The sequence below is a fragment of the Cetorhinus maximus genome, unplaced genomic scaffold (genome assembly GCF_964194155.1).
Source record: "Cetorhinus maximus unplaced genomic scaffold, sCetMax3.hap1.1 HAP1_SCAFFOLD_858, whole genome shotgun sequence".
In the NCBI taxonomy this organism is placed as follows: Eukaryota; Metazoa; Chordata; class Chondrichthyes; order Lamniformes; family Cetorhinidae; genus Cetorhinus; species Cetorhinus maximus.
This window is the reverse complement of record NW_027596800.1, coordinates 4,840-149,018: the sequence shown is the minus strand read 5'-3', so window position 1 is coordinate 149,018 and position 144,179 is coordinate 4,840. Positions and strand designations below refer to the sequence as shown.

Below are 144,179 nucleotides of genomic sequence, written 5' to 3'. Positions count from 1 at the left end.
AGATGGGGCTCAGTGGGAGCGTTAGAGGGATAGAGGGATGAGGTTCAATGGGAGAATTAGGGGACTAGAGGGATTAGGTTCGATGGGAGAGTTGGGGACTAGAGGCATGAGGTTCCGTGAGAGAGTTAGGAGACTAGAGGGATGAGGTTCAATGAGAGAGTTAGGGGACTAGAGGGATGAGGTTCAGTGGGAGAGTTAGGGGACTATAGAGATGTGGTTGAATCGGAGAGTTAGAGGGCTAGAGGGATGTGGTTCTATGGGAGAGCTAGGAGACTAGAGGGATGTGGTTCTATGGGAGAGCTAGGAGACTAGAGGGATGAGGTTCAATGGAAGAGTTAGGGGACTAGATAGATGGGGCTCAGTGGGTGAGTTAGGGGACTAGAGGGATGAGGTTCAATGGGAGAATTAGGGGACTAGAGGGATGAGGTTAAGTGGGAGAGTTAGGGGACTAGAAGGATGAGGTTCAATGGGAGAGATAGGGGACCAGAGGGATGGGGTTCAATGGGAGAGTTAGGGGACTAGAGCGATGAGGTTCGATGGGAGAGTTAGGGGGCTAGAGGGATGAGGTTCGATGGGAGAGTTAGGGGACTAGAGGGATGAGGTTCGATGGGAGAGTTAGGGGTCTAGAGGGATGAGGTTCAATGGGAGAATTAGGGGACTAGAGGGATGAGGTTCTATGGGAGAGTTAGGGGACTAGAGCGATGTGGTTCAATGGGTGAGTAAGGAGAATAGAGGGATGGTGCTCAGTGGGAGAGTTAGAGGGCTAGAGGGATGAGCTTCAATGGGAGAATTAGGGGTCTAGAGGGATGGGGCTAAGTGGGAGAGTTAGGGGACTAGAGGGATGAGGCTCAATGGGAGAGTTAGGGGACTAGAGGGATGAGGTTCAGTAGGAGAGTTAGGGGACTAGAAGGATGAGGTTCAATGGGAGAGTTAGGAGACTAGAGGGATGGGGCTCCATAGGAGAGTTAGAGGGCTAGAGGGATGAGGTTCAATGGGAGAATTAGGGGACTAGAGGGATGGGGCTCAGTGGGAGAGTTAGAGGGCTAGAGGGATGAGGATCAATGGGAGAGTCAGGGGACTAGAGGGATGAGGCTCAGTGGGAGAGTTAGGGGACTAGAGGGATGAGGTTCAGTGGGAGAGTTAGGGGGCTAGAGGGATGGGGTTCAATGAGAGAGTTAGGGGGCTAGAGGGATGAGGTTCAATGAGAGAGTTAGGGGACTAGAGGGATGAGGTACAATGGGAGAATTAGGGGACTAGAGGGATGGGGCTCAATGGGAGAGTTAGGGGGCTGGAGGGATGAGGTTCAATGGGAGAGATAGGGGATTAGAGGGATGAGGTTCGATGGGAGAGTTAGGGGGCTAGGGAGATGAGGTTCAAATGGAGAGTTAGGTAACAAGAGGGATGGGGCTCACTGGGAGAGTTAGGGGGCTAGAGGGATGAGGTTCAATGGAAGATAAAGGGGACTACAGGGATGAGGTTCAATAAGAGAGTTGGGGACTAGAGAGATGAGGTTCAATGGGAGAGTTAGGGCACAAGAGGGATGAGGTTCAATGAGAGAGTTAGGGGGCTAGAGGGATGGGGTTCAATGAGAGAGTTGGGGACTAGAGAGATGAGGTTCGATGGGAGAGTTAGGAGACTAGAGGGATGAGGTTCGATGGGAGAGTTAGGGGACTAGGGAGATGAGGTTCAATGGGAGAGTTAGGGGACTAGAGGGATGGGGCTCAGTGGGAGAGTTAGGGGACTAGAGGGATGAGGTTCGATGGGAGAGTTAGGGGGCTAGGGAGATGAGGTTCAAATGGAGAGTTAGGTAACAAGAGGGATGCGGCTCAGTGGGAGAGTTAGGGGGCTAGAGGGATGAGGTTCAATGGAAGAGTTAGGGGACTGGATAGATGGGGCTCAGTGGGTGAGTTAGGGGACTAGAGGGATGAGGTTCAATGGAAGAATTAGGGGACTAGAGGGATGAGGTTAAGTGGGAGAGTTAGGGGACTAGAAGGATGAGGCTCAATGGGCGAGATAGGGGACCAGAGGGATGGGGTTTAATGGGAGAGTTAGGGGACTAGAGCGATGAGGTTCGATGGGAAAGTTAGGGGGCTAGAGGGATGAGGTTCGATGGGAGAGTTAGGGGACTAGAGGGATGAGGTTCGATGGGAGAGTTAGGGGTCTAGAGGGATGAGGTTCAATGGGAGAATTAGGGGACAAGAGGAATGAGGTTCAGTGCGAGAGTTAGGGGACTAGAGGGATGAGGTTCGATGGGAGAGTTAGGGGACTAGAGGGATGACGTTCGACAGGAGAGTTAGGGGACTAGAGGGATGAGGTTCGATAGGACAGTTAGGGGGCTAAAGAGATGAGGTTCAATGGGAGAGTTAGGTGATTAGAGGGATGACGTTCAACATGAGACTTAGGGGACTAGAGGGATGAGGTTCAATGGGAGAGATAGGGGACCAGAGGGATGGGGTTCAATGGGAGAGTTAGGGGACTAGAGCGATGAGGTTCGATGGGAGAGTTAGGGGGCTAGAGGGATGAGGTTCGATGGGAGAGTTAGGGGACTAGAGGGATGAGGTTCGATGGGAGAGTTAGGGGTCTAGAGGGATGAGGTTCAATGGGAGAATTAGGGGACTAGAGGGATGAGGTTCTATGGGAGAGTTAGGGGACTAGAGCGATGTGGTTCAATGGGTGAGTAAGGAGAATAGAGGGATGGTGCTCAGTGGGAGAGTTAGAGGGCTAGAGGGATGAGCTTCAATGGGAGAATTAGGGGTCTAGAGGGATGGGGCTAAGTGGGAGAGTTAGGGGACTAGAGGGATGAGGCTCAATGGGAGAGTTAGGGGACTAGAGGGATGAGGTTCAGTAGGAGAGTTAGGGGACTAGAAGGATGAGGTTCAATGGGAGAGTTAGGAGACTAGAGGGATGGGGCTCAGTAGGAGAGTTAGAGGGCTAGAGGGATGAGGTTCAATGGGAGAATTAGGGGACTAGAGGGATGGGGCTCAGTGGGAGAGTTAGAGGGCTAGAGGGATGAGGATCAATGAGAGAGTCAGGGGACTAGAGGGATGAGGCTCAGTGGGAGAGTTAGGGGACTAGAGGGATGAGGTTCAGTGGGAGAGTTAGGGGGCTAGAGGGATGGGGTTCAATGAGAGAGTTAGGGGGCTAGAGGGATGAGGTTCAATGAGAGAGTTAGGGGACTAGAGGGATGAGGTACAATGGGAGAATTAGGGGACTAGAGGGATGGGGCTCAATGGGAGAGTTAGGGGGCTGGAGGGATGAGGTTCAATGGGAGAGATAGGGGATTAGAGGGATGAGGTTCGATGGGAGAGTTAGGGGGCTAGGGAGATGAGGTTCAAATGGAGAGTTAGGTAACAAGAGGGATGGGGCACAGTGGGAGAGTTAGGGGGCTAGAGGGATGAGGTTCAATGGAAGAGTTAGGGGACTACAGGGATGAGGTTCAATAAGAGAGTTGGGGACTAGAGAGATGAGGTTCAATGGGAGAGTTAGGGCACAAGAGGGATGAGGTTCAATGAGAGAGTTAGGGGGCTAGAGGGATGGGGTTCAATGAGAGAGTTGGGGACTAGAGAGATGAGGTTCGATGGGAGAGTTAGGAGACTAGAGGGATGAGGTTCGATGGGAGAATTAGGGGACTAGGGAGATGAGGTTCAATGGGAGAGTTAGGGGACTAGAGGGATGGGGCACAGTGGGAGAGTTAGGGGACTAGAGGGATGAGGTTCGATGGGAGAGTTAGGGGGCTAGGGAGATGAGGTTCAAATGGAGAGTTAGGTAACAAGAGGGATGCGGCTCAGTGGGAGAGTTAGGGGGCTAGAGGGATGAGGTTCAATGGAAGAGTTAGGGGACTGGATAGATGGGGCTCAGTGGGTGAGCTAGGGGACTAGAGGGATGAGGTTCAATGGAAGAATTAGGGGACTAGAGGGATGAGGTTAAGTGGGAGAGTTAGGGGACTAGAAGGATGAGGCTCAATGGGCGAGATAGGGGACCAGAGGGATGGGGTTTAATGGGAGAGTTAGGGACCTAGAGCGATGAGGTTCGATGGGAAAGTTAGGGGGCTAGAGGGATGAGGTTCGATGGGAGAGTTAGGGGACTAGAGGGATGAGGTTCGATGGGAGAGTTAGGGGTCTAGAGGGATGAGGTTCAATGGGAGAATTAGGGGACAAGAGGGATGAGGTTCAGTGCGAGAGTTAGGGGACTAGAGGGATGAGGTTCGATGGGAGAGTTAGGGGACTAGAGGGATGACGTTCGACAGGAGAGTTAGGGGACTAGAGGGATGAGGTTCGATAGGACAGTTAGGGGGCTAGAGAGATGAGGTTCAATGGGAGAGTTAGGTGATTAGAGGGATGACGTTCAACATGAGACTTAGGGGATTAGAGGGATGAGGTTCAATGGGAGAGTTAGGGGTCTAGAGGGATGAGGTTCAATGGGAGAGTTAGGGGTCTAGAGGGATGAGGTTCAATGGGAGAGTTAGGAGACTAGAGGGATGGGGCTCAGTGGGAGAGTTAGGGGAATAGAGAGATGGGGCTCAGTGGGAGCGTTAGAGGGCTAGAGGGATGAGGTTCAATGGGAGAATTAGGGGACTAGAGGGATTAGGTTCGATGGGAAAGTTGGGGACTAGAGGCATGAGGTTCAGTGAGAGAGTTAGGAGACTAGAGGGATGAGGTTCAATGAGAGAGTTAGGGGACTAGAGGGATGAGGTTCAGTGGGAGAGTTAGGGGACTATAGAGATGTGGTTCAATCGGAGAGTTAGAGGGCTAGAGGGATGTGGTTCTATGGGAGAGCTAGGAGACTAGAGGGATGTGGTTCTATGGGAGAGCTAGAAGACTAGAGGGATGAGGTTCAATGGGACAGTTAAGAGACTAGAGGGATGTGGTTCTATGGGAGAGTTAGGGGGCTAGAGAGATGAGGTTCGATGGGAGAGTTAGGGGGCTAGAGGGATGAGGTTCAATGGGAGAGTTAGAGGACTAGAGGGATGAGGTTCGATGAGAGAGTTTGGGGTCTAGAGGGATGAGGTTCGATGGGAGAGTTAGGGGACTAGAGGGATGAGGTTCAGTGGGAGAGTTAGGAGATTAGAGGGATGAGGTTCAATGGGAGAGTTAGGGGACTAGAGGGATGAGGTTCAATGGGAGTGATAGGGGACTAGAGGGATGAGGCTCAATGGGAGAGTTAGGGGATTAGAGGGATGAGGTTCAATGGGAGAGTTAGGGGGCTAGAGGGATGAGGTTCAATGGGAGAGTTAGGAGACTAGAGGGATGAGGTTCAATGGGAGAGTTAGGGGGCTACAGGGATGAAGTTCAATGAGAGAGTTAGGAGACTAGAGGGATGAGGATCAATGGGAGAGTCAGGGGACTAGAGGGATGAGGCTCAGTGGGAGAGTTAGGGGACTAGAGGGATGAGGTTCAGTGGGAGAGTTAGGGGGCTAGAGGGATGGGGTTCAATGAGAGAGTTAGGGGGCTAGAGGGATGAGGTTCAATGAGAGAGTTAGGGGACTAGAGGGATGAGGTACAATGGGAGAATTAGGGGACTAGAGGGATGGGGCTCAATGGGAGAGTTAGGGGGCTGGAGGGATGAGGTTCAATGGGAGAGATAGGGGATTAGAGGGATGAGGTTCGATGGGAGAGTTAGGGGGCTAGGGAGATGAGGTTCAAATGGAGAGTTAGGTAACAAGAGGGATGGGGCTCAGTGGGAGAGTTAGGGGGCTAGAGGGATGAGGTTCAATGGAAGAGTTAGGGGACTACAGGGATGAGGTTCAATAAGAGAGTTGGGGACTAGAGAGATGAGGTTCAATGGGAGAGTTAGGGCACAAGAGGGATGAGGTTCAATGAGAGAGTTAGGGGGCTAGAGGGATGGGGTTCAATGAGAGAGTTGGGGACTAGAGAGATGAGGTTCGATGGGAGAGTTAGGAGACTAGAGGGATGAGGTTCGATGGGAGAGTTAGGGGACTAGGGAGATGAGGTTCAATGGGAGAGTTAGGGGACTAGAGGGATGGGGCTCAGTGGGAGAGTTAGGGGACTAGAGGGATGAGGTTCGATGGGAGAGTTAGGGGGCTAGGGAGATGAGGTTCAAATGGAGAGTTAGGTAACAAGAGGGATGCGGCTCAGTGGGAGAGTTAGGGGGCTAGAGGGATGAGGTTCAATGGAAGAGTTAGGGGACTGGATAGATGGGGCTCAGTGGGTGAGTTAGGGGACTAGAGGGATGAGGTTCAATGGAAGAATTAGGGGACTAGAGGGATGAGGTTAAGTGGGAGAGTTAGGGGACTAGAAGGATGAGGCTCAATGGGCGAATTAGGGGACCAGAGGGAAGGGGTTTAATGGGAGAGTTAGGGGACTAGAGCGATGAGGTTCGATGGGAAAGTTAGGGGGCTAGAGGGATGAGGTTCGATGGGAGAGTTAGGGGACTAGAGGGATGAGGTTCGATGGGAGAGTTAGGGGACAAGAGGGATGAGGTTCAGTGCGAGAGTTAGGGGACTAGAGGGATGAGGTTCGATGGGAGAGTTAGGGGACTAGAGGGATGACGTTCGACAGGAGAGTTAGGGGACTAGAGGGATGAGGTTCGATAGGACAGTTAGGGGGCTAGAGAGATGAGGTTCAATGGGAGAGTTAGGTGATTAGAGGGATGACGTTCAACATGAGACTTAGGGGACTAGAGGGATGAGGTTCAATGGGAGAGTTAGGGGTCTAGAGGGATGAGGTTCAATGGGAGAGTTAGGGGTCTAGAGGGATGAGGTTCAATGGGAGAGTTAGGAGACTAGAGGGATGGGGCTCAGTGGGAGAGTTAGGGGAATAGAGAGATGGGGCTCAGTGGGAGCGTTAGAGGGCTAGAGGGATGAGGTTCAATGGGAGAATTAGGGGACTAGAGGGATTAGGTTCGATGGGAAAGTAGGGGACTAGAGGCATGAGGTTCAGTGAGAGAGTTAGGAGACTAGAGGGATGAGGTTCAATGAGAGAGTTAGGGGACTAGAGGGATGAGGTTCAGTGGGAGAGTTAGGGGACTATAGAGATGTGGTTCAATCGGAGAGTTAGAGGGCTAGAGGGATGTGGTTCTATGGGAGAGCTAGGAGACTAGAGGGATGTGGTTCTATGGGAGAGCTAGGAGACTAGAGGGATGAGGTTCAATGGGACAGTTAAGAGACTAGAGGGATGTGGTTCTATGGGAGAGTTAGGGGGCTAGAGAGATGAGGTTCGATGGGAGAGTTAGGGGGCTAGAGGGATGAGGTTCAATGGGAGAGTTAGAGGACTAGAGGGATGAGGTTCGATGAGAGAGTTTGGGGTCTAGAGGGATGAGGTTCGATGGGAGAGTTAGGGGACTAGAGGGATGAGGTTCAGTGGGAGAGTTAGGAGATTAGAGGGATGAGGTTCAATGGGAGAGTTAGGGGCTAGAGGGATGAGGTTCAATGGGAGTGATAGGGGACTAGAGGGATGAGGCTCAATGGGAGAGTTAGGGGATTAGAGGGATGAGATTCAATGGGAGAGTTAGGGGGCTAGAGGGATGAGGTTCAATGGGAGAGTTAGGAGACTAGAGGGATGAGGTTCAATGGGAGAGTTAGGGGGCTACAGGGATGAAGTTCAATGAGAGAGTTAGGGGGCTAGAGGGATGGGGTTCAATGAGAGAGTTGGGGACTAGAGAGATGAGGTTCGATGGGAGAGTTACGGGACTAGAGGGATGAGGTTCGATAGGAGAGTTAGGGGACTAGAGAGATGAGGTTCAATGGGAGAGTTAGGGGACTAGAGGGATGGGGCTCAGTGGGAGAGTTAGGGGGCTAGAGGGATGAGGTTCAATGGGAGAGTTAGAGGACTAGAGGGATGAGGTTCGATGAGAGTGTAAGGAGTCTAGAGGGATGAGGTTCGGTGGGAGAGTTATGGGACTAGAGGGATGAGGTTCAGTGGGAGAGTTAGGAGATTAGAGGGATGAGGTTCCATGGGAGAGTTAGGGGGCTAGAGGGATGAGGTTTGATGGGAGTGGTTAGGGGACTAGAGAGATGAGGCTCAATGGGAGAGTTAGGGGATAAGAGGGATGAGGTTCAATGGGAGTGTTAGGGGTCAAGAAGGATGAGGTTCAATGGGAGAGTTAGGAGACTAGAGGGATGACGTTCAATGAGAGAGTTACGGGGCTAGAGGGATGAGGTTCGATGGGAGAGTTAGGGGACTAGAGGGATGAGGTTCAATGGGAGAGTTAGGGGTCTAGAGGGATGAGGTTCAATGGGAGAGTTAGGGGTCTAGAGGGATGAGGTTCAATGGGAGAGTTAGGGGTCTAGAGGGATGAGGTTCAATGGGAGAGTTAGGAGAGTAGAGGGATGAGGTTCAATGAGAGAGTTACGGGGCTAGAGGGATGAGGTTCGATGGGAGAGTTAGGAGGCTAGAGGGAAATGGTTCAATGGGAGAGTTAGGAGGCTTGATGGATGAGGTTCAATGGGAGAGTTAGGGGGCTAGAGGGATGAAGTTCAATGAGAGAGTTAGGGGTCTAGAGGGATGAGGTTCAATGGGAGAGTTAGCGGGCTGGAGGGATGAGGTTCAATGGGTGAGTTAGGGGTCTAAAGGGATGAGGTTCAATGGGAGAGTTAGGGGATTAGAGGGATGAGGTTCCATGGGAGAGTTAGGGGACTAGAGAGATGGGGTTCAGTGGGCGAGTTAGGGGGCTAGAGGGATGGGGCTCAAAAGGAGAGTTAGGGGGCTAGACGGATGAGGATCAGTGGGAGAGTTAGGGGACTAGAGACATGGGGTTCAGTGGGCGAGTTAGGGGGCTAGAGGGATGGGGCTCAATGGGAGAGTCAGGGGACTAGAGGGATGGGGTTCAGTGGGAGAGTCAGGGGACTAGAGGGATGGGGTTCAGTGGGAGAGTTAGGGGGCTAGTGGGATGGGGCTCAGTGGGAGAGTTAGGGGATTAGAGGGATGAGGTTCAATGGGAGAGTTAGGGGATTAGAGGGATGAGGTTCAATGGGAGAGTTAGGGGATTAGAGGGATGAGGTTCAATGGGAGAGTTAGCGGGCTGGAGGGATGAGGTTCAATGGGTGAGTTAGGGGGCTAGAGGGATGAGGTTCGATGGGAGAGTTAGGGGACTAGAGGGATGAGGTTCAGTGGGAGAGTTAGGAGATTAAAGGGATGAGATTCCATGGGAGAGTTAGGGGGCTAGAGGGATGAGGTTTGATGGGAGTGGTTAGGGGACTAGAGGGATGAGGCTGAATGGGAGAGTTAGGAGATTAGAGGGATGAGTTTCAATGGGAGAGTTAGGGATCTAGAGGGATGAGGTTCAATGGGAGAGTTAGGAGACTAGAGGGATGACGTTCAATGAGAGAGTTACGGGGCTAGAGGGATGAGGTTCGATGGGAGAGTTAGGGGAGTAGAGGGATGAGGTTCAATGGGAGAGTTAGGGGTCTAGAGGGATGAGGTTCAATGGGAGAGTTAGGGGTCTAGAGGGATGAGGTTCAATGAGAGAGTTAGGAGAATAGAGGGATGAGGTTCAGTGGGAGAGTTAGGGGACTATAGAGATGTGGTTGAATCGGAGAGTTAGAGGGCTAGAGGGATGTGGTTCTATGGGAGAGCTAGGAGACTAGAGGGATGTGGTTCTATGGGAGAGCTAGGAGACTAGAGGGATGAGGTTCAATGGAAGAGTTAGGGGACTAGATAGATGGGGCTCAGTGGGTGAGTTAGGGGACTAGAGGGATGAGGTTCAGTGGGAGAGTTAGGGGGCTAGAGGGATGGGGTTCAATGAGAGAGTTAGGGGGCTAGAGGGATGAGGTTCAATGAGAGAGTTAGGGGACTAGAGGGATGAGGTACAATGGGAGAATTAGGGGACTAGAGGGATGGGGCTCAATGGGAGAGTAAGGGGGCTGGAGGGATGAGGTTCAATGGGAGAGATAGGGGATTAGAGGGATAAGGTTCGATGGGAGAGTTAGGGGGCTAGGGAGATGAGGTTCAAATGGAGAGTTAGGTAACAAGAGGGATGGGGCTCAGTGGGAGAGTTAGGGGGCTAGAGGGATGAGGATCAATGGAAGATAAAGGGGACTACAGGGATGAGGTTCAATAAGAGAGTTGGGGACTAGAGAGATGAGGTTCAATGGGAGAGTTAGGGCACAAGAGGGATGAGGTTCAATGAGAGAGTTAGGGGGCTAGAGGGATGGGGTTCAATGAGAGAGTTGGGGACTAGAGAGATGAGGTTCGATGGGAGAGTTAGGAGACTAGAGGGATGAGGTTCGATGGGAGAGTTAGGGGACTAGGGAGATGAGGTTCAATGGGAGAGTTAGGGGACTAGAGGGATGGGGCTCAGTGGGAGAGTTAGGGGACTAGAGGGATGAGGTTCGATGGGAGAGTTAGGGGGCTAGGGAGATGAGGTTCAAATGGAGAGTTAGGTAACAAGAGGGATGCGGCTCAGTGGGAGAGTTAGGGGGCTAGAGGGATGAGGTTCAATGGAAGAGTTAGGGGACTAGATAGATGGGGCTCAGTGGGTGAGTTAGGGGACTAGAGGGATGAGGTTCAATGGAAGAATTAGATGACTAGAGGGATGAGGTTAAGTGGGAGAGTTAGGGGACTAGAAGGATGAGGCTCAATGGGCGAGATAGGGGACCAGAGGAATGGGGTTCAATGGGAGAGTTAGGGGACTAGAGCGATGAGGTTCGATGGGAAAGTTAGGGGGCTAGAGGGATGAGGTTCGATGGGAGAGTTAGGGGACTAGAGGGATGAGGTTCGATGGGAGAGTTAGGAGATTAGAGGGATGAGGTTCCATGGGAGATTTAGGGGGCTAGAGGGATGAGGTTTGATGGGAGTGGTTAGGGGACTAGAGAGATGAGGCTCAATGGGAGAGTTAGGGGATAAGAGGGATGAGGTTCAATGGGAGTGTTAGGGGTCAAGAAGGATGAGGTTCAATGGGAGAGTTAGGAGACTAGAGGGATGACGTTCAATGAGAGAGTTACGGGGCTAGAGGGATGAGGTTCGATGGGAGAGTTAGGGGACTAGAGGGATGAGGTTCAATGGGAGAGTTAGGGGTCTAGAGGGATGAGGTTCAATGGGAGAGTTAGGGGTCTAGAGGGATGAGGTTCAATGGGAGAGTTAGGGGTCTAGAGGGATGAGGTTCAATGGGAGAGTTAGGAGAGTAGAGGGATGAGGTTCAATGAGAGAGTTACGGGGCTAGAGGGATGAGGTTCGATGGGAGAGTTAGGAGGCTAGAGGGAAATGGTTCAATGGGAGAGTTAGGAGGCTTGATGGATGAGGTTCAATGGGAGAGTTAGGGGGCTAGAGGGATGAAGTTCAATGAGAGAGTTAGGGGTCTAGAGGGATGAGGTTCAATGGGAGAGTTAGCGGGCTGGAGGGATGAGGTTCAATGGGTGAGTTAGGGGTCTAAAGGGATGAGGTTCAATGGGAGAGTTAGGGGATTAGAGGGATGAGGTTCCATGGGAGAGTTAGGGGACTAGAGAGATGGGGTTCAGTGGGCGAGTTAGGGGGCTAGAGGGATGGGGCTCAAAAGGAGAGTTAGGGGGCTAGACGGATGAGGATCAGTGGGAGAGTTAGGGGACTAGAGACATGGGGTTCAGTGGGCGAGTTAGGGGGCTAGAGGGATGGGGCTCAATGGGAGAGTCAGGGGACTAGAGGGATGGGGTTCAGTGGGAGAGTCAGGGGACTAGAGGGATGGGGTTCAGTGGGAGAGTTAGGGGGCTAGTGGGATGGGGCTCAGTGGGAGAGTTAGGGGATTAGAGGGATGAGGTTCAATGGGAGAGTTAGGGGATTAGAGGGATGAGGTTCAATGGGAGAGTTAGGGGATTAGAGGGATGAGGTTCAATGGGAGAGTTAGCGGGCTGGAGGGATGAGGTTCAATGGGTGAGTTAGGGGGCTAGAGGGATGAGGTTCGATGGGAGAGTTAGGGGACTAGAGGGATGAGGTTCAGTGGGAGAGTTAGGAGATTAAAGGGATGAGATTCCATGGGAGAGTTAGGGGGCTAGAGGGATGAGGTTTGATGGGAGTGGTTAGGGGACTAGAGGGATGAGGCTGAATGGGAGAGTTAGGAGATTAGAGGGATGAGTTTCAATGGGAGAGTTAGGGATCTAGAGGGATGAGGTTCAATGGGAGAGTTAGGAGACTAGAGGGATGACGTTCAATGAGAGAGTTACGGGGCTAGAGGGATGAGGTTCGATGGGAGAGTTAGGGGAGTAGAGGGATGAGGTTCAATGGGAGAGTTAGGGGTCTAGAGGGATGAGGTTCAATGGGAGAGTTAGGGGTCTAGAGGGATGAGGTTCAATGAGAGAGTTAGGAGAATAGAGGGATGAGGTTCAGTGGGAGAGTTAGGGGACTATAGAGATGTGGTTGAATCGGAGAGTTAGAGGGCTAGAGGGATGTGGTTCTATGGGAGAGCTAGGAGACTAGAGGGATGTGGTTCTATGGGAGAGCTAGGAGACTAGAGGGATGAGGTTCAATGGAAGAGTTAGGGGACTAGATAGATGGGGCTCAGTGGGTGAGTTAGGGGACTAGAGGGATGAGGTTCAGTGGGAGAGTTAGGGGGCTAGAGGGATGGGGTTCAATGAGAGAGTTAGGGGGCTAGAGGGATGAGGTTCAATGAGAGAGTTAGGGGACTAGAGGGATGAGGTACAATGGGAGAATTAGGGGACTAGAGGGATGGGGCTCAATGGGAGAGTAAGGGGGCTGGAGGGATGAGGTTCAATGGGAGAGATAGGGGATTAGAGGGATAAGGTTCGATGGGAGAGTTAGGGGGCTAGGGAGATGAGGTTCAAATGGAGAGTTAGGTAACAAGAGGGATGGGGCTCAGTGGGAGAGTTAGGGGGCTAGAGGGATGAGGATCAATGGAAGATAAAGGGGACTACAGGGATGAGGTTCAATAAGAGAGTTGGGGACTAGAGAGATGAGGTTCAATGGGAGAGTTAGGGCACAAGAGGGATGAGGTTCAATGAGAGAGTTAGGGGGCTAGAGGGATGGGGTTCAATGAGAGAGTTGGGGACTAGAGAGATGAGGTTCGATGGGAGAGTTAGGAGACTAGAGGGATGAGGTTCGATGGGAGAGTTAGGGGACTAGGGAGATGAGGTTCAATGGGAGAGTTAGGGGACTAGAGGGATGGGGCTCAGTGGGAGAGTTAGGGGACTAGAGGGATGAGGTTCGATGGGAGAGTTAGGGGGCTAGGGAGATGAGGTTCAAATGGAGAGTTAGGTAACAAGAGGGATGCGGCTCAGTGGGAGAGTTAGGGGGCTAGAGGGATGAGGTTCAATGGAAGAGTTAGGGGACTAGATAGATGGGGCTCAGTGGGTGAGTTAGGGGACTAGAGGGATGAGGTTCAATGGAAGAATTAGATGACTAGAGGGATGAGGTTAAGTGGGAGAGTTAGGGGACTAGAAGGATGAGGCTCAATGGGCGAGATAGGGGACCAGAGGAATGGGGTTCAATGGGAGAGTTAGGGGACTAGAGCGATGAGGTTCGATGGGAAAGTTAGGGGGCTAGAGGGATGAGGTTCGATGGGAGAGTTAGGGGACTAGAGGGATGAGGTTCGATGGGAGAGTTAGGGGTCTAGAGGGATGAGGTTCAATGGGAGAATTAGGGGACAAGAGGGATGAGGTTCAGTGCGAGAGTTAGGGGACTAGAGGGATGAGGTTCGATGGGAGAGTTAGGGGACTAGAGGGATGACGTTCGACAGGAGAGTTAGGGGACTAGAGGGATGAGGTTCGATAGGACAGTTAGGGGGCTAGAGAGATGAGGTTCAATGGGAGAGTTAGGTGATTAGAGGGATGACGTTCAACAGGAGACTTAGGGGACTAGAGGGATGAGGTTCAATGGGAGAGTTAGGGGGCTAGAGGGATGAAGTTCAATGAGCGAGTTAGGGGTCTAGAGGGATGAGGTTCAACGGGAGAGTTAGGGGGCTAGACGGATGAGGTTCAGTGGGGGAGTTAGAGGACTAGAGAAATGGGGTTCAGTGGGCGAGTTAGGGGGCTAGAGGGATGGGGCTCAATGGGAGAGTCAGGGGATTAGAGGGATGGGGTTCAGTGGGAGAGTCAGGGGACTAGAAGGATGGGGTTCAGTGGGAGAGTTAGGGGGCTAGTGGGATGGGGCTCAGTGGGAGAGTTAGGGGATTAGAGGGATGAGGTTCAATGGGAGAGTTAGGGGATTAGAGGGATGAGGTTCAATGGGAGAGTTAGGGGTTTAGAGGGATGAGGTTCAATGGGAGAGTTAGCGGGCTGGAGGGATGAGGTTCAATGGGTGAGTTAGGGGTCTAAAGGGATGAGGTTCAATGGGAGAGTTAGGGGATTAGAGGGATGAGGTTCAATGGGAGAGGTAGGAGACTAGAGGGATGAGGTTCAATGAGAGAGTTAGGGGATTAGAGGGATGAGGTTCAATGGGAGAGTTAGGGGATTAGAGGGATAAGGTTCGATGGGAGAGTTAGAGGACTAGAGGGATGAGGTTCGATGAGAGAGTTAGGGGGCTAGAGGGATGAGGTTCGATGGGAGAGTTAGGGGACTAGAGGGATGAGGTTCAGTGGGAGAGTTAGGAGATTAGAGGGATGAGGTTCCATGGGAGAGTTAGGGGGCTAGAGAGATGAGGTTTGATGGGAGTGGTTAGGGGACTGGAGGGATGAGGCTCAATGGGAGAGTTAGGAGATTAGAGGGATGAGGTTCAATGGGAGAGTTAGGGGTCTAGAGGGATGAGGTTCAATGGGAGAGTTAGCGGGCTGGAGGGATGAGGTTCAATGGGTGAGTTAGGGGTCTAAAGGGATGAGGTTCAATGGGAGAGTTAGGGGATTAGAGGGATGAGGTTCAGTGGGAGAGTTAGGGGACTAGAGAGAAGAGGTTCGATGAGAGAGTTAGGGCACTAGAGGGATGGTGCTCAGTGGGAGAGTTAGAGGGCTAGAGGGATGAGCTTCAATGGGAGAATTAGGGGTCTAGAGGGATGGGGCTAAGTGGGAGAGTTAGGGGACTAGAGGGATGAGGCTCAATGGGAGAGTTAGGGGACTAGAGGGATGAGGTTCAGTAGGAGAGTTAGGGGACTAGAAGGATGAGGTTCAATGGGAGAGTTAGGAGACTAGAGGGATGGGGCTCAGTAGGAGAGTTAGAGGGCTAGAGGGATGAGGTTCAATGGGAGAATTAGGGGACTAGAGGGATGGGGCTCAATGGGAGAGTTAGGGGATTAGAGGAATGAGGTTCAGTGGGAGAGTTAGAGGATTAGAGAGATGGGGTTCAATGGGAGAGTTAGGGGACAAGAGGGATTAGGTTCAATGGGTGATTAGGGGATTAGAGGGATGAGGTTCCATGGGAGAGTTAGGGGGCTGGAGGGATGAGGTTCAATGGGAGAGATAGGGGATTAGAGGGATGAGGTTCGATGGAAGAGTTAGGGGACTAGAGAGATGAGGTTCAGTGGGAGAGTAAGGGGACTAAAGGGATGAGGTTCAATAAGAGAGTTGGGGACAAGAGAGATGAGGTTCAATGGGAGAGTTAGGGCACAAGAGGGATGAGGTTCAATGAGAGAGTTAGGGGGCTAGAGGGATGGGGTTCAATGAGAGAGTTGGGGACTAGAGAGATGAGGTTCGATGGGAGTGTTAGGAGACTAGAGGGATGAGGTTCGATGGGAGAGTTAGGGAACTAGGGAGATGAGGTTCAATGGGAGAGTTAGGGGACTAGAGGGATGGGGCTCAGTGGGAGAGTTAGGGGACTAGAGGGATGAGGTTCGATGGGAGAGTTAGGGGGCTAGGGAGATGAGGTTCAAATGGAGAGTTAGGTAACAAGAGGGATGGGGCTCAGTGGGAGAGTTAGGGGGCTAGAGGGATGAGGTTCAATGGAAGAGTTAGGGGACTAGATAGATGGGGCTCAGTGGGTGAGTTAGGGGACTAGAGGGATGAGGTTCAATGGGAGAATTAGGGGACTAGAGGGATGAGGTTAAGTGGGAGAGTTAGGGGACAAGAAGGATGAGGCTCAATGGGAGAGATAGGGGACCAGAGGGATGGGGTTCAATGGGAGAGTTAGGGGACTAGAGCGATGAGGTTCGATGGGAGAGTTAGGGGGCTAGAGGCATGAGGTTCGATGGGAGAGTTAGGGGACTAGAGGGATGAGGTTCGATGGGAGAGTTAGGGGTCTAGAGGGATGAGGTTCAATGGGAGAATTAGGGGACAAGAGGGATGAGGTTCAGTGCGAGAGTTAGGGGACTAGAGGGATGAGGTTCGATGGGAGAGTTAGGGGACTAGAGGGATGACGTTCGACAGGAGAGTTAGGGGACTAGAGGGATGAGGTTCGATAGGACAGTTAGGGGACTAGAGAGATGAGGTTCAATGGGAGAGTTAGGTGATTAGAGGGATGACGTTCAACAGGAGACTTAGGGGACTAGAGGGATGAGGTTCAATGGGAGAGTTAGGGGTCTAGAGGGATGAGGTTCAATGGGAGAGTTAGGGGGCTAGAGGGATGAGGTTCAATGGGAGAGTTAGGAGACTAGAGGGATGGGGCTCAGTGGGAGAGTTAGGGGAATAGAGAGATGGGGCTCAGTGGGAGCGTTAGAGGGCTAGAGGGATGAGGTTCAATGGAAGAATTAGGGGACTAGAGGGATTAGGTTCGATGGGAGAGTTGGGGACTAGAGGCATGAGGTTCAGTGAGAGAGTTAGGAGACTAGAGGGATGAGGTTCAATGAGAGAGTTAGGGGACTAGAGGGATGAGGTTCAGTGGGAGAGTTAGGGGACTATAGAGATGTGGTTCAATCGGAGAGTTAGAGGGCAAGAGGGATGTGGTTCTATGGGAGAGCTAGGAGACTAGAGGGATGTGGTTCTATGGGACAGCTAGGAGACTAGAGGGATGAGGTTCAATGGGACAGTTAAGAGACTAGAGGGATGTGGTTCTATGGGAGAGTTAGGGGGCTAGAGGGATGAGGTTCGATGGGAGAGTTAGGGGGCTAGAGGGATGAGGTTCAATGGGAGAGTTAGAGGACTAGAGGGATGAGGTTCGATGAGAGAGTTTGGGGTCTAGAGGGATGAGGTTCGATGGGAGAGTTAGGGGACTAGAGGGATGAGGTTCAGTGGGAGAGTTAGGAGATTAGAGGGATGAGGTTCAATGGGAGAGTTAGGGGGCTAGAGGGATGAGGTTCAATGGGAGTGATAGGGGACTAGAGGGATGAGGCTCAATGGGAGAGTTAGGGATTAGAGGGATGAGGTTCAATGGGAGAGTTAGGGGGCTAGAGGGATGAGGTTCAATGGGAGAGTTAGGAGACTAGAGGGATGAGGTTCAATGGGAGAGTTAGGGGGCTACAGGGATGAAGTTCAATGAGAGAGTTAGGGGTCTAGAGGGATGAGGTTCAACGGGAGAGTTAGGGGGCTAGACGGATGAGGTACAGTGGGAGAGTTAGGGGGCTAGTAGGATGGGGCTCAGTGGGAGAGGTAGGGGATTTGAGGGATGAGGTTCAATGGGAGAGTTAGGGGATTAGAGGGATGAGGTTCAATGGGAGAGTTAGGGGATTAGAGGGATGAGGTTCAGTTGGAGAGTTAGGGGACTAGAGAGAAGAGGTTCGATGAGAGAGTTAGGGCACTAGAGGGATGAGGTTCAATGAGAGAGTTAGGGGGCTAGAGGGATGGGGTTCAATGAGAGAGTTGGGGACTAGAGAGATGAGGTTCGATGGGAGAGTTACGGGACTAGAGGGATGAGGTTCGATAGGAGAGTTAGGGGACTAGAGAGATGAGGTTCAATGGGAGAGTTAGGGGACTAGAGGGATGGGGCTCAGTGGGAGAGTTAGAGGGCTAGAGGGATGAGGTTCAATGGGAGAGTTAGAGGACTAGAGGGATGAGGTTCGATGAGAGTGTAAGGAGTCTAAAGGGATGAGGTTCGATGGGAGAGTTAGGGGACTAGAGGGATGAGGTTCAGTGGGAGAGTTAGGAGATTAGAGGGATGAGGTTCCATGGGAGATTTAGGGGGCTAGAGGGATGAGGTTTGATGGGAGTGGTTAGGGGACTAGAGAGATGAGGCTCAATGGGAGAGTTAGGAGATAAGAGGGATGAGGTTCAATGGGAGAGTTAGGGGTCTAGAGGGATGAGGTTCAATGGGAGAGTTAGGAGACTAGAGGGATGACGTTCAATGAGAGAGTTACGGGGCTAGAGGGATGAGGTTCGATGGGAGAGTTAGGGGACTAGAGGGATGAGGTTCAATGGGAGAGTTAGGGGTCTAGAGGGATGAGGTTCAATGGGAGAGTTAGGGGTCTAGAGGGATGAGGTTCAATGGAAGAGTTAGGGGACTAGATAGATGGGGCTCAGTGGGTGAGTTAGGGGACTAGAGGGATGAGGTTCAATGGGAGAATTAGGGGACTAGAGGGATGAGGTTAAGTGGGAGAGTTAGGGGACAAGAAGGATGAGGCTCAATGGGAGAGATAGGGGACCAGAGGGATGGGGTTCAATGGGAGAGTTAGGGGACTAGAGCGATGAGGTTCGATGGGAGAGTTAGGGGGCTAGAGGCATGAGGTTCGATGGGAGAGTTAGGGGACTAGAGGGATGAGGTTCGATGGGAGAGTTAGGGGTCTAGAGGGATGAGGTTCAATGGGAGAATTAGGGGACAAGAGGGATGAGGTTCAGTGCGAGAGTTAGGGGACTAGAGGGATGAGGTTCGATGGGAGAGTTAGGGGACTAGAGGGATGACGTTCGACAGGAGAGTTAGGGGACTAGAGGGATGAGGTTCGATAGGACAGTTAGGGGACTAGAGAGATGAGGTTCAATGGGAGAGTTAGGTGATTAGAGGGATGACGTTCAACAGGAGACTTAGGGGACTAGAGGGATGAGGTTCAATGGGAGAGTTAGGGGTCTAGAGGGATGAGGTTCAATGGGAGAGTTAGGGGTCTAGAGGGATGAGGTTCAATGGGAGAGTTAGGAGACTAGAGGGATGGGGCTCAGTGGGAGAGTTAGGGGAATAGAGAGATGGGGCTCAGTGGGAGCGTTAGAGGGCTAGAGGGATGAGGTTCAATGGGAGAATTAGGGGACTAGAGGGATTAGGTTCGATGGGAGAGTTGGGGACTAGAGGCATGAGGTTCAGTGAGAGAGTTAGGAGACTAGAGGGATGAGGTTCAATGAGAGAGTTAGGGGACTAGAGGGATGAGGTTCAGTGGGAGAGTTAGGGGACTATAGAGATGTGGTTCAATCGGAGAGTTAGAGGGCAAGAGGGATGTGGTTCTATGGGAGAGCTAGGAGACTAGAGGGATGTGGTTCTATGGGACAGCTAGGAGACTAGAGGGATGAGGTTCAATGGACACTTAAGAGACTAGAGGGATGTGGTTCTATGGGAGAGTTAGGGGGCTAGAGGGATGAGGTTCGATGGGAGAGTTAGGGGGCTAGAGGGATGAGGTTCAATGGGAGAGTTAGAGGACTAGAGGGATGAGGTTCGATGAGAGAGTTTGGGGTCTAGAGGGATGAGGTTCGATGGGAGAGTTAGGGGACTAGAGGGATGAGGTTCAGTGGGAGAGTTAGGAGATTAGAGGGATGAGGTTCAATGGGAGAGTTAGGGGGCTAGAGGGATGAGGTTCAATGGGAGTGATAGGGGACTAGAGGGATGAGGCTCAATGGGAGAGTTAGGGATTAGAGGGATGAGGTTCAATGGGAGAGTTAGGGGGCTAGAGGGATGAGGTTCAATGGGAGAGTTAGGAGACTAGAGGGATGAGGTTCAATGGGAGAGTTAGGGGGCTACAGGGATGAAGTTCAATGAGAGAGTTAGGGGTCTAGAGGGATGAGGTTCAACGGGAGAGTTAGGGGGCTAGACGGATGAGGTTCAGTGGGAGAGTTAGGGGGCTAGTGGGATGGGGCTCAGTGGGAGAGGTAGGGGATTTGAGGGATGAGGTTCAATGGGAGAGTTAGGGGATTAGAGGGATGAGGTTCAATGGGAGAGTTAGGGGATTAGAGGGATGAGGTTCAGTTGGAGAGTTAGGGGACTAGAGAGAAGAGGTTCGATGAGAGAGTTAGGGCACTAGAGGGATGAGGTTCAATGAGAGAGTTAGGGGGCTAGAGGGATGGGGTTCAATGAGAGAGTTGGGGACTAGAGAGATGAGGTTCGATGGGAGAGTTACGGGACTAGAGGGATGAGGTTCGATAGGAGAGTTAGGGGACTAGAGAGATGAGGTTCAATGGGAGAGTTAGGGGACTAGAGGGATGGGGCTCAGTGGGAGAGTTAGAGGGCTTGAGGGATGAGGTTCAATGGGAGAGTTAGAGGACTAGAGGGATGAGGTTCGATGAGAGTGTAAGGAGTCTAAAGGGATGAGGTTCGATGGGAGAGTTAGGGGACTAGAGGGATGAGGTTCAGTGGGAGAGTTAGGAGATTAGAGGGATGAGGTTCCATGGGAGAGTTAGGGGGCTAGAGGGATGAGGTTAGATGGGAGTGGTTAGGGGACTAGAGGGATTACGTTCAATGAGAGAGTTACGGGGCTAGAGGGATGAGGTTCGATGGGAGAGTTAGGGGACTAGAGGGATGAGGTTCGATGGGAGAGTTAGGGGTCTAGAGGGATGAGGTTCAATGGGAGAGTTAGGGGTCTAGAGGGATGAGGTTCAATGGGAGAGTTAGGGGTCAAGAGGGATGAGGTTCAATGGGAGAGTTAGGGGTCTAGAGGGATGAGGTTCAATGGGAGAGTTGGGAGACTAGAGGGATGAGGTTCAATGAGAGAGTTACGGGGCTAGAGGGATGAGGTTCGATGGGAGAGTTAGGGGGCTAGAGGGATGTGGTTCAATGGGAGAGTTAGGAGGCTTGATGGATGAGGTTCAATGGGAGAGTTAGGGGGCTAGAGGGATGAAGTTCAAAAAGAGAGTTAGGGGTCTAGTGGGATGAGGTTCAATGGGAGAGTTAGCGGGCTGGAGGGATGAGGTTCAATGGGTGAGTTAGGGGTCTAAAGGGATGAGGTTCAATGGGAGAGTTAGGGGATTAGAGGGATGAGGTTCGATAGGAGAGTTAGGGGACTAGAGAGATGAGGTTCAATGGGAGAGTTAGGGGATTAGAGGGATAAGGTTCGATGGGAGAGTTAGAGAACTAGAGGGATGAGGTTCGATGAGAGAGTTAGGGGGCTAGAGGTTGAGGTTCGATGGGAGAGTTAGGGGACTAGAGGGATGAGGTTCAGTGGGAGAGTTAGGAGATTAAAGGTATGAGGTTCCATGGGAGAGTTAGGGGGCTAGAGGGATGAGGTTTGATGGGAGTGGTTAGGGGACTAGAGGGATGAGGCTGAATGGGAGAGTTAGGAGATTAGAGGGATGAGTTTCAATGGGAGAGTTAGGGATCTAGAGGGATGAGATTCAATGGGAGAGTTAGGAGACTAGAGGGATGACATTCAATGAGAGAGTTACGGGGCTAGAGGGATGAGGTTCGATGGGAGAGTTAGAGGAGTAGAGGGATGAGGTTCAATGGGAGAGTTAGGGGTCTAGAGGGATGAGGTGCAATGGGAGTGTTAGGGGTCTAGAGGGATGAGGTTCAATGGGAGAGTTAGGAGACTAGAGGGATGAGGTTCAGTGGGAGAGTTAGGAGATTAGAGGGATGAGGTTCAATGGGAGAGTTAGGGGGCTAGAGGGATGAGGTTCAATGGGAGGGATAGGGGACAAGAGGGATGAGGCTCAATGGGAGAGTTAAGAGACTAGAGGGATGTGGTTCTACGGGAGAGTTAGGGGACTAGAGGGATGAGGTTCAATGGGAGAGTTAGGAGACTAGAGGGATGTGGGTCTATGGGAGAGTTAGGGGACTAGAGAGATGTGGTTCAATGGGTGAGTTAGAAGAATAGAGGGATGGTGCTCAGTGGGAGAGTTAGAGGGCTAGAGGGATGAGGTTCAATGGGAGAATTAGGGGTCTAGAGGGATGGGGCTCAGTGGGAGAGTTAGGGGACTAGAGGGATGAGGCTCAATGGGAGAGTTAGGGGACTGGAGGGATGAGGTTCAGTAGGAGACTTAGGGGACGAGAGAGATGGGGTTCAGTGGGCGAGTTAGGGGGCTAGAGGGATGGGGCTCAATAGGAGAGTCAGGGGACTAGAGAGATGGGGTTCAGTGGGAGAGTCAGGGGACTAGAAGGATGGGGTTCAGTGGGAGAGTTAGGGAGCTAGTGGGATGGGGCTCAGTGGGAAAGTTAGGGGATTAGAGGGATGAGGTTCAATGGGAGAGTTAGGGGATTAGAGGGATGAGGTTCAATGGGAGAGTTAGGGGATTAGAGGGATGAGGTTCAATGGGAGAGTTAGCGGGCTGGAGGGATGAGGTTCAATGGGTGAGTTAGGGGTCTAAAGGGATGAGGTTCAATGGGAGAGTTAGGGGATTAGAGGGATGAGGTTCAATGGGAGAGTTAGGAGACTAGAGGGATGAGGTTCAATGAGAGAGTTAGGGGATTAGAGGGATGAGGTTCAATGGGAGAGTTAGGGGATTAGAGGGATAAGGTTCGATGGGAGAGTTAGATGACTAGAGGGATGAGGTTCGATGAGAGAGTTAGGGGGCTAGAGGAATGAGGTTCGATGGGAGAGTTAGGGGACTAGAGGGATGAGGTTCAGTGGGAGAGTTAGGAGATTAGAGGGATGAGGTTCCATGGGAGAGTTAGGGGGCTAGAGAGATGAGGTTTGATGGGAGTGGTTAGGGGACTGGAGTGATGAGGCTCAATGGGAGAGTTAGGGGATTAGAGGGATGAGGTTCAATGGGAGAGTTAGGGGTCTAGAGGGATGAGGTTCAATGGGAGAGTTAGCGGGCTGGAGGGATGAGGTTCAATGGGTGAGTTAGGGGTCTAAAGGGATGAGGTTCAATGGGAGAGTTAGGGGATTAGAGGGATGAGGTTCAGTGGGAGAGTTAGGGAACTAGAGAGAAGAGGTTCGATGAGAGAGTTAGGGCACTAGAGGGATGAGGTTCAATGAGAGAGTTAGGGGGCTAGAGGGATGGGGTTCAATGAGAGAGTTGGGGACTAGAGAGATGAGGTTCGATGGGAAAGTTAGGGGACTAGAGGGATAAGGTTCGATAGGAGAGTTAGGGGACTAGAGAGATGAGGTTCAATGGGAGAGTTAGGGGACTAGAGGGATGGGGCTCAGTGGGAGAGTTAGGGAACTAGAGGGATGAGGTTCAATGGGAGAGTTAGAGGACTAGAGGGATGAGGTTCGATGAGAGTGTAAGGAGTCTAGAGGGATGAGGTTCGATGGGAGAGTTAGTGGACTAGAGGGATGAGGTTCAGTGGGAGAGTTAGGAGACTAGAGGGATGGGGTTCAATGGGAGAGTAAGGGGGCTAGAGGGATGAGGTTCAATGAGAGAGTTAGGGGTCTAGAGGGATGAGGTTCAATGGGAGAGTTAGGGGATTAGAGGGATGAGGTTCAATTGGAGAGTTAGGAGACTAGAGGGATGAGGTTCAATGAGAGAGTTAGGGGATTAGAGGGATGAGGTTCAATGGGAGAGTTAGGGGATTAGAGGGATAAGGTTCGATGGGAGAGTTAGAGGACTAGAGGGATGAGGTTCGATGAGAGAGTTAGGGGGCTAGAGGGATGAGGTTCGATGGGAGAGTTAGGGGGCTAGAGAGATGAGGTTTGATGGGAGTGGTTAGGGGACTGGAGGGATGAGGCTCAATGGGAGAGTTAGGGGATTAGAGGGATGAGGTTCAATGGGAGAGTTACGGGGCTAGAGGGATGAGGTTCAATGGGAGAGTTAGGGGACAAGAGGGATGAGGTTCAATGGGAGAGTTAGGGGTCTAGAGGGATGAGGTTCAATGGGAGAGTTAGGAGACTAGAGGGATGGGGCTCAGTGGGAGAGTTAGGGGATTAGAGAGATGGGGCTCAGTGGGAGAGTTAGAGGGCTAGAGGGATGAGGTTCAATGGGAGAATTAGGGGACTTGAGGGATTAGGTTCGATGGGAGTGTTGGGGACTAGAGGCATGAGGTTCAGTGAGAGAGTTAGGAGACTAGAGGGATGAGGTTCAATGAGAGAGTTAGGGGACTAGAGGGATGAGGTTCAGTGGGAGAGTTAGGGGACTATAGAGATGAGGTTCAATCGGAGAGTTAGAGGGCTAGAGGGATGTGGTTCTATGGGTGAGCTAGGAGACTAGAGGGATGTGGTTCTATGGGACAGCTAGGAGACTAGAGAGATGAGGTTCAATGGGAGAGTTAAGAGACTAGAGGGATGTGGTTCTACGGGAGAGTTAGGGTACTAGAGGGATGAGGTTCAATGGGAGAGTTAGGAGACTAGAGGGATGTGGTTCTATGGGAGAGTTAGGGGACTAGAGAGGTGTGGTTCAATGGGTGAGTTAGAAGAATAGAGGGATGGTGCTCAGTGGGAGAGTCAGAGGGCTAGAGGGATGAGGTTCAATGGGAGAATTAGGGGTCTAGAGGGATGGGGCTAAGTGGGAGAGTTAGGGGACTAGAGGGATGAGGCTCAATGGGAGAGTTAGGGGACTGGAGGGATGAGGTTCAGTGGGAGAGTTAGGGGGCTAGAGAGATGGGGTTCAGTGGGCGAGTTAGGGGGCTAGAGGGATGGGGCTCAATGGGAGAGTCAGGGGACTAGAGGGATGGGGTTCAGTGGGAGAGTCAGGGGACTAGAAGGATGGGGTTCAGTGGGAGAGTTAGGGGGCTAGAGGGATGGGGCTCAATGGGAGAGTTAGGGGTTTAGAGGGATGAGGTTCAATGGGAGAGTTAGGGGATTAGAGGGATGAGGTTCAATGGGAGAGTTAGGGGATTAGAGGGATGAGGTTCAATGGGAGAGTTAGCGGGCTGGAGGGATGAGGTTCAATGGGTGAGATAGGGGTCTAAAGGGATGAGGTTCAATGGGAGAGTTAGGGGATTAGAGGGATGAGGTTCAATGGGAGAGTTAGGAGACTAGAGGGATGAGGTTCAATGAGAGAGTTAGGGGATTAGAGGGATGAGGTTCAATGGGAGAGTTAGGGGATTAGAGGGATAAGGTTCGATGGGAGAGTTAGAGGACTAGAGGGATGAGGTTCGATGAGAGATTTAGGGGAATAGAGGGATGAGGTTCGATGGGAGAGTTAGGGGACTAGAGGGATGAGGTTCAGTGGGAGAGTTAGGAGATTAGAGGGATGAGGTTCCATGGGAGAGTAAGGGGGCTAGAGAGATGAGGTTTGATGGGAGTGGTTAGGGGACTGGAGGGAGGAGGCTCAATGGGAGAGTTAGGGGATTAGAGGGATGAGGTTCAATGGGAGAGTTAGGCGTCTAGAGGGATGAGGTTCAATGGGAGAGTTAGCGGGCTGGAGGGATGAGGTTCAATGGGTGAGTTAGGGGTCTAAAGGGATGAGGATCAATGGGAGAGTTAGGGGATTAGAGGGATGAGGTTCAGTGGGAGAGTTAGGGGACTAGAGAGAAGAGGTTCGATGAGAGAGTTAGGGCACTAGAGGGATGAGGTTCAATGAGAGAGTTAGGGGGCTAGAGGGATGGGGTTCAATGAGAGAGTTGGGGACTAGAGAGATGAGGTTCGATGGGAAAGTTAGGGGACTAGAGGGATAAGGTTCGATAGGAGAGTTAGGGGACTAGAGAGATGAGGTTCAATGGGTGAGTTAGGGGACTAGAGGGATGGGGCTCAGTGGGAGAGTTAGGGGGCTAGAGGGATGAGGTTCAATGGGAGAGTTAGAGGACTAGAGGGATGAGGTTCGATGAGAGTGTAAGGAGTCTAGAGGGATGAGGTTCGATGGGAGTGTTAGTGGACTAGAGGGATGAGGTTCAGTGTGGAGAGTTAGGAGACTAGAGGGATGGGGTTCAATGGGAGAGTAAGGGGGCTAGAGGGATGAGGTTCAATGAGAGAGTTAGGGGTCTAGAGGGATGAGGTTCAATGGGAGAGTTAGGGGATTAGAGGGATGAGGTTCAATGGGAGAGTTAGGAAACTAGAGGGATGAGGTTCAATGAGAGAGTTAGGGGATTAGAGGGATGAGGTTCAATGGGAGAGTTAGGGGATTAGAGGGATAAGGTTCGATGGGAGAGTTAGAGGACTAGAGGGATGAGGTTCGATGAGAGAGTTAGGGGGCTAGAGGGATGAGGTTTGATGGGAGTGGTTAGGGGACTGGAGGGATGAGGCTCAATGGGAGAGTTAGGGGATTAGAGGGATGAGGTTCAATGGGAGAGTTACGGGGCTAGAGGGATGAGGTTCGATGGGAGAGTTAGGGGACAAGAGGGATGAGGTTCAATGGGAGAGTTAGGGGTCTAGAGGGATGAGGTTCAATGGGAGAGTTAGGAGACTAGAGGGATGGGGCTCAGTGGGAGAGTTAGAGGGCTAGAGGGATGAGGTTCAATGGGAGAATTAGGGGACTAGAGGGATTAGGTTCGATGGGAGTGTTGGGGACTAGAGGCATGAGGATCAGTGAGAGAGTTAGGAGACTAGAGGGATGAGGTTCAATGAGAGAGTTAGGGGACTAGAGGGATGAGGTTCAGTGGGAGAGTTAGGGGACTATAGAGATGAGGTTCAATCGGAGAGTTAGAGGGCTAGAGGGATGTGGTTCTATGGGTGAGCTAGGAGACTAGAGGGATGTGGTTCTATGGGAGAGCTCGGAGACTAGAGAGATGAGGTTCAATGGGAGAGTTAAGAGACTAGAGGGATGTGGTTCTACGGGAGAGTTAGGGGACTAGAGGGATGAGGTTCAATGGGAGAGTTAGGAGACTAGAGGGATGTGGTTCTATGGGAGAGTTAGGGGACTAGAGAGATGTCGTTCAATGGGTGAGTTAGAAGAATAGAGGGATGGTGCTCAGTGGGAGAGTTAGAGGGCTAGAGGGATGAGGTTCAATGGGAGAATTAGGGGTCTAGAGGGATGGGGCTAAGTGGGAGAGTTAGGGGACTAGAGGGATGAGGCTCAATGGGAGAGGTAGGGGACTGGAGGGATGAGGTTCAGTGGGAGAGTTAGGGGACTAGAAGGATGAGGTTCAATGGGAGAGTTAGGAGACTAGAGGGATGGGGCTCAGTAGGAGACTTAGAGGGCTAGAGGGATGAGGTTCAATGGGAGAATTAGGGGACCAGAGGAATGGGGCTCAGTGGGAGAGTTAGAGGGCTAGAGGGATGAGGTTCAATGGGAGAGTCAGGGGACTAGAGGGATGAGGCTCAGTGGGAGAGTTAGGGGACTAGAGGGATGAGGTTCACTGGGAGAGTTAGGGGGCTAGAGGGATGGGGTTCAATGAGAGAGTTAGGGGGCTAGAGGGATGAGGTTCAATGAGAGAGTTAGGGGACTAGAGGGATGAGGTTCAATGGGAGAATTAGGGGACTAGAGGCATGGGGCTCAATGGGAGAGTTAGGCGATTAGAGGAATGAGGTTCAGTGGGAGAGTTAGGGGATTAGAGGGATAAGGTTCGATGGGAGAGTTAGAGAACTAGAGGGATGAGGTTCGATGAGAGAGTTAGGGGGCTAGAAGGATGAGGTTCGATGGGAGAGTTAGGGGACTAGAGGGATGAGGATCAGTGGGAGAGTTAGGGGACTAGAGGGATGAGGATCAGTGGGAGAGTTAGGAGACTAGAGGGATGAGGTTCCATGGGAGAGTTAGGGGGCTAGAGGGATGAGGTTTGATGGGAGTGGTTAGGGGACTAGAGGGATGAGGCTCAATGGGAGAGTTAGGAGATTAGAGGGATGAGGTTCAATGTGAGAGTTAGGGGTCTAGAGGGATGAGGTTCAATGGGAGAGTTAGAGGACTAGAGGGATGAGGTTCGATGAGAGTGTAAGGAGTCTAGAGGGATGAGGTTCGATGGGAGAGTTAGGGGGCTAGTGGGATAGGGCTCAGTGGGAGAGTTAGGGGATTAGAGGGATGAGGTTCAGTGGGAGAGTTAGGGGATTAGAGGGATGAGGTTCAATGGGAGAGTTAGGGGTCTAAAGGGATGAGTTTCAATGGTAGAGTTAGGGGATTAGAGGGATGAGGTTCAGTGGGAGAGTTAGGGGACTAGAGAGAAGAGGTTCGATGAGAGAGTTAGGGAACTAGAGGGACGAGGTTCAATGAGAGAGTTAGGGGGTTGGAGGGATGGCGTTCAATGAGAGAGTTGGGGACTAGAGAGATGAGGTTCAATGGGAGAGTTAGGGGACTAGAGAGATGAGGTTCAATGGGAGAGTTACGGGACTAGAGGGATAGAGCTCAGTGGGAGAGTTAGGGGGCTAAAGGGATGAGGTTCAATGGGAGAGTTACAGGACTAGAGGGATGAGGTTCGATGAGAGTGTAAGGAGTCTAGAGGGATGAGGTTCGATGGGAGAGTTAGTGGACTATAGGGATGAGGTTCAGTGGGAGAGTTAGGAGACAAGAGGGATGGGGTTCAATGGGACAGTAAGGGGGCTAGAGGGATGAGGTTCAATGAGAGAGTTAGGGGTCTAGAGGGATGAGGTTCAATGGGAGAGTTAGGAGAGTAGAGGGATGAGGTTCAATGAGAAAGTTAGGTGATTAGAGGGATGAGGTTCAATGGGAGAGTTAGGGGATTAGAGGGATGAGGTTCAATGGGAGAGTTAGGGGATTAGAGGGATAAGGTTCGATGGGAGAGTTAGAGGACTAGAGGGATGAGGTTCGATGAGAGAGTTAGGGGGCTAGAGGGATGAGGTTCGATGGGAGAGTTAGGGGACTAGAGGGATGAGGTTCAGTGGGACAGTTAGGAGATTAGAGGGATGAGGTTCCATGGGAGAGTTAGGGGGCTAGAGGGATGAGGTTTGATGGGAGTGGTTAGGGGACTAGAGGGATGAGGCTCAATGGGAGAGTTAGGGGATTAGAGGGATGAGGTTCAATGGGAGAGTTAGGGGTCTAGAGGGATGAGGTTCAATGGGTGAGTTAGGAGACTAGAGGGATGACGTTCAATGAGAGAGTTACGGGGCTAGAGGGATGAGGTTCGATGGGAGAGTTAGGGGACTAGAGGGATGAGGTTCAATGGGAGAGTTAGGGGTCTAGAGGGATGAGGTTCAATGGGAGAGTTAGGGGTCTAGAGGGATGAGGTTCAATGAGAGAGTTGGGGACTAGAGAGATGAGGTTCGATGGGAGAGTTAGGGGACTAGAGGGATGAGGTTCGATAGGAGAGTCAGGGGACTAGAGAGATGAGGTTCAATGGGAGAGTTAGGGGACTAGAGGGATGGGGCTCAGTGGGAGAGTTAGGGGGCTAGAGGGATGAGGTTCAATGGGAGAGTTAGAGGACTAGAGGGATGAGGTTCGATGAGAGTGTAAGGAGTCTAGAGGGATGAGGTTCGATGGGAGAGTTAGTGGACTAGAGGGATGAGGTTCAGTGGGAGAGTTAGGAGACTAGAGGGATGGGGTACAATGGGAGAGTAAGGGGGCTAGAGGGATGAGGTTCAATGAGAGAGTTAGGGGTCTAGAGGGATGAGGTTCAATGGGAGAGTTAGGGGATTAGAGGGATGAGGTTCAATGGGAGAGTTAGGAGACTAGAGGGATGAGGTTCAATGAGAGAGTTAGGGGATTAGAGGGATGAGGTTCAATGGGAGAGTTAGGGGATTAGAGGGATAAGGTTCGATGGGAGAGTGAGAGGACTAGAGGGATGAGGTTCGATGAGAGAGTTAGGGGGCTAGAGGGATGAGGTTCGATGGGAGAGTTAGGGGACTAGAGGGATGAGGTTCAGTGGGAGAGTTAGGAGATTAGAGGGATGAGGTTCCATGGGAGAGTTCGGGGGCTAGAGGGATGAGGTTTGATGGGAGTGGTTACGGGACTAGAGGGATGAGGCTCAATTGGAGAGTTAGGGGATTAGAGGGATGAGGTTCAATGGGTGAGTTAGGGGTCTAGAGGGATGAGGTTCAATGGGAGAGTTAGGAGACTAGAGGGATGGGGCTCAGTGGGAGAGTTAGGGGACTAGAGAGATGGGGCTCAGTGGGAGAGTTAGGGGACTAGAGGGATGAGGTTCGATGGGATAGTTAGGGGATTAGGGAGATGAGGTTCAATGGGAGAGTTAGGGGACAAGAGGGATGGGGCTCAGTGGGAGAGTTAGGGGGCTAGTGGGATGGGGCTCAGTGGGAGAGTTAGGGGATTAGAGGGATGAGGTTCAATGGGTGAGTTAGGGGTCTAAAGGGATGAGGTTCAATGGGAGAGTTAGGGGACTAGAGAGAAGAGGTTCGATGAGAGAGTTAGGGCACTAGAGGGATGAGGTTCAATGAGAGAGTTAGGGGGCTAGAGGGATGGGGTTCAATGAGAGAGTTGGGGACTAGAGAGATGAGGTTCGATGGGAGAGTTACGGGACTAGAGGGATGAGGTTCGATAGGAGAGTTAGGGGACTAGAGAGATGAGGTTCAATGGGTGAGTTAGGGGACTAGAGGGATGGGGCTCAGTGGGAGAGTTAGGGGGCTAGAGGGATGAGGTTCAATGGGAGAGTTAGAGGACTAGAGGGATGAGGTTCGATGAGAGTGTAAGGAGTCTAGAGGGATGAGGTTCGATGGGAGAGTTAGTGGACTAGAGTGATGAGGTTCAGTGGGAGAGTTAGGAGACTAGAGGGATGGGGTTCAATGGGAGAGTTAGGGGGCTAGACGGATGAGGTTCAGTGGGAAAGTTAGGGGACTGGAGAGATGGGGTTCAGTGGGCGAGTTAGGGGGCTAGAGGGATGAGGTTCAATGAGAGAGTTAGGGGTCTAGAGGGATGAGGTTCAATGGGAGAGTTAGGGGATTAGAGGGATGAGGTTCAATGGGAGAGTTAGGAGACTAGAGGGATGAGGTTCAATGAGAGAGTTAGGGGATTAGAGGGATGAGGTTCAATGGGAGAGTTAGGGGATTAGAGGGATAAGGTTCGATGGGAGAGTTAGAGGACTAGAGGGATGAGGTTCGATGAGAGAGTTAGGGGGCTAGAGGGAGGAGGTTCGATGGGAGAGTTAGGGGACTAGAGGGATGAGGTTCACTGGGAGAGTTAGGAGATTAGAGGAATGAGGTTCCATGGGAGAGTTAGGGGGCTAGAGGGATGAGGTTTGATGGGAGTGGTTAGGGGACTAGAGGGATGAGGCTCAATGGGAGAGTTAGGGGATTAGAGGGATGAGGTTCAATGGGAGAGTTAGGGGTCTAGAGGGATGAGGTTCAATGGGAGAGTTAGGAGACTAGAGGGATGAGGTTCAATGAGAGAGTTACGGGGCTAGAGGGATGAGGTTCGATGGGAGAGTTAGGGGGCTAGAGGGATGAGGTTCAATGGGAGAGTTAGGGGGCTAGAGGGATGAGGTTCAATGGGAGAGTTAGGGGGCTAGAGGGATGAGGTTCAATAAGTTAGGGGACTAGAGGGATGAGGTTCAACGGGAGAGTTAGGGGGCTAGACGGATGAGGTTCAGTGGGAAAGTTAGGGGACTGGTGAGATGGGGTTCATTGGGCGAGTTAGGGGGCTAGAGGGATGAGGTTCAAGGAGAGAGTTAGGGGTCTAGAGGGATGAGGTTCAATGGGAGAGTTAGGGGATTAGAGGGATGGGGTTCAGTGGGAGAGTTAGGGGGCTAGAGGGATGGGGCTCAATGGGAGAGTCAGGGGATTAGAGGGATGGGGTTCAGTGGGAGAGTTAGCGGGCTAGAGGGATGGGGCTCAATGGGAGAGTTAGGGGACTAGAGGGATGGGGTTCAGTTGGAGAGTTAGGGGATTAGAGGGATGAGGGTCAATGGGAGAGTTAGGGGATTAGAGGGATAAGGTTCGATGGGAGAGCTAGGGGAGTAGAGGGATGAGGTTCAATGAGGGAGTTAGGGGGCTAGAGGGATGGGGTTCAATGGGAGAGTTAGGGGGCTAGAGGGATGAGGTTCACAGGGAGAGTTAGGGGGCTAGAGGGATGGGGTTCAATGGGAGAGTTAGGGGACTAGAGGGATGAGGATCAATGGGAGAGTTAGGGGATTAGAGTGATGAGGATCAATGGGAGAGTTAGGGGGCTGGAGGGATGAGGTTCAATGGGAGAGTTAGGGACTAGAGGGATGGGGCTCAGTGGGAGAGCTAGGGGACTAGAGGGATGGGGTTCTGTGGGAGAGTTAGGGACTAGAGGAATGGGGCTCAGTGTGAGAGTTAGGGGGCTAGAGGGATGGGGTTCAATGGGAGAGTTAGGGGATTAGAGGGATGAGGTTCAATGGGAGAGTTAGGGGGCTGGAGGGATGAGGTTCAATGGGAGAGTTAGGGGTCTAGAGGGATGAGGTTCAATGGGAGAGTTAGGGGATTAGAGGGATGAGGTTCAGTGGGAGAGTTAGGGGACTAGAGAGATGAGGTTCGATGGGAGAGTTAGGGCACTAGAGGGATGAGGTTCAATGAGAGAGTTAGGGGGCTAGAGGGATGGGGTTGAATGAGAGAGTTGGGGACTAGAGAGATGAGGTTCGATGGGAGAGTTAGGGGACTAGAAGGATGAGGTTCGATGTAAGAGTTAGGGGACTAGAGAGATGAGGTTCAATGGGAGAGTCAGGGGATTAGAGGGATGGGGTTCAGTGGGAGAGTTAGCGGGCTAGAGGGATGGGGCTCAATGGGAGAGTTAGGGGACTAGAGGGATGGGGTTCAGTTGGAGAGTTAGGGGATTAGAGGGATGAGGGTCAATGGGAGAGTTAGGGGATTAGAGGGATAAGGTTCGATGGGAGAGCTAGGGGAGTAGAGGGATGAGGTTCAATGAGGGAGTTAGGGGGCTAGAGGGATGGGGTTCAATGGGAGAGTTAGGGGGCTAGAGGGATGAGGTTCACAGGGAGAGTTAGGGGGCTAGAGGGATGGGGTTCAATGGGAGAGTTAGGGGACTAGAGGGATGAGGATCAATGGGAGAGTTAGGGGATTAGAGTGATGAGGATCAATGGGAGAGTTAGGGGGCTGGAGGGATGAGGTTCAATGGGAGAGTTAGGGACTAGAGGGATGGGGCTCAGTGGGAGAGCTAGGGGACTAGAGGGATGGGGTTCTGTGGGAGAGTTAGGGACTAGAGGAATGGGGCTCAGTGTGAGAGTTAGGGGGCTAGAGGGATGGGGTTCAATGGGAGAGTTAGGGGATTAGAGGGATGAGGTTCAATGGGAGAGTTAGGGGGCTGGAGGGATGAGGTTCAATGGGAGAGTTAGGGGTCTAGAGGGATGAGGTTCAATGGGAGAGTTAGGGGATTAGAGGGATGAGGTTCAGTGGGAGAGTTAGGGGACTAGAGAGATGAGGTTCGATGGGAGAGTTAGGGCACTAGAGGGATGAGGTTCAATGAGAGAGTTAGGGGGCTAGAGGGATGGGGTTCAATGAGAGAGTTGGGGACTAGAGAGATGAGGTTCGATGGGAGAGTTAGGGGACTAGAAGGATGAGGTTCGATGTAAGAGTTAGGGGACTAGAGAGATGAGGTTCAATGGGAGAGTTAGGGGACTAGAGGGATGGGGCTCAGTGGGAGAGTTAGGGGGCTAGAGGGATGACGTTCAATGGGAGTGTTAGAGGACTAGAGGGATGAGGTTCGATGAGAGTGTAAGGAGTCTAGAGGGATGAGGTTCGATGGGAGAGTTAGTGGACTAGAGGGATGGGGCTCAGTGGGAGAGTAAGGGGACTAGTGGGATTGGCTCAATGGGAGAGTTAGGGGACTAGAGGGATGGGGCTCAATGGGAGAGTTCGGGGACTAGAGAGATGGGGCTCAGTGGGAGAGTTAGGGGACTAGAGGGATGAGGTTCGATGGGATAGTTAGGGGATTAGGGAGATGAGGTTCAATGGGAGAGTTAGGGGACAAGAGGGATGGGGCTCAGTGGGAGAGTTAGGGGGCTAGTGGGATGGGGCTCAGTGGGAGAGTTAGGGGATTAGAGGGATGAGGTTCAATGGGTGAGTTAGGGGTCTAAAGGGATGAGGTTCAATGGGAGAGTTAGGGGACTAGAGAGAAGAGGTTCGATGAGAGAGTTAGGGCACTAGAGGGATGAGGTTCAATGAGAGAGTTAGGGGGCTAGAGGGATGGGGTTCAATGAGAGAGTTGGGGACTAGAGAGATGAGGTTCGATGGGAGAGTTAGGGGGCTAGAGGGATGAGGTTCGATAGGAGAGTTAGGGGACTAGAGAGATGAGGTTCAATGGGTGAGTTAGGGGACTAGAGGGATGGGGCTCAGTGGGAGAGTTAGGGGGCTAGAGGGATGAGGTTCAATGGGAGAGTTAGAGGACTAGAGGGATGAGGTTCGATGAGAGTGTAAGGAGTCTAGAGGGATGAGGTTCGATGGGAGAGTTAGTGGACTAGAGTGATGAGGTTCAGTGGGAGAGTTAGGAGACTAGAGGGATGGGGTTCAATGGGAGAGTTAGGGGGCTAGACGGATGAGGTTCAGTGGGAAAGTTAGGGGACTGGAGAGATGGGGTTCAGTGGGCGAGTTAGGGGGCTAGAGGGATGAGGTTCAATGAGAGAGTTAGGGGTCTAGAGGGATGAGGTTCAATGGGAGAGTTAGGGGATTAGAGGGATGAGGTTCAATGGGAGAGTTAGGAGACTAGAGGGATGAGGTTCAATGAGAGAGTTAGGGGATTAGAGGGATGAGGTTCAATGGGAGAGTTAGGGGATTAGAGGGATAAGGTTCGATGGGAGAGTTAGAGGACTAGAGGGATGAGGTTCGATGAGAGAGTTAGGGGGCTAGAGGGAGGAGGTTCGATGGTAGAGTTAGGGGACTAGAGGGATGAGGTTCACTGGGAGAGTTAGGAGATTAGAGGGATGAGGTTCCATGGGAGAGTTAGGGGGCTAGAGGGATGAGGTTTGATGGGAGTGGTTAGGGGACTAGAGGGATGAGGCTCAATGGGAGAGTTAGGGGATTAGAGGGATGAGGTTCAATGGGAGAGTTAGGGGTCTAGAGGGATGAGGTTCAATGGGAGAGTTAGGAGACTAGAGGGATGAGGTTCAATGAGAGAGTTACGGGGCTAGAGGGATGAGGTTCGATGGGAGAGTTAGGGGGCTAGAGGGATGAGGTTCAATGGGAGAGTTAGGGGGCTAGAGGGATGAGGTTCAATGGGAGAGTTAGGGGGCTAGAGGGATGAGGTTCAATAAGTTAGGGGACTAGAGGGATGAGGTTCAACGGGAGAGTTAGGGGGCTAGACGGATGAGGTTCAGTGGGAAAGTTAGGGGACTGGTGAGATGGGGTTCATTGGGCGAGTTAGGGGGCTAGAGGGATGAGGTTCAAGGAGAGAGTTAGGGGTCTAGAGGGATGAGGTTCAATGGGAGAGTTAGGGGATTAGAGGGATGGGGTTCAGTGGGAGAGTTAGGGGGCTAGAGGGATGGGGCTCAATGGGAGAGTCAGGGGATTAGAGGGATGGGGTTCAGTGGGAGAGTTAGCGGGCTAGAGGGATGGGGCTCAATGGGAGAGTTAGGGGACTAGAGGGATGGGGTTCAGTTGGAGAGTTAGGGGATTAGAGGGATGAGGGTCAATGGGAGAGTTAGGGGATTAGAGGGATAAGGTTCGATGGGAGAGCTAGGGGAGTAGAGGGATGAGGTTCAATGAGGGAGTTAGGGGGCTAGAGGGATGGGGTTCAATGGGAGAGTTAGGGGGCTAGAGGGATGAGGTTCACAGGGAGAGTTAGGGGGCTAGAGGGATGGGGTTCAATGGGAGAGTTAGGGGACTAGAGGGATGAGGATCAATGGGAGAGTTAGGGGATTAGAGTGATGAGGATCAATGGGAGAGTTAGGGGGCTGGAGGGATGAGGTTCAATGGGAGAGTTAGGGACTAGAGGGATGGGGCTCAGTGGGAGAGCTAGGGGACTAGAGGGATGGGGTTCTGTGGGAGAGTTAGGGACTAGAGGAATGGGGCTCAGTGTGAGAGTTAGGGGGCTAGAGGGATGGGGTTCAATGGGAGAGTTAGGGGATTAGAGGGATGAGGTTCAATGGGAGAGTTAGGGGGCTGGAGGGATGAGGTTCAATGGGAGAGTTAGGGGTCTAGAGGGATGAGGTTCAATGGGAGAGTTAGGGGATTAGAGGGATGAGGTTCAGTGGGAGAGTTAGGGGACTAGAGAGATGAGGTTCGATGGGAGAGTTAGGGCACTAGAGGGATGAGGTTCAATGAGAGAGTTAGGGGGCTAGAGGGATGGGGTTCAATGAGAGAGTTGGGGACTAGAGAGATGAGGTTCGATGTAAGAGTTAGGGGACTAGAGAGATGAGGTTCAATGGGAGAGTTAGGGGACTAGAGGGATGGGGCTCAGTGGGAGAGTTAGGGGGCTAGAGGGATGACGTTCAATGGGAGTGTTAGAGGACTAGAGGGATGAGGTTCGATGAGAGTGTAAGGAGTCTAGAGGGATGAGGTTCGATGGGAGAGTTAGTGGACTAGAGGGATGGGGCTCAGTGGGAGAGTTAGGGGACTAGTGGGATTGGCTCAATGGGAGAGTTAGGGGACTAGAGGGATGGGGCTCAATGGGAGAGTTCGGGGACTAGAGAGATGGGGCTCAGTGGGAGAGTTAGTGGACTAGAGGGATGAGGCTCAATGGGAGAGTTAGGGGACTAGAGGGATGGGGCTCAGTGGGAGAGTTAGGCACTAGAGAGATGGGGCTCAGTGGGAGAGTTAGGGGACTAGAGGGATTGGCTCAATGGGAGAGTTAGGGGACTAGAGGGATGGGGCTCAGTGAGAGAGTTCGGGGACTAGAGGGATGGGGCTCAGTGGGAGAGTTAGGGGACTAGAGGGATGAGGCTCAGTGGGAGAGTTCGAGGACTAGAGGGATGAGGTTCAATGAGAGAGTTAGGGGACTAGAGGGATGGGGCTCAGTGGTAGAGTTAGGGGACTAGAGAGATGGGGCTCAATGCGAGAGTTAGGGGACTAGAGGGATGGGGCTCAGTGGGAGAGTTAGGGGACTAGAGGGATGGGGCTCAGTGGGAGAGTTAGGGGACTAGAGAGATGGGGCTCAGTGGGAGAGTTAGGGGACTAGAGGGATGAGGCTCAATGGGAGAGTTAGGGGACTAGAGGGATGGGGCTCAGTGGGAGAGTTAGGGGACTAGAGAGATGGGGCTCAGTGGGAGAGTTAGGGGACTAGAGGGATTGGCTCAATGGGAGTGTTAGGGGACTAGAGGGATGGGGCTCAGTGGGAGAGTTCGGGGACTAGAGGGATGGGGCTCAGTGGGAGAGTTAGGGGACTAGAGGGATGAGGCTCAGTGGGAGAGTTCGGGGACTAGAGGGATGGGGCTCAGTGGGAGAGTTCGGGGACTAGAGGGATGAGGCTCAGTGGGAGAGTTAGGGGACTAGAGGGATGGGACTCAGTGGGAGAGTTCGGGGACTAGAGGGATGGGGCTCAGTGGGAGAGTTCGGGGACTAGAGGGATGGGGCTCAGTGGGAGAGTTCGGGGACTAGAGGGATGAGGCTCAGTGGGAGAGTTCGGGGACTAGAGGGATGGGGCTCAGTGGGAGAGTTTGGGGATTAGAGGGATGAGGCTCAGTGGGAGAGTTAGGGGACTAGAGGGATGGGACTCAGTGGGAGAGTTCGGGGAATAGAGGGATGGGGCTCAGTGGGAGAGTTCGGGGACTAGAGGGATGGGGCTCAGTGCGAGAGTTCGGGGACTAGAGGGATGGGGCTCAGTGGGAGAGTTAGGGGACTAGAGGGATTGGACTCAATGAGAGAGTTAGGGGACTAGAGGGATGGGGCTCAGTGGGAGAGTTAGGGAACTAGAGGGATGAGGCTCAGTGGGAGAGTTCGGGGACTAGAGGGATGGGGCTCAGTGGGTGAGTTAGGGGACTAGAGGGATGGGGCTCAGTGGGAGAGTTCGGGGACTAGAGGGATGGGGCTCAGTGGGAGAGTTAGGGGACTAGAGGGATGGGGCTCAGTGGGAGAGTTAGGGGACTAGAGGGATGGGACTCAATGAGAGAGTTAGGGGGCTCGGGAATTGATTTTAACGTGGGCACAGCTTGAGGAATTGGCAGACCGACTCTCATGGGCTGTGCCCCCGTCTGCCCTGATTTTTCTTTGGCATGTAATGTAATGGTTACTCCAGGTTGAGAGGTTTGGCTGCAAAGAGTGCCGGATTAAAGTTGCCAATTGTCTGCTGCACTGTAACTTGAATCTCCTCTTACTCACAGGCAGCCCTCATGGTACAGACAACACGGAAGGAGGTCAGTATCATTGCTTAATGAAACTGTTCATATCACACCTGGGACTGTTGTGGCCATGCAATAAACCCATTGCCCATCTTTTATCAACATGCTTGTAATGTCAGTATGAGACCAGTTATAACTCCCACAAGGAGTGGGGGAAGAGAATTCTCTTCTACACATTTTGTTGCATTTGATTGCCACAGCACAGTACAGCCTGTGTGATCTAATAGCTTCACATCGATCGCCCCAAACCAATACATTCCTTCATTAAAGAGAAAATGAGGCAGGGAACTACAGTGCCATCTAGATCTCCTGTATACTGACATTCCCTGTTATTAACTAGCAATTGTCAGGCAGCATAAACCATCCATCCCCTCTCACTCAGACTCTAACAGAGTAAAAACAATGGCCCTGGGGATCAATAGACCAACAATTACATGGATTAAATCATTTGCTTACTCTGCAACGGGAATACAGGCAATAAAATAGAGATAATACCTTCGAAAGAAGACCATAACACATCCAGTCATAATCCTGAGTGAAAAGGTCCTTGTTGGAGTGATGGAAATAGGGGGAGAATGTCAACACTGCATTATACAACTAAATATCTAAACTAAGCACATGTCTAATGATTGATAAATTCTCCTGAATTCAACCCAGAGAAAATGAAATAAAAACAGAAAATGCTGGAAAAACTCAGCCGCTTTGGCAGTATCTGTGCAGGGAGAAACAGAATTAATGTTTCGAATCTGTATGACTTCTTCAGAGCTAGAGAGGTAGAAATGAGATGGATTTTATGCTGTTGAAAAGGTGGCACAAAATAGAAGGTTAACAATAAGTTGGAGATCAGGAGAGATTCAATGATTAAATGACAAAGATGCCATTGACCCAAGACAAAGGGAGAGGTAACGATAGTATTAAAGACTAAAGCAGGTGTTAATAGCAGCATAAAGGTCTGCCCTGTGTGAAAGCAAGATAGCAGATTGTGTTAGTAGCAGAACAAGGGTCAGTGCTTTCAGGAATCCAAACATGAAAACAAGATACAGGCTGGCACTTCAGGGTGGCCAGGGCAGAGGGTGGGGGGGTGGAGAGGGAGGGGTTAGAAAAAAAAATGAAGGACAGAGTTCATGGTCTGAAGTTGTTGAAGTCAATGTTAAGTCCAGAAGGCTGTGAAGTGCCTAATCGGAAGATGAGGTGCTGTTCCTCCAGTTTTGCATTGGGCTTCAATGGAACATTGTAACAGGCCAAGGACAGAAATGTGAGCATGAGAGAGCAAGATGGTGAATTGAAATGGTAAACGACAAGAAGGTCAATGTCATGCCTGGGGACTGAGTGAAGGTGTTCCGCAAAGCAGTCATCCAATTTACAATTAGTATTCCCAACGTAGAGACCACCACATTGTGAGCAGTGAATGCAGTAGACTAAATTGAAAGAAGTGAAAGTGAATGACTCAGTTAGATTGCACACAGAATTTTAGAAATAATAATTCAGGAAAAAATTAACAGTCACTTAGAAAAATGTGAATTACTTAAGGAAAGCCAGCATAGATTTGTTAACAGCAAATCATGCTTAACTAACTTGCTTGAGATTTTTGATGAGGTAACAGAGAGGATTGATGAGGGTAATGCTTTTGATGTGGTGTACATGGACTTACAAAAGGTATTTGATAAAGTGCCACATAACAGTCTTGTCATCAAGGTCAGAGTCCATGGAATAAAAGGGACAGTTGCAATGTGGATATAAAATTGGCTAAGTGACAGGAAGCAGAGTAGTGGTGAACAGTTGCTTTTAGATTGGAGGAAGGTTTATAGTGAGTTCCCCAAGCTTTTCCTGACCTAGACTTGGGTGTAGAGGGCACAATTTTAGAATTTGCGGATGACACAAAACTTGGAAGCATTGTGAACTGTAAGGAGGATAGTATTAAACTTCAAAAGAAAACAGACAAGCTGGTGAAATGGGCAGTCAAGTGGCAGATAAAATTTAATGCGGAGAAATGTGAAGTGATTTCGGTAGGAAGAACGCAGAGAGACAAGGTAAAATAGAGGGTAGAATTGTAAAGGAGCGCAGGAGCAGAGGGACTGGTTATATATGGGCACAAATTATTGGACAAGTTGAGAGAGTAGTACAGGATTCTGGTACAAAACCCTGAGCAGAAAAGTAATGACATTATGGTGAACCTTTACAAAACACTGGTTTGGCTTCAGCTGGAGTACTGTGTCCATTTCTGGGCACCACACTTTTAAGAAGGACGTGAAGGCATTAGACAGAGTGCAGAAAAGGTTTGTGAGAATGGATCTGCATCTGAAGTGCTGTAACCTACAAGGCTACAGACCAGGTGCTGGAAAGTGGGATTAAAATGAGCAGCTAGTTTCTTTTCCATCTTTTTCTGGCTGGCACAGACACAATGGGGTGAATGGCCTCTTTCTGCACCCTAACTTTTCTATGGTTCTATGGATGATAGACTTGAGTTAGGATTCTAGATTGGTTAATTGGTGTAGTTCTCAGAGAAGGTTGCAAGGAGATTTGATAGTAGTGTTCAAAATCATAAGAGATCTGACAGAGTAGATAGGGAGCAACTGTTCCCATTGATGGAAGGCTTGAGAATCAGAGGGCACTGATTTAAGGTAAAGGTGGTATGAGAACAAACATTTTCATGCAGCAAGTGGTTAGGATCTGGAATGCGCTGCCTGAGAGTCTGGTGGAGGAAGATTCAATTGCGGCAATCTAAAGAGAATTGAATGATAAGTGATAAAATTAAATGATAAAATTTGCAGGGCTATGGGAAAAGGTAATGGACTGACACTAGGTGAATTGCTCTTGCAGGGAGCTGGCACAGAAACAATGGGCTGAATGGCCTCTTTCTGTGCTGTAAGCATTCTCTGATTCTAGTGTACAGGGCTGCTGTTTATACCCATTGGAATTTTACCATTTAAATTTCTTTTGATTACTTTTTAACTTTAAAAATACATTGCTTCACAATGATAGAGCATAAAAATTTCTATTTAATCAACTGCTGATGCATTGAGTGGGAAACCCACATTTAGAATATGGAGTCTAGTTTTAATTTCAGCAGCCAATCTAACAATGCTGCTCCTGATGCTGGAACAGCCATTGATAATCATTAGACTGTCCAAACAAGGTATTGATCTTAAAATAGCACTCATAGATTGAAGCAGTGATCGCTGTACAGCAGGAATCTATTTCCACACAAACAAGGTTAACAGAGATAACCCACCAGTCTGGCAGCCACTAGTCTCTTACGCAACCACAAGATCATCAGATCAGAAGAATCAGGAGCAGGAGTGGGCTATTCCACCCCCTGAGCCTGCCCCATCATTCAATAAGATCATAGTTGATCTAATCATGGCCTTAACTCCACTTTCCAGTCTTTACCCTAGAACCCTCGACTCCCTTCTCAATCAAATATCTGTCTAACTCAGTCTTGAATATATTCAATGACCTTAAAACTCTGAGGAAGAGAATTCCAAAGATTAACCTCCCTCTGAGAGAAGAAATTCCTCATCTCCGTCTTCAGTGGGCGACTCCTTTTTAAACAGTGCCCCCAGTTCTAGATTGCCCACAAGGAGAAACACCTGTCACCATCCACCCTGTCAAGCCCCCTTAGGATCTTAGATAAAAGCAAAAAACTGCGGATGCTGGAAATCCAAAACAAAAATAAAAATACCTGGAAAAACTCAGCAGGTCTGGCAACATCTGCAGAGAGGAACACAGTTAACGTTTCGAGTCCGTATGACTCTTCAGCAGAACTAAGTAAAAATAGAAGAGAGGTGAAATATAAGCTGGTAAAAGTGGGGTAGGACAGGTAGAGCTGGATAGAGGGCCAGTGATAGGTGGAGATTGCCAAAAGGTGTCACAGACAAAAGGACAAAGAGATGTTGAAGGTGGTGATATTATCGAAGGAATGTGCTAATTAAGGGTAGAAAGCAGGACGAGCAAGGTACAGATAGCCCTAGTGGGGGTGGGGTGGGGGGAAGGGATCGAAATAGGCTAAAAAGTAGAGATAAAACAATGAATGGAAATACATTTAAAAATAATGGAAATAGGTGGGAAAAGAAAAATCTATATAAATTATTGGGGAAAAAAGGGGGGGATCGGAAAGGGGGTGGGGATGGAGGAGAGAGTTCATGATCTAAAATTGTTGAACTCAATATTCAGTCCGGAAGGCAGTAAAGTGCCTAGTCGGAAGATGAGGTGCTGTTCCTCCAGTTTGCGTTGAGCTTCACTGGAACAATGCAGCAGGCCAAGGACGGACTTGTGGGCATGAGAGCAGGGTGGAGTGTTGAAATGGCAAGCGACAGGGAGGTCTGGGTCATGCTTGCGGACAGACCGAAGGTGTTCTGCAAAGCGGTCACCCAGTCTGCATTTGGTCTCTCCAATGTAGAGGAAACCGCATTGGGAGTAACGAATGCAGTAGATTAAATTGAGGGAAGTGCAAGTGAAATGCTGCTTCACTTGAAAGGATTGTTTGGGCCCTTGGCCGGTGAGGAGGGGGGAAGTGAAGGGGCAGGTGTTACACCTTCTGCGGTTGCATGGGAAGGTGCCGTGAGAGGGGGTTGAGGTGTAGGGAGTGATGGAGGAGTGGACCAGGGTGTACCGGAGGGAATGATCCCTGCGGAATGCCGCCGGGGGGGGGGTGAAGGGAAGATGAAGAAAATCCCCTCAGGATCTTCTTTCTTTCAAGAAGATCACCTCCCTCACATTCTTCTAAACTCCGATGGGGTTCGGCCCAAGCTAGAAGCAGAGAATCATGGGATGGTTACAGCAAAGGGGAAGGCCATTCAGCCCGTTGGGTCTGTGCTGGCTCGCTGGCGGAACAATTCGCCGAGTGCCAGTCCCCTGCCTTCTGCCCATATCCCTGAACATTCTTCCTTTCCACATAATGGTCCAATCCCCTCCTGAACGCCTCGGTTGACCTTGTCCCAACCACACTCTCAGACAGTGCATTCCAGATCCTAACCACTCCATTGACCCTGTCTCCATCACACTCTCAGACAGTGCATTCCAGATCCTAACCACTCGATTGACCCTGTCTCCACCACACTCTCAGACAGTGTATTCCAGATCCTAACCACTCGATTAACCCTGTCTCCACCACACTCTCAGACAGTGCATTCCAGACCCTAACCACTCGATTGACCGTCTCCACCACACTCTCAGACAGTGCACTGCAGATCCTAACCACTCGATTGACCCTGTCTCCACCACACTCTCAGACAGTGCATTCCAGATCCTAACCACTCGATTGACCCTGTCTCCCCCACACTCTCAGGGAGTGCATTCCAGATCCTAACCACTCGATTGACCCTGTCTCCCCCACACTCTCAGGGAGTGCATTCCAGATCCTAACCACTCGATTGACCCTGTCTCCACCACACTCTCAGGGAGTATAATCCAGATCCTATCCACAGAATTTTAACGGCACAGAAGGTGGCCATTCAGCTCATCGTGTCTGCACCAGCTCTCCAAATGAGCATTATGACCTAGTGCCATTGCCCTACCTTTTCCCTGTACCCCTGCACATTGTTTCTATTCAAGTAATCATTTAATGCCCACTTGAATGCCTCGATTGAACCTGCCTCCACCACACTTCCAGTCAGTGCATTCCAGACCCGAGCCACTCACTGTGTGAAAAAGTTTTTTCATACGTCACATTTGCTTCTTTTGCAAATCACTTTAAATCTGTGCCCTCTCGTTCTTGATCCTTTTACAAATGGGAACAGCTTCTCCCTATCTACTCTGTCCAGCCCCCTCATGACTTTGAACAACTCTATCAAACCTCCTCTTAGCCACCTTCTCTCCAATGAGAACAGTCCCAACCTCTCCAATCTATCCTCATAGCTGAAGTTTCTCATCCCTGGAACCATTCTTGTAAACCTCTTCTGCACTCTCTCCAATGTGTTCACATCCTTCCTATAATGTGGCACCCAGAACTGTACACAATACTCCAACTGAGGTCTAATGAGTGCCTTATATAAATTCAGCATAAGCTCCATGCTCTTGTACTCTGTGCCCCTATTAATAAAGCCCAGGAGGGGTCTATCTGCTCCTGCATCCCCTTTAAAATTTCAGCCCTTATTTTATATTGTCTCTCCATGTTCTTCCTACCAGAATGCATCACCTCACACTTCTCTGCAACGACCTTCATCTGCCACCTATCTCCCCACTCCATCAACTTGTCTATGTCCTCTTGAAGTTCTTCACTCTCCTCCTCGCAGTTTACAACACTCCCATCATCATTCGTATCACCTGCAAACTTTGAAATTGTCCCCTACACACCAAGATCTAGATCATTAATATATATGAGGAAAAGCAAGGGTCTCAATACCAACCCCTGTGGAACTCCACTACAAACCTCCCTCCAGCCTGAAAAATATCCATTGACCATTACTCTCTGCTTCCTATTTTTCAACCAATTTTGAATCCACGTTGCTAATGTCCCTTTTATTCCATGAGGAAAAACTTTTCTCACAAGTCTGTTGTGTGGCACTGTATCAAATGCCTTTTGAAAGTCCATGTACACCACAGCAACAGCATTACCCTCATCGACCTTTTCTGTTACCTCTTCAAAAAACTCCAGAAAGTTAGTTAAACACAATTTCCCCTTTAGAAATCCATGCTGGCTCTTCCTTATCAACCCATATTTTTCCATGTGACGACTAATTCTATCCCGAATAATTGTTTCTAGAATCTTGCCCACCACTGAAGTTAAACTGACTGGTCTGTAATTGCTGGGCTTATCCTTACAACCTTTTTTGAACAAGGGCTTAATGTTTGCAATTCTCCAGTCCTCTGGCACCACCCCTGAGTCTAAGGAAGACTGAAAGATTATGGCCAGTGCCCCAGCAATTTCTACTCTCACTTCCTTCCATGTCCCTGGATGCACCTCATCAGGTCCCGGTGCCTTGTCAACTTTAGGTACTGACAGTCTATTCAATACTTCCTCCTTAACAATTTTGAACCCTTCTAGTGACAGAGTTTCCTCGTCTGTCGCCATGGCCTGAGTAGCATTTACCTCTTTGATAAAGACGAATGAAAAGTATTCATTTAATACCTCAGCCATGGCTCCTTCGTCCATGTGTAAATTCCCTTTTAGGTCCCTAATTGGCCCTACTCCTCCTTTTACTATTTATATGTCTACAGAAGAATTTGGGATTCCCCTTTATGTTGGCTGCCAGTCTTTTCTCATAATCCCTCATTGCTTCTCTAAAATGCTTTTTCACCTTCCCTCTGAACCTTCTATATTCCTCTTGGTTCTCAATTGTGTTTTCTACCTGACACCTGTCATAGGTGCACTTTTTCTTCTTAATTTTAATTTCAATCTCCTTTTTCATCCAGGGAGCTCTGGATTTGTTTGCCCTACCTTTCCCTCTCGATGGGATATACCTTGACTGTGCCCGAACCAATTATTTTTTTGAAGGTAGCCCATTGTTCAGCTACAGTTTTTCCTGCCAATCTTTCATTCCAGTCTATCCGGCCCAGCTCCATTCTTGCCCCATTGAAGTCGGCTCTTGTCCAGTTAATTATTTTTACTCCGGATTGCCTATCATCCTTTTCTATCATCATCCTAAAACGTACAATACAATGATCACTGTCTCCTAAACGTTCCCCACTGACACTTAATGAATTTGGCCCACCTCATTTCCAAGAGCCAGGTCTAACAGTGCATCTTTTCTTGTTGGATTGGACACATACTGCTCTAGAAAATCCTCCTGAACACAATCTAGGGACTTATGCCCCTCTTCGCCCTTCACACCACCACTGTCCCAGTCTACATTCGGGTAATTAAAGTCACCCATTATAACTACTCAAAAATGTTTAGTCTGGGAAGAGTGTCCTGCAGTCAGAATCACAGTCTACACTGGAGTGCTGCTTTGGGAGTTCAGTGAGGAGGAAACGAGGTGATCCTTTGTGAATATGGTCGGGTAAGTATTTAATACTTCTATCGTTTATAGTTTTTAAGATCTTATTTTGTGGTTCATCGTTTGTAAGGGCTATATTCTGTAACAACGAGGAGCAGGGAAGAAGGGCCCTAGAGTAATTGATATTATTTGATATTAAGTGTCTTGCAAAAGGTTTAATTTAGTTTAGAGGGGTAATTCATGGCAGTAGAGCTCAAAGCCGTGGTGTGCTCCTCCTGCTCCATGTGGGAATCTGGGAACATTTCCAGTGCCCGGGGCCAGCATGTGAGAGGCAAGTGTCTCCAGCTGCAGCTCCTGGAAGCCCGGGTTTCGGGGCTGGAGCAGCGGCTGGGGACACTGTGGAGCATCCGCAAGGCAGAGGGTATCGTGGATAGCACATATAGAGAGGTGGTCACACCGCAGGCTAAGAGTCCACAGGCAGGAAGGGAATGGGTGACCATCAGGCAGAACAAGAGGACTAGGCAGACAGTGCAGGAATCTCCTGTGGCTATTGCCCTGCAAAACAGATATATCTCTTTGGATACTGTTGAAGGGAATGGCCTCTCAAGGGAAAGCAGCAACAGCCAAATTCGTTGCACCGCGGTTGGTTCTGCTGCACAGGGGAGGAGTAAAAAGTGTGGGAATGCAATAGTTATAGGGGATTCAATTGGGAGGGGAATAGATAGGCGTAAACGAGACTCCAGGATGATATGTTGCCTCCCTGATGCTAGGGTCAAGGATGTCTCAGAGCAGCTACAGGACATTCTGAAGGGGGAGGGTGAACAGCCAGTGGTCGTGGTCCACATTGGTACAAACGACATAGGTAAAAAAAGGGATGAGGTCTGAAAAGCTGAATATAGGGAATTAGGAAGTAAGTTGAAAAGTAGGACCTCAAAGGTAGTGATCTCAGGATTACTACCAGTGCCACATGCTAGTCAGAGTAGAAATAGTAGGATATATCAGATGAATACGTGGCTGAAGAGATGGTGTGAGGGGGAGGGTTTCAGATTCCTGGGACATTGGGACTGGTTCTGGGGGAAGTGGGACCAGTACAAACTGGACGGGTTACATCTGGGCAGGACTGGGACTGATGTCCTAGGGGGAATATTTGCTAGAGTGATTGGGGAGGGTTTAAACTAAAATGGCAGGGGGATGGGAACCTGTGCAAAGAGTCAGAGGAGGGGGAATCAAGGACAAGAACAAAAGACAGAAAGAGGAATAAGAAAAGTGATTGTCAGAGAAATCAAGGGCAAGAATCAAACAGGGCCTCAGTGAAAAATAGCAGGAATGGGACAAGTAATGTTAAAGAGACAAGCCTTAAGGCTTTGTGCCTTAACGCGAGGAGCATTCGCAATAAAGTGGATGAATTAACAGCGCAAATAGATGTAAACAAGTATAATATAGTCGGGATTACGGAGACATGGCTGCAGGGTGACCAGGGATGGGAACTGAACATCCAGGGGTATTCAGTATTTACGGAGGACAGACAAAAAGGAAAAAGCGATGGAGTTGCATTGCTGGTTAAAGGGGAAATTGATGCAATAATGAAGAAAGACATTAGCTCCAACTATGTAGAATCTGTATGGGAAGAGCTGAGAACCATTAAGGGGCAAAAAACGTTAGCAGGGGTTGTATATAGACCCCCAAACTGTAGTGGTGATGTTGGGAATGGCATTAAAAAGGAAATTTGGTGATGTTGGGAATGGCATTAAAAAGGAAATTAGAGATGCATGCAATAAAGGAACATCTGTAATTATGGGTGACTTTAATCTCCATATAGATTTGGCAAATCAAATTAGTAACAATACCGTAGAGGAGGAATTCCTAGAGTGTATACGGGATGGTTTTCTGGACCAATACGTTGAGGAACCAACTAGAGAACAGGCCATCCAAGACTAGGTATTGTGTAATGAGAAAGGAATAATCGGCAATCTACTTGTGCGAGGCCCCTTGGGGATGAGCGAGCATATGATAGAATTCCTCATCAAGATGGAGAGTGACGGAGTTGATACTGAGGCTAGGGTCCTGAATCTAAATAAAGGAAACTACGATGGTATGAGGCGCGAGTTGGCTATGATGGATTGGGAAACGTTACTTAAAAGGTTGACGGTGGATAGGCAATGACAAACATTCAAAGAGCAAATGGGTGAACTGCAACGATTGTTTATTCCTGTCTGGCACAAAAGTAAAACAGGAAGCGGGGTGGGGGATGCAGAGATGCTTCAGTGTGATTTGGACAAGCTGAGTGAGTGGGCAAATGCACGTCAGATGCAGTATAATCTGGACAACTGTGAGGTTATCCACTTTGGTAGCAAAAACAGGAAGGCAGATTATTATCTGAATGGCTATAAATTGAGAGATGGGAATGTGCAACGAGACCTGGGTGTCCTTGTACACCAGTTGCTGAAGTTAAGCATGCAGGTGCAGCAGGCGGTAAAGAAGGCAAATGGTATGTTGGCCTTCAGAGCCAGAGGATTCGAGTACAGGAGCAGGAAAGTCTTGCTGCAATTGTACCAGGCTTTGGTGAGACCACACCTGGAATATTGTGGTCGCCTTATCTGAGGAAGGATGTACTTGCTATAGAGGGAGTGCAGCAAAAGTTTACCAGACTGATTCCTGGGATGGCGGGACTGACTATGAGGAGAGAGGTTAGGATTATATTCGCTGGAGTTAAGAAGAATGAGGGGGGATCTCATAGAACCCTATAAAATTCTAACAGGACTAGACAGGGTAGATGCAGGAAGGATGTTCCCGATAGTGGGGGAGTCTAGAACAAGGGGTCACAGTCTGAGAATATGGGGTAGACCACTTAGAACTGAGATGAGGAGAAATTTCTTCACCTAGAGAGTGGTGAGCCTGTGGAATTCACTAGCAAAGAAAGCAGTTGAGGCCAGAATATTGTAAATTTTCAAGAAGAAGTAAGATATAATTCATGGGGTGAAATGAATCAAAGGATATGGGGAGAAAGCGGGAGCAGGCTATTGAGTTGGATGATCAGCCATGATCATGATGAATTGCAGAACAGGCTCGAAGGGCCGAATGATCTACTCTTGCTCTTGTTTTGTAAGTTTCGATGAATGGGAATCTGTGTGACGTTGTGTAGAGGGGGAATGGGAATCTGACAGTGACATTGTGTAGAGGGGGAATGGGAATCTGACAGTGACATTGTGTAGATGGGCAATGGGAATCTGTGTGACATTGTGTAGATGGGCAATGGGAATCTGTGTGACATTGTGTAGAGGGGGAATGGGAATCTGTGTGACATTGTGTAGAGGGGGAATGGGAATCTGTGTGACATTGTGTAGAGGGGGAATGGGAATCTGTGTGACATTGTGTAGAGGGGGAATGGGAATCTGTGTGACATTGTGTAGAGGGGGAATGGGAATCTGTGTGACATTGTGTAGAGGGGGAATGGGAATCTGTGTGACATTGTGTAGATGGGCAATGGGAATCTGTGTGACATTGTGTAGAGGGGGAATGGGAATCTGTGTGACATTGTGTAGAGGGGGAATGGGAATCTGTGTGACATTGTGTAGAGGAGGAATGGGAATCTGTGTGACATTGTGTAGAGGAGGAATGGGAATCTGTGTGACATTGTGTAGAGGGGGAATGGGAATCTGTGTGACATTGTGTAGAGGAGGAATGGGAATCTGTGTGACATTGTGTAGAGGGGGAATGGGAATCTGTGTGACATTGTGTAGAGGGGGAATGGGAATCTGTGTGACATTGTGTAGAGGGGGAATGGGAATCTGTGTGACATTGTGTAGAGGGGGAATGGGAATCTGTGTGACATTGTGTAGAGGAGGAATGGGAATCTGTGTGACATTGTGTAGAGGGGGAATGGAAATCTGAAATGCGGTAGGGCAACCAAAAATGTCTGCTGGCATATTACTCCACCAAGATGTCAGTGTTTGGCGTTGGCCTGCTTCGATGATTGGCAGCACTCGACTGTGCTGCATGGGTGTAAGGGCGCGTGAGTCTGTGGTAATGAAATGACTGGCCATCTTTCATACCAGGCACAGTCTGGTAGAAGTGTTAAACACAGGCAGACTGCGCTCAGTTTGAGATAGCCACAGAGCTGCTTTGAAGGCAGTTTTGATTCGCTAAGACAGATCTGTACAGATAATATGACATGTCAGAACTAACCTTGCAGATGGGAGATGCTCAGCACTGTGAAATTCTGGTTAAGGATGAAGAGCGATAAGGGGTTCATGATTCAGTCTTAGAAGGAGAGGTGTTTGTTTGTTATTTGTCGATGGGTCCAGATGAAATATTAACTGAATACCTAAGACCAGGTGGGTAGTAGTGAGGAGGAGTGGAGACGTAGTTAAACAAGATGCTTTAGGTGGGGCATATCCAGCTCTGGTGGCCGAGCTAATTGCACTCACGGAAGCATTAAAGTACTGTAGTAGTAAGAGGACAAATATTTCTAGGGAACGTCGGTATGCCTTCGGGATACTACAGGACTACGTGGCTGCATCAGCAAGAAGAGGGTATATAACATCCCAAGGGGGCCACATTAGTCATGGGGGGATAGCCCGATCACTGGTACAAGCAGCCAAGATCCCAGATGAGGTAGTGGTTGTAAAGGTCCATGTAGAAAGAGACGACCCTATCCAGACAGGTAACCAATGGGCAGGTACGGCCGGATAAAACGCTGCTGAAAATTTGACTCCAACTTTGGCACCAAAGGCTGTCAGTGTCATCAGTCAGAGGAGCAGTATGAATGGGAAAGGAAAGGCTTGTAAGGGAGGAGATGGCACCTGCAAAAGGAGGGTTGAGTAGTAGCCCCGCAGTGTATCAGGCAGACCCTGTTAGGAATATCCCATGGAGTAGACCAACAAGGAAGGAAGGTCAGCTTGCAACTTATGGAGCAGCGTTGGTGGTGGTCGGGCCTCGGCTAAATACTGTTAGAAATGTCTAAGCTGCAGCAAGCATTACACAGGGAAAGCTATCAGAGTTAAAATGGCTGACCAGCCCGACTAAAGGGCCCTGGGAGAAGCTGCAAATCGACTTTACCTACCCAATAGTAGGGAAAAAGGTACTGTTTAGTGATCATAGACCACTTTGCATGATGGGTAGAGGTGTTCCCAACTTGGGACTGCTCAGCTCTGACAATAGCTGAAATGCTGACGGAAGAGATAATTCCAAGATGGGGAATACCTCTCCAAATAGACTCAGACCAGGGAACTCATTTCACAGGAAGAGTAATGGAGAAAGTGTGTCAGCTGTTAGGAATAAAACAAAGATTTCATATCCCATGCATAGCCAAAGCTCAGGCATGGGAAGGCAGATGAATTGGACTCTAAAAAATGCCATTGCACAGGACACAGAACAAACAGGGTGGGGGTGGTGGATGTAATCCCAATAATATTAACGCAGCTGTGAGAAATCCTGAACCAGACTCACTCCATTTGAATTAATGACTGGCAGGGTATGCGTCTCCTGTAGGGAGCTGCAGCAGGTAGTGAAGATGTGGGACCATTGAGAGAGAGAGAGAGAATTAGGAGCTATGTGGTAGCGCTGTGTGAACAGTTAAAGGAACTAAGGGCCGAGGTGAGAGAGCAACAGGAGATAGTGGATCAGGAACGAAACCGAGTGAGTCAGGAGTCACAGGAGTTACTGAAAGTAGGTTGGCAGGGAGAGGGAGGTGGAAGCACTGGTCACAGGTGAAGCCCTGTCTCTCAGTCTGTTTCTGCCAGCAGGAGAGCAACCAGCCACTCACTTGGTTGTTTTGTTTCAGGCGAATCCCTAGAGCAATGGCGATCTGGAGGGCAGCGGCAGCAATAATCATCCTCTCAACAATAACAGCACCGTGGGCAGTGTCCACGTTAACATCAATAAAGACTTTTGTCTGCATCCAGGACCCAGGACAGTATGTACAATTACCAAAAGGAGGGACTGGGGAATGGATAACGAAACCAAACATGTGGATCTCAGACAAAGTTTCTCATGATAGCCATTCAACCATCCGATCGGAAAAGAGTGATGAGAGTGAATTGATGCCATTAACTATGCCCCGATCTGGTATTATGTTCCACTTGCCTAACCCCGGCTGTGACTTGCTGGGTTGTGCATTGCCCAGAGCAACATCAGCCCAGTAGGATGGTGTTGGCTCCAGGACAATTGTTACCCTTGTTGTGAGCCAGGCTCATTTACTATTCCTCTGGATCGGACTAACATATCCCACGCCAACGATATAGCTGGCAATGTGGACATACGGGAGTGTATGACTTCAGTTCGGCATCAATAAGTGGAGGTCCCATACAGGTGTCGTTTGCAGACGTGAATTCCACAGCTGGATGGGCTAATGTTCCTCCATTTGTCTGGGAACCAGGGTTAGAGGGACAATACTATCAAGAGCGTTGTGTTGATGTTGTTAATCGACTCGGTTGCAGTGATACGCGGTATTTTAATTTGGCAACTTGCATGTATCAGGAGCCCATTAAGTGCCAAGCCACCATGTCACCGGCCCCTGGTGGGATAGTTAAGATAAGGATACCTAAAGTCATACTACATGATGTCATGATGGTGAGGTGTAATTCAAACCGGCTCCTCCCAACTCTGCTTGTGGCTTGTGGCAACCATGCAGAATCTGCTAGCTGGGTGAGACAGACAGGACAGTGTGTGACCCGGGATTATCAAACCCACACAGCCCCGTGGGTGAGACAGACAGGACAGTGTTTGACCCGGGATTATTAAACCCACACAGCCCCGTGGGTGAGACAGACATGACAGTGTGAGACCCAGGATTATCAAACCCACACAGCCCCATGGGTGAGACAGACATGACAGTGTGAGACCCAGGATTATCAAACCCACACAGCCCCGTGGGTGAGACAGACAAGACAGTGTTTGACCCGGGATTATCAAACCCACACAGCCCCGTGGGTGAGACAGACAAGACAGTGTTTGACCCGGGATTATCAAACCCACACAGCCCCGTGGGTGAGACAGACAAGACAATGTTTGACCCGGGATTATCAAACCCACACAGCCCCGTGGGTGAGACAGACAGGACAGTGTTTGACCCGGGATTATCAAACCCACACAGCCCCGTGGGTGAGACAGACAAGACAGTGTTTGACCCGGGATTATCAAACCCACACAGCCCCGTGGGTGAGACAGACAAGACAGTGTTTGACCCGGGATTATCAAACCCACACAGCCCCGTGGGTGAGACAGACAAGACAATGTTTGACCCGGGATTATCAAACCCACACAGCCCCGTGGGTGAGACAGACAGGACAGTGTGTAACCCAGGATTATCAAACCCACATCGCCCCATGGGTGAGACAGACAGGACAGTGTTTGACCCGGGATTATCAAACCCACTTAGCCCCGGGAATTCAGAATATCAGAAAAGAAAGAAGGAACAAGCAGAGTTTCTTGGGGAAGGTGGAGAGTTTGTTTGGTCATGCCTAACAAATTTGATTGAATTTTTTGAGGAGGTGACCAGGTGTGTAGATGAGGGTAGTGCAGTTGATGTAGTTTATATGGATTTCAGCAAAGCCTTTGACAAGGTCCCACATGGGAGACTTATAAAGAAGGCAAAGGCACATGGGATACAGGGTAATTTGATAAGGTGGATTCAAAATTGGCTTAGTTGTAGGAGACAGAGAGTGATGACAGAAGGATGCTTTAGTGACTGGAAGCCAGTGTCCAGTGGCGTACCACAGGGATCTGTGCTGGGTCCCCTATTATTTGTCATTTATATAAACAACATAGATGACTATGTGGGGGGTAGGGTTAGTAAGTTTGCAGATGACACAAAGATTGGCCGGGTGGTTAACAGTGAGGTTCAGTGTCTTGGGCTACAGGAAGATATAGACGGGATGGTCAAATGGGCAGATGAGGTGATACACTTTGGAAGGAGTAATTTGACAAGGAAATATTCAATGAACAGCATGGCACTAGGAAGTTCTGAGGAACAAAGGGATCTTGGCGTGTGTATCCATAGATCTCTGAAGGCAGAGGGGCATGTTAGTGGGGTGGTGAAAAAGGCATATGGGACACTTGCCTTTATCAATCGAGGCACAGATTACAAAAGTAGGGAGGTCATGTTGAAGTTGTATAGAACCTTGGTGAGGCCACAGCTGGAGTACTGTGTGCAGTTCTGGTCGCCACATTATAGGAAGGATGTGATTGCACTGGAGGGGGTGCAGAGGAGATTCACCAGGATGTTGCCTGGGATGAAACATTTAAGTTATGAAGAGAGGTTGGATAGACTTGGATTGTTTTCGTTGGAGCAGAGAAGACTGAGGGGCGACCTGATCGAGGTGTACAGGATTATGAGGGGCATAGACAGGGTGGATAGGGAGCAGCTGTTCCCATTAGTTGAAGGGTCAGTCACAAGGGGGCATAAAATCAAGGTGAGGGGCAGGAGGTTCAGGGAGGATGTGAGGAAAAACCTTTTCACCCAGAGGGTGGTGACAATCTGGAACGTGCTGCCTGGGAGGGTGGTGGATGTGGGTTGCCTCACATCCTTTAAAAAGTACCTGGATGAACACTTGGCACGTCATAACATTCAAGGTTATGGGCCAAGTGCTGGTGAATGGGATTAGGTGGGTAGGTCAGGTGTTTCTCACATGTCGGTGCAGACTCGATGGGCCGAAAGGCCTCTTCTGCACTGTGTGATTCTATGATTCAGAGAGAGAGAGAGAAAGGCAGAGAGAGAGAGAAAGGCAGAGAGTGAGAGAGAGCGAGAGAAAGGCAGAGAGAGGGAAAGGCAGAGCGAGAGAAAGGCAGAGAGAGAAAGGTAGAGAGAGAGAAAGGTAGAGAGAGAGAAAGGCAGAGAGAGAGAGAAAGGCAGAGAGAGAGAGAAAGGCAAAGAGAGAGAAAGGCAGAGAGAGAGAGAAAGGTAGGGAGAGAGAGAAAGGCAGAGAGAGAGAGAAAGGCAGAGAGAGAGAGAAAGGCAGAGAAAGAAAGAGAGAGCGAGAGAAAGGCAGAGAGAAAGGCAGAGAGAGAGAGAAAGGCAGAGAGAGAGAGAGAGAAAGGCAGAGAGAGAGAGAGAAAGGCAGAGAGAGAGAGAAAGGCAGAGAGAGAGAGAAGGCAGAGAGAGAGAGAAAGGCAGAGAGAGAGAGAGAGAAAGGCAGAGAGAGAGAGAGAGAGAAAGGCAGAGAGAGAGAGAAAGGCAGAGAGAGAGAGAAAGGCAGAGAGAGAGAGAGAAAGGCAGAGAGAGAGAGAGAGAAAGGCAGAGAGAGAGAAAGGCAGAGAGAGAGAAAGGCAGAGAGAGAGAAAGGCAGAGAGAGAGAGAGAAAGGCAGAGAGAAAGGCAGAGAGAGAGAGAGAGAGAGAGAAAGGCAGGGAGAGAGAGAATGGCAGAGAGAGTAAGGCAGAGAGAGAGAGAGAAAGGCAGAGAGAGAGAGAAAGGCAGAGAGAGAGAGAGAAAGGCAGAGGGAGAGAGAGAGAGAGAGAAAGGCAGAGAGAGAGAGAAAGGCAGAGAGAGAGAAAGGCAGAGAGAGAGAAAGGCAGAGAGAGAGAAAGGCAGAGAGAGAGAGAGAGAGAAAGGCAGAGAGAAAGGCAGAGAGAGAGAGAGAAAGGCAGGGAGAGAGAGAGAATGGCAGAGAGAGTAAGGCAGAGAGAGAGAGAAAGGCAGAGAGAGAGAGAAAAGCAGAGAGAGAGCGAAAAGCAGAGAGAGAGCGAAAAGCAGAGAGAGAGAAAGGCAGAGAGAGAGAGAGAGAGAAAGGCAGGAGAGAGAGAAAGGCAGGACAGAGAGAAAGACAAGAGAGAGAGAAAGACAGGAGAGAAAGACAGGAGAGAGAGAAAGACAGGAGAGAGAGAAAGGCAGAGAGAGAGAGAAAGGCAGAGAGAGAGAGAAAGGCAGAGAGAGAGAGAAAGGCAGAGTGAGAGAAAGGCAGAGAGAGAGAAAGGCAGAGAGAGAGAAAGGCAGAGAGAGAGAAAGGCAGAGAGAGAGAGAGAAAGGCAGAGAGAGAGAGAGAGAGAAAGGCAGGAGAGAGAGAAAGGCAGGAGAGAGAGAAAGGCAGGAGAGAGAGAAAGGCAGGAGAGAGAGAAAGGCAGGAGAGAGAGAAAGACAGGAGAGAGAGAGAAAGACAGGAGAGAGAGAAAGGCAGAGAGAGAGAGAAAGGCAGAGAGAGAGAAAGGCAGAGAGAGAGAAAGGCAGAGAGAGAGAGAAAGGCAGAGAGAGAGAAAGGCAGAGAGAGAGAAAGGCAGAGAGAGAGAAAGGCAGAGAGAGAGAGAGAGAAAGGCAGAGAGAAAGGCAGAGAGAGAGAGAGAGAGAAAGGCAGGGAGAGAGAGAATGGCAGAGAGAGTAAGGCAGAGAGAGAGAGAAAGGCAGAGAGAGAGAGAAAGGCAGAGAGAGAGAGAGAAAGGCAGAGAGAGAGAGAGAGAGAGAGAGAGAGAAAGGCAGAGAGAGAGAGAAAGGCAGAGAGAGAGAAAGGCAGAGAGAGAGAAAGGCAGAGAGAGAGAAAGGCAGAGAGAGAGAAAGGCAGAGAGAGAGAAAGGCAGAGAGAGAGAAAGGCAGAGAGAGAGAGAGAGAGAAAGGCAGAGAGAAAGGCAGAGAGAGAGAGAGAGAGAGAAAGGCAGGGAGAGAGAGAGAATGGCAGAGAGAGTAAGGCAGAGAGAGAGAGAAAGGCAGAGAGAGAGAGAAAAGCAGAGAGAGAGCGAAAAGCAGAGAGAGAGCGAAAAGCAGAGAGAGAGAGAGAAAGGCAGAGAGAGAGAGAGAGAGAGAAAGGCAGGAGAGAGAGAAAGGCAGGACAGAGAGAAAGACAAGAGAGAGAGAAAGACAGGAGAGAGAGAAAGACAGGAGAGAGAGAAAGACAGGAGAGAGAGAAAGGCAGAGAGAGAGAGAAAGGCAGAGAGAGAGAGAAAGGCAGAGAGAGAGAAAGGCAGAGAGAGAGAAAGGCAGAGAGAGAGAAAGGCAGAGAGAGAGAAAGGCAGAGAGAGAGAGAGAAAGGCAGAGAGAGAGAGAGAGAGAGAGAAAGGCAGGAGAGAGAGAAAGGCAGGAGAGAGAGAAAGACAGGAGAGAGAGAGAAAGACAGGAGAGAGAGAAAGGCAGAGAGAGAGAGAAAGGCAGAGAGAGAGAGAAAGGCAGAGAGAGAGAAAGGCAGAGAGAGAGAGTGAGAAAGGCAGAGAGAGAGAGTGAGAAAGGCAGAGAGAGAGAGTGAGAAAGGCAGAGAGAGAGAGAGAAAGGCAGAGAGAGAGAGAGAAAGGCAGAGAGAGAGAGAGAAAGGCAGAGAGAGAGAGAAAGGCAGAGAGAGAGAGAAAGGCAGAGAGAGAGAGAGAGAAAGGCAGAGAGAGAGAGAGAAAGGCACAAAGAGAGAGAGAAAGGCAGACAGAGAGAGAGAAAGGCAGAGAGAGAGAAAAGCAGAGAGAGAGAGAGAAAGGCAGAGAGAGAGAGAGAGAAAGGCAGAGAGAGAGAGAGAAAGGCAGAGAGAGAGAGAGGGGGAAAGAGAAAGGCAGAGAGAGAGAGATCGAAGCAGATGAAAGCAAAATACTGCAGATGCTGGAAATCTGAAATAAAAACAGAAACTGCTGGTAAAACTCAGCAGGTCTGACAGCATCTGTGGCGAGAGAACGAGTTAATGTTTCCAGTCCATATGACTCTTCTTCAGAGCTAAAGACTGAAGAAGAGTCACATGGACTTGAAACGTTAACTCTGTTTCTGTCTCCAACAATGCTACGAGACCTGACAGAATCAGAGACAGACATACAGGGAGGGAGAGAGAGGGAGAGAGACTCACAGAGGAGGTGAAAAAGCTAAGAAAAGCAAAGCAAGCGTGTTGAAAGAGACTGGTAGCTAACATAAAAGGGGGTCTAAAAATCTTCTATAGGCATAGACAAAAGGGAAAAGGCGGTGGAATTGCATTGCTGGTTAAAGAGGAAATTAACGCAATAGTGAGGAAAGATATTAGCTCCGACAATGTGGAATCTGTATGGGTAGAGCTGAGAAACACTAAGGGGCAAAAGACGTTAGTGGGGGTTGTATATAGACCCCCAAACTGTAGTGGTGATGTTGGGAATGGCATTAAAAAGGAAATTAGAGACACATGTAATAAAGGAACATCTGTAATTATGGGTGACTTTAATCTGCATATAGATTGGGCAAATCAAATTAGTAATAATACCGTAGAGGAGGAATTCCTGGAGTGAATACGGGATGTTTTTCTGGACCAATACGTTGAGGAACCAACTAGAGAACAGGCCACCCTAGACTGGGTATTGTGTAATGAGAAAGGAATAATCATCCCCTTGGGGATGAGCGACCATAATATGATAGAATTCTTCATCAAGATGGAGAGTGACATAGTTGGTTCTGAGATTTGGGTCCTGAATCCTAACAAAGGAAACTACGATGGTATGAGACGCGAGTTGGCTGTGATGGATTGGGAAACGTTACTTAAAGGGATGACGGTGGATAGGCAATGGCAAACATTCAAAGAGCAAATGGGTGAACTGCAACAATTGTTTATTCCTGTCTGGTGCAAAAGTAAAACAGGAAAGGTGGCCAAACCATGGCTTACAAGGGAAATTAAAGATAGTATTAGATCCAAGGAAGAGGCACATAAATTGGCCAGAAAAAACAACAGACCTGAGGATTAGGAGCAGTTTAGAATTCAGCAAAGGAGGACCAAGGGATTGATTAAGAAGGGGAAAATAGAGTACGAGAGTAAGCTTACGGGGAACATAAAAACTGACTGTAAAAGTTTCTATAGGTATGTGAAGAGAAGAAGATTGGTGAAGACAAATGTAGGTCCCTTACAGTCAGAAACAGGGGAATTTATAATGGGGAACAAAGAAATGGCTGACCAACTAAATACATACTTTGGTTCTGTCTTCACAAAGGAGGACACTAATAACATACCAGAAATGTTGGGGAACACAGGGTTTAGTGAGAGGGAGGAACTGAAAGAAATCAGTATTGGTAGGGAAATGGTGTTGGGGAAATTGATGGGATTGAAGGCCGATAAATCCCCAGGGCCTGATAATCTACATCCCAGAGTACTTAAGGAATTGGCCCTAGAAATAGTGGATGCATTGGTGGTCATCTTCCGAGATTCTATAGACTCTGGAACAGTCTCTACAGATTGGAGGGTAGCTAATGTAACCCCACTATTTAAAAAGGGAGGTAGAGAGAAAACAGGGAATTATAGACCAGTCAGCCTGACATCGGTAGTGGGGAAAATTCTAGAATCCATTATAAAAGATTTAGTAGCTGAGCACTTGGAAAACAGTGGCAGAATCGGACAGAGTCAGCATGGATTTACGAAAGGGAAATCATGCTTAACAAATATACTGGAATTTTCGAGGATGTAACTAGTAGAGTTGATGAGGGGGAGCCAGTGGATGTGGTTTATTTGGGCTTTTAGAAGGCTTTTGACAAAGTCCCACATAAGAGATGGCGAAGCAGGCTCAAAGGGCCGAATGGCCTGCTCCTGCTCCTATTTTCTATGTTTCTATATAAATAGTAAAAAGGTGGAAAAAGGAGTAGGGCTGATTAGGGACCAAAAAGAAGCTTGGCTCATGGAGGCGGGGGCAAAGCTGAGGTATTAAATGAATACTTTGCATCTGTCTTTACCGAGGGCAAAGATGCTACCCAGGTCATGGTGAAAGGGAGGTAATTCAGACACTTGAAGGGTTTAATCTGATAAGGAGGTGGTATTAGATAGGTTGTCTGCACTTCAAGTTGATAAGGTCAGTGTCAGCGGGGGAGATTCTGATTCAGACAGAGTCAGAGAAAGACAAGAGGAGAGGCAAGGAGTTAGAGAGAAAGAGAGGGGGAGAGATTGCGAGAGAAATAGGCAGGAGGAGGGGGAAGTAATACTGTGAGGTGCTGGTAGGAGCAAGATGAGCTATCTTTAACTGACAGTTAATGGCCTGATTTCAGCAGCGTATGAGAGGTAGCAAGTGACATTGCTGTATATAATGAGTTCTCAAGGGTGAAGGCATCCTGCAGTAAATTGTGTAGTCTTGCAGTTCACAAACCCTGCAGCATGTCAGACTGACAATTAATTGAACTGCTTGGCAGAAAGGATCCGGTAATATAGCCATAGAGCTCATTTAACATTTGAGTGAGTAAAATCCAAATTTATTTGTGCAATTTCTGCATCTTTTTGCGGAGTCGGGCACTTCAAAACAAGTGGCATATCCCTGGAGAGGATCCGGCAGCATTTAAATGGGAGCTTCAAAAACAGCTTTCACAGAAAGCAATTGTCAAGCAACAGTGAGGCTTCCCACCTTTCGGAATACTGGTGGGAATAAGTTACTTTGTCTAATGGGGACTGTTTTCAGATGACCAGAAAAAGGCATCTGGCCAAACTATCCTCTACTGCTGTACAGCTCAGAGTATTTTAGCTGGAATATTTCAGGCTGACACACCTACACTGGCCTGTTTACACTGGGACATGATAATGTGACTCCCCATCACCCTCTACCAGGGGTCAATGTCAATTATCAGGTCAATGTGGCTGTCAGGGGTCAGAGGTTAGAGGGGTGCAATGCAGGTGGCTGTTTATCTGCAGAAAGTTCTGGCTAATTGACATCTACACTCTGCATTAGATCCAACCCCAACTATCCGCGAGTGACCTGTGATTGTCCTCAATGTTCAACATGCCATCATATTCACTGCAATAAGAAGCCATCTCAACTTGCACTTATGCTCATTAACAGTATACGATATAGCCTGACAGCATCTTTTTGTGGGATTCATTCCCACATTAGCTTTCTATCTGGCCGTACCAGTCAGATCCTAGCTGACAGAGAATTTTCCTTTCAAGCTGATCTTGCTTCAGGCTTGTTCGTTCTGCACTGACAGTCTCAATTAAACAATCGGCCACATTTAGATTATCCACCTACCCTCAACTTACAAGACTTGCTCAAATCATGGAATGCAGCTTGAACTCTGACCTCCAGAATCTGTAATGGTGCCCGCTAACAATTAACCAAGCTTGCAATTTGGCATTAATCCATTTGGCAGGATCAGCTGCTTAGTATTTCCTCCACTCACTATACTGAGTTTATGCTCTGCTGTCATGCATAAGGTCCTAATAACAGTTCATCACAGAAACAAACCTGAAGAGAATGCCTCCCTCTTGGGAGCAGGAGTTCCAGCTAGGTGGAGGATAATGAGATAAAATCAAAGTGGAAAAGCAGACTCTACTCCTACACTAGGAATACTCACCCGATTCCTGTGTGAATAGGCAGCAACAAGTGAACATACCAGACACTCTCGACCACAAGTCCTACATGGCACCTAGAGTGTAAACAGCCCTTTAACTGCACTCACCTGCAGACACGGGGAGTGAAGAATAGGTTTTGCCAGGAGCGACACAGGTAGTTGGAATGATCGATGATCCGAATCCAATCTAGCTCATCCATCGACACTTCAATGTAGTATGAATATGACCTGGTAAAAGAAGAGGAGAATCAGCTTCTCTATGAGGTGCAGGTTACACAGGAACAGGGGGAGGCCATTCATGTTCTGGCAAATCTATACTGTACTCCTTCCAAGGCCAATATATCCCAAAGGTGTGGTGCCCAGGACTGTGGTCTAACCACATGTGTGTCGGTGATTTGCTTCAGGGTGATGTGTGTCAAGTGCAGTTGTATGATCCACTGCCGCTGTATAGGTCACTGCAGATTGAGAGTTGAGTGCATAAGTCTCTCCTGCCACTACAAAGCGTTTGCATCACCAAAATCCCTTGTAGAAGCTAAGCATCCTATGGTCCTCGGCACGATTTTATTCAAGTGTGGCTATGTCAGGCTGTTGCTTGACTGGTCTATGAGACAACTCTCCCAATTTTGGCACTAGCCCCCAGATGTAAGTAAGGAGGACTTTGCAGGGTCGACAGGGCTGCGATTGCCGTTATCGTTTCCAGTGCCGGGTGGTCTGTCTGGTTTCATTCCTTTTAAACTTCATAGCGGTTTGATACAACTGAGTGGCTTGCTCAGCCATTTCAGAGACAGCCCCATTGCTGTGGGTCTGGAGTCATGTGTAGGCCAGACCAGGTAAGGACAGCAGATTTCCTTCCCTAATGTGACAATCGCCAATGGCTTCGTGGACACCATTAGACTAATTCCAGATTTATTAATTAAATTTAAATTCCACCAGCTGCCGTGGTGGGATTTGAACCCATGTCCCCAAAGCATTAGCCCTTGGCTTCCAGAGATATAGAAACATTGAAACTAGGAGCAGGAGGAGGCCATTCGGCCCTTCGAGCCTGCTCCGCCATTCATCATGATCATGGCTGATCATCCAACTCAATAGCCTGCTCCCGCTTTCTCCCCATATCCTTTGATCCCTTTCGCCCCAAGAGCTATATCTAACTCCTTCTAGAAAACATACAATGTTTTGGTCTCAACTACTTCCTGTAGTAGTGAATTGCATGTGATATGCAGACCCATCAGCGTGTGGACACAACCTGGCATCCATCAACCAGGTCCCAGCAATGGATCAAATAGTACAGGCTGCCTTGTGGGTCCAGATCGGGAGAGTCAAAGGCACTGCAGTGGAATCCTATAGGCGGCTGGTGATCTCTTTAAGCAAGGGGGAGGCTGTGGTACCGTGGTAATGTCACTGGACTAGTAATCCAGGCTAATGCAGGTTTCAAACCAGATGGACCACCTGGCATCAACCAAGGCACTGGAAACGATAACAGCAAACCCAGTCCTGTCGACCCTGCAGAGTCCTCCTTACTAATTCCTGGGGGCTAGTGCCAAAATTGGGAGAGCTATCTCATAGACTAGTCAGGCAACAGTCTGACATAGCCACACTTGAGTAGAAAGACACATGTTGTCGAAGCTTTTCATCTTGCACTTATCAGGACAATTCACAAGAATACCAAGTGTAAAGGGAACAACAATTTATACTTCATGAAGAGAGTGGACTCTGATTGGTCGATGTGTTGCCATTGCGAATGCACCAGTTAACTAATGACTAACAGTTAACTGTCAAGCTTTGTTTAAATTTAATGCAGGCAGGTTGACTCTGGTCAAGGCATTGCCCTGGGGAATCAATGAACCACTGCCTTTTCAAGGGCAATTAGGGATGGGCAATAAATGCTGTCCCAGCCAGTGATGCCCACATCCCCATGAACAAACAGAATTTTAAAAAAAACAAAGAATGGCTGTTGCCTATTTTACTTAGTTAAAACAGGTGCATGTTCTTTCTGTCTGTTCTGTATATTAATATATGTAGCTATTAGCATGTGTAAGTGAACCCAATTGATAATAAATTGGTTGTCAGCGTAATTCTTAGCACACTCAGGATTGTTTCACAGTGCTGTCCAATTGCAGAAACATATCTAATATTGGACAGTGTGTTTGGAGTTTTGCAAGCACAGGCTAGTTGGGTACAGTCAGAACCCTGCCTGTTGTAAATAGCCAAAGGGACATACTGTTTGATATGATCTGCCAGTCTTTGGAACATATAGCTAGATACCTGGCATCACAGCAGCACCAAAATGCATCTACCACATCACTCATTTCAAGAACAAAGAGAACAAAGAACAAAGGAAAGTACAGCACAGGAACAGGCCCTTCGGCCCTCCAAGCCTGCGCCGATCATATTGCCTGTCAACTAAAACATTTTGCACTTCCAGGGTCCGTATCCCTCTATTCCCATCCTATTCATGTATTTGTCAAGCTGCCTCTTAAACACCACCATCGTACCTACTTCCACCACCTCCTCTGGCAGCAAATTCCAGACACTCACTACCCTCTGCCTAAAAAACTTGCCCCGCACATCTCCTCTAAAGTTTTCTCCTCTCATCTTAAATCTATGTCGCCTAGTAATTGACTCTTCCACCCTGGGAAAAAGCTTCTGACTATCTACTCTGTCCACGCCACTCATAATTTTGTAAACTTCTGTCAAGTCGCCCCTCAATCTCCGTCACTCTAGTGAGAACAATCCGAGTTTCTCCAACCTCTCCTCATAGCTAATAACCTCCAGACCAGGCAGCATCCTGGTAAACTTACTCTGCACCCTCTCCAACGCCTCCATATCCTTCTGGTAATGTGGTGAGCAGAATTGCACGCAATATTCCAAGTGTGGCCTGACCAAGGTTCTATACAGCTGCAGCATGACGTCCCAACTTTTATACTCAATACCCCTGCTGATGAAGGCAAGCATGCCATATGCCTTCCTGACTACCTTATCCACCTGCGTTGCCACTTTCAGTGACCTGTGGACCTGTACACCCAGATCCCTCTGCCCATCAATGCACTTAAGGGTTCTGCCATTTACTGTATAATTCCTGCCTGTATTAGACCTTCCAAAATGCATTTCCTCGCATTTGTCCACATTAAACTCCATCTGCCATTTCTCCGTCCAAGTCTCCAACCGATCTATATCCCGCTGTATCCTTTGACAATCCTCTTCACTATTTGCAACTCCTCCAACCTTAGTGTCGTCTGCAAACTTACTAATTAGCCCAGTTACATTTTCCTCCAAATCATTTATGTATACTACAAACAGCAAAGGTCCCAGCACTGATCCCTGCGGAACACTACTAGTCACAGCTCTCCATTCAGAAAAGCACCCTTCCACTGCTACCCTCTTTCTTCTATGACCAAGCCAATTCTTTATCCATCTTGCCAGCTCACCCCTGAGCCCGTGCGACTTTACCTTCTGTACCAGTCTGCCATGAGGGACCTTGTCAAAGGCCTTACTGAAATCCATGTATATAACATCCACTGCCCTTCCATCGTCGATCATCTTTGTCACTTTCTCGAAAAACTCGATCAAGTTAGTGAGACACGACCTCCCCTTCACAAAACCATGCTGTCTCTCACTAATACGCCCATTACTTCCAAATGGTAGTAAATCCTGTCACGAAGAATCTTCTCCAATAATTTCCCTACCACTGACGTAAGGCTCACCGGCCTGTAATTTCCTGGATTATCCCTGCTACCCTTCTTAAACAATGGAACAACATTGGCCATTCTCCAGTTCTCTGGGACCTCACCCGTAGCCAGTGAGGATACAAAGATTTCTGTCAAGGCCCCAGCAATCTCCTCCCTTGCCTCCCTCAGTACTCTGGGGTAGATCCCATCTGGCCCTGGGGAGTTATTGACCTTAATATTCTTCAAGACGCCTAACACCTCCTCTTTTTTGATCTCAACATGATCCAGGCTATCTACACACTCTTCCCTAGACAAATCGACCGCTCTTTGGTGAATACTGATGAGAAATATTCCGTGATAGGCAGAACATCTTTTTGATTTGACAGCAGTATCTTGTTAGCGGCGAACACCACTTGTGTTGCTACTGCTTAGTAGCGGTGTGAAGCAGCTAGCTTCACCTGTTGCTCAAATTATTGAGCTACCCTGCCATTCCAGGGTAATCTGAGGTAGACTGGACACTTTTCAGGACTGAAAGTTCTTGGCCCAAGAGTTAACAATCAGAGTTAACTGGTGCATTCTCCATGGCAACATCTCTACCAATCAGAGTCCACATGCTAACCAATCACTACTCTCTTCTCATGAAGTATAAATTGTTGTTCCCTTTACATTTGGTATTCTTGCGAATAGTCCTGATGAGTGCAAGATGAAAAACTTTGACATGTATCTATTTTAAGCAATACTCAAGTTCTGTACTCAAGCAATACTTACAAGATATATTCTTGTAATCATATCCTACAAACAACGTCCCAGACACCACCAATCCCATTCCTGGGTATGTCTTGTCCCACCAACAGGACAGACCCAGCAGAGGTGGTAGCACAGTGGTATACAGTCAGGAGGGAGTTACCCTGGGAGTCCTCAACATTGACTCTGGACCCCATGAAGTCTCATGGCATCAAAAAAGTGGGCATGAGGGAGGAGCTGGCCAGAATTGACTGGGAGATGAGCCTAGCAGGAAAGACAGTGGAACAGCAGTGGCAGGAGTTTCTGGGAGTAATTTGGGAGACACAGCAAAAATTCATCCCTAGGAAGAAGAAGCATACTAAAGGGAGGATGAGGCAACCATGGCTGACAAGGGAAGTCAGGGACAGCATAAAAGCTAAAGAGAAAGCATACAATGCGGCGAAGAGCAGTGGGAAACCAGGGGATTGGGAAGCCTACAAAGACCAACAGAGGACAACTAAAAAAGAAATAAGGAGGGAGAAGATTAAACATGAGGGTAAACTAGCCAGTAATATAAAAGAAGATTGCAAGAGTTTTTTTAGATATATAAAGGGGAACAGAGAGGCAAAAGTGGACATTGGGCCATTGGAAAATGATGCTGGAGAAGTAGTAGTGGGGAACAAAGAAATGGCGGAGGAACTGAATAGCTACTTTGCGTCAGTCTTCACAGTGGAAGACACAAGTGGCATCCCCAAAGTTCAAGAGAGTTGGGGGGCAGAGGTGACTATGGTGGCCATTACCAGGGAGAAGGTGTTAGGAAAACTGAAAGGTCTGAAGGTGGATAAATCACCTGGACCAGATGGATTACACCCCAGAGTTCTGAAGGAGATAGCTGAAGAGACAGTGGAGGCATTAGTGGTGATCTTTCAGGAATCACTGGAGTCAGGGAGGGTCCCAGAGGACTGGAAAATCGCTAATGTAACCCCCCTGTTTAAGAAGGGAGTGAGGCAAAAGACGGGAAATTACAGGCCAATTAGCCTGACCTCGGTTGTTGGTAAGATTTTAGAATCCATTATTAAGGATGAGCTTTCAGAATACTTGGAAGTTCAAGGTAAAATCAGGCAAAGTCAGCATGGTTTCATCAAGGGGAGGTCATGCCTGTCAAATCTGTTAGAATTCTTTGAGGAGGTAACGAGTAGGTTAGACAAAGGAGAGCCAATGGATGTTATCTACTTGGACTTCCAGAAGGCCTTTGACAAGGTGCCGCACAGGAGGCTGCACAGTAAGATAAGAGCCCATGGTGTTAGAGGCAAGGTATTAGCATGGATAGAAGATTGGCTGTCTGGCATGAGGCAGAGAGTGGGGATAAGGGGGTCCTTCTCAGGATGGCAGCCGGTGACTAGTGGAGTTCCACAGGGATCAGTGTTGGGACCACAACATTTCACTTTATACATTAATGATCTAGATGAAAGAACTGAGGGCATCCTGGCTAGGTTTGCAGATGATACAAAGGTAGGTGGAGGGACAGGTAGTATTGAGGAGGTGGGGAGGCTGCAGAAAGATTTGGACAGGTTAGGAGAATGGGCAAAGAAGTAGCAGGTGGAATACAACGTGGGGAAGTGTGAGGTCATGCACTTTGGTAGGAAGAATAGAGGCATGGACTATTTTCTAAATGGGGAGAGAATTCAGAAATCTGGAGTGCAAAGGGACTTGGGAGTCCTAGTCCAGGATTCTCTTAAGGTTAACTTGCAGGTTGAGTTGGTAGTTAGGAAGGCAAATGCAATGTTGGCATTTATTTCGAGAGGACTCAAATATAAAAGCAGGGATGTGCTGCTGAGGCTTTGTAAGGCTCTGGTGAGACCACATTTAGAATATTGTGAGCAATTTTGGGCCCCGTATCTCAGGAAGGATGTGCTGGCCCTGGAGAGGGTCCAGAGGAGGTTCACGAGAATGATCCCAGGAATGAAAGGCTTAACATATGAGGAACGTTTGAGGACTCTGGGTCTATACTCGATGGAGCTTAGAAGGATGAGGGGGGATCTGATTGAAACTTACAGAATACTGAAAGGCCTGGATAGAGCGGACGTGGGGAAGATGTTTCCATTAGTAGGAGAGACTGGGACCCGAGGGCACAGCCTCAGAGTAAAGGGAAGACCTTTTAGAACAGAGATGAGGAGAAACTTCTTTAGCCAGAGAGTGGTGAATCTATGGAATTCATTGCCACAGAAGGCTGTGGAGACCAGGTCATTGAGTGTATTTAAGACCAAAATAGATAGGTTCATGATTGGTAAGGGGATCAAAGGTTACGGGGAGAAGGCGGGAGAATGGGGTTGAGAAACTTATCAGCCATGATTGAATGGCGGAGCAGACTCGATGGGCCGAATGGCCTAATTTCTGCTCCTATGTCTTATGGTCTTATAAATCAAACATGGGCAAGGAAACCCCCTGCTGTTCACCATGTATCACGCTCCCTCAGCTGATGAATCACCACTTGGAGGAAGCACTGAGGGTGGCAAGGACACAGAACGTACTCTGGGTGGGGGACTTCAATATCCATCACCAAGGATGGCTCGGTAGCACCACTACTGACCGAGCTGGCCGAGTCCTAAAGGACATAGCTGCTAGACTGGGTCTGTGGCAGGTGGTGAGGGAACCAACAAGAGGGAAAAATATACATGACCTCATCCTCACCAACCTGCCCGTCACAGGTGCATCTGTACATGACAGTATCGGTAGGAGTGACCACCACAGAGTCACTGTGGAGACAAAGTCCCACCTTCACATTGAGGATACCCTTCATCGTGTTGTGTGGCACTACCACCGTGCTAAATGGGATAGATTTCAAACAGATCTAGCAACTCAAGACTGGGCATCCATGAGGTGCTGTGGGCCATCAGCAGCAGCAGAATTGTACTCGGACACAATCTGTAGCCTCATGGCCCAGCATATCCCCCACTCTACCATTACCATCAAGCGAGGGGATCAACCCTGGTTCAATGAAGAGTGCAGGAGGGCATGCCAGGAGCAGAACCAGGCTTACCCAAAAACGAGGTGTCAACCTGGTGAAGCTATAACACAGGGCTACTTGCGTGCCAAACAGCATAAGCAGCAAGTGATAGAGCTAAGTGATCCCACCACCAACAGATCAGATCTAAGCTCTGCAGTCCTGCCACATCCAGTCGTGAATGGTGTTGGACAATTAAACAGCTCACTGGAGGAGGAGGCTCCACAAATATCCGCATCCTCAATGATGGAGGAGCCCAGCACATCAGTGCAAAAGATAAGGCTGAAGAATTTGCTACAATCTTCAGCCAGAAGTGCAGAGTAGGTGGTCCATCTCAGCCTCCTCTGGAGGTCCCTAGCATCAAAGATACCGGTCTTCAGACAATTTGATTCACTCCACGTGATATCAAGAAATGGCTCAATGTGGTAATACCCTGGGGGCCCGGGTTCCAATCCTACCACAGCAGATAGTGGAATTTGAATTCAATAAAAATCTGGAATTAAAAGTCTAATGATGACCGTGAAACCATTGTCAATTGTCGTAAAAACCCATCAGGTTCACTAATGTCCTTTAGGGAAGGAAATCTGTCATCCTTACCTGGTCTGGCCTACACGTGACTCCAGACCCACAGCAATGTGGCTGACTCTTAAATGCCCTCTGAACCAAGGCAACTAGGGATGGGTAATAAATGCTGGCCTGGCCAGCGACACTCACATCCCATGAACAAATGAGAAAAAATCCCTCTTTGCTTCTCTAATATGCTTTTTCACCTCCCCTCTGAACCTTCTGTATTCCTCTTGGTTCTCAATTGTATTTTCTACCTGACACCTGTCATTAGCGCACTCTTTCTTCTATATCTTAATTTCTATCTCCTTTTTCATCCAGGGAGCTCTGGATTTGTTAGTCCTGCCTTTCCCTCTCGATGGGATATACCTTGAATGTGCCCGAATCAATTCTTTTTTGAAGGTAGCCCATTGTTCAGCTACAGTTTTTCCTGCCAATCTTTCATTCCAGTCTATCCGGCCCAGCTCCATTCCTGCCCCATCGAAGTCAGCTCTTGTCCAGTTAATTATTTTTACTCTGGGTTGCCTATCATCCTTTTCTACGATCATCCTAAAACGTACAATACAATGATCACTGTCTCCTAAATGTTCCCCCACTGACACTTGATCTACTTGGCCCACCTCATTTCCAAGAACCAGGTCTAACAGTGCTTCTTTTCTTGTTGGATTGGACACATACTGCTGTAGAAAATTCTCCTGAACACAATCTGGGAACTTTTGCCGCTCTCCACCCTTTACACTACCACTGTCCCAGTCTACATTCGGGTAATTAAAGTTCCCCATTATAACTACTCTATAATGCCTGTATCTCTCTGTAATTTCCCTGCAGATTTGTTCTTCTACGTCCTTCTCAATATTTGCCGGTCTATAGACTACACCGAGCAATGTAATTGCTCCCTTTTTGTTCCTTAGCTTGAGCCAAATTGATTCAGTCCTTGAACCCTCTGGGACATCCTCTTTCTCCAGCACTGCAATGCTCTCCTTAACCAATATTGCTACCCTTCCTTTCCTATCTCTTCTGAACACTTTGTACCCAGGAATATTTAACACCCAGTTCAGCCCTTCCTTCAGCCAGGTCTCTGTTATCACCACAACATCATATTTCCACATGGCAATCTGCGCCTGTAACTCCCCAATCTTATTACTCCGTGCATTCACATACATTCTAGAGTTATCTGTCTCTCCCAGAATTTAGTGCACCCTGGTATTCCTCTCTAATGTTTTCTCGTGGCTCCCACACTCCTGCTGAGTTAGTTTAAAGCCCTCCCAACAGCACTAACAAAGCAAGGAACTCAGTCCCAGCTCTGTTCAGGTGCAACCCGTCCGGCTTGTTCAGGTGCCATCTCCCCCAGAGCCAGTCCCAGTGTCCCAGGAATCTAAGTCCTTCCCTCCTGCACCATCTTTCCAGCCACACATTCATCTGCCTTATCCTCCTATCTCTGTACTCACTGGCACGTGGCACAGGGAATAATCCGGAGATTACTAGATTGGAGGTCCTGCTTGCTAATTTTCCATCAAGCATCCTAAATTCTGATTTCAGGACCACATCTGCCTTCCTACCTAAGTCACTGGTACCAATGTGGACCACGACCTCTGGTCACCCTCCCCCAGGAGAACGTCCTGCAGCTGCTCTGTGACATCCTTGACCCTGGCAACATACCATCCTGGAGTCACGTCTATGGCCACAGAAACGCCTGTCTGTTCCCCTAACCAATGAATCCCCCATCACTATAGCTCTTCCTTTCTTCTTCCTCCCCTCCAGTACAGCCGCATGGTGCCACAAATTTGCCTCTGACTGCACTCCTCTGAGGAACCAGCGCCCTCACCAGCTTCCAAAACAGATCCCAGGGGACTCCTGCACTACCTGCCTATTTCTCTTGGACTGCCTAGGGGACACCCATTCCCTCTCTGTCTCCAGGCCCTTAAGCTGCTGAGTGACCACCTCTCTGAACGTGCTATCCACGTAGCTCTCAGCCTCCCGGATGTGCCACAGTGACTCCAGCCGCTGCTCGAGTTCTGAAACCCGGAGATCAAGTTTCTGCAGTTGACAGCACTTCCTGCACATGTGGTCGTCTAGGACACCGGTAACGTCCATGACTTCGCACATATTACAGGACACGCATTCCACTCGACTGAGCTGCCCTGCCATGTCTTAACTCTACTTCCCTTAAGTTAACTTTATTCTACTTTGGGTTATTTACATTACTTTATTACATTGACCCCAAATTTCCCTTATTCCTGGTGCTTCACAGTTAAATCCAAGGATAGGAAGTTTAAAAATATTAGTTTTCTAATTTACTCACCAGTTCCCACTTCCCAAGGCCGCCGCTCTTCTTTCTGAGGAAAGGTAGGAAAAGAAAGGAGCACCTCCTCCTTCTTCATCGAACTCCCTCAGTCACCAAACTCCAACTGAAGCTCTCGACTGCAGCCAAGAACAGCACTCCAGTGCAGACAAAGTCAGTACTATAAGATGGCCTACTTTTATACTCTCTGAACCTAACCTCTGAAAACCTGAACAAAAACAGAAAATGCTGCAAAAACTCAGCAGATCTAACAGCAGCTGTGAAGAGAAAAACAGTGTTAACATTTCGAGTCCATATGATTCTTCTTCAGAGCAGTCGTATGACTTTTGAGTCATACTGACTTGAAATATTAACTCAGTTTTTCTCTCCACAGATGCTGTTAGACCTGCTGAGTTTTTCCAGCATTTTCTGTTTTTGTTTCAGATTTCCAGCATCCGTAGTATTTTGCTTTTGTTTCTGAAAACCTGATTAAGCCAGTTATCTAATTAACTATTTGCAGCTGCAAGCAGAGCATGTATAAACCCTGTTTTAAGGCTAGACTAAAGCTTACCTTCTTCCAACCCTAACAGCAACTTTTAGTTAATTGCTAACTTAAAGAAAGACTAGACTTTAGATAGAATTTAACCCTTAATTTAACCCTTAAACTCCCTCAATCACCAAACTCCAACTGAAGCATACGACTGCGGCCAAAAGCAGCACTCCAGTGCAGACTATGAGTGCAGCTCCCACAACACTCAAGAAGCTCAACACCATCCAGGACAAAGCAGCCGCTTGATTGACACCCTTTCCACAAATATTCATTCCCTCCACCACCGACGCACAGTAGCAGCAGTGTGTGTACCATCTACAAGATGTACTGCAGGAACTCACCAAGGCTCCTTATACAGCACCTTCCAAACCCACAACCACTACCATCTAGAAGGACAAGGACAGCAGACACATGGGAACACCACCACCTGGAAGTTCCCCTCCAAGTCATTCACCATCCTGACTTGGAAATATATCACCGTTCCTTCACTGTCACTGGGTCAAAATCCTGGAACTCCCTCCCTAACAGCACGGTGGGTGTACCTACACCACATGGACTACAGCGGTTCAAGAAGGCAGCTCACCACCACCTTCTCAAGGGCAATTAGGGATGGGCAATAAATGCTGGCCCAGCCAGCGAAACCCACATCCCATGAACAATTTTTTAAAAAGCCTCTTCCAGCAACTCCTGCAACCAAGTGGCTTTCAGACTTGGGGACTCCCACCCTTCCTCTGGATTGAGTCTCTAAGTCGTGAGGGAGATGTGGACACTGGGCAAGTCTGAGAGTCCAAATTTTTTTATTCATTCATGGGATGTGGGCTTCTCTGGCTGGGCCAGCACTTATCACCTATCCCCAGTTGCCCTTGAGAAGATGGTAATGAGCTGCCTTCTTGAACCGCTGCAGTCCATGTGGTGTGGGTACACCCACAGTGCTGTTAGGGAGGAGTTCCAGGATTTTGACCCAATTCCAGTGCCTGGTTGATGCCGGGTGGTCCGTCCGGTTTCATCCCTTTTTGTGACTTTGTAGCAGTTTGATACAACTGAGTGTCTGGCTCGGCCATTTCAGAAGGTATTTAAGAGTCAACCACATTACTGTGGGTCTGGAGTCACATGTAGGCCATACCAGGTAAGGACGGCAGATTTACTTCTCTAAAGAACATTAGTGACCTAGATGGGATTTTACAACAATCGACAATGGTTTCATGGTCAACATCAGGCTTTTAATTCCAGATTTTTATTGAATTCATATTCCACCATCTGCCGTGGTGGCATTCGAACCCGGGTCCGTAGAGCATTCCCCTCGGTCCAGGGTAGTATTAGTCCAGCGACAATACCACTAAGCCATCGCCTCCTCTCCCTTGGGCAAATCTTGCCCAGACTATGTAGACAGAGCAAATGGAGAGGACGATTGATCCTTACTCGTACAAGTGAGGGGGCCAACACAGGAAGTAGCAGCTTAGGGTTTATCAGCCCAGCTCGACTGGTTTAAGGGCAGGCTGCTACATGAGTTGCCTCTGACGGTGGGAGGGATCATTGCATTCTCGTGGTCAGTCTCCACCTGCCTCATGCTGGGCAGTCCTCAGCCAATAGGTACCGAGCAGCCAACATCTGCCTTCCTCGAGGGGTGTGAGAGAATTAAAGTCCTATCCTGACAAATAGATAGTAAATGGGAATCCATGAAACAAAAGGTGAAGATTCTCCAGTGTGGAAGCTGAAACATTAGGGCTGTATGTCCTGGCAGGCATGAGGATTGCAGTCAAAAGACAATAAACAGAAGATGGCAGACAATCTGTCTCTTGACAAAGAGCTCAGCACATTGGAAACGCAGTCACCAACTTTGGCCAGCTAACAAAATGGGCAATGGAAGAACAACAAACTGGTCCACGAGACCATGATGCCTCTCTCCAAAGCCTGTATCCTCAGCACATTGCTGTATGGTAATGAAGGCAACCTCCAAGGAATAAATGCTCAATAATTTTGACCTTCAGTGACCGTGATGCATCCTTGTTACTACATGTTGAAGGCAGTCATCGATGAAGCATACCAAGTATGTTCGTGCTAATCAAGCAAAGGCTTTGCTGGCTTTGGCATGTGCACAGGATGGGAGATGGCTGTATTCCCAAGGTGATGCGACATGGGGAGGTGTCCTGTGCCAAGATTTCAGCAGGGTGCCCAAAGCTCCGATTGAAGGACGCTGTCAAAAGAGACATGAAAGCGCTCGACAACAATCATGACAGGCCGCAGACAGAATCCAGATGACAACCAATGCAAATGGCAACACCAGCTGTGGTCAGGAGCTCGCTACCACAATGACGTGTGTTTTTAGAAGCTCCAAAGCAGATGCCAGTCCTGCAAACAAGGTGTTTGCAGAGATCATCCCGCACCCCACCCCCGCCCCGCCGCCAGCAAAGGGCAACTTCACCTGTGTCACTTGTGGTGACTTTGCCTGTCCAGACTGACTTGCTCAGCCATGACTTCTACCTCCTTGTCTTCTAGATCGAAATGCCAGCATTCCGTTAGCCTTTTCCATTATTTTCTGTTCCTGTTCTTGACATTTTAATGTTCTGCGTACCTGAATCCGCATTTTAAAGGTTGGTAAAATAAACAATCAAATCAATGGTAAGTCACGACACAGTGCCCCCTCTGTTTATTACAGCTTCTCTCTGATCTGTCAACTCCCTATTCCAGAGTCAGAGTCACCTTCTGTCTTTCAAATCACTTGTAAAACATCCCACTGTCCACCACCTGACCCAAAACTTCATTATTTTCCTAAAATAAAAGCAAAATACTGCGGATGCTGGAAATCTGAAACAAAAACAGAAAACGCTGGATAAACTCAGCAGGTCTGACAGCATCTGTGGAGAGAAAAACAGAGTTAATGTTTCAAGTCCGTATGACTCTTCTTCAGAGCTAATAAAAGGTGTGGTTATGGGTACCCGAATGGGCCCCAGTTATGCCTGTCTCTTTATGGGGTATGTGGAACATTCCTTGTTCCAGTCCTACTCAGGACCCCTCCCACAACTCTTTCTCCGGTGCATCGATAACTGTTTCAGTGCCATTTCATGCTCTCGTCTGGACCTGGAAAAATTTATCAATTTTGCTTCCAATTTCCACCCCCCACCATCACCTTCACACGGTCCATCTCTGACACTTCACTTCCCTTCCTTGACCTCTCTGTCTCAATTTCTGTTGACAGACTGTCCACCAATATTCATTACAAGCTCACCAACTCCCACAGCTACCTCGACTACAGCTCCTCACACCCCGCTTCCTGTAAGGACTCCATCCCATTCTCCTCAGTTCCTTCGCCTCCGTCGCATCTGTTCCGATAATGCCACTTTCCAAAACGGCACTTGTGAGATGTCTTCCTTCTTCCTTAACCGAGGTTTCCCATCCACGGTGGTTGACAGGGCCCACAACCGGGATGTCCCGTGCATCCGCACTCACACCTTCCTCTCCATCCCAGAACCATGGTCCCCCTTGTCCTCACTTTTCACCCCACCAGCCTCTGCATTCAAAGGATCATCCTCCGCCATTTCCACCAACTCCAGCATGATGCCACCACCAAACACATCTTCCCTTCACCCACCCCCCGGCGGCATTCCGTAGGGACCGTTCCCTCCGGGACACCCTGGTCCACTCCTCCATCACCCTCTACACCTCATCCCCCTCCCACGGCACCTTCCCATGCAACCGCAGAAGGTGCAACACCTGCCCCTTCACTTCCCCTCTCCTCACCGTCCAAGGGCCCAAACAATCCTTTCAAGTGAAGCAGCATTTCACTTGCACTTCCCTCAATTTGGTCTCCTGCATTTGCTGCTCCCAATGCGGTTTCCTCTACATTGGAGAGACCAAACGCAGACTGGGTGACCACTTTGCAGAACATCTTCGGTCTGTCCGCAAGCATTACCCAGACCTCCCTGTCGCTTTCCATTTCATCACTCCACCCTGCTCTCATGCCCACATGTCCGTCCTTGGCCTGCTGCAATGTTCCAGTGAAGCTCAACACAAACTAGAGGAACAGCATCTCATCTTCAGACTAGGAACTTTACAGCCTTCCGGACTGAATATTGAGTTCAACAACTTCAGACCATGAACTCTCTCCTCCATCCTCACCCCTTTTTTCAATATTCATTTTCATTTTTCATTTTTATCTTTTAACTATTTATTTTTATTCATTGTTTTATCCCAACCTTTTATCCTATTTTCAATCTTTTTTCCCCACCACCATCCCCTCCCTCCACTCCCACGAAGGCCATTTGTCACTTGCTCATATTGTTCTTTCCAGTGTGCTTACCCTTGTCCTGCTATTACCACATTCTGCTTTCTGACCTTAATACCACCCTCAGCACCTCCTTTAGCCAGAACCACTAGCATTAACACCCCTTTGTCCTTTTGTCCATGACATCTCTGGCACTCTCTCCTTTGCCTCCACCTATCGCTGGCCTTCTATCCAGCTTCACCCGCTCCACCCTCCCTTTAAACACTATAAATCTCATCACATTTTTACTTCTCTTTAGCTCTGAAGAAGAGTCATACGGCCTTGAACGTTAACTCTGTTTTTCTCTCCACAGACGCTGTTAGACCTGCTGAGTTTTTCCAGCATTTTCTATTTTTGGTTCATTATTTTTCTCTTAGTCTTTGCACTGTGCAATTCTCCACCAGCAAACACAACCTATAGCTAAATTCTCCCCATTCTCTCTCGTACACCTCCTGTGCTTCCCATTTCCACCTGCACATCTTCACAACCACACTTTCAATTCCACCATTATGCTCAAACACACCATCTCCACCCCAGAATCACACAATCTTAATGACACAGAAGGAGGCCATTCACACCATTGTGTCTGCACCAGCTCTCCAAATGAGCATTATGACCTAGTGCCATTGCCCTGCCTTTTCCCCGTACCCCTGCACATTGTTTCTGTTCAAATAATCATCTAATGGCCTCTTGAATGCCTTGACTGAACCTGCCTCCACCACACTTCCAGGCAGTGCATTCCAGGCCTAAATGAAGTTTTTTTTCACCCTTTTTTTAATTCATTCATGGGATGTGGACTTCGCTGGCTGGGCCAGCATTTATTGCCCATCCCTAATTGCCCTAGAGAAGGTGGTGGTGATCTGCCTTCTTGAACCACTGCACTCCATGTGGTGCTGTTTGGGAGGGAGTTCTGGGATTTTGACCCCGTGACAGTGAAGGAACGGTGATATATTTCCAAGTCAGGATGGTGAGTGACTTGGAGGGGAACTTCCAGGTGGTGGTGTTCCCATCTATCTGCTGCCCTTGTCCTTCTAGATGATAGTGGTCGTGGGTTTGGAAGATGTTGTCGAAAAAGCCTCAGTGAGTTCCTGCAGTGCATCTTGTAGATGGTACACACTGCTGCTACTGTGCGTCAGTGGTGGAGGGAGTGAATGTTTGTGGATGGGGTGCCAATCAAGCGGCTGCTTTGTCCTGGATGGTGTCGAGCTTCTTGAGTGCTGTGGGAGCTGCACCCATCCAGGCAAGTGGGGAGTATTCCATCACACTCCTGACCTGTGCCTTGTAGATGGTGGACAGGCTTTGGGGAGTCAGGAAGTGAGTTACTCATCACAGGATTCCTAGCCTCTGACCTGCTCTTGTAGTCGCAGTATTTATACGGCTAGTCAAGTTCAGTTTCTGGTCAAAGGTAACTCCCAGGATGTTGATAGTGGGGGATTCAGTGATGGTAATGCCATTGAACATCAAGGGACGAGGGTTGGATTCTCTCTTGTTAGAGATGGTCATTGCTGGACACTTGTGTGGCGCAAAAGTTACTTGCCACTTGTCAGCCCAAGCCTGGATATTGTCCAGGTCTTGCTGCATTTGGACATGGACTGCTTCAGTATCTGAGGAGTCGCGAATGGTGCTGAACATTGTACAATCATCAGCGAACATCCCCACTTCTGACCTTATGATGGAAGGAAGGTCATTGATGAAGCAGCTGAAGATGGTTGGGCCAAGGACACTACCCTGAGGAACTCCTGCAGTGATGTCCCAGAACTGAGATGACTGACCTCCAACAACCACAACCATCTTCCTTTGTGCTAGGTATGACTCCAACCAGTGGAGAGTTTTCCCCTGATTCCCGCCAACTCCAGTTTTGCTTGGGCTCCTTGATGCCACATTCGGTCAAATACAGCCTTGATGTCAAGGGCTGTCACTCTCACTTCACCTCGGGAGTTCAGCTCTTTTGTCAATGTTTGAACCAAGGCTGATTGAGGTCAAGAGCTGAGTGGACCTGGCGGAACCCAAACTGGGCATCAGTGAGCAGGTTATTGCTAAGCAAGTGCCACTTGATAGCACAGTTGATGACCCCTTCCATCACTTTACTGATGATGGAGAGTAGACTGATGGGGCGGTGATTGGCCGGGTTGGATTTGTCCTGCTTTTTGTGTACAGGACATACCTGGGCAATTTTCCACATAGCCGGGTAGATGCCAGTGTTGTAGCTGTACTGGAACAGCATGGCTAGGGGCGCGGCAAGTTCTGGAGCACAAGTCTTCAGTACTATTGCCGGAATATTGTCAGGGCCCATAGCCTTTGCAGTATCCAGTGCCTTCAGTTGTTTCTTGATATCACGTGGAGTGAATCGAATTGGCTGGAAACTGGCATCTTTGATGCTGGGGACCTCTGGAGGAGGCCGCGATGGATCATCCACTCAGCACTTCTGGCTGAAGGTTGTAGCAATTGCTTCAGCCTTATCTTTTGCACTGATGTGCCGGGCTCCTCCATCATTGAGGATGGGGATATTTGTGGAGCCTCCTCCTCCAGTGAGTTGTTTAATTGTCCATCACCATTCACAACTGGATGTGGCAGGACTGCAGAGCTTAGATTTGATCTGTTGGTATTGAGATCGCTTAACTCTGTCTATCTCTTGCTGCTTATGCTCATTTTTAGGTATGCCTGGTACTGCTCCTGGCATGCCCTCCTGCACTCTTCATTGAACCAGGGTTGATCCCCTGGCTTGATCGTAGTGGTTGAGTGGGGGATATGCTGGGCCATGAGGTTACAGATTGTGTTCGAGTACAATTCTGCTGCTGCTGATGGCCCACAGCACCTCATGGATGCCCAGTCTTGAGTTGCTAGATCTGTTTGAAATCTATCCCATTTAGCACGGTGGTAGTGCCACACAACACGATGAAGGGTATCCTCAATGTGAAGGTGGGACTTTGTCTCCACAAAAACTGTGCGGTGGTCACTCCTACTGATACTGTCATGGACAGATGCATCTGCGGCAGGCAGGTTGGTGAGGATGAGGTCAAATATGTTTTTCCCTCTTGTTGGTTCCCTCACCAACTGTCACAGGCCCAGTCTAGCAGCTATGTCCTTTAGGACTCGGCCAGCTCGGTCAGTAGTTGTGCTACCGAGCCACTTTTGGTGATGGACATTGAAGTCCCCCACCCAGAGTACATTCCGTGCCCTTGCCACCCTCAGTGCTTCTTCCAAGTGGTGTTCAACATGGAGGAGCACTGATTCATCAGCTGAGGGAGGGCGGTACGTGGTAATCAGCAGGAGGTTTCCTTGCCCGTGTTTGACCCGATGACATGAGACTTCATGGGGTCCTGAGTCGATGCTGAGGATTCCCAGGGCAACTCCCTCCTGATTGTATACCACTGTGTCACCACCTCTGCTGGGCCTGTCTTGCCAGTGGGACAGGACATACCCAGGGATGGGGATGGTGGTGTCTGGGACATTGTGTGTAAGGTATGATTCCGTGAGGATGACTATGTCAGGCTGTTGCTTGATTTGTCTGTGGGAGAGCTCTCCCAATTTTGGCACTAGCCCCCAGATGTTAGTAAGGAGGACTTTGCAGGGTCGGCAGGGCTGAGTTTGCCGTTGTCGTTTTCAGTGCCTAGGTCGATGCCGGGTGGTCCATCTGGTTTCATCCCCTTTTTGTGACTTTGTAGCAATTTGATACAACTGAGTGTCTGGCTCGGCCATTTCAGAATCAACCACATTCCGCTGTGGGTCTGGAGTCACATGTAGGCCAGGCCAGGTAAGGACGACAGATTTCCTTCCCTAAAGGACATTAGTGAACCAGATGGGTTTTTACAACAATCGACAATGGTCCCATGGTCATCATTAGGACTTTTAATTCCAGATTTTTATTGAATTCAGATTCCACCATCTGCAGTGGTGGGATTGGAACCCGGGTCCCCAAAGCATTACCCTGGGTCTCTGCATTACTAGTCCAGCGACAATACCACAATGCCATCGCCTCCCTTTGCTTTTTTTGCAAATCACTTTAAATCTGTTCTTGTTCTTGATCCTTTAATGAGTGGGAACAGTTTCTCCCTATCTACTCTGTCCAGCTCCCTCATGGTTTTGAACATCTCTATCAAATCTCCTCTCAGCCTTTTCCTCTCCAAGGAGAACAGTCCCAATCTCTTCAATCTATCCTCATAGCTGAAGTTTCTCATCCCTGGAACCATTCTTGTAAACCTCTTCTGCACTCTCTCCAATGTGTTCACATCCTTCCTATAATGTGGTACCCAGAACTGTACACCATAGTCCAGCTGAGGTCTAACTAGTGTCTTATATAAATTCAGCATAACCTCCCTGCTCTTGTATTCTATGCCCCTAACAATAAAGCCCAGGATATGCTTTATTAACTGCTCTCTCCACCTGTCCTGCCACCTTCAATGATCTATTCACATATACAGCCAGATCTTTCTGCTCCTGCACCCCGTATTTTATATTGTCTGTCCATGTTCTTCCTACCAAAAGACATCACCTCACACTTGTACACATTGAACTTCATCTGCCACCTATCTGCCCACTCCACCAACTTGTCTATACCCTCTTGAAGTTCCACACTGTCCTCCTCAAAGTTCACAACAGTCCCAAGTTTCGTATCATCATCCTCGGTGCCCATCTTAAGCTTCTTGCCTTGAGCCCTCTATCCACCACAATATTTCCACCTTTCTTGGCTTATTCAGGCCTGTTACTTCTGACATCATTGCTTCTATCTCCAACACACCCCTCAGACTCCCACCCATTGCAGTTTCTAATAAACCACCCACCTTCTCCTTTTCAATTCTAAGGGTTGCAGTCTCCTCACCACAGAAACCACGATGCAGCTAAAAAGGTCATTTGGCCCATTGTGCTTGTGCTAGTTCTTTGGTAGAACTGATTAATGCTAATGTCCTAACCTGGCAGAGTTACTAGAAGTGTTATTTCAATAATTCCTTTGCTGCACATTACTCCAGGATTACCTGAGACAGCAAAGAGACCTCAAACCACCTCTTTGCTTGCAAACCTTTCTTGCAAGCTATCATTCTTGGTGAAAACTCTGTCCTATGGTGTAGCTATCGGGGGCCAATAGACCACTCCCACCAATGCTTTTTCTTTACTATTCCTTATCTCCATGTAGAATCGAACTGATTCTACATCTTGATCCTCCAAACCAAGGCCATTTCTCACTGCTGCAGTGATCTCATCCTTTATTAACCTTTTTCCTTTCTTCCTGTCCATCCAAAAGGTAAAATATCTATAAATATTAAGGTCCATGATTAAAGATTAAATTAAAGATTACAAACAGTTAACGGAATCATTTTTAATAATAAATTGGACATTATTAAAAGACTGTATCATGTACAACAAGTGCAAAGGCTACGGGCCCTGACAATATAATGGCAATAGTACTGAAGACTTGTGCTCCAGAACTTGCCACGCCCCTAGCCAAATTGTCCCAGTACAGCTACAACACTGGCATCTACCCGGCTATGTGGAAAATTGCCCAGATGTGTCCTGTACACAAAAAGCAGAACAAATCCAACCCGGCCAATAACTGTCTCATCAGCCTCCACTCGATTATCAGCAAAGTGGTCGAAGGGGTCATCAACAGTACTAGCAAGCGGCACTTACTCAGCAATAACCTGCTCACTGACGCTCAGTTTGGGTTCTGCCAGGGCCACTCAGCTCCTGACCTCGTTACAGCCTTGGTCCAAAAATGGACAAAAGAGCTGAACTCCAGAGGTGAGGTGAGTGTGACAGCCCCTGAAGGCAGCCCTGGCAAAGCTGAAGTCAAAGTGAATCAGGGAAATATTCTTCACTGGTTAGAGTCATATCTAGCACAAAGGAAAATGACTGTGGTTCTTGGAGGTCAATCATCTCAGCTCCAGGACATCACTGCAGGAGTTCCTCAGGGTAGTGTCATCGGCCCAACCATCTTCAGCTGCTTCATCAATGACCTTCCTTCCATCATAAGGTCACAAGTGGGATGTTCACTGATGATTGCACAATGTTCATCACCATTCGCGACTCCTTAGATACTGAAAAAGTCCATGTCCAAATTCAGCAAGACCTGGACAATATCCAGGCTTGAGCTGACAAGTGGCAAGTAATGTTCATGTCACACAAGTGCCAGGCAATGACCATCTCCAACAAGAGAGAATCCAACCATCGCCCCTTGATGTTCAATGACATTACCATCACTGAATCCCCCACTATCAACATCCTGGGGGTTACCATTGACCAGAAACTGAACTGGACCAGCCATATAAATACTGTGGCTACAAGAACAGGTCAGAGACTAGGAATCTTGCGATGAGTAACTCACCTCCTGACTCCCCAAAGCCTGTCCACCATTTACAAGGCACAAGTCAGGAGTGTGAATGAATTCTCCCCACTTGCCTGGATGAGTGCAGCTCCCACAACACTCAAGAAGCTCGACACCGTCCAGGACAAAGCAGCCCCGCTTGATTGGCACCACATCCACAAATATTCACTCCCTCCACCACTGACGCACAGATGCACTGCAGGAATTCACCAAGGCTCCTTCAACAGCACCTTCCAAACCCACGAGCACTAAATCTGGAAGGGCAAGGGCAGCAGACACATGGGAACAGCACCAGCTGGAAGTTCCCCTCCAAGTCACTCACCATCCTGACTTGGAAATATTTCTTTTTTAATTCATTCATGGGTTGTGGGCATTGCTGGCATTTATTGCCCATCCCTAATTACCCTTGTTCAGAGTTAACCACATTGCTGTGGGTCTGTAGTCACATGTAGACCAGACCAGGTAAGGACGGCAGGTTTCCATCTGTAAAGGACATTAGTGAACTGGATGGGTTTTTACCACAATCGACAATGGTTTCATGGTCATCATTAGACTTTTAATTCCAGATTTTTTAATGAATTCACAGAATCACAGTGCAGAAGAGGCCCTTCGGCCCATCGAGTCTGCACCGACACGTGAGAAACACCTGACCTACCTACCTAATCCCATTTACCAGCACTTGGCCCATAGCCTTGAATGTTATGACATGCCAAGTGCTCAACCAGGTAGCTTTTAAAAGATGTGAGGCAACCCGCCTCCACCACCTTCTCAGGCAGCGCATTCCAGACCGTCACCACCCTCTGGGTAAAAAAGATTTTCCTCACATCCCCCCTAAACCTCCTGCCTCTCACCTTGAACTTATGCCCCCTTGTGACTGACCCTTCAACTAAGGGGAACAGCTGCTCCCTATCCACCCTGTCCATGCCCCTCATAATCTTGTACACCTCGATCAGGTTGCCCCTCAGTCTTTTCTGCTCCAACGAAAACAATCCAAGTCTAACCAACCTCTCTTCATAACTTAAATGTTTCATCCCAGGCAACATCCTGGTGAATCTCCTCTGCACCCCCTCCAGTGCAATCACATCCTTCCTATAATGTGGCGACCAGAACTGCACACAGTACTCCAGCTGTGGCCTCAACAAGATTCTATACAACTTCAACATGACCTCCCTATTTTTGTAATCTATGCCTCGATTGATAAAGGCAAGTGTCCCATGTGCCTTTTTCACCACCCCACTAATATGTCCCTCTGCCTTCAGAGATCTATAGACACACACGCCAAGGTCCCTTAGTTCCTCAGAACTTCCTAGTGCCATGCCGTTCATTAAATACTTCCTTGTCAAATTACTCCTTCCAAAGTGTATCACCTCACACTTTTCAGGGTTAAATTCCATCTGCCATTTATCTGCCCATTTGACCATCCAGCCTATATCTTCCTGTAGCCCAAGACACTCAACCTCACTGTTAACCACCCGGCCAATTTTGTGTCATCCGCAAATTTACTAATCCTACCCCCCACATAGTCATCTATGTCATTTATATAAATAACAAATAATAGGGGACCCAGCACAGATCCCTGTGGTACGCCACTGGACACTGGCTTCCAGTCACTAAAGCATCCTTCTGTCATCACCCTCTGTCTCCTCCAACTAAGCAAATTCTGAATCCACCTTATCAAATTACCCTGTATCCCATGTGCATTTGCCTTCTTTATAAGTCTCCCATGTGGAACCTTGTCAAAGGCTTTGCTGAAATCCATATAAACTACGTCAACTGCACCACCCTCATCTACACACCTGGTCACCTCCTCAAAAAATTCAATCAAATTTGTTAGGCATGACCTCCCTCTGACAAAGCCATGCTGACTATCCCTGATCAAACCTTGCCTCTCCAAGTGGAGATAGATACTCTCCTTCAGATATTTCTCCAATAGTTTCCCTACACTGACATGAGATTCACTGGCCTGTAGTTCCCTGGCTTATCTCTGCAACCCTTCTTAAATAGCGGAACCACATTAGCTGTTCTCCGGTCCTCTGGCACCTCCCCCGTGGCCAGAGAGGAATTAAAAATTCGAGTCAGAGCCCCTGCGATCTCCTCCCTTGCCTCCCTCAGCAGTCTGGGACACAAATCATTCGGACCTGGAGATTTGTCCATTTTTAAGCCTGCCAACACCTCCATTACCTTGTCACTCCCTATATCAATTTGCTTAAGAACCTCGCAGTCTCTCTCCCCAAGTTCGATACCTTCATCCTCATTCTCTTGGGTGAAGACGGATGTGAAGTATTCATTCAACACTCTAGCGATGTCCTCGGGCTCCACCCATAGATTGGCCCCTTGGTCCCTTATAGGCCCTACTCTTTCCCTGGTTATCCTCTTCCCATTGATATACTTGTAGAATATCTTGGGATTTTCCCTACTAATTCAAATTCCATCATCTGCTGTGGTGAGATTTGAGCTCTGGTCCCCTGAGTTTCTGGATTACCAGCCACTGTCTCCCTGTCCTAAAAGCACTGTGAGTGCACCTACACCACATGGACTGCAGCAGTTCATTTTTAAAATGAATTTTAAAATAGTTTTGAGAAGACAACATTTGGGGAAAATAACTGGAAATGAAGTATAAGATATAAAGTGCAAATTATTTATGCAATTTTTTAATCTGTCATGGAATTTAAGCATTGCTGGCTAGGCCAGCATTTCTTGCCCATTCCTAATTGCCCTTGAGAAAGTGTTGGTGATGCTTTCCCCAATAAAGCTGAATGATCGGCTGAACCATTCCAAAGGGCAGTTAAACGTCAACCACATTTTCATTCTTTCATGAGACGTGGGCTTCACTGGCTAGGCCAGCATTTATTGCCTATCCCTAATTGCCCTCAAGTAGGAGAACACACGTAGGCCAGATCATGTAAGAGTGGCAGACACTCCTCCCTAAAGGACATTAGTGATGGGTTTTTATGACAATACGAGCGCTTCATGAACACTTTTACTGATTCCAACTTTTTTCTAACAGATTTCTTAAGGGAATTCAAATTCTCAAAACATCCGAGTGGAATTTGAACACGTTTCCTGGGTGATTCGCCCAATAATAAAACAACCAGATCTTTCATCATCTTACCCAAACTCATTCCAGAACCCACCTACTATCTCGGTCCCAGAGCAGCATGCGAATATGATTCAGAATGGATGCCTGCCCCAATTTTACTTCAATCCCAGACCTACAATCCTCGTCAATTGGATGTCGGGAGAAGCCATGATCCAAATCATAATTCTGAGTGTCGCCATCAAGCAGAGCAGCTTTCAGTTCACCCCCAATAACCTGGGCACCGTATTTCATTGCTGCAATGTTCTCATCAGGGACTGTGGAAACAAAATCACAACCTCTAGTTTATTATCCAAAAAAACAGGAAGAAAGAACATAAACAAATAAGAGTCAGAGAGAAGAGAGGAAGAATGTCTGGGATTGGGGGGGGGAAGAGCATTGGGAGCTGGGAGAGGAGGAGTGCATCGGAGGCTGGGAGGGAGGGAGAGCGCCAGGGACATGGAGAGCATATAAAGAGGCTACAAAGGGGCATCGATAGGTTAAGTGAGTGGGCAAGGATCTGGCAAATGGAGTATAATGTGAAAAAATGTGAAATTGTCCATTTTGGCAGGAAGAATAAAAAAGCTTATTATCTAAATGGTGAGAGTTTGCAGAGCTGGAGATTCAGAGGGATCTGGGTTTCCTAGTGCCTGAATCACAAAAGAATAGTTTACAGGTGTTATGACACAGCAGCTGGTAAAGGCTGAGTTGTTTAAACCCCCAAGGGATAAGTTGGGAGCAGTTCAGAGAAGGTTTACCGGGTGGGTTATCTTATGAGGAAAGGCTGGACAGGTTAGGCTTGTATCCTCAGGAGTTTAGAAGGGTAAGAGGCAACTTAATTGAAACTTTAAGATCCTGGGGGGTCTTGACAGGGTGGATGTGGAGAGGATGTTTCCTCTTGTGGGAGAATCTGGAACTCGGGGTCACAGTTTAAAAATAAGGGATCGCTCATGAAGGGCAGAGATGAGGCAGGGCGGGGGGGCGGGGAGAGGTTCCGGGTGGGGAGGTGGTGGGGGGGGGGGGGGGGAGGTGCAAGGTGAGAGAGGGGGGGTGACCAAGAGAGAGGGTAACATTTGCATATTCAATGAATATCTCCCTGTCGTAGGAACATAGAAAATAGGAGCAGGAGGAGGCCATTCGGCCCTTCAAGCCTGCTCCCCCATTCATTATGATCGTGGCTGATCATCCAACTCAATAGCCTGTTCCCGCTTTCTCCCCATACCCGTTGATCCCTTTCGCCCCAAGAGCTATATCTAACTCCTTCTAGAGAACATACAATGTTTTTGCCTCAACTACTTTCTGTGGTAGCGAATTCCACAGGCTCACCACTCTCTGGGTGAAGAAATTTCTCCTCATCTCAGTCCTAAATGGTCTATCCCGTATCCTCAGACAGTGGCCCCTGGTTCTGGACTCCGCCACCATCGGGAACATCCTTCTTGCATCTACCCTGAAGGAGGCCATTTGGCCCATCTTGTCCATGCCAGCCCGAGGATCTTTTTATTTCCTGTCTGCCAACCAGTTTTCTATCCATCTCAATACACTACCCCCAATACCATGCGCTTTAATTTTACACGCTAATCTCTTATGTGGGGCTTTGTCAAAAGCCTTCTGAAAGTCCAAATAAACCACATCCACTAGCTCCCCCTCATCAACTCTACTAGTTACATCCTCAAAAAATTTCAGTAGATTTGTTAAGTATGATTTCCCTTTCATAAATCCATGCTGACTCTGTCCGATTCTGCCACTGTTTTCCAAGTGCTCAGCTATTAAATCTTTTATAATGGACTCTAGAATTTTCCCCACTACCGATGTCAGGCTGACTGGTCTATAATTCCCTGTTTTCTCTCTACCTCCCTTTTTAAATAGTGGTGTTACATTAGCTACCCTCCAATCTGTAGGGACTGTTCCAGAGTCTATAGAATCTCGGAAGATGACCACCAATGCATCCACTATTTCTAGGGCCAATTCCTTAAGTACTCTGGGATGTAGATTATCAGGCCCTGGGGATTTATCGGCCTTCATTCCCATCAATTTCCCAACACCATTTCCCTACCAATACTGATTTCTTTCAGTTCCTCCCTCTCACTAAACCCTGTGTTCCCCAACATTTCTGGTATGTTATTAGTGTCCTCCTTTGTGAAGACAGAACCAAAGTATGTATTTAGTTGGTCAGCCATTTCTTTGTTCCCCATTATAAATTCCCCTGTTTCTGACTGTAAGGGACCTACATTTGTCTTCACCAATCTTCTTCTCTTCACATACCTATAGAAACTTTTACAGTCAGTTTTTATGTTCCCCGCAAGCTTACTCTCATACTCTATTTTCCCCTTCTTAATCAATCCCTTGGTCCTCCTTTGCTGAATTCTAAACTGCTCCCAATCCTCAGGTCTGTTGTTTTTTCTGGCCAATTTATGTGCCCCTTCCTTGGATCTAATACTATCTCTAATTTCCCTTGTAAGCCATGGTTTGGCCACCTTTCCTGTTTTACTTTTGCACCAGACAGGAATAAACAATTGTTGCAGTTCACCCATTTGCTCTTTGAATGTTTGACATTGCCTATCCACCGTCATCCCTTTAAGTAACGTTTCCCAATCCATCATAGACAACTCGCGTCTCATACCATCGTAGTTTCCTTTAATAAGATTCAGGACCCTAGTCTCAGAATCAACTATGTCACTCTCCATCTTGATGAAGAATTCTATCATATTATGGTTGCTCATCCCCAAGGGGCCTCGCACAACTAGATTGCCGATTATTCCTTTCTCTAGACACAATGCCCAGTCTAAGATGGCCTGTTCTCTAGTTGGTTCCTCAATGTATGTGGCTTAAGAGTTGATACAGGAGGGAGGGTTTTCGATTCCTGGATCACTGGGACCGTTTCTGGGGAAGGTGGGACCTGTACAAGTGGGATGGTCTACATCTGAACCAGAGCGGGACTAACATCCTTGCGGGCGAGTTTGCTCGTGCTGTTGGGAGGAGTGTAAACTAATTCAGCAGGGGGAGGGGACACAGAATGTTAGCAGAATAGGGACACATCATAATACAGTAAAACAATCAAGTCAGAGGGAGTACAGCTGCATTAAGCTTCAAGGGAGTAAGGCAATGCTGGATGGTCTCTACTTTAACGCCAGAAGTATTACAGGTAAAACGGATGAGTTAAGGGTGAGGATTGACATGTGGAATTGTGATATAGTTGCCATCGCTGAGACGTGGTTGAGGGAGGGGCAGGATTGGCAGCTCAACATTCTGGGATATAGAATCTTCAGGTGAGACAGGGGAAGGGGTAAAAGAGGAGGCGGCACTGTATTATTAGTTAAGGAGTCAGTTACTGCAGTAAGGAGAGATGATATCTTGGAGGGGGCATCGATTGAAGCTTTGTGGGTAGAGCTTAGGAATAAAAAAGGGGGCAGGCACATTGTTAGGTGTTTATTATAGACCCCCAGATAGTCAGCGAGAAATTGAGGAGCAAATATGTGCTCAATTTGTGGAGGTGTGTAAAAACAATAACAATCGGGTAATTATATTAGGCGATTTCAACTTTCCCAACATTAATTAGGATAGACATAGTGTTAAGGGCTTGGATGGAATGGATTTCTCGAAATAGAACAAGAACAAAGAACAAAGAAAAGTACAGCACAGGAACAGGCCCTTCGGCCCTCCAAGCCTGTGCCGATCATATTGCCTGTCAAACTAAAACATTTTGCACTTCTGGGGTCCGTATCCCTCTATTCCCATCCTATTCATGTATTTGTCAAGCTGCCTCTTAAACACCACTATCGTACCTGCTTCCACCACCTCCTCTGGTAGCAAATTCCAGACACTCACTACCCTCTGCCTAAAAAACTTGCCCCGCACATCTCCTCTAAAGTTTTCTCCTCTCACCTTAAATCTATGTCGCCTGGTAATTGACTCTTCCACCCTGGGAAAAAGCTTCTGACTATCTCCTCTGTCCATGCCACTCATAATTTTGTAAACTTCTATCAAGTCGCCCCTCAATCTCCGTCACTCTAGTGAGAACAATCCGAGTTACTCCAGCCTCTCCTCATAGCTAATAACCTCCAGACCAGGCAGCATCCTGGTAAACCTCCTCTGCACCCTCTCCAACGCCTCCATATCCTTCTGGTAATGTGGTGACCAGAATTTCACGCAATATTCCAAGGGTGGCCTAACCAAGGTTCTATACAGCTGCAGCATGACTTCCCAGCTTTTATACTCAATACCCCTGCTGATGAAGGCAAGCATGCCATATGCCTTCCTGACTACCTTATCCACCTGCGTTGCCACTTTCAGTGACCTGTGGGCCTGTACACCCAGATCCTTCTGTCTGTCGATGGACTTAAGGGTTCTGCCATTTACTGTATAATTCCTGCCTGTATTAGACCTTCCAAAATGCATTACCTCGCATTTGTCCACATTAAACTCCATCTGCCATTTCTCCGTCCAAGGCTCCAACCGATCTATATCCCATTGTATCTTTTGACAATCTTCTTCACTATCTGCAACTCCTCCAACCTTAGTGTCGTCTGCAAACGTACTAATTAACCCAGTTACATTTTCCTCCAAATCATTTACGTATACTACAAACAGCAAAGGTCCCAGCACTGATCCCTGCGGAACTCCACTAGTCACAGCTCTCCATTCAGAATAGCACCCTTCCACTGCTACCCTCTGTCTTCCATGACCAAACCAATTCTATATCCATCTTGCCAGCTCACCTCTGATCCTGTGCAATTTTACCTCCTGTACCAGTCTGCCATGAGGGACCTTGTCAAAGGCCTTACTGAAATCCATGCAGATAACATCCACTGCCCTTCCATAGTCGATCATCTTTGTCACTTCCTCGAAAAACTCGATCAATTTAGTGAGACACGACCTCCCCTTCACAAAACCATGCTGTCTCTCACTAACACGCCCATTTGCTTCCAAATGGTAGTAAATCCTGTCACGAAGAATCTTCTCCAATAATTTCCCTACCACTGACGTAAGGCTCACCGGCCTGTAATATCCTGGATTATCCCTGCTACCCTTCTTAAACAATGGAACAGCAATGGCCATTCTCCAGTCCTCTGGGACCTCACCCGTAGCCAGTGAGGATACAAAGATTTCTGTCAAGGCCCCAGCAATCTCCTCCCTTGCCTCCCTCAGTACTCTGGGGTAGATCCCATCTGGTCCTGGGGAGTTATTGACCTTAATATTCTTCAAGACGCCTAACACCTCCTCTTTTTTGATCTCAACGTGATCCAGGCTATCTACACACTCTTCCCTAGACAAATCGACCGCTAAGTCCTTCTCTTTGGTGAATACTGATGAGAAGTACTCATTTAGTAACTCTCCCATTTCTTCTGCCTCCACACACAGATCCCCACCTCTGTCCATGAGTGGGCCTACCCTTTCCCTGGCTACCCTCTTGCTTTTCACATATGTTACAGGAAATATGTTCAGGAAAACTGTTTAGGTTAATGCGTAAAGGGTCCAACAAGGGACGGTGCAGTGCTGGACCTAATTCTAGGGAATGAAGCCGAACATGTGGCTAAGGTGGTGGTGGGGGAGCATTTTAGTGATAGCGACCACAACATGGTGCAGTTTAAGGTTGTTATGGACAAAGAAAGAGACAAATTGCAAAAAATGTTTTGGATTGGGGGAGAGGGGGATTTAGTAAAATAAGACAGGATCTGGCCAAAGTAGACTGGGAACAGTTACTTGTGGGGGAATCTACAGAGGAACAGTGGGGGGTGTTCAAAAAGGAAATGGGGAGGGTACAGGCTCAACATGTTCCCTCTAGGGTGATAAGAAGGAGTAACAAGCCCAGAGAACCATGGATGACCAGAGATATTCAGGATATGATGCCAAGGAAAAGAGAGGCTTTTAGCAGGTACAAGGGGAGCAAATCAGCGGAGGCATTAGTGGAGTACAGAAAGTGCAGGGTGGAGCTTAAGAAAGCAATTAGGAGAGCAAAGAGGGGATATGAGAAAGCTCTGGCTGGTAAAAGTAGGGAAAATCCCAAGATATTCTATAAGTATGTCAATGGGAAGAGGATAACCAGGGAAAGAGTAGGGCCCATTAGGGACCAAGGGGACAATCTATGGGTGGAGCCAGAGGATATCGCTAGAGTGTTGAATGAATACTTCACATCCGTCTTCACCCAAGAGAATGAGGATGAAGTTATCAAACTCGGGGAGAGACTGCGAGGTTCTTAAGAAAATTGATATAGGGAGTGACAAGGTATTGGAGGTGTTGGCAGGCTTAAAAGTGGACAAATTTACTTTGTGTCTCAGACTGCTGAAGGAGGCACGGAAGGAGATCGTAGGGGCTCTGACCCAAATCATTAATTCCTCTCTGGTCACGGGGGAGGTGCCAGAGGACTGGAGAACAGCTAATGTGATTGCGCTATTTAAGAAGGGTTGTAGAGATAAGCCAGGGAACTACAGACCAGTAAGTCTCACGTCAGTGGTAGGGAAACTATTGGAGAAAATTCTGAAGGAGGGAATCTATCTCCACTTGGAGAGGCAAGGTTTGATCAGGGATAATCAGCATGGCTTTGTCAGAGGGAGATCATGCCTAACAAATTTGATTGAATTTCTTGAGGAGGTGACCAGGTGTGTAGATGAGGATAGTGCAGTTGATGTAGTTTATATGGATTTCAGCAAAGCCATTGACAAGGTCCCACATGGGAGACTTATAAAGAAGGCAAATGCACATGGGATACAGGGTAATTTGATAAAGTGGATTCAAAATTGGCTTAGTTGAAGGAGACAGAGGGCGATGACAGAAGGATGCTTTAGTGACTGGAAGCCAGTGTCCAGTGGCGTACCACAGGGATCTGTGCTGGGTCCCCTATTATTCTTCATTTATATAAACGATATAGATGACTATGTGGGGGGTAGGATTAGTAAGTTTGCGGATGACACAAAGATTGGCCGGGTGGTTAACAGTGAGGTTGAGTGTCTTGGGCTACACGAAGATATACATGGGATGGTCAAATGGGCAGATAAGTGGCAGATGGAATTTAACCCTGAGAAGTGTGAGGTGATATACTTTAGAAGGAGTAATTTGACAAGGAAGTATTCAATGAACGGCATGACACTAGGAAGTTCTGAGGAACAAAGGGACCTTGGCGTGTGTGTCCATAGATCTCTGAAGGCGGAGGGGCATGTTAGTGGGGTGGTGAAAAAGGCATATGGGACACTTGCCTTTATCAATCGAGGCATAGATTACAAAATTAGGGAGGTCAAGTTGAAGTTGTATAGAACCTTGGTGAGGCCACAGCTGGAGTACTGTGTGCAGTTCTGGTCGCCACATTATAGGAAGGATGTGATTGCACTGGAGGGGGTGCAGAGGAGATTCACCAGGATGTTGCCTGGGATGAAACATTTAAGTTATGAAGAGAGGTTGGATAGACTTGGGTTGCTTTCGTCGGAGCAGAGAAGACTGAAGGGTGACCTGATCGAGGTGTACAAGATTATGAGGGGCATGGACAGGGTGGATAGGGAGCAGCTGTTCCCATTAGTTGAAGGAATGCACTGCCTAGGACGGTGGTGGAGGCGGGTTGCGACAGATGTTCCTTCATTGCATGTGTCTCCAATTTCCTGTTTAATGCCATTCCCAACATCATCACTACAGTTTGGGGGTCTATATACAACCCCCACTAACGGCTTTTGCCCCTACGCGTTTCTCAGCTCTACCCATACACATTCCACATCGTATCCCGTCCACACTGAGCACTGAATGAGCGTGTCTCTGCCGTGTCCAGTGCTCAGAGCGTGTCTCTGCCGTGTCCAGTGCTCAGAGCGTGTCTCTGCCGTGTCCAGTGCTCAGAGCGTGTCTCTGCCGTGTCCAGTAATCAGAGCGTGTCTCTGCCCTGTCCAGAGCTCACTGAGCCCGGCCCTGTGCTCACCGAGCCTGACCCCGTACTGACCCCGTACTCACTGAGCCTGACCCCGTACTGACCCCGTACTCACTGAGCCTGACCCCGTACTGACCCCGTACTCACTGAGCCTGACCCCGTACTCACTGAGCCTGACCCCGTACTGACCCCGTACTCACTGAGCCTGACCCCGTACTGACCCCGTACTCACTGAGCCTGACCCCGTACTCACTGAGCCTGACCCCGTACTCACTGAGCCTGACCCCGTACTCACTGAGCCTGACCCCTTACTGACCCCGTACTCACTGAGCCTGACCCCGTACTCACTGAGCCTGACCCTGTACTGACCCCGTACTCACTGAGCCTGACCCCGTACTGACCCCGTACTCACTGAGCCTGACCCCGTACTGACCCCGTACTCACTGAGCCTGACCCCGTACTGACCCCGTACTGACCGAGCCTGACCCCGTACTGACCCCGTACTCACCGAGCCTGACCCCGTACTCACTGAGCCTGACCCCGTACTGACCCCGTACTCACTGAGCCTGACCCCGTACTGACCCCGTACTCACCGAGCCTGACCCCGTACTGACCCCGTACTCACTGAGCCTGACCCCGTACTGACCCCGTACTCACTGAGCCTGACCCCGTACTCACTGAGCCTGACCCCGTACTGACCCCGTACTCACTGAGCCTGACCCCGTACTCACTGAGCCTGACCCCGTACTGACCCCGTACTCACTGAGCCTGACCCCGTACTCACTGAGCCTGACCCCGTACTGACCCCGTACTCACTGAGCCTGACCCCGTACTCACTGAGCCTGACCCCGTACTGACCCCGTACTCACTGAGCCTGACCCCGTACTGACCCCGTACTCACTGAGCCTGACCCCGTACTGACTGAGCCTGACCCCGTACTGACCCCGTACTCACTGAGCCTGACCCCGTACTCACTGAGCCTGACCCCGTACTGACCCCGTACTGACCGAGCCTGACCCCGTACTCACTGAGCCTGACCCCGTACTCACTGAGCCTGACCCCGTACTGACCCCGTACTCACTGAGCCTGACCCCGTACTGACCCCGTACTCACTGAGCCTGACCCCGTACTGACCCCGTACTCACTGAGCCTGACCCCGTACTCACTGAGCCTGACCCCTTACTGACCCCGTACTCACTGAGCCTGACCCCGTACTGACCCCGTACTAACTGAGCCTGACCCCGTACTGACCCCGTACTCACCGAGCCTGACCCCGTACTGACCCCGTACTCACTGAGCCTGACCCCGTACTCACCGAGCCTGACCCCGTACTGACCCCGTACTCACTGAGCCTGACCCCGTACTGACCTCGTACTCACTGAGCCTGACCCCGTACTCACTGAGCCTGACCCCGTACTGACCCCGTACTCACTGAGCCTGACCCCGTACTGACCCCGTACTCACTGAGCCTGACCCCGTACTGACCCCGTACTCACTGAGCCTGACCCCGTACTGACCCCGTACTCACCGAGCCTGACCCCGTACTGACCCCGTACTCACTGAGCCTGACCCCGTACTGACCCCGTACTCACCGAGCCTGACCCCGTACTGACCCCGTACTCACTGAGCCTGACCCCGTACTCACTGAGCCTGACCCCGTACTCACTGAGCCTGACCCCGTACTCACTGAGCCTGACCCCGTACTGACCCCGTACTCACTGAGCCTGACCCCGTACTGACCCCGTACTCACCGAGCCTGACCCCGTACTGACCCCGTACTCACTGAGCCTGACCCCGTACTGACCCCGTACTCACCGAGCCTGACCCCGTACTGACCCCGTACTCACTGAGCCTGACCCCGTACTCACTGAGCCTGACCCCGTACTGACCCCGTACTCACTGAGCCTGACCCCGTACTGACCCCGTACTCACCGAGCCTGACCCCGTACTGACCCCGTACTCACTGAGCCTGACCCCGTACTGACCCCGTACTCACCGAGCCTGACCCCGTACTGACCCCGTACTCACTGAGCCTGACCCCGTACTCACTGAGCCTGACCCCGTACTCACTGAGCCTGACCCCGTACTCACTGAGCCTGACCCCGTACTGACCCCGTACTCACTGAGCCTGACCCCGTACTGACCCCGTACTCACCGAGCCTGACCCCGTACTGACCCCGTACTCACCGAGCCTGACCCCGTACTGACCCCGTACTGACCGAGCCTGACCCCGTACTGACCGACCCTGACCCCGTACTGACCCCGTACTCACCGAGCCTGACCCCGTACTGACCCCGTACTCACCGAGCCTGACCCCGTCCTGACCCCGTACTCACTGAGCCTGACCCCGTACTGACCCCGTACTCACCGAGCCTGACCCCGTACTGACCCCGTACTCACCGAGCCTGACCCCGTACTGACCCCGTACTCACCGAGCCTGACCCCGTACTGACCCCGTACTCACCGAGCCTGACCCCGTACTGACCCCGTACTCACCGAGCCTGACCCCGTACTGACCCCGTACTCACCGAGCCTGACCCCGTACTGACCCCGTACTCACCGAGCCTGACCCCGTACTGACCCCGTACTCACCGAGCCTGACCCCGTACTGACCCCGTACTCACCGAGCCTGACCCCGTACTGACCCCGTACTCACCGAGCCTGACCCCGTACTGACCCCGTACTCACCGAGCCTGACCCCGTACTGACCCCGTACTCACTGAGCCTGACCCCGTACTGACCCCGTACTCACTGAGCCTGACCCCGTACTGACCCCGTACTGACCCCGTACTCACTGAGCCTGACCCCGTACTGACCCCGTACTCACTGAGCCTGACCCCGTACTGACCCCGTACTCACTGAGCCTGACCCCGTACTCACTGAGCCTGACCCCGTACTCACTGAGCCTGACCCCGTACTGACCCCTTACTCACTGAGCCTGACCCCGTACTGACCCCGTACTCACCGAGCCTGACCCCGTACTGACCCCGTACTCACTGAGCCTGACCCCGTACTGACCCCGTACTCACTGAGCCTGATCCCGTACTCACTGAGCCTGACTCCGTACTCACCGAGCCTGACCCCGTACTGACCCCGTACTCACTGAGCCTGACCCCGTACTGACCCCGTACTCACTGAGCCTGACCCCGTACTCACTGAGCCTGACCCCGTACTCACTGAGCCTGACCCCGTACTGACCCCATACTCACCGAGCCTGACCCCGTACTCACCGAGCCTGACCCCGTACTCACCGAGCCTGACCCCGTACTGACCCCGTACTGACCCCGTACTCACCGAGCCTGACTCCGTACTGACCCCGTACTCACCGAGCCTGACCCCGTACTGACCCCGTACTGACCGAGCCTGACCCCGTACTGACCCCGTACTGACCGAGCCTGACCCCGTACTGACCCCGTACTCACCGAGCCTGACCCCGTACTCACTGAGCCTGACCCCGTACTCACCGAGCCTGACCCCGTCCTGACCCCGTACTCACCGAGCCTGACCCCGTACTCACCGAGCCTGACACCGTCCTGACCCCGTACTGACCGAGCCTGACCCCGTACTCACTGAGCCTGACCCCGTACTGACCCCGTACTCACTGAGCCTGACCCCGTACTGACCGAGCCTGACCCCGTACTCACTGAGCCTGACCCCGTCCTGACCCCGTACTCACTGAGCCTGACCCCGTACTCACCGAGCCTGACCCCGTACTCACCGAGCCTGACCCCATACTCACTGAGCCTGACCCCGTCCTGACCTCGTACTCACCGAGCCTGACCCCGTCATCACTGAGCCTGACCCAGTACTGACCCCGTACTGACCCCGTACTCACTGTGCATGTCCCCGTAATGTTCAGTACTCACTGAGCCTGTCCCCGTAGTGTTCGGTACTCACTGAGCCTGTCCCCGTGGTGTTTAGTACTCACTGACCATGTCCCCGTAGTGTTTAGTACTCACTGAGCATCTGCCCGTAGTGTTTAGTACTCACTGAGCCTGTCACTGTCGTGTTTAGTACTCACTGAGCATGTCCCCGTAGTGTTCAGTACTCACTGAGCCTGTCACTGTCGTGTTTAGTACTCACTGAGCATGTCCCCGTAGTGTTCAGTACTCACTGAGCCTGTCACTGTCGTGTTTATTACTCACTGAGCCTGTCACTGTCGTGTTCAGTACTCATTGAGCCTGTCCCCATAGTGTTTATTACTCACTGAGCCTGTCACTGTCGTGTTCAGTACTCACTGAGCCTGTCACTGTCGTGTTCAGTACTCACTGAGCCTGTCACTGTCGTGTTCAGTACTCATTGAGCCTGTCCCCATAGTGTTTTTTACTCACTGAGCCTGTCACTGTCGTGTTCAGTACTCACTGAGCCTGTCACTGTCGACTTCAGTACTCACTGAGCCTGTCACTGTCATGTTCAGTACTCACTGAGCATGTCCCCGTAGTGTTTAGTACTCACTGAGCATGTCCCCGTAGTGTTTAGTACTCACTGAGCATGTCCCCGTAGTGTTTAGTACTCACTGAGCCTGTCACTGTCGTGTTTAGTACTCACTGAGCCTGTCACTGTCGTGTTTAGTACTCACTGAGCATGTCCCCGTAGTGTTTAGTACTCACTGAGCCTGTCACTGTCGTGTTTAGTACTCACTGAGCCTGTCCCCGTAATGTTTAGTACTCACTGAGCATGTCACTGTCGTGTTTTGTACTCACTGAGCATGTCACTGTCGTGTTTAGTACTCACTGAGCATGTCCCCGTAGTGTTTAGCACTCACTGAGCCTGTCACTGTCGTGTTCAGTACTCACTGAGCACGTCCCCGTAGTGTTTAGTACTCACTGAGCCTGTCACTGTCATGTTCAGTACTCACTGAGCATGTCCCCGTAGTGTTTAGTACTCACTGAGCACGTCCCCGTAGTGTTTAGTACTCACTGAGCCTGTCACTGTCATGTTCAGTACTCACTGAGCATGTCCCCGTAGTGTTTAGTACTCACTGAGCACGTCCCCGTAGTGTCTAGTACTCACTGAGCATGTCCCCGGCGTTTAATACTCACTGAGCATGTCCCCGGCGTTTAATACTCACTGAGCATGTCCCCGTAGTGTTTAGTACTCACTGAGCATGTCCCCGTAGTGTTTAGTACTCACTGAGCATGTCCACGTAGTGTTTAGTACTCACTGAGCATGTCCACGTAGTGTTTAGTACTCACTGAGCATGTCCCCGTAGTGTTTAGTACTCACTGAGCATGTCCCCGTAGTGTTTAGTACTCACTGAGCATGTCCCCTTGGTGTTTAGTACTCACTGAGCAGGTCCCCGTAGTGTTTAGTACTCACTGAGCATGTCCCCGTAGTGTTTAGTACTCACTGAGCATGTCCCCGTAGTGTTTATTACTCACTGAGCATGTCCCCGTAGTGTTTAGTACTCACTGAGCATGTCCCCGTAGTGTTTAGTACTCACTGAGCATGTCCCCGTAGTGTTTAGTACTCACTGAGCATGTCCCCGTAGTGTTTATTACTCACTGAGCATATCCCCGTAGTGTTTATTACTCACTGAGCATATCCCCGTAGTGTTCAGTACCCACTGAGCATGTCCCCGTAGTGTTTATTACTCACTGAGCATGTCCCCGTAGTGTTTATTACTCACTGAGCATGTCCCCTTAGTGTTTAGTACTCACTGAGCATGTCCCGTAGTGTTTATTACTCACTGAGCATGTCCCCTTAGTGTTTTGTACTCACTGAGCATGCCCCTATAGTTGAGCTCCATATCACGACTCTCTGAGCGAATCTTGATGGCGTCTAAAATGGTGTCAGCGGACAGTAGAGCTGCTGGCCGGACAACATTCAGCAATTCTGTTAAACTCATCAGTGGCAAGCGGACTGCTTTCATAATCTCCACATGTGTCTCATCTGGATTCTGTTTACACCAGTTCATCAGGGCTAGGAAAATATCCTTCTCTGCAGCAGCCAAGGAATCTCGAGAGACCACATTGAGCAGGGCTGCCTGTGGGTAGATACAGAGAGACCTGACTGTTTACACAGGGACTGAAAACACTCAGCAGACTGCTGCCATGGGTCAGCTCTCAAGTCTTTCATATGTGTGCACAGTTTACTAACTTCTCTCAATATACTGTTCAACTAAAGACCACTACCCAAAGCACTCAACAGCCACAGATTAATCTTGCTCAGGTAGCTCAATAGGTCTTTTATTTCTGAAGGAATACAATTCACCAGTACTCTAGGGATGGTTTAAACTGCTTTGGCAGTGGAATGGGTACCAGGATGAAACCTTTATAGAGGTGCACAGAGGACTGGGAGAGCCAGACAGCACTGGGTCAGACAGGGGGAAACCCCGAGGCAGTCTCAGGTGGGTTTGAAGTGTATGTGCTTCAATGTAAGGAGGGTATTAAATATGGCTGATCAGCTGCAAGTGTCATTTGCCATTAAGGACTGTGATGTAGTGGCACTGAGAGTTGGTTACAGAATGAGGCTGGGGAAATAATAATGGGAAACCAGGAAATGGCAGAGGAATTGAATAAATACTTTGTACAGTCTTCACGGTAGAAGACACTCATAGCACACCAAAAATATCAAATCATCGTCGGGCAAAAGTAGGGGGGAAATAAATACAATAACTGTCACTAGAGAAAAAGTACTAGGGAAACTAAAGGGACTAAAGGTCGATAATTCACCTGGACCTGATGGGTTGCATTCTAGGATATTAAAGGAAATAACAACAGAGATAATGGATGCACTGATTGTAATCTTCCAAGGATCCTTAGATTCTGGAGTCCCAGAGAATTGGAAAAATGCCAAGGGATTGATTAAGAAGGGGAAAATAGAGTACAAGACTAAATGCTTAAATGCATGTGGTGATTCAGGGGAGAAGATCAGAAGGAGAGTTCAAAACTCTGGAGATGGACCTTTGTGGAAAGTGTCTGAGAGAAAACTTCGGTTTGGGAGAAGATTCCAAAGCAAGTTCTTGAAGTGTGGAGATTGGAAACCCTTGTGTGAAAGACGGCGTTCAGTGAGACCAGTTGGCTCACGATATAACAAGCGTCTGGGGCGGGGATGGTGCAGTTGCGGAGAGACCCATAGCGTCTATTTGGGTTTGAGGTGGCATCTGTCACTTGGTTTCAGACCGTGGTATGTCTGACCACAGGTTACCTATTTGTTTGCATGGACTGTGTACTCACTGGGAACCTTAGAGTATCAGATAGCTTTTGTAGCTTATGTTATCCTTACAAATCTGTATATATCGGTGTAGGTATAGTTGAGGGTGAAGTAGTATTGGAATTATAGTTAGTCTTTTCTTGTTACATAAATGTTTTATTCTTCTGTTAAAAGCTCATCAGTTGACTCCTGTGACTCTGCTTAGTAGCGACTCTCCACATATCCAAACAAAAAATAAAAGTTATGGTCGATCAAGCAGGGATCCACCCTGAGATAAGGTTTGTCCAGTAGTAATGTTAGCTGGGATCATAGCAGAGGGAAGATGGCCAAGATCGATGGGTGTTAGTCAGACTAGCTGTTAAGGCAGGAAGATCATTCCGTGTGGAACACGGGTGAGGGTATAATCTCAGTTTGGATTTTGTGATGGAAAAGCAGCTGGAAGGTTTACTGTAGCTCACATCAAGTGGAAGAAATCGACAGTGGGACAGAAACAGAACTGGGCTAGCCATATAAATATTGTGGCTACAAGAGCAGGTCAGCGGCTAGGAATCCTGCGACGAGTAACTCACCTCCTGACTCCCCAAAGCCTGTCCACCATATACAAGGCACAAGTCAGGAGTGTGATTTTTTTAAATTATTTGTTCATGGGAAGAGTGTCCTGCAGTCAGCATCGAGGTGAAGCAGTCTGGGAAGAGCATCCAGCAGTCAGCATCGCTGTGAAGCAGTCTGGGAAGAGTGTCCTGAAGTCAGCATCGAGGTGAAGCAGTCTGGGAAGAGTGTCCTGCAGTCAGCATCGCTGTGAAACAGTCTGGGAAGAGTGTCCTGCAGTCAGCATCGCTGTGAAGCAGTCTGGGAAGAGTGTCCTGCAGTCAGCATCGCGGTGAAACAGTCTAGGAAGAGTGTCCTGCAGTCAGCATCGCGGTGAAGCAGTCTGGGAAGAGTGTCCTGCAGTCAGCATCGCGGTGAAACAGTCTAGGAAGAGTGTCCTGCAGTCAGCATCGCGGTGAAGCAGTCTGGGAAGAGTGTCATGCAGTCAGCATCGCGGTGAAGCAGTCTGGGAAGAGTGTCCTGCAGTCAGCATCGCTGTGAAGCAGTCTGGGAAGAATGTCCTGCAGTCAGCATCGCGGTGAAGCAGTCTGGGAAGAGTGTCCTGCAGTCAGCATCGCTGTGAAGCAGTCTGGGAAGAGTGTCCCACAGTCCGCATCGCGGTGAAGCAGTCTGGGAAGAGCGTCCTGTAGTCAGCATCGCGGTGAATCAGTCTGGGAAGAGTGTTCCGCAGTCAGCATCGCGGTGAAGCAGTCTGGGGAGAGTGTCTTTCAGTCAGCATCGCGGTGAAGCAGTCTGGGAAGAGCGTCCCGCAGTCAGCAAAGCGGTGAAGCAGTCTGGGAAGTGTGTCCTGCAGTCAGCATCGCAGCGAAGCAGTCTGGGAAGAGTGTCCTGTAATCAGCATCACGGTGAAGCAGTCTGGGAAGAGTGTCCTGCAGTCAGCATCGCGGTGAAGCAGTTTCGGAAGAGTGTCCTGCAGTCAGAATCACAGTCTGCACTGGAGTGCTGCTTTGGGAGTTTGGTGAGGAGGAAACGAGGTGATCCTTTGAGTACCGTGAATATGGTCGGGTAAGTATTTAATACTTCTATCGCTTATAGTTTTTAAGATCTTATTTTGTGGTTCATCGTTCTGTAACAACGAGGAGCAGGGAAGAAGGGTCCTAGAGTAATTGATATTATTTAATATCAAGTATCTTCCAAAGGTTTTAATTTAATTTAAAGGGGTAATTCATGGCAGTAGAGCTCAAAGCCGTGGTGTGCTCCTCCTGCTCCATGTGGGAAGCTGGGAACATTTCCAGTGCCCGGGACCAGCAGGTGTGTGGGAAGTGTCTCCAGCTGCAGCTCCTGGAAGCCCGGGTTTCGGAGCTGGAGCAGCGGCTGGGGACACTGTGGAGCATCCGCAAGGCAGAGGGTATCGTGGATAGCACATATAGAGAGGTGGTCACACCGCAGGCTAAGAGTCCACAGGCAGGAAGGGAATGGGTGACAACCAGGCAGAGCAAGAGGACTAGGCAGGCAGTGCAGGAATCTCCTGTGGCTATTCCCCTGCAAAACAGATATACCTCTTTGGATACTGTTGAGGGGAATGGCCTCTCAGGTGAAAGCAGCAACAGCCAAATTCGTTGCACCGCGGTTGGCTCTGCTGCACAGGGGAGGAGTAAAAAGTGTGGGAATGCAATAGTTATAGGGGATTCAATTGTAAGGGGAATAGATAGGCGTTTCTGTGGCTGCAAACGAGACTCCAGGATGGTGTGTTGCCTCCCTGATGCTAGGGTCAAGGATGTCTCAGAGCGGCTATAGGGCATTCTGAAGGGGGAGAGTGAACAGCCAGTGGTCATGGTGCACATTGGTACAAACGACATAGGTAAAAAACGGGACGAGATCTGAAAAGCTGAATATAGGGAATTAAGAACTAAGTTGAAAAGTAGGACCTCAAAAGGTAGTGATCTCAGGATTACTACCAGTGCCATGTGCCAGTCAGAGTAGAAATAGCAGGATATATCGGATGAATACGTGGCTGAAGAGATGGTGTAAGGGGGAGGATTCAGATTCCTGGAACATTGGGACCGGTTCTGGGGGAGGTGGGACCAGTACAAACTGGACGGGTTACACCTGGGCAGGACCGGGACTGATGTCCTCGGGGGAATATTTGCTAGAGTGGTTGGAGAGGGTTTAAAGTAAAATGGCAGGGGGATGGGAACCTGTGCAAGGAGTCAGAGGAGGGGGAATCAAGGACAAGAACAAATGACAGAAAGGGGAATAAGAAAAGTGATAGGCAGAAAAATCAAGGGCAAGAATCAAACAGGACCTCAGTGAAAAATAGTGGGAACGGGACAAGTAATGTTAAAAAGACAAACCTTAAGGCTTTGTACCTTAACGCGAGGAGCATTCGCAATAAAGTGGATAAATTAACGGCGCAAATAGATGTAAACAGGTATGATATAGTCGGGATTACGGAGACATGGCTGCAGAGTGACCAGGGATGGGAACTGAACATCCAGGGGTATTCAGTATTTACGGAGGACAGACAAAAAGGAAAAGGTGGTGGAGTTGCATTGCTGGTCAAAGGGGAAATTAACGCAATAGTGAGGAAAGATATTAGCTCCGACGATGTGGAATCTGTATGGGTAGAGCTGAGAAACACTAAGGGGCAAAAAACGTTAGCGGGGGTTGTACATAGACCCCCAAACTGTAGTGGTGATGTTGGGACTGGCATTAAACAGGAAATTAGAGACGCATGCAATAAAGGAACATCTGTAATTATGGGTGACTTTAATCTGGATATAGATTGGGCAAATCAAATTAGTAACAATACGGTAGAGGAGGAATTCCTGCAGTGCATATGGGATGGTTTTCTGGACCAAAACGTTGAGGAACCAACTGGAGAACAGGCCATCCTAGACTGGGTATTGTGTAATGAGAAAGGAATAATCGGCAATCCAGTTGTGTGAGGCCCCTTGGGGATGAGCGACCATAATATGATAGAATTCTTCATCAAGATGGAGTGTGATAGTTGATACTGAGACTAGGGTCCTGAATCTTAATAAAGGAAACTACGATGGTATGAGACGCGATTTGGCTATGATGGATTGGGGAACGTTACTTAAAGGGATGACGGCGGATAGGCAATGACAAACATTCAAAGAGCAAATGGGTGAACTGCAACAATTGTTTATTCCTGTCTGGCGCAAAAGTAAAACAGGAAAGGTGGCCAAACCATGGCTTACAAGGGAAATTAGAGATAGTATTAGATCCAAGGAAGAGGCATACAAATTGGCTAAAAAAAAACCAACAGACCCGAGGATTGGGAGCAGTTTAGAATTCAGCAAAGGAGGACCAAGGGATTGATTAAGAAGGGGAAAATAGGGTACGAGAGTAAACCAGCAGGGAACATAAAAACTGACTGTAAAAGTTTCTATAGTTATGTGAAGAGAAAAAGATTGGTGCCTTACAGTCAGAAACAGGGGAATTTATAATGAGGAACAAAGAAATGGCTGACCAACTGAATACATACTTTGGTTGTGTCTTCACAAAGGAGGACACTAATAACATACCAGAAATGTTGGGGAACACAGGGTTTAGTGAGAGGGAGGAACTGAAAGAAATCAGTATTAGTAGGGAAATGGTGTTGGGGAAATTGATGGGATTGAAGGCCGATAAATCCCAGAGTACATAAGGAAGTGGCCCTAGAAATAGTGGATGCATTGGTGGTCAACTTCCGAGATTCTATAGACTCTGGAACAGTTCCAACAGATTGGAGGGTAGCTAATGTAACCCCACTATTTAAAAAGGGAGGTATGGAGAAACCAGGGAGTTATAGACCATCAGCCTGACATTGGTAGTGGAGAAAATTCTAGAGTCCATTATAAAAGATATAATAGCTGAGCATGTGGAAAACAGTGGCAGAATCAGACAGAGTCAGCATGGATTTACGAAAGGGAAATCATGCTTAACAAATCTACTGGACTTTTTCGAGGATGTAACTAGTAGAGTTGATGAGGGGGAGCCAGTGGATGTGGTTTATTTGGGCTTTCAGAAGGTTTTCGACAGAGTCCCACATAAGAGATTAGTGTGTAAAATTAAAGCACACGGGATTGGAGGTAGTGTATTGAGATGGATAGAAAACTGGTTGTCAGACAGAAAAGAAAGAGTAGGAATAAACGGGTCTTTTTCCGAATGGCAGGCAGTGACTAGTGGGATACTGCAGGGATCGGTGCTGGGACCCCAGTTATTCACAATATATATTAATGATTTAGATGAGGGAGCTAAATGTAATATCTCCAAATATGCAGATGACACAAAGCTGGGTGAGAGGGTGAGCTGTGAGGAGGATGCAGAGATGCTTCAGTGTGATTTAGACAAGCTGAGTGAGTGGGCAAATGCATGGCAGATGCAATATAATGGGGATAAATGTGCGGTTATCCACTTTGGTAGCAAAAACAGGAAGGCAGATTATTATCTGAATGGTTATAATTTGAGAGAGGGGAATGTGTAACGAGACCTGGGTGTCCTTGTACACCAGTCGCTGAAGGTAAGCATGCAGGTGCAGCAGGCGGTAAAGAAGGCAAATGGTATGTTGGCCTTCATAGCGAGAGGATTCGAGTACAGGAACAGGGATGTCTTGCTGCAATTGTACAGGGCCTTGGTGAGACCACACCTGGAATATTGTGTGCAGTTTTGGTCTCCTTATCTGAGGAAGGATGTTCTTGCTATAGAGGGAGTGCAGTGAAGGTTTACCAGACTGATTCCTGGGATGGCGGGACTGACATATGAGGAGAGATTGAGTCGATTAGGATTATATTTGCTGGAGTTCAGAAGAATGAAGGGGATCTCATAGAAACCTATAAAACTCTAACAGGACTAGACAGGGTAGATGCAGGAAGGATGTTCCCGATAGTGGGGGAGTCCAGAACCAGGGGCCACTGTCTGAGGATATGGGGTAGACCATTTAGGACTGAGATGAGGAGAAATTTCTTCACCCAGGGAGTGGTGAGCCTGTGGAATTCGCTACTACAGAAAGTAGGTGAGGCCAAAACATTGTATGTTTTCAAGAAGGAGTTAGATATAGCTCTTGGGGCGAAAGGGATCAAAGGTATGGGGAGAAAGCAGGAGCAGGCTATTGAGTTGGATGATCAGCCATGATCATGATGAATGGCGGAGCAGGCTCAAAGGGCCGAATGGCCTACGCCTGCTCCTATTTTCCATGTTTCTATGTTTCTAAGTGGGCGTCGCTGCCTCGCCAGAACTTATTGCCCATCCCTAATTGTTCAGAGGGCATTTAAGAGTCAACCACATTGCTGTAGGTCTGGAGTCACATGTAGGCCATACCAGGTAAGGACAGCAGGTTTTCTTCACTGAAGAACATTAGTGACCCAGATGGGATTTTACAACAATCAACAATAGTTTGATCGTCATCATCAGACTTTAAATTGCAAGATTTTTATCGAATTCAAATTCCACCATCTGCCTTGGTGGGATTGAAACCCGGGTCCCCAGAGCATTACCCTAGGTCACTGAATTACTCGTCCAGTAACAATACCACTGCGCCATATCCTCCCCTGAATACTCTCCACTTGCCTGGGTGAGTGCAGCTCCCACAACATTCAAGAAGCTCGACACCATCCAAGACAAAGCAGTCGCTTGATTGGCACCACATCCACAAACATTCACTCCCTCCACCACCAACACGCAGTAGCAGCAGTGTGTACCATCTGCAAGATGCACTGCAGGAATTCACCAAGGCTCCTTAGACAGCACCTTCCAAACCCACGACCATTACCATCTAGAAGGACAAGGGCAGCAGACACATGGGAACACCACCACCTGGAGGTTCCCCTCCAAGTCACTCACCATCCTGATTTGGAAATATATCACCGTTCCTTCACTGTCGCTGGGTCAAAATCCTGGAACTCCCTCCCCAACAGCACTGTGGATGTGCCTATACCACATGGACTGCAAGCGGTTCAAGAAGGCAGCTCACCACCACTTTCTCAAGGACAACTAGGGATGGACAATAAATGCTGGTCCACCAGGGAAGCCCACTCCCGTGAATGAATTTTTTTTAAAAAGCAATCAGCAGAATTAGCTGGGACGGATTGAGAAGGCAACCAGGACATGGGACTGAGGCATCCACAGTCAAGAGGTATTAAACAAAGAGTCTTACCTCAGAGAATATCTGGAACGGAAGAAAATTGAAGTCAATTCCAGAGGATTGTGACATACTTTTGGGTAGTCTCAACAGAAATAAATAACTAAGATGTCAAATTCTTGGAGGGAGTAAAAGTCAAACTGAGAGCATAACATATATAGTTATAAACCATATTGTGATGTTAATAGTGCTTGATTTATATACAATAAAGCTTGTTTTTGTTTAAAAAATACATCTTGAGGTGTAGCTCTATTGGTTAAAATGAGGTGTTTGAATTTCTCTTGAAATATTAACAGTCCCTAACTGGATCATAATGCTGTCTTTACTTAAAGTTGATACGCCACCAGAACCGGATGAGATGCATCCAAAGATACTGAGAAAAGTGAGAGTGGAAAGTGAGGCGACACTGGACAGAATTTCCCAGCCTTCCATAGACTCAGGGGTGGTGCCAGAAGACTGGAGAATTGCAAACGTAACACCCTTGTTCAAAAAAAAGGTGTAAAGGTAAGCCCAGAAACTACAGACCAGTCTCCAAACCTCAGTGGTGGAGAAACTTCTGGCAACAATAATTCTAGACAAAAGTAATACGAGCACACGAATTAGGAGCAGGAGTAGGCCACTCAGCCCCTCGAGCCTGTTCTGCCATTCAATAAAGTCTGAATATAACCTCAATCCCACATTTCTGACTACCCCTGATAACTTTGTTAATCAAGATCTATCTCGCTCGGCCTTAAAAATATTCTAAGACTCTGCTTCCACTGCCTTTTGAGGAAGGGAGTTCCAAAGACTCACAACCCACTGAGTGAAAAATTTCACCTCATCTCCATTTTAAATGAGTGACCCCTTATTTTTCAACAGTGACCCCTAGTTCCAGATTATCCCACAAGAGGAAACATCCTCTCCACATTCACCCTGTCAAGACCCCTCAGGGTCTTAAAGGTTTAAATCAAGTTGCCTCTTACTCTTCTAAACTCCAGTGGATACAAGCCTAACCTGTCCAGCCTTTCCTCATATGACAACCCGCTCATTCCAGGTATTAGTCTGGTAAACCTTCTCTGAACTACTTCTAATGCATTTACATCTTTCTTTAAATAAGGAGACCAATACTGTACACAATACTCCAGATGTGGTCTCACCAATGCCCTGTATAACCGAAGCATAACCTCCCTACTTTTGTAAAAGCAAAAAACTGCGGATGCTGGAAATCCAAAACAAAAACAAAAATACCTGGAAAAACTCAGCAGGTCTGGCAGCATCTACGGAGAGGAGCACAGTTAATGTTTTGAGTCCGTATGACTCTTCAACAGAACTAAGGAAAAATAGAAGAGAGGTGAAATATAAGCTGGTTAAAGGGGGGGTGGGACAGGTAGAGCTGGATAGAGGGCCAGTGATAGGTGGAGATAACCAAAATATGTCACAGACAAAAGGACAAAGAGGTGTTGAAGGTGGTGATATTATCTAAAGGAATGTGCTAATTAAGGGTAGAAAGCAGGACCAGCAAGGTACAGATAGCCCTAGTGGGGGTGGGGTGGGGTGAAGGAATCGAAAAAGGCTAAAAGGTAGAGATAAAACAATGGATGGAAATACATTTAAAAATAATGGAAGGTGGTGGGAAAAGAAAAATCTACATCAATTATTGGGGAAAAAAAAGGGAGGGGGAAATCGGAAAGGGGGTGGGGATGGAGGAGAGAGTTCATGATCTAAAATTGTTGAACTCAATGTTCAGACCGGAAGGCTGTAAAGTGCCTAGTCGGAAGATGAGGTGCTGTTCCTCCAGTTTGCGATGAGCTTCACTGGAACATTGCAGCAGGCCAAGGACAGACATGTGGGCAAGAGAGCAGGGTGGATTGTTAAAATGGCAAGCGACAGGGAAGTCTGGGTAATGCTTGCGGACAGACCGAAGGTGTTCTGCAAAGCGGTCACCCAGTCTGCGTTTGGTCTCTCCAATGTAGAGGAACCCGCATTGGGAGCAACGAATGCAGTAAACTAAATTGAGTGAAGTGCAAGTGAAATGCTGCTTCACTTGAAAGGAGTGTTTGGGCCCTTGGACAGTGAGGAGAGGGGAAGTGAAGGGGCAGGTGTTACACCTTCTGCGGTTGCATGGGAAGGTGCCGTGGGAGGGGGTTGAGGTGTAGGGGTGATGGAGGAGTGGACCAGGGTGTCCCGGAGGGAACGATCCCTGCAGAATGCCGCCAGGGGGGTGAAGGGAAGATGTGTTTGGTGGTGGCATCATGCTGGAGTTGGCGGAAATGGCGGAGGATGATCCTTTGAATGCAGAGGCTGATGGGGTGATAAGTGAGGACAAGGGGAACCCTATCATGTTTCTGGGAGGGAGAGGAAGGTGTGAGGGCTGATGCGTGGGAGATGGGCAAGACACGGTTGAGGAACCTGTCAACCCCCGTGGGTGGAAAACCTCAGTTAAGGAAGAAGGAAGACATGTCAGAGGAACTGTTTTTGAAAGTGGCATCATCAGAACAGATGCAATGGAGGCGAAGGAACTGAGAGAATGGGATGGAGTCCTTAAAGGAAGCGGGGTGTGAGGAACTGTAGTCGAGGTAGCTGTGGGAGTCAGTGTGCTTGTAATGGATATTGGTGGACTGTCTATCACCAGAAATTGAGACAGAGAGGTCAAGGAAGGGAAGGGAAGTGTCAGAGATGGACCATGTGAAAATGATGGAAGGGTGGAAATTGGAAGCAAAATTAATAAATTTTTCCAGGTCCAGACAAGAGCATGAAGCAGCACCGAAGTAATCATCGATGTACCGGAGAAAGAGTTGTGGGAGGGGTCGGAGTAGGACTGGAACAAGGAATGTTCCACATACCCCATAAAGAGACAGGCATAGCTGGGGCCCATGCGGGTACCCATAGCCACACCTTTTATTTGGAGGAAGTGAGAGGAGTTTAAGGAGAAATTGTTCAGTGTGAGAACAAGCTCAGCCAGACGGAGGAGAGTAGTGGTGGATGGGGATTGTTCAGGCCTCTGTTCGAGGAAGAAGCGGAGAGCCATCAGACCATCCCGGTGGGGGATGGAGGTGTAGAGGGATTGGACATCCATGGTGAAGAGGAGGCGGTTGGGGCCAGGGAACTGGAAATTGTTGATATGATGTAGGGTGTCAGAGGAATCACAGATGTAGGTGGGAAGAGACTGGACAAGGGGAGAGAGAATAGAGTCAAGTTAGCAAGAAATGAGTTCCGTGGGGCAGGAACAGGCTGACACGATCGGTCTGCCGGGACAGTCCTGTTTGTGGATTTTGGGTAGGAGGTAGAAGCGGGCCGTCCGAGGTTGGAAGACTATCAGGTTGGAAGCTGTGGAAGGAAGATCTCCAGAGAAGATGAGGTCAGTAACAGTCCTGGAAACAATGGCTTGATGTTCAGTAATGGGGCCATGGTCCAGGGGGAGGTAGGAGGAAGTGTCTGCGAGTCTCCCTACTTTTGTATGCAATTCCCCTCACAATAAATGATAACATTCTATTAACTTGCCTAATTACCTGCTGTACCTGCATACTAACCTTTTGCGATTCATGCACTAGGACACCCAGATCCCTCTGAATCTCAAAGCTCTGCAATCTCTCACCATTTAAATAATAAGTTCCTTTTTTATTCTTCCTGCCAAAATGAAGAATTTCATATTTTCTCACATTATACTCCATTTGCCAGATCTTTGCCCACTCACTTAACCTATCGATTTCACTTTTAGCCTATGTCCTCTTCACAATTTACTTTCCTACGTATCTTTGTGTCATCAGTAAATTTAGCCACCATTCCTTCAGTCCCCTCATCCAAGTCATTTCTATAAATTGTAGAAAGTTGATGCCCCAGCAATGATCCCAGTGGCACACCACTCGTCACATCCTGCCAACCAGAAAAAGACCCATTTTTGCCAACTCTCTCTTTCCTGTTAGCTAGCCAATCTTTTATCCATCTCAATATGTTACCCCCTACACCATGAGCTTTTATTTCCTGCAATAACCTTTGATGTGGCACCTTATCAAATGCCTTCTGGAAATCTAAGTACAGTACATCCACCAGTTCCCCTTTATCCACAGCACGTGTGACTCTTTCAAAGAACTCCAATAAATTGGTTAAACATGATTTCCCTTTCACAAAACCATGTTGACTGCCTGATTGCCTTGAATTTTTCTAAGTGCCCTGCTATAACATCTGTAATAATAGCTTCTAACATTTTCCCTATGACAGATGTTAGGCTAACTGGCCTATAGTTTCCTGCTTTCTGTCTCCCTCCCTTTTTGAATAAAGGAATTACATTTGCTATTTTCCAATCTAATGGAACCTTCCCCGAATCTAGGGAATTTTGGAAAATTAAAACCAGTGCATCAACTGTTTCACTAGCCACTTCTTTCAAGACCTTAGGGTGAAGTCCATCCGGACCTGGGGATTTGTCAGTCCGCAGCCCCAACAATTTGCTCAATACCACTTCCCTGGTGATTGCAATTTTGCCAAGTTCCTCCCTCCCTTCCATTTCCTGATTTACACCTATTTCTGGGATGTTACTTGTGTCTTCTGTGAAGACTGAAGCAAAATACTGTTTAATTCATCCATCATCTCCCTACTTTCCATTATCAATTCCCCAGACGCAGTCTCTATAGAACCAATGCTCACTTTGTTAACACTTTTCTTATTTAAATATCTGTAGAAACTCTTACTATCCATCTTTATATTACTAGCTAGCTTCCTCTTATACTTTAATTTTTCCCTCCTTATTCATCCTTTTGTTATTCTTTGCTGTTCTTTATATTCTTTCCATCTTCTGACCTGCCACCCATCTTTGTGTAATTATATGCTTTTTCTTTAAGTTTGATTCTGTCTTTAACTTTTTATTTAACCATGGATAGTAGATTCTCCCCATGAGATTTTTCTTTCTCATTGGAATTCAGGTCCTAATCTATGTAACCACATAGCCATGTCTCTGTAATGGCTATCAGATCATACTTATTTCTATCTGCGCTACCAGTTCATCGGTTTGTTTCAAATGCTATGTGCGTTTAGATACAGAGCCTTTAGTTTTGTCATTTTATTATTGTGTAACATCTAGCCTTATCTGCTGAGTTACTCTTCGATTTATACTCTCTGTCCCTTCCTGTCACAGTCTGTTTATCATTTCTCATATTAATACCTGTCTCTCTTACCTTGTCTCTACTCTTTGGTTTAACACATCTTCCCAAATTTGATCCCTTTCTCCACTATTCAGTTTACCCTCTTCCCTAGTTAGGCAGCTCACGAGGACACCAGCCCCAGCATGGTTCAGGTGTAGACTGTACAGATCCCACTTTCCCCAAAACTGATGCCCCACAAACCAGAACCCACTTCTCCCACACCAGTCTTTGAGCCACACATTCATCTCTCTAACCAGAACCCCACTTCTCCCACACCAGTCTTTGAGCCACACATTCATTTCTCTAATCTTATTTGTCCTCTGCCAATTTGAAAATGGCTCAGGTAATAACCCAGAAATTATTACCTTTGAGATTCTGCATCTTAATTTGGTGTTTAGCTCCTCATACTGACTATGCAGAGCCACCTCCTTCATGCTGCCTATGTCGTTGGTACCCACATGGACCACGACCACTGGATCCTCCCCCTCCCACTGCAAGTTCCTCTCCAGCCCTGAGCAGATGTCCTGAATCCTGGTGCTGGGCAGGCAACAAAGCCATCTGGACTCTCACTCTTTGCTACAGAGAACAGTGTTAATCCCCCTCACTATACTGTCCGCTACTACCACTACATTCCTGTTTGCTGCCCCCACTTGAATGGCTTCCTGTCCCACGGTGCCATGGTCATCCTGCAGACCCCACTCTCACCCAAACAAGCTGAGAGAGCCTCAAACCTGTTGGACAATAGTCAAATGCTGGTTAATTAAGGAAAGCCAGCATGAATTTGTTAAGGGCACTTCGAATTTTTTGAAGTAGTAACAGAGAGGGTTGATGAGGCAAATGCTGTTGATGTGGTGTACATGGACTTCCAAAAGGCATCTGACACAGTGCCATACAACAGTCTTGTAAGAAAGGTTAAAGCTCATGGAATATAAGGGACAGTAGCAACGTGGATACAAAATTGGCCGAGTGACAGGAAACCGAGAGTAATGGTCAATGGATAGTTTTCAGGCTGGAGGAAGGTTTGTAGTGCGGTTGCCCGGGGCTGGTACTGGGACCCTTGCTTTTCCTGATATATATTAATGATCTAGACCTTGGTGTGCAGGGGACAATTTCAAAGTTTGCATACGTAACAAAACTCAGAAGCATTGTGAACAATTGTGAGCAGGAAAGCATGAAGTGATTCATTTTGGTAGGAAGGACATGAGGAGACAATATAAAATAAGGGGTACAATTCTTAAGGGGGTGCAGGGGCAGAGGAACCTGGGGGTATATGTGCATAGATCATGGTACAGGTTCAGAGAGTGGTTAGTAAAGCATACAGTATCCTGGGCTTTATTAATGGGGGCATAGAACTCAAGAGGAGCAAGGAGGCTATGTTAAACTTGTATAGAACACTAGTTCAGCCTCAGCTGGAGTAGTGCATCCAGTTCTGGGCACCACACTTGGAAAAGGATGTGAAGGCATTAGACAGCGTGCAGAAAAGATGCACAAAAATGGTTCCAGGGATGAGGAACTTTAGTTCCGTGGATAGATTGGAGATGTTGGCACTGCTTTCCTTGGAGAAAAGGCAGCTAAGAGGAGATTAGATCAGGTCTGAACAGAGTAGATAGGGAAAAACTGTTACCATTGGTGAAAGGTTTGAGATCAAGAGGGCACAGATTTAAGGTAAGTAACAAAAGAAGCAATAGAGACATGAGGAAAAATGGTTTTACGTAGTGAGTGATTAGGATCTGGAATGTGCTGCCTGAGAGGGTGGTGCAGGCAGGTTCAATCAAATTGCAAACATTACGCCCTTGTTCAAAAAAGGTTGTAAAGATCTGCCCTGCAGATTACAGACCAGTCAGTTTAACTTCGGTTGTGGGGAAACTTCTAGAAACAATTATTTGGGATAGAATTAATAGTCACATGGAAAAATGTGGATTGATTCGGAAGAGTCAGCGTGTATTTGTTAAAGAAAAATCATGTCTAACTAACTTGGAGTTTTTGAAGAGGTAACAGAGATGATTGATGAGAGCAAGGCCGTTGATGTGGTGTACATGGACTTCCAAAACATGTTCGATACAGAGCCACACAACAGACTTGAGGGGAAAATTACAGGTCATGGAATAAAAGGGACAGTAGCAACATGGATACAAAACTGGCTGAGGGATAGGAAACAGAGAGTAATGGTTAATGGGTACTTTTCGGGCTGGGAGACGGTTTGTAGTGGAGTTCCCCAGGGATCAGTATTGGGACCCTTGTTCTTCCTGATGTATATAAACATGAATCATTTAGCTCTTGGTGTGCAAGGGGCAATTTCAAAATTTACAGACGACACAAAACTTGGGAGAATTGTAAACTGTGTAGAACAGTTTGTGTAGGACAGTGTAGAACTTCAAAAGGACATAGACAAGTTGGTAGAGTGGGCAGATAGGTGGCAGATGAAGTTCAATGAAGAGAAGTGTGAGGTGATAGATTTTGGTACAAAGAACATGGAGAGACAGTATAAAATAAAGGACACTTTTCTAAAGGGTGTGCATAAGTCATATACATAAAAGTATTTAAAGGTGGCAGGGCAGGTAGAGAGAGCTGTTTCCAAAGCATACAGTATTCTAGGCTTCATTAATAGGGGCATCGAGTACAAGAGCAGGGAGGTTATGCTGAATTTATATAAGAAACTGGTTAGACCTCAGCTGGAGTATCATGTACAGTTCTGGGTGCCACACTATAGGAAGGATGTGAACGCATTGGAGAGAGTGCGGAAGAGATTCACAAGAATGGTTCCGGGGATGAGAAACTTCAGCTATGAAGAAAGATTGGAGAAGTTGGGACTGTTTTCCTTAGAGAGGAGAAGGCTGAGAGGAGATTTGATAGAAGTTTTCAAAATCATGAGGGGTCTGGACAGAGTAGATGGGAGAAACTGTTCCCGCTCGAAAACAGATCGTGAACCAGAGGGCACAGTTTTAAAGTGTTTTGCAAAAGAAGCAAATGTGAGGTGAGAATAAAAACTCACACAGCGAGGAGTTAGGGTTTGGAATGCACTGCTCAGAAGTGCAGTGGAGGAAGATATGATTGAGGCATTTAGAGGGCATTAGATAATTATTTAAATAGAAATAACGTGCAGGGCTACGGGGAAAAGGCAGGAGATTGGCACAAAGTTAAAATGCTCAGAGCCAGTACAGACACAATGGGCTGAATGGCCTCCTTCTACACAGTAACAATTCTGTGATCAAAGTGTTCACGAGGAATTAGCTGAAAAGAAAGGATGTGCAGGGCTGTGGAGCAAAGGCTGGGGTGTGGTACTAGGTTAATTGCTCCTTCAGAGAGCTGGCAGAGACTAATCAGGCCAAATGGTGACCTCCTGCGCTGTAACCTTTCTGAGCTTCTGTGAATCCAGAAGTAATGGTGTGGGCGGGAGCAGGAAGAGAAGCCATTGTGAGTGATTCTCTGACCTTGACTGGACAGCCAAGAACAGAATCACGTGAGAGCAGCCCTACCCAAATGGATGATAATGGAGAGGTGTTGAAGGGTGATAATGTGGCAGAAGGGTGGCATGGTCAACTGTGTCAAAGGCTACAGGCAGATCGAGAAAGGAGAGAAATTTTACCTTTGTCACAGTCACATGGGATAATTTGTGACTTTGATAAGAATTGTAACAGTGACATTGACTTGGTGACAAAATGAATGAGGAAGTTTTGAAACACATTCTCCTCAGCTTTTTTCACAGAGTTTGAAATTCCTACATTAATACTGCAAAACAACAGAAGGACACCTGGGTAGGTTACATTAACATGGATTTAGGGTCAAATCAGAATTAAAATACAATTTTACTGCCTATTATCTCACCTTAGAGAGTCCCAGGAAGCCTTCACTGCTAAGAACAGCCTTTGCATTCCTGTCCATGTATAGACAGCAGGTGTTGGAAAGTTTGTGTAGTGAATAAAGACTGGCCACATCATAAACCATACAGACATTAGTAATACTTAGGATGGTACATAGATACTCAGATGTGGCATCTTCCAGCTCCGGGAATCCATATTTATGGGCAAGACTGAGAAAGTCCAACAATATTTCCTCTTTCTCATTACTGAGTGTGACCTGGCCTGTGTAGATATATTTCAACAGCATTGTAAATGCCTCCGCTGGGGTATCCTCCAATGGGATTTCAGCTTGGGAATGTGACTCACGCATTCCACCATATAATAATGCCCTAGGAAGGGAGAAAGGGAGTAAAGTTAGCTCAGAAGACACTTGCGTCATTAAACCCTCCATTGTGTACCCAAAACAACAGTTTATATTTTTATACCTTTAACATAGTAAAGCAGCATTAAAAAACAAAGCATGACATCAAGCCACATAAGGAAATATATGAGGACAGGTGATCAAAAAGTCAGGCGAAGGAGTAGGCTTTGAGGAGAATCTTAGAGGAGGAAAGTGAGGTAGAGAGGTTGAGAGGTTTAGGGAGTGAATTCCAGAGAGTAGGGCCAAGGCAGCTGAAGGCACGGACGCCAATATTGGAATGATTAAAATCAGGGAGGATTAAGAGGCCAGAATTAGAAGAGCGCGGAGATCTCAGAGCGTTGTGGGGCTGGAGGAGATCACAGAGGTAGGGACAGGCGAGGCCAAGGAAGGATTTGAAAACAAGGATGAGAATTTCAAAACTTGGTGCTGCCGAAATGAATCAATAATTTAAATTTTTTTATTGTTATTCAGTCACAGGATGTGGGCTTCTCTGGCTGGGCCAGCATTTATTACCCATCCCAAGTTGCCCTTGAGGAGGTGGTGGTGAGCTGCCTTCTTGAACCGCTGCAGTCGATGTGGTGTAGGTACACCCACAGTGCTGTTAGGGAGGGAGTTCCAGGATTTTGACCCAGCGACAGTGAAGGAACGGTGATATATTTCCAAGTCAGGATGGTGAGTGGCTTGGAGGGGAACTTCCAGGTGGTGATGTTCCCATCTATCTGCTGCCCTTGTCCTTCTAGATGGTAGTGGTCATGGGTTTGGAAGGTGCTGTCGAAGGAGCCTTGGTGAGTTCCTGCAGTGCATCTTGTAGATGGTACACACTGCTGCTACTGTGTGTCGGTGGTGGAGGGAGTGAATGTTTGTGGATGGGGTGCCAATCAAACGGGGCTGCTTTGTACTGGATAGTGTCGAGCTTCTTGAGTGCTGTGGGAGCTGTACTCATCCAGGCAAGTGGGGAGTATTCCATCACACTCCTGACCTGTGCCTTGTAGATGGAGGACAGGCTTTGGGGAGTCAGGAGGTGAGTTACTCGCCACAGGATTCCTAGCCTCTGAGCTGCTCTTGTAGCCACAGTATTTATATGGCTAATCCAGTTCAGTTTCTGGTCAATGGTAACCCCCAGGATGTTGACAGTGGGGGATTCAGTGATGGTAATGCAATTGAATATCAGGGGGCGATGGTTGGATTCTCTCCTGTTGGAGATGGTCATTGCCTGGCACTTGTGTGGTGCAAATGTTACTTGCCACTTGTTAGCCCAAGCCTGGATATTGTCCAGGTCTTGCTGCATTTGGACATGGACTGCGTCAGTATCTGAGGAATCGCAAATGGTGCTGAACATTGTGCAATCATCAGCGAACATCCCCACTTCTGACCTTATGATGGAAGGAAGGTCATTGATGAAGCAGCTGAAGATGGTCGGGCCGAGGACACTACCCTGAGGAACTCCTGCAGTGATGTCCTGGAGCTGAGATGACTGACCTCCAACAACCACAACCATCTTCCTTTGTGCTAGGTTTGAGTGGAGAGTTTCCCCCCTGAGTTCCATTGACTCCAGTTTTGCAAGGGCTCCAGAGGCCATTGGGACCAGGACATGGCGCGAGAGGAGCGGCGGCCTTGGTAAGATTTAAAAAGAGAGGGAGCTGACAGTCAGGGCGGAGATTTTAAAAGAGTGGGAGGTGGACAAGGGACTGAAAGTGGTGCGAGGACAGAGCGAGAGTTCCCGGGAAACTTGGGGCTGAAACAGGAGCAAGGTCAGAGCAAGATTCCTGGGGAGACTCGGGGCAGAAAGTGGAGCGAGGACAGAGCGAGAGTTCCAGGGAGACTCAGGGCTGACTGAAGAGGAGAGGCCAGCAAGAGTGCTATAAAAGAGAGCGAGAAACAGAGGCTGAGACGGGAGAGGGGAGGCCAGCGAGAGCGGGATAAAAGAGAGCGAGAAACAGAGGCCGAGACCGGAGAGGGAAGGCCAGCGAGAGAAGGATAAAAGAGAGCGAGAAACAGAGACCGAGACCGGAGAGGGGAGGCCAGCGAGAGAGGGATAAAGGGGAACGAGAAAAAGAGACCGAGACCGGAGAGGGGAGGCCAGCGAGAGCGGGATAAAAGAGAGCTAGAAACAGAGACCGAGACCGGAGAGGAGAGACCAGCGAGAGCGGGATAAAAGGGAGCGAGAAACAGAGACAGAGACCGGAGAGGGGAGGCAAGCGAGAGCGGGATGAAGGGGAACGAGAAACAGAGACCGAGACCGGAGAGGAGAGGCCAGCAAGAGCGGTATAAAAGAGAGCAAGAAACAGAGACTGAGACCAGAGAGTTGAGGCCAGCGAGAGCGAGATAAAAGAGAGCAAGAAACAGAGACCTAGACCAGAGAGGAGAGGCCAGCGAGAGCGGGATACAAGACAGCGAGAAACAGAGACCGAGACCGGAGAGGGGAGGCCAGCGAGAGCGGGATAAAAGAGAGCGAGAAACAGAGGCTAAGACCGGAGAGGGGAGGCCAGCGTTAGCGGGATAAAAGAGAGCAAGAAACAGAGACTGAGACCGGAGAGGGGAGGCCAGCGAGAGCGGGATAACAGAGAACGAGAAACAGAGGCTGAGACCGGAGAGGGGAGGCCAGCGAGAGCAGGATAAAAGGGAGCGAGAAACAGAGGCCGAGACGAGAGAGGAGAGGCCAGCGAGAGCGGTATAAAAGAGAGCACGAAACAGAGACCGAGACCAAAGAGGAGAGGCCAGCGAGAGCGGGATAAAAGAGAACGAGAAACAGAGACCGAGACCAGAGAGGAGAGGCCAGCGAGAGCAGGGTAAAAGAGAGCGAGAAACAGAGGCCGAGACCGGAGAGGAGAGGCCAGCGAGAGCGGGATAAAAGAAAGCGAGAAACAGAGGCCGAGACCGGAGAGCAGAGGCCAGCGAGAGCGGGATAAAAGAGAGCGAGAAACAGAGGCCGAGACCGGAGAGGAGAGGCCAGCGAGAGCAGGATAAAAGAGAGCGAGAAACAGAGGCTAAGACCGGAGAGGAGAGGCCAGCGAGAGCGGTATAAAAGAGAGCGAGAAACAGAGACCGAGACCGGAGAGGGGAGGCCAGCGAGAGCGGTATAAAAGAGAGCACGAAACAGAGACCGCGACCAGAGAGGAGAGGCCAGCGAGAGCGGGATAAAAGAGAGCAAGAAACAGAGACCGAGACCAGAGAGGAGAGGCCAGCGAGAGCGGTATAAAAGAGAGCACGAAACAGAGACCGAGACCAGAGAGGAGAGGCCAGCGAGAGCGGGATAAAAGAGAGCGAGAAACAGAGGCCGAGACCGGAGAGGAGAGGCCAGCGAGAGAGGGATAAAAGAGAGCGAGAAACAGAGACCGAGACCGGAGAGGGGATGCCAGCGAGAGCGGGGTAAAGGGGAACGAGAAACAGAGACCGAGACCGGAGAGGGGAGGCCAGCGAGAGCGGTATAAAAGAGAGCAAGAAACAGAGACCGAGACCGGAGAGGGGAGGCCAGCGAGAGAGGGATAAAAGAGAGCGAGAAACAGAGACCGAGACCAGAGAGGAGAGGCCAGCGAGAGAGCGATAAAAGAGAGCGAGAAACAGAGACCGAGACCGGAGAGGGGAGGCCAGCATGAGCAGTATAAAAGAGAGCAAGAAACAGAGACCGAGACCGGAGAGGGGAGGCCAGCGAGAGCAGTATAAAAGAGAGCAAGAAACAGAGACCGAGACCGGAGAGTTGAGGCCAGCGAGAGCGGTATAAAAGAGAGCGAGAAACAGAGGCCGAGACCACAGAGTTGAGGCCAGCGAGAGCGGTATAAAAGAGAGCAAGAAACAGAGACTGAGACCAGAGAGTTGAGGCCAGCGAGAGCGGTATAAAAGAGAGCAAGAAACAGAGACTGAGACCAGAGAGTTGAGGCCAGCGAGAGCGGGATAAAAGAGAGCGAGAAACAAAGACCGAGACCGGAGAGGGGAGGCCAGCGAGAGCGGGATAAAAGAGAACGAGAAACAGAGGCTGAGACCGGAGAGGGGAGGCCAGCGAGAGCCGGATAAAAGAGAGCGAGAAACAGAGGCCGAGACGAGAGAGGAGAGGCCAGCAAGAGCGGTATAAAAGAGAGCAAGAAACAGAGACTGAGACCAGAGAGTTGAGGCCAGCGAGAGCGAGATAAAAGAGAGCAAGAAACAGAGACCTAGACCAGAGAGGAGAGGCCAGCGAGAGCGGGATACAAGACAGCGAGAAACAGAGACCGAGACCGGAGAGGGGAGGCCAGCGAGAGCGGGATAAAAGAGAGCGAGAAACAGAGGCTAAGACCGGAGAGGGGAGGCCAGCGTTAGCGGGATAAAAGAGAGCAAGAAACAGAGACTGAGGCCGGAGAGGGGAGGCCAGCGAGAGCGGGATAAAAGAGAACGAGAAACAGAGGCTGAGACCGGAGAGGGGAGGCCAGCGAGAGCAGGATAAAAGGGAGCGAGAAACAGAGGCCGAGATGAGAAAGGAGAGGCCAGCAAGAGCAGTATAAAAGAGAGCAAGAAACAGAGACTGAGACCAGAGAGTTGAGGCCAGCGAGAGCGAGATAAAAGAGAGCAAGAAACAGAGACCGAGACCAGAGAGGAGAGGCCAGCGAGAGCGGGGTAAAAGAGAGCGAGAAACAGAGACCGAGACCGGAGAGGAGAGGCCAGCGAGAGCGGGATAAAAGAGAACGAGAAACAGAGGCTGAGACCGGAGTGGGGAGGCCAGCGAGAGCGGGATAAAAGAGAGCGAGAACCAGAGACTGAGACCGGAGAGGAGAGGCCAGCGAGAGCGGGATAAAAGAGAGCGAGAAACAGAGACCGAGAGCAGAGAGGAGAGGCCAGCGAGAGCGGGATAAAAGAGAACGAGAAACAGAGGCTGAGACCGGAGTGGGGAGGCCAGCGAGAGCGGGATAAAAGAGAGCGAGAAACAGAGGCTGAGACCGGAGAGGGGAGGCCAGCGAGAGCGGGATAAAAGAGAGCGAGAAACAGAGGCTGAGACCGGAGAGGGGAGGCCAGCGAGAGGGGGATAAAAGAGAGCGAGAAACAGAGACCGAGACCGGAGAGGGGAGGCCAGCGAGAGCGGGATAAAAGAGAGCGAGAAACAGAGACTGAGACCGGAGAGGAGAGACCAGCGAGAGCGGGATAAAAGAGAACGAGAAACAGAGGCTGAGACCGGAGTGGGGAGGCCAGCGAGAGCGGGATAAAAGAGAGCGAGAAACAGAGACCGAGAGCAGAGAGGAGAGGCCAGCGAGAGCGGGATAAAAGAGAGCGAGAAACAGAGACCGAGACCGGAGAGGAGAGGCCAGCGAAAGCGGGATAAAAGAGAGCGAGAAACAGAGGCTGAGACCGGAGAGGGGAGGCCAGCGTTAGCGGGATAAAAGAGAACGAGAAACAGAGGCTGAGACCGGAGTGGGGAGGCCAGCGAGAGCTGGATAAAAGAGAACGAGAAACAGAGGCTGAGACCGGAGTGGGGAGGCCAGCGAGAGCGGGATAAAAGAGAGCGAGAAACAGAGGCTGAGACCAGAGAGGGGAGGCCAGCGAGAGCGGGATAAAAGAGAGCGAGAAACAGAGGCCGAGACCGGAGAGGAGAGGCCAGCGAGAGCGGGATAAAAGAGAGCGAGAAACAGAGACCGAGACCGGAGAGGGGAGGCCAGCGAGAGCAGGATAAAAGAGAGCGAGAAACAGAGACTGAGACCGGAGAGGGGAGGCCAGCGAGAGCGGGATAAAAGAGAACGAGAAACAGAGACTGAGACCAGAGAGGAGAGGCCAGCAAGAGCGGGATAAAAGAGAACGAGAAACAGAGACTGAGACCGGAGAGGGGAGGCCAGCGAGAGCGGGATAAAAGAGAGTGAGAAACAGAGACTGAGACCGGAGAGGGGAGGCCAGCGAGAGCGGGATAAAAGAGAGCACGAAACAGAGGCTGAGACCGGAGAGGGGAGGCCAGCGAGAGCGGGATAAAAGAGAGCGAGAAACAGAGGCTGAGACCGGAGAGGGGAGGCCAGCGAGAGCGGGATAAAAGAGAGCGAGAAACAGAGACCGAGACCGGAGAGGGGAGGCCAGCGAGAGCGGGATAAAAGAGAGCGAGAAACAGAGACTGAGACCGGAGAGGGGAGGCCAGCAAGAGCGGGGTAAAAGAGAGCGAGAAACAGAGGCTGAGACCGGAGAGGGGAGGCGTACACTCAGGACCTTCAGGTGCTGGAGTTCAAAGTGATGTCGCGATTCAAAATGAGACGTGATGCAGGGGAGGCAGTTGATTGGTGAGTAGGGTCAGGTGAGGACTTCCACTTCTACTTTTTCTACTAATTAAACTGCTGCAGTCCATTAGCTTAAACAAAATAAGGTGAGGACTTTGGACTGTAGTGGGAGTGTTTGGAATGGAATAAGACCTCTAGCATAGTTAGTATTCTTTAAAGCGAGTAACTAACGAGCTTAATCTAAAGGGAAGTCAATGCAGTAGAGCTCGCATCTGTGATATGCTCCTCCTGCACTACGTGGGAAGGCTTGGACACTTCTAGTGTCCCTGGTGACCATGTGTGCAGGAAGTGTGTCCGGCTGCAGCTACTGGCTAACTGCATTTCGGAGCTGGAGCTGTGGGTGGATTCACTGTGGAGCATCCATGATGTTGAGATTATCGTGGACAGCACATTCAGTGAGGTGGTCACACCGCTGGTAAAGACTGAACAGGCAAAAAAGGGTATGGGTGACCACCAGGCAGAGCAGAGGAAGGCAGGTAGTATAGGAGTCCCCTGTGGCTGTCTCCCTCTCTAACAGATACACCGTTTTGGATACTGTTGGGGAACACGACTTCTCAGAGGAAAGCAGCAGGAGCCAAGTCCATGGCACCACAGGTGGCTCTGCTACACAAGAGGGGAGGAAGAAGAGTGGCAGGGCTATAGTGACAGGGGATTCAATATTAAGGGGAACAGACAGGTGTTTCTACAGCCAGTGGTCGCAGTACATATTGGTACCAATGGCATAGGTTAAAAAAAGAGATGAGGTCCTACTCGCTGAATATAGGGAGTTAGGACATAAATTAAAAAGTAGGGCCTCAAAGGTAGTAATCTCAGGATAACTACCAGTGCCACGTGTTAGTGTGAGTAGAAACAACAGGGTATATCAGATGAATATGTGGCTGAAGAAATGGTGCAGGGGGAAGCGATTCAGATTCCTGGGACATTGGGACCGGTTCTAGGGAAGGTGGGAACAGTACAAACAGGACAGGTTGCATCTGGACAGGACCAATGTCTTCGGGGCCAGTGTTTTCTAGTGCTGTTGGGGATGGTTTAAACTAGAATAGCAGGGGGATGGGAAACTGAGCAGGGAGACAGAGGAGGGGGAAACAAGAGTAGAAACAAAAGACAAAAAAGTAAAAATCAAAAGTGGAAGGCAGAAAAAACAAGGGTGAAAAATAATTGGGGTCATAGTGCAGAATAAAGCTAAGATGACTAACAAGGTTAAAAAGACAAGTCTACAGGCTTTGTATCTTAATGTGCGGAGCATTCGCAATAAGGTAGATGAATTAACAGCGCAAATAGATATAAACAGTTATGATATAGATGCAGTTACAGAGACATGGCTGCAGGGTGACCAAGGATGGGAACTGTACATCCAGGGGTATTCAATATTTAGGAAGGACAGACAAATAGGGAAAGGGGGTGGGGAGGCACTGTTAGTAAAGGAGGAAATCAATGCAATAGTGAGGAAGGATATTGGCTCAGAAAATCATGATGTGGAATTTGTTTGGATGGAGATAAGAAACACCAAGAGGCAGAAAACATTGGTGGGGAGTGTCTATAGGCCCCCAAACAGTAATGGAGATGTAAGGGAAGGCATTAAGCAAGAAATTAGAGACGCATGTGATAAGGGTACAACTGTAATCATGGGTGACTTTAATCTACATATAGATTGGACAAACCAAACTACCAATAATACTGTGGAGGAGTGTGTACGTGATAGTTTTTTAGACCAATACGCTGAGGAACCAACTAAAGAGCAGGCTGTCCTAGGCTGGGTATTGTGTAATGAGAAAGGATTAACTAACAATCTTGTTGTGCAGAGTCCCTTGGGGAAGAGCGACCATAAAATGATAGAATTGTTCATTAGGAGGGAGCGTGAAGAAATTGAATCCGAAACTAGTGTCCTCAACTTAAATAAAGGGAACTACAAGGGTATGAGGCGCAAGTTGGGAATGATGGTTTGGGGAACTTTACTGAAAGGCTTGACAGTGGATAAGCAATGGCTAATATTTAAGGAACATATGCCTGAATTGCAACAATTATTCATTCCTGTCTGGCGCAAAAGTAAAATAGCAAAAGCGGCTCAACCATGGATTACAGAAGAAATTAGGGATAGTATTAGATCTAAAGGGACATATAAAATTGCCAGAAAAAGCAACAAGCCTGAGGATTGGGAGCAGTTTAGAATTCAGCAAATGTGGACTAAAAGATTGATCAAGAAAGGGAAAATGGAGTATGAGAGTAAACTTTCAAGGAAATAAAAACTGACTGTAAAAGCTTCTATAAATATGTGAAGAGAAAAAGATTAGCAAAGACAAAGCTAGGTCCCTTACAGTCAGAAACGGGGGAGATTATAATGGGAAAGAAAGAAATGGCAGAAGAATTGAACACATATTTTGGTTCTGTCTTCACAAAAGAGGACACAAATAACATACCAGAAATGTTAGGGAACCAAGGGTCTAATGAGAGGGAGGAATTGAAGAAAATCAGTATTAGTAAAAAATGATGCTAGAGGAATTCATGGGGTTAAAAGCTGAAAAATCCCCAGGGCCTGATAATCTACACCCCAGAGCACTAAAGGAAGTGGCCCTGGAAATATTGGAATCATTGGTGGTCATCTTCCAAAATTCTATAGACTCTGGGTCAGTTCCTACAGATTGGAGGGTGGCAAATGTAACCCCATTATTTAAAAAAGGAGGGAGAGAAAAAACAGAGAATTACAGACCGGTTAGTCTAACATCAGTAGTGGGGAAAATGCTAGAGTCTATTATAAAAGACGTGGTAACGCTTGGAAATCATTAACGGGATTAGACAAAGTCAGCATGGGTTTAAGAAAGAGAAATCATGCTTAACTAATCTACTAGAGTTTTTTGAGGATGTAACTAGTAGAATAGATAAGGGAGAACCAGTGGATGTGGTGTATTTGGATTTCAAGAAGGTTTTTGATAAGGTCCCACATAAGAGGCTAGTGGGTAAAATTAAAGCACATGGGATTGGGGGTAATATACTGGCATGAATTGAGAATTGGTTAGCAGACTAGAAACAGAGAGTGGGAATAAATGGGTCTTTTTCCGGGCGGCAGGTGTGAACTAGTGGTGAACCATAGGGATCAGTGCTTGGGCCCCAGCTATTCACAATATATATAAATGACTTGGATGAGGGAACAAAATGTAATATTTCCAAGTTTGCTGATGACACAAAAACAGGGTGGGGTTGTGAGGAGGATGCAAGGAGGCTTCAGGGCGATTTAGACAAGTTGTATGTGGGGACAGACACACGGTAAAGTATAACGTGGATAAGTGTGAAGTTATATACTTCAGTGTGAAAAACAGAATGGCAGAGTATTATTTATTGCTGATATATTGGGAAATACGGATGTACAAAGTGATCTGGGTGTCCTTATGCACCAGTCAATGAAAGTAAACAGGCAGGTGCAGCAAGCAATTAGGAAGGCAAATGGCTGGCCTTCATTGCAAGAGGATTTGAGTTCAGAAGTAGGGATGTCTTACTACAGTTACCCAGGGCCTTGGTGAGACCACACCTGGAGTATTGCGTGCAGTTTTGGTCTCCCTACCTAAGAAAGGATATACTTGCCATAGAGAGAGCGCAGCGAAGGTTCACTAGGCTGATACCGGGGATGGCAGGAATGTCTTTTGAGGAGAGATTGGTTCAGCTGGGCCTGTTTTCACTAGAGTTTAGAAGAGTGAGAGGGGATCAGATTGAAACGTATAAAATTCTAACTGGGCTAGACAGACTGGATGCAGGGAGGATATTTCCCCTGGTTGGGGCGTCTAGAACCAGGGGCCATAGTCTCACGATACGGGGCAGGCCATTTAGGACTGAAATGAGGAGATACTACTTCACTCAGAGGGTGGTCAACCTGTGGAATTCTCTAGCACAGAGGCTGTGGAGGACAGGTCACTGAGTATATTCAAGAAAGAAACTGAAATTTTTTTTGGATATTAGGGGCATCAAGGGGTACGGAGAGAAAGTGGGAATATGGAGTTGAGATAGAGGATCAGCCATAATCATACTGAATGAGGGAGCAGTCTCGAAGGGCTCAACAGCCTACTACTGCTCCTAGTTTCTATGTGTCTATGATGCCACACTCGGTCAAATGTGGCCTTGTTGTCAAGGGCAGTCACTCTCACCTCACCTCGGGAATGCAGCTCTTTTGTCCATGTTTGAACCAAGGCTGTAATGAGGTCAGGAGCTGAGTGGCCCTGGCGGAACCCAAACTGGGCATCAGTGAACAGGTTATTGCTAAGCAAGTGCCACTTGATAGCACAGTCGATGACCCCTTCCATTACTCTACTGATGATGGAGAGTAGACTGATGGGGCGGTAATTGGCCGGGTTGAATTTGTCCGGCTTTTTATGTACAGGACATACCTGGGCAATTTTCCACATAGCTGGGTAGATGCCAGTGTTGTAGCTGTACTGGAACAGCTTGGCTAGGGGCACGGCAAGTTCTGGAACACAAGTCTTCAGTACTATTGCCAGAATATTGTCAGGGCCCATAGCCTTTGCAGTATCCACCTTCAGCCGTTTCCTGATATCACGTGGAGTGAATCAAATTGGCAGGAGACTGGCATCTGAGATGCTGGAGACCTCCAGAGGAGGCCGAGAGATGGATCATCCACTCGGCACTTCTGGCTGAAGATTGTAGCAAATGCTTCAGCCTTATCTTTTGCATTGATGTGCTGGGCTCCTCCATCATTGAGGATGGGGATATTTGTGGAGCCTCCTCCTCCAGTGAGTTGTTTAATTGTCTACCACCATTCACGACTGGATGTGGCAGGACTGCAGAGCTTAGATCTGATCCATTGGTGGTGGGATTGCTTGGCTCTGTCTACCACTTGCTGCTTCTGCTGTTTGGCACCCAAGTAGTCCTGTGTTATAGCTTCACCAGGTTGACACCTCATTTTTAGGTATGCCTGGTGCTGCTCCTGGCATGCCCTCGTGCACTCTTCATTGAACTAGGGTTGATCCCTAGGGTGGTAATGGTAAAGTGGGGGATATGCTGGGCCATGAGGTTACAGACTGCGTTCGAGTACAATTCTGCTGCTGCACATGGCCCAGGCCAATTTATGGTGTCTCAGGGAATGCAGGAATATGGGGAGCGAGCATGTAAGTGGAGTTGAAGAGGAAGAGGAAGATCAACCCTGATCAGGATCGAGTGGTGGAGCAGGATGGCGGTTCTGAGTGATCCAATCCTGCTCAAATTAAGTATGACTGTGGGTGGCCCATCAATAACCAGTAATCTGCAGTATAAGACTAACCTAAAATACTGACAACGAGCTGCCAGAATAACACGATGGGCAGGAAATCGCTTCTTCTCCACCAGAAAGGTGACATCGCTGTACTCCTCGTGATGAATCAGTGCACCCACATGTTCTGACAGGATGTGAACATGATTAATCTCACCAATCGAAGTGTACGGACGTAACTGGTGACTGTTGCTCATGATGACTGCAACGACTCAATCTGAAATCAAAAAATAATTCACAGAGTCAATACACCGCCCGGGGTAAATAATCCACAGAGTCAATACACAACCCGAGGTAAATAATCCACAGAGTCAATACGCCGCCCGGGGTAAATAATCCACAGAGTCAATACACAGCCCGAGGTAAATAATCCACAGAGTCAATACACAGCCTGAGGTAAATAATCCACAGAGTCAATACACCGCCCGGGGTAAATAATCCACAGAGTCAATACACAAACCGGGGTAAATAATCCACAGAGTCAATACACCGCCCGGGGTAAATAATCCACAGAGTCAATACACAGCCCGGGGTAAATAATCCACAGAGTCAATACACAACCCGGGGTAAATAATCCACAGAGTCAATACACCGCCCAGGGTAAATAATCCACAGAGTCAATACACCGCCCGGGGTAAATAATCCACAGGGTCAATACACCGCCCGGGGTAAATAATCCACAGGGTCAATACACAACCCGGGGTAAATAATCCACAGGGTCAATACACAGCCCGGGGTAAATAATCCACAGGGTCAATACACCGCCCGGGGTAAATAATCCACAGAGTCAATACACAACCCGGGGTAAATAATCCACAGAGTCAATACACAACCCGGGGTAAATAATCCACAGAGTCAATACACCGCCCGGGGTAAATAATCCACAGGGTCAATACACAGCCCGGGGTAAATAATCCACAGAGTCAATACACCGCCCGGGGTAAATAATCCACAGGGTCAATACGCAGCCCGGGGTAAATAATCCACAGAGTCAATACACAGCCCGGGATAAATAATCCACAGAGTCAATACACCGCCCGGGGTAAATAATCCACAGAGTCAATACACCGCCCGGGGTAAATAATCCACAGGGTCAATACACAGCCCGGGGTAAATAATCCACAGAGTCAATACACAACCCGGGGTAAATAATCCACAGAGTCAATACACAACCCGGGGTAAATAATTCACAGGGTCAATACACCGCCCGGGGTAAATAATCCACAGGGTCAATACACAACCCGGGGTAAATAATTCACAGAGTCAATACACCATAGAACCATAGAACACTACAGCACAGAAAACAGGCCATTCGGCCATTCTAGTCTGTGCCGATATATTATTCCACTAGTCCCATTGACCTGCACCTAGTCCATAACCCTCCAGACCTCTCCCATCCATGTATCTATCCAATTTATTCTTAAAACTTAAGAGTGAGCCCGCATTTACCACGTCAGATGGTAGCTCGTTCCACACTCTCAGAGTGAAGAACTTCCCCCTAATGTTCCCCCTAAACCTTTCCCCTTTCACCCTAAAGCCATGTCCTCTCGTGTTTATCTCTCCTAATCTAAGTGGAAAGAGCCTACTCGCATTTACTCTGTCTATACCCCTCACAATTTTGTAAACTTATATCAAATCTCCCTTCATTCTTCTACGCTCCAAGGAATAAAGTCCTAATCTGTTTAATCTTTCCCTGTAACTCAACTACTTAAGACCCGGCAACATCCTAGTAAATCTTCTCCGCACTCTCTCAATCTTACTGATATCCTTCCTGTAGTTAGGTGACCAGAACTGCACACAATACTCCAGAGTTGGCCTCACCAATGTCTTATACAACCTCACCATAACATCCCAACTCCTACACTCAATACTTTGATTTATGAAGGCCAATATGCCAAAAGCTTTCTTTACAACCATGTCTACCTGTGATGCCACTTTCAGGGAATTATGTATCTGAACTCCCAGATCCCTTTGTTCCTCCGCACTCCTCAGTGCCCTACCATTTACTGTGTATGTCCTACCTTGGTTTGACCTTCCAAAATGTAACACCTCACACTTTTCCGCATTAAATTCCATCTGCCATTTTCTGGCCCATTTTTCCAGTTGGTCCAGATCTCTCTGCAAGCTTTGAAAGCCTTCCTCGCTGTCCACAACGCCTCCAATCTTAGTATCATCAGCAAACTTGCTGATCCAATTTACCACATTATCATCCAGATCATTGATATAGACAACAAACAACAATGGTCCCAGCACAGCTCCCTGAGGCACACCACTAGTCACAGACCTCCAGTCTGAGAAGCAATCATCCACACACTCTCTGTCTTCTCCCACACAGCCAATTTCGAATCCAGTTTACAACCTCTCCATGGATACCAAGTGTCTGAACCTTCTGAACTAACCTCCCATGTGGGACCTTGTCAAAAGCCTTACTAAAGTCCATGTAGACAATATCCACAGCCTTTCCTTCATCTACTTTCTTGGTAACCTCCTCGAAAAACTCTACAAGGTTCGTTAAACACGACCTACCACGCACAAAGCCATGCTGACTATCCTTAATCAGCCCTTGGCTGTCCAAATAATTGTATATCCGATCTCTCAGAACACCTTCCAATAATTTACCTACTACTGACGTCAGGCTCACTGGCCTGTAATTACCTGGTTTACTTTTGGAGCCTTTTTTAAACAACGGAACAACATGAGCTACCCTCCAATCCTCCGGTACCTCACCCGTGGCTAAGGACATTTTAAATATTTCTGCCAGGGCCCCTGCAATTTCTACACTAGTCTCCCTCAAGGTCCAAGGGAATATCATGTCAGGCCGGGGGGATTTATCTACCTTTATTCGCTGTAAGGCAGCAAGCACCTCCTCCTCTTTAATCTCTATATGTTCCATGACACTACTGCTTGTTTTCCTTCCTTCCTTATACACTATGCCAGTTTCATGAGTAAATACTGATGCAATTAAACTGTTTAAGATCTCCCCCATCTCGTGAGGCTCCACACATAGACGACCACTCTGATCTTCAAGGGGAACAATTGTGTCCCTTACTATCCTTTTACTCTTAACATACTTGTAGAAACCCTTCGGGTTTACCTTCACATTATCTGCCAAAGCAACCTCATGTCTTCTTTTTGCCTTCCTCTTTTCCTTTTTTAGTATTTTCTTACATTTTCTATACTCTACAAGTACCTCATTTGCTCCGTGTTGCCTATACCTGCTATACACCTCTCTCTTCTTCTTAACCAGATCGCCAATATTCCTTGAAAACCAAGGTTCCCTATACCTGTTAACTTTGCCTTTAATCCTGACAGGAACATGCAAACTCTGCACTCTCAAAATTTCGCCTTTGAATGCCTTCCACTTACTGAACACATCCTTGCCAGAAAACAACTTATCCCAATCCACTCTTCCTAGATCCTTTCTCATTTCCACAAAATTGGCCTTTCTCCAATTTAGAATCTCAACTCGAGGACCAGACCTATCCTTATCCATAATTAACTTAAAACTAATGACATTGTGGTCACTGGACCAAAATGTTCGCCTCCACATACTTCTGTCACCTGACCTGTCTGGTTCCCTAATAGGAGATCAAGTATTGCATCCTCTCTCGTTGGTACCTCTATATATTGATTTAGAAAACTTTCCTGAACGCATTTGACAAACTCCAAGCCAACCAGCCCTTTTACAGTATGGGAGTCCCAGTCAATATGTGGAAAGTTAAAATCTCCTACTATCACAGCTTTCTGATTCTTACAAGGGTCTGCTATCTCTCTACAGATTTGCACCTCCAATTCTCTCTGACTATTGGGCGGTCTATAATGCAACCCTATTAGTGTGGTCGCACCTTTCCCATTCCTCAGCTCCACCCATATGGCCTCTGTAACTCTTTTAGGAGTCAACCAATTAAACGAAATGAACAAAATGAGGGATAAAATAAACACAGCCCCTAAGTCAGGTCAGCTGTAAAACCAAGGACAAAGTTTAAATGAAACTTACAAACATTAAACCAAAACGTGATTAAAGGGGTCAATAAAACACCCCAGTCCCCGCGGTGCCCACCGAGCACAGAAGGCCTCGAGAGTGCCGGCAGACAACGCATGCTCCCTCTCCAGGGACACCCGGCCGCGAACATAGCCGCGGAAGAGGGACAAACAATCGGGCGGGACGACCCCCTCGATTGCCCGCTGCCTGGACCTGTTAATGGCCAACTTGGCCAGGCCCAGGAGCAGGTTCACGAGGAGGTCCTCCTCCTTCCTGACCCCCTTCCGCACCGAGTGTCCGTAGATCAGGAGCGTGGGACTGAAGTGCAAACAAAACATTAATAAAAGGTTTTTTAAACAACTGAAAAGGGAGTGCAGCCCTTTTGTAAGCGTGGTCCACGGACTCCACAAGACCGCAAAAAGGGCAGGTGTCCTGTGAGTCCATGAACCTATATATTCTACAATTGTAGGGGACTGCTGCGTGCAACACCCTGCAACCCAGGTCCCCGATAGAAAGTGGGAGGACACCTCCGTAGAGGGCCTCCCATCGGGGGCCTCCGCCGCCGGACGGCAGCAAGGCAGCCAGGGCGTGTCTGGGCGGCGAACGAGGGCGAGAAAATGGAAGGTGTGCAGCAGCAGTCCATACAGGAAACTCCTCCACGCCGTGCCAAGTGGCACGGAGGGCATGTCCCTGAGGCTCCGGCGCCCAAGGGAGGTTTCGGGGCTTGGGGTCAATGTGGAATTCCGTCCGAGCAGGGGAACGTTCAGCAGGAAGACCACCGTGCACCTGGGCCACGTCGAGACCTAAAATTATATCGGGTCCGAGAACGACCGTCCTTAGGTCTTGGATGGCATCGGCCGCATGGCCTCTGTAGACGAGACCTCCGGGCTGTCCTGCTTATGCACAGCTGTGATATTTAGCCTGACTAGTAATAATTCACCACCCGGGGTAAATAATCCACAGGGTCAATACACAACCCGGGGTAAATAATCCACAGAGTCAATACACAACCCGGGGTAAATAATCCACAGGGTCAATACACAACCCGGGGTAAATAATCCACAGAGTCAATACACCGCCCGGGGTAAATAATCCACAGGGTCAATACACAACCCGGGGTAAATAATCCACAGGGTCAATACACAGCCCGGGGTAAATAATCCACAGAGTCAATACACAGCCCGGGGTAAATAATCCACAGGGTCAATACACCGCCCGGGGTAAATAATCCACAGAGTCAATACAAAACCCGGGGTAAATAATCCACAGAGTCAATACACAACCCGGGGTAAATAATCCACAGAGTCAATACACCGCCCGGGGTAAATAATCCACAGGGTCAATACACAACCCGGGGTAAATAATCCACAGGGTCAATACACCGCCCGGGGTAAATAATCCACAGAGTCAATACACAACCCGGGGTAAATAATCCACAGAGTCAATACACAACCCGGGGTAAATAATCCACAGGGTCAATACACAGCCCGGGGTAAATAATCCACAGAGTCAATACACCGCCCGGGGTAAATAATCCACAGGGTCAATACACAACCCGGGGTAAATAATCCACAGAGTCAATACACCGCCCGGGGTAAATAATCCACAGGGTCAATACACAACCCGGGGTAAATAATCCACAGAGTCAATACACCGCCCGGGGTAAATAATCCACAGAGTCAATACACCGCCCGGGGTAAATAATCCACAGGGTCAATACACAACCCGGGGTAAATAATCCACAGAGTCAATACACCGCCCGGGGTAAATAATCCACAGAGTCAATACACCGCCCGGGGTAAATAATCCACAGGGTCAATACACAGCCCGGGGTAAATAATCCACAGAGTCAATACACCGCCCGGGGTAAATAATCCACAGGGTCAATACACAACCCGGGGTAAATAATCCACAGAGTCAATACACAACCCGGGGTAAATAATCCACAGAGTCAATACACCGCCCGGGGTAAATAATCCACAGGGTCAATACACAACCCGGGGTAAATAATCCACAGGGTCAATACACAACCCGGGGTAAATAATCCACAGAGTCAATACACCGCCCGGGGTAAATAATCCACAGAGTCAATACACCGCCCGGGGTAAATAATCCACAGGGTCAATACACAACCCGGGGTAAATAATCCACAGGGTCAATACACAACCCGGGGTAAATAATCCACAGAGTCAATACACAGCCCGGGGTAAATAATCCACAGGGTCAATACACAACCCGGGGTAAATAATCCACAGAGTCAATACACAACCCGGGGTAAATAATCCACAGAGTCAATACACAGCCCGGGGTAAATAATCCACAGGGTCAATACACAACCCGGGGTAAATAATCCACAGGGTCAATACACAACCCGGGGTAAATAATCCACAGGGTCAATACACAACCCGGGGTAAATAATCCACAGAGTCAATACACAGCCCGGGGTAAATAATCCACAGAGTCAATACACAGCCCGGGGTAAATAATCCACAGAGTCAATACACAACCCGGGGTAAATAATCCACAGAGTCAATACACAACCCGGGGTAAATAATCCACAGAGTCAATACACAACCCGGGGTAAATAATCCACAGAGTCAATACACAGCCCGGGGTAAATAATCCACAGGGTCAATACACAGCCCGGGGTAAATAATCCACAGAGTCAATACACAACCCGGGGTAAATAATCCACAGAGTCAATACACAACCCGGGGTAAATAATCCACAGGGTCAATACACCGCCCGGGGTAAATAATCCACAGGGTCAATACACAGCCCGGGGTAAATAATCCACAGAGTCAATACACCGCCCGGGGTAAATAATCCACAGGGTCAATACACAGCCCGGGGTAAATAATCCACAGAGTCAATACACAACCCGGGGTAAATAATCCACAGGGTCAATACACAACCCGGGGTAAATAATCCACAGGGTCAATACACAACCCGGGGTAAATAATCCACAGAGTCAATACACAACCCGGGGTAAATAATCCACAGGGTCAATACACAGCCCGAGGTAAATAATCCACAGGGTCAATACACCGCCCGGGGTAAATAATCCACAGAGTCAATACACAACCCGGGGTAAATAATCCACAGGGTCAATACACCGCCCGGGGTAAATAATCCACAGAGTCAATACACAACCCGGGGTAAATAATCCACAGAGTCAATACACCGCCCGGGGTAAATAATCCACAGAGTCAATACACCGCCCGGGGTAAATAATCCACAGAGTCAATACACCGCCCGGGGTAAATAATCCACAGAGTCAATACACAACCCGGGGTAAATAATCCACAGAGTCAATACACAACCCGGGGTAAATAATTCACAGGGTCAATACACCGCCCGGGGTAAATAATCCACAGAGTCAATACACAGCCCGGGGTAAATAATCCACAGAGTCAATACACCGCCCGGGGTAAATAATCCACAGGGTCAATACACAACCCGGGGTAAATAATCCACAGGGTCAATACACAACCCGGGGTAAATAATCCACAGAGTCAATACACAACCCGGGGTAAATAATCCACAGAGTCAATACACAACCCGGGGTAAATAATCCACAGGGTCAATACACAACCCGGGGTAAATAATCCACAGGGTCAATACACAACCCGGGGTAAATAATCCACAGGGTCAATACACCGCCCGGGGTAAATAATCCACAGAGTCAATACACAACCCGGGGTAAATAATCCACAGAGTCAATACACAACCCGGGGTAAATAATTCACAGGGTCAATACACCGCCCGGGGTAAATAATCCACAGGGTCAATACACCGCCCGGGGTAAATAATCCACAGAGTCAATACACAACCCGGGGTAAATAATCCACAGGGTCAATACACAACCCGGGGTAAATAATCCACAGAGTCAATACACAACCCGGGGTAAATAATCCACAGAGTCAATACACAACCCGGGGTAAATAATCCACAGGGTCAATACACAGCCCGGGGTAAATAATCCACAGGGTCAATACACAACCCGGGGTAAATAATCCACAGAGTCAATACACAACCCGGGGTAAATAATCCACAGAGTCAATACACCGCCCGGGGTAAATAATCCACAGGGTCAATACACAACCCGGGGTAAATAATCCACAGGGTCAATACACAACCCGGGGTAAATAATCCACAGAGTCAATACACCGCCCGGGGTAAATAATCCACAGGGTCAATACACAACCCGGGGTAAATAATCCACAGGGTCAATACACAACCCGGGGTAAATAATCCACAGAGTCAATACACCGCCCGGGGTAAATAATCCACAGGGTCAATACACAACCCGGGGTAAATAATCCACAGGGTCAATACACAACCCGGGGTAAATAATCCACAGAGTCAATACACCGCCCGGGGTAAATAATCCACAGGGTCAATACACAACCCGGGGTAAATAATCCACAGGGTCAATACACAGCCCGGGGTAAATAATCCACAGGGTCAATACACAACCCGGGGTAAATAATCCACAGAGTCAATACACAGCCCGGGGTAAATAATCCACAGAGTCAATACACCGCCCGGGGTAAATAATCCACAGGGTCAATACACCGCCCGGGGTAAATAATCCACAGGGTCAATACACCGCCCGGGGTAAATAATCCACAGAGTCAATACACAGCCCGGGGTAAATAATCCACAGAGTCAATACACCGCCCGGGGTAAATAATCCACAGAGTCAATACACAGCCCGGGGTAAATAATCCACAGAGTCAATACACCGCCCGGGGTAAATAATCCACAGGGTCAATACACAGCCCGGGGTAAATAATCCACAGAGTCAATACACCGCCCGGGGTAAATAATCCACAGGGTCAATACACAGCCCGGGGTAAATAATCCACAGAGTCAATACACCGCCCGGGGTAAATAATCCACAGAGTCAATACACAGCCCGGGGTAAATAATCCACAGAGTCAATACACAACCCGGGGTAAATAATCCACAGAGTCAATACACAGCCCGGGGTAAATAATCCACAGAGTCAATACACCGCCCGGGGTAAATAATCCACAGGGTCAATACACAAACCGGGGTAAATAATCCACAGAGTCAATACACCGCCCGGGGTAAATAATCCACAGAGTCAATACACAACCCGGGGTAAATAATCCACAGGGTCAATACACAGCCCGGGGTAAATAATCCACAGAGTCAATACACCGCCCGGGGTAAATAATCCACAGGGTCAATACACAAACCGGGGTAAATAATCCACAGGGTCAATACACAGCCCGGGGTAAATAATCCACAGAGTCAATACACCGCCCGGGGTAAATAATCCACAGGGTCAATACACAACCCGGGGTAAATAATCCACAGGGTCAATACACCGCCCGGGGTAAATAATCCACAGGGTCAATACACAAACCGGGGTAAATAATCCACAGGGTCAATACACAACCCGGGGTAAATAATCCACAGGGTCAATACACAGCCCGGGGTAAATAATCCACAGGGTCAATACACAACCCGGGGTAAATAATCCACAGAGTCAATACACAACCCGGGGTAAATAATCCACAGGGTCAATACACAGCCCGGGGTAAATAATCCACAGAGTCAATACACCGCCCGGGGTAAATAATCCACAGGGTCAATACACCGCCCGGGGTAAATAATCCACAGGGTCAATACACAACCCGGGGTAAATAATCCACAGAGTCAATACACAACCCGGGGTAAATAATCCACAGGGTCAATACACCGCCCGGGGTAAATAATCCACAGGGTCAATACACAGCCCGGGGTAAATAATCCACAGAGTCAATACACCGCCCGGGGTAAATAATCCACAGAGTCAATACACAACCCGGGGTAAATAATCCACAGGGTCAATACACCGCCCGGGGTAAATAATCCACAGGGTCAATACACCGCCCGGGGTAAATAATCCACAGGGTCAATACACCGCCCGGGGTAAATAATCCACAGGGTCAATACACAGCCCGGGGTAAATAATCCACAGGGTCAATACACAGCCCGGGGTAAATAATCCACAGGGTCAATACACCGCCCGGGGTAAATAATCCCCCAGCCCCGCTCCCCCCCCCCCCCCCGGGTGTCACGCTCCCTGTTTACCGGGTATTTAGTGTCTGTCGGTCTGGGTCCCGGGTGTTTCAGTGTCGGTCACGGCCCCTGTTTACCCGGAGTTTACTGGATTTACCGGGTATTGTTCGGGTATTTCTCGGGTTTCCGCCGGTTTCCGAGTTTCTGTTTCTGTCACTTTCTCGGTTTTTACCGGGTTTTTTTCTGATTTTCCTCCGGTTTCTACGGCTGCGCGAGGTCAGGGGTCAGCGGAATGACGTCATCACGCGGGATTGGGAGCATGCGCAGTAAATACAGAGAAACAGGAAAGAGACAGAGACAAAAACAGCAAGAGAGAGAGAGAGAGACAGAGAGAGAGAGAGATTGACTGGAACACAGAGAGAGAGAGAGATTGACTGGAACACAGAGAGAGAGAGAGATAGACTGGAACACAGAGAGAGAGAGAGATTGACTGGAACACAGGGAGAGAGAGATTGACTGGAACACAGAGAGAGAGAGAGATTGACTGGAACACAGAGAGAGAGAGATTGACTGGAACACAGAGAGAGAGAGAGATTGACTGGAACACAGAGAGAGAGAGATTGACTGGAACACAGGGAGAGAGAGATTGACTGGAACACAGAGAGAGAGAGATTGACTGGAACACAGAGAGAGAGAGATTGACTGGAACACAGAGAGAGAGAGATTGACTGGAACACAGAGAGAGAGAGATTGACTGGAACACAGGGAGAGAGAGGGAGAGATTGACTGGAACACAGAGAGAGAGAGATTGACTGGAACACAGAGAGAGAGAGATTGACTGGAACACAGAGAGAGAGAGATTGACTGGAACACAGAGAGAGAGAGATTGACTGGAACACAGGGAGAGAGAGGGAGAGATTGACTGGAACAGAGAGAGAGAGAGATTGACTGGAACACAGAGAGAGAGAGGGATTGACTGGAACACAGAGAGAGAGAGATTGACTGGAACACAGGGAGAGAGAGAGATTGACTGGAACACAGAGAGAGAGAGAGATTGACTGGAACACAGAGAGAGAGAGATTGACTGGAACACAGAGAGAGAGAGATTGACTGGAACACAGGGAGAGAGAGGGAGAGATTGACTGGAACACAGAGAGAGAGAGATTGACTGGAACACAGAGAGAGAGAGATTGACTGGAACACAGAGAGAGAGAGATTGACTGGAACACAGAGAGAGAGAGATTGACTGGAACACAGGGAGAGAGAGGGAGAGATTGACTGGAACACAGAGAGAGAGAGATTGACTGGAACACAGAGAGAGAGAGATTGACTGGAACACAGAGAGAGAGAGAGATTGACTGGAACACAGAGAGAGAGAGAGAGAGATTGACTGGAACACAGAGAGAGAGAGATTGACTGGAACACAGGGAGAGAGAGATTGACTGGAACACAGAGAGAGAGAGATTGACTGGAACACAGGGAGAGAGAGATTGACTGGAACACAGAGAGAGAGAGAGATTGACTGGAACACAGAGAGAGAGAGAGATTGACTGGAACACAGAGAGAGAGAGAGATTGACTGGAACACAGAGAGAGAGAGAGATTGACTGGAACAGAGAGAGAGAGAGATTGACTGGAACACAGAGAGAGACAGAGATTGACTGGAACACAGAGAGAGAGAGAGATTGACTGGAACACAGAGAGAGAGAGATTGACTGGAAAACAGAGAGAGAGAGAGATTGACTGGAACACAGAGAGAGAGAGATTGACTGGAACACAGAGAGAGAGAGAGAGATTGACTGGAACACAGAGAGAGAGAGATTGACTGGAACAGAGGGAGAGAGAGATTGACTGGAACACAGGGAGAAAGCGAGAGATTGACTGGAACACAGGGAGAGAGATTGACTGGAACACAGGGAGAGAGAGAGATTGACTGGAACACAGGGAGAGAGAGAGAGATTGACTGGAACACAGGGAGAGAGATTGACTGGAACACAGAGAGAGAGAGATTGACTGGAACACAGGGAGAGAGAGAGATTGACTGGAACACAGGGAGAGAGATTGACTGGAACACAGGGAGAGAGAGAGATTGACTGGAACACAGGGAGAGAGAGAGAGATTGACTGGTACACAGGGAGAGAGAGAGAGAGAGATTGACTGGAACACAGAGAGAGAGATTGACTGGAGCACAGAGAGAGAGAGTTTGACTGGAACACAGAGAGAGAGAGAGATTGACTGGAACACAGAGAGAGAGAGATTGACTGGAACACAGAGAGAGAGAGATTGAGTGGAACACAGGGAGAGAGAGAGATTAACTGGAACACAGAGAGAGAGATTGACTGGAACACAGGGAGAGAGGGATTGACTGGAACACAGAGAGAGAGAGATTGACTGGAACACAGGGAGAGAGAGATTGACTGGAACACAGGGAGAGAGAGAGATTGACTGGAACACAGAGAGAGAGAGATTGACTGGAACACAGGGAGAGAGAGAGATTGACTGAAACACAGGGAGAGAGATTGACTGGAACACAGGGAGTGAGAGAGAGAGATAGACTGGTACACAGGGAGAGAGAGACAGAGATTGACTGGAACACAGAGAGAGAGATTGACTGGAGCACAGAGAGAGAGAGTTTGACTGGAACACAGAGAGAGAGAGAGATTGACTGGAACACAGAGAGAGAGAGATTGACTGGAACACAGAGAGAGAGAGATTGACTGGAACACAGGGAGAGAGGGATTGACTGGAACACAGAGAGAGAGAGATTGACTGGAACACAGGGAGAGAGAGATTGACTGCAACACAGAGAGAGAGAGATTGACTGGAACAGGGAGAGAGAGAGATTGACTGGAACACAGAGAGAGAGAGATTGACTGGAACACAGAGAGAGAGAGATTGACTGGAAGACAGGGAGAGAGAGAGATTGACTGGAACACAGAAAGAGAGAGATTGACTGGAACACAAAGAGAGAGAGATTGACTGGAACACAGAGAGAGAGAGAGAGAGAGAGATTGACTGAAACACAGGGAGAGAGAGATTGACTGGAACACAGAGAGAGAGAGAGAGATTGACTGGAACACAGAGAGAGAGAGATTGACTGGAACACAGAGAGAGAGATTGACTGGAACACAGAGAGAGAGAGATTGACTGGAACACAGAGAGAGAGAGATTGACTGGAACACAGAGAGAGAGAGAGATTGACTGGAACACAGAGAGACAGATTGACTGGAACACAGAGAGAGAGAGAGATTGACTGGAACACAGAGAGAGAGAGAGCGAGATTGACTGGAACACAGAGAGAGAGAGAGATTGACTGGAACACAGAGAGAGAGAGATTGACTGGAACACAGAGAGAGAGAGAGATTGACTGGAACACAGGGAGAGAGAGATTGACTGGAACACAGAGAGAGAGAGAGAGAGAGAGATTGACTGGAACACAGAGAGAGAGAGAGATTGACTGGAACACAGAGAGAGACAGAGATTGACTGGAACACAGAGAGAGAGAGATTGACTGGAACACAGAGAGAGAGAGATTGACTGGAACACAGAGAGAGAGAGAGATTGACTGGAACACAGAGAGAGACAGAGATTGACTGGCACACAGAGAGAGAGAGATTGACTGGAACACAGGGAGAGAGAGATTGACTGGAACACAGAGAGAGAGAGATTGACTGGAACACAGAGAGAGAGAGATTGACTGGAACACAGAGAGAGAGAGAGATTGACTGGAACACAGAGAGAGAGAGAGAGAGAGATTGACTGGAACACAGGGAGAGAGAGATTGACTGGAACACAGAGAGAGACAGAGATTGACTGGAACACAGAGAGAGAGAGAGATTGACTGGAACACAGAGAGAGAGAGATTGACTGGAACACAGGGAGAGAGAGAGATTGACTGGAACACAGAGAGAGAGAGATTGACTGGAACACAGGGAGAGAGAGATTGACTGGAACACAGAGAGAGAGAGATTGACTGGAACACAGAGAGAGAGAGATTGACTGGAACACAGAGAGAGAGAGAGATTGACTGGAACACAGAGAGAGAGAGATTGACTGGAACACAGGGAGAGAGAGAGATTGACTGGAACACAGAGAGAGAGATTGACTGGAACACAGAGAGAGAGAGATTGACTGGAACACAGAGAGAGAGAGATTGACTGGAAGACAGGGAGAGAGAGAGATTGACTGGAACACAGAGAGAGAGAGATTGACTGGAATACAGGGAGAGAGAGAGATTAACTGGAACACAGAGAGAGAGATTGACTGGAACACAGAGAGAGAGAGAGATTGACTGGAACACAGGGAGAGAGAGATTGACTGGAACACAGAGAGAGAGAGAGAGATTGACTGGAACACAGAGAGAGAGAGAGATTGACTGGAACACAGAGAGAGAGAGATAGACTGGAACACAGCGAGAGAGAGAGAGATTGACTGGAACACAGAGAGAGAGAGATTGACTGGAACACAGAGAGAGAGAGAGAGAGATTGACTGGAACACAGGGAGAGAGAGATTGACTGGAACACAGAGAGAGAGAGATTGACTGGAACACAGAGAGAGAGAGATTGACTGGAACACAGAGAGAGAGAGAGATTGACTGGAACACAGAGAGAGAGAGAGAGAGAGAGATTGACTGGAACACAGAGAGAGAGAGAGATTGACTGGAACACAGAGAGAGAGAGATTGACTGGAACAAAGAGAGAGAGAAATTGACTGGAACACAGAGAGAGAGATTGACTGGAACACAGAGAGAGAGAGATTGACTGGAACACAGAGAGAGAGAGATTGACTGGAACACAGAGAGAGAGAGATTGACTGGAAAACAGAGAGAGAGAAATTGACTGGAACACAGAGAGAGAGAGATTGACTGGAACACAGAGAGAGACAGAGATTGACTGGAACACAGAGAGAGAGAGATTGACTGGAACACAGAGAGAGAGAGATTGACTGGAACACAGAGAGAGAGAGAGAGAGAGAGAGAGATTGACTGGAACACAGAGAGAGAGAGATTGACTGGAACACAGGGAGAGAGAGATTGACTGGAACACAGAGAGAGAGAGAGAGATTGACTGGAACACAGAGAGAGAGAGATTGACTGGAACACAGAGAGAGAGAGATTGACTGGAACACAGAGAGAGAGAGATTGACTGGAACACAGAGAGAGAGAGAGAGAGAGATTGACTGGAACACAGGGAGAGAGAGATTGACTGGAACACAGAGAGAGAGAGATTGACTGGAACACAGAGAGAGAGAGATTGACTGGAACACAGAGAGAGAGAGATTGACTGGAACACAGAGAGAGAGAGAGATTGACTGGAACACAGAGAGAGAGAGATTGACTGGAACACAGAGAGAGAGAGAGATTGACTGGAACACAGAGAGAGACAGAGATTGACTGGAACACAGAGAGAGAGAGATTGACTGGAACACAGAGAGAGAGAGATTGACTGGAACACAGAGAGAGAGAGAGATTGACTGGAACACAGAGAGAGAGAGATTGACTGGAACACAGAGAGAGAGAGATTGACTGGAACACAGAGAGAGAGAGATTGACTGGAACACAGAGAGAGAGAGAGAGAGATTGACTGGAACACAGGGAGAGAGAGATTGACTGGAACACAGAGAGAGAGAGAGAGATTGACTGGAACACAGAGAGAGAGAGAGATTGACTGGAACACAGAGAGAGAGAGATTGACTGGAACACAGGGAGAGAGAGAGATTGACTGGAACACAGAGAGAGAGAGATTGACTGGAACACAGAGAGAGAGAGAGATTGACTGGAACACAGAGAGAGAGAGATTGACTGGAACACAGAGAGAGAGAGAGATTGACTGGAACAGAGAGAGAGAGAGATTGACTGGAACACAGAGAGAGAGAGATTGACTGGAACACAGAGAGAGAGAGATTGACTGGAACAGAGAGAGAGAGAGATTGACTGGAACACAGAGAGAGAGAGATTGACTGGAACACAGAGAGAGAGAGAGAGAGATTGACTGGAACACAGAGAGAGAGAGATTGACTGGAACAGAGAGAGAGAGAGATTGACTGGAACACAGAGAGAGAGAGATTTACTGGAACACAGAGAGAGAGAGATTGACTGGAACAGAGAGAGAGAGAGATTGACTGGAACACAGAGAGAGAGAGATTGACTGGAACACAGAGAGAGAGAGAGAGAGATTGACTGGAACACAGGGAGAGAGAGATTGACTGGAACACAGAGAGAGAGAGAGAGATTGACTGGAACATAGAGAGAGAGAGAGATTGACTGGAACACAGAGAGAGAGAGATTGACTGGAACACAGGGAGAGAGAGAGATTGACTGGAACACAGAGAGAGAGAGAGCGAGATTGACTGGAACACAGAGAGAGAGAGAGATTGACTGGAACACAGAGATAGAAAGAGATTG

At 48.6% G+C, this 144,179-nt stretch overlaps 1 protein-coding gene across 1 annotated transcript; it reads right to left on the bottom strand.

Moving 5' to 3' along the window:
- Window positions 1-60,819: 60,819 nt before the first annotated feature.
- On the bottom strand, window positions 60,820-127,970 carry btbd9 (BTB (POZ) domain containing 9; the record flags this gene model as incomplete). The annotated part of the gene is given in 5 exon segments (XM_078536037.1): window positions 60,820-61,044; window positions 85,318-85,537; window positions 98,824-99,088; window positions 115,891-116,254; window positions 127,771-127,970. Coding segments are annotated over 5 exon segments (1,259 nt in total), but the record flags the coding sequence as incomplete, so codon positions are not given.
- Window positions 127,971-144,179: the final 16,209 nt, after the last annotated feature.